A 144179-nucleotide genomic window follows, 5' to 3' on the forward strand; every position below is an offset into this window, starting at 1 on the left:
GGAAACAAACCACCTGTAAAAAAGATTTTTGAGACAACTGGAGAAATTTAAACATGAAATGGATATTAGATGCTATAAAGGAATTATTATTTTTTTCAGGTTTGATAATGACATTCATTTTTTAATTTCCACAGCAATTAGAAATGACCATCAAGTTCAAGGAGGTGATTCTCCCTTACCTCACAAACTACCCCAACTCCACCTCCTGGAAGAGAGAAAGAAACAGAACGTACACAAGCTGTAGATGTGCCTGAGGTCTTCCCCTCCGAGGTAAAGGTAACCTGTCCAGAAAGGACTAAAAGCAGCTGGACTTTCTAGCAGAAAAGGGGAGGAAATATGGGAACCCAAATAGTCTAGTAACTTGAAGGACCTGCAAAGGGATCACTGGGCAGATGCTGCAACATTGACAGTGTGCCGTGATTTGTGAATGCTTGAGTTCTAATGTCTCACTAGACTGGGGAGTCAGGAGCGGTCCTATGAGAATATGCTTGTTGGTGATGAAGAGGCAGAGCTGGCAAGTCCTTGCTTGCGTCTGTGTCTCTGCAGAGTGGTTTGTTCTTAGTCTCCTACTGGCTGGTCTCACCAGGGAAATGGAGGCAGTTCTGCCACCAACAGCTTGTTGACGGGATGTTAGAGAAGGCACGAAGCTAGGAATCCAAGGCTTGTCTCTTGTCCTGGCTCTGTCATTAGCGAGCTTGGTCAAGGCTCTTCATCTCTCTGAGTTTCTTTCTTTTTTTCTTTTTTCCCTGCTTTTTTTCTCCCCAAATCCCCCCACTACATAGTTGTATATTTTAGTCATGGGTCCTTCTAGTTGTGGCATATGGGATGCCGCCTCAGCATGGCCTAATGAGCAATGCCATGTCTGTACCCAGGATCCGAACCCTGGGCCACCGAAGCGGAGTGCGAGAACTTAACCACTCGGCCACGGGGTCGGCCCCTGGGTTTATTTCTTTATCAATAAAATGAGCATGTCATACTGCATCATCTTCAAGTTTTCTTCCAGATTTCAAATTCCATGCACACATTAGAGAGAATCAAAATTTTAAATGGTTTGTCTAGAATACCATGTTAAAAAGTCTAAGATAAAAAAAATCACTTTTATAAATATGATAAAGAATGGACTTGGCTTCGTTGTAATTTATGTAGAAATACTAGGGGGCTTTAGTTAGCAATTTAAAAATACTAATGTAATCCAACTGAACTATAGATGGGATTTCATAAAGTGGCAAAAACTCCAAATTCACAATTTAAAGTGATACTTTTAAAAAAAAGCATCTCTACAAAGCAAAAGTGTATTTTTTAAAATAATTTTGAACCCAAACTAGTCATTTTATGTGGATCTCCTAATAAAGAACAAAGGAATTGAACAAAATAACTAATGGTTTATATGTGTGATGTATTCTGGGTGACTTATTCTACATGTCAAAAATAGTGACATGAGGGGCCAGCCCGGTGGCGCAGTGGTTAAGTTCACACGTTCTGCTTCTGGGTGGCCCGGGGTCTGCTGGTTCGGATCCCGGGTGCGGACATGGCATCGCTTGGCAAAAGCCATGCTGTGGAGGGATCCCATGTATAAAGTAGAGGAAGATGGGCATGAATGTTAGCTCAGGGCCAGTCTTCCTCAGCAAAAAGAGGAGGATTGGCAGTAGTTAGCTCAGGGCTAACCTTCCTCAAAAAAAAAAAATAAAATAGTGACATGACATACATATCTGGTCTGTAAATAAAATTGTGAATCAGAACTTTGCCTTCACTTTCTCCCCTTTCCCTGCCCCTCTCTAGTGAGAATTCTTTTACTCAGGTCTGTAATCCTTGACCACATTCCTTGCCTACTTCTCCAGCAGATCTCTTACCAAACATGTTCTTAAAAAGTTATCCTTTTATTTTTTTGGCCATAGACTCCTTTAAAAGTCAAATGAATATCATGGACCCACTCCACAGAAAAATGTACATACTTATGAATTTTGTATGTCATGGAGCTACCTGACCCTCAGAAGTTCAACCATTGGCAGAGGTGTGTAAACCTCAAGATAGGAACACCTTTACTGAAGAGGTGAAAATGGATACCAGCTCAACCTCTTGCCCTTTCAAAACCTGTCTATCTTTTATGTAGACATAATTTCATAGCACTGTTTTCTTTTTGTTCACTTTTTTTTTTTTTTGAGGAAAATTAGCCCTGAGCTAACATCTGCCACCAATCCTCCTCTTTTTGCTGAGGAAGACTGGCCCTGAGCTGACATCCGTGTCCATCTTCCTCTGTTTTATGTGGGACCACTGCCAAAGCATGGCTGGTCAAGCAGTACGTAAGTCCACACCCGGGATCCGGATTGGGAACCAGAAGAGTTGAGCTGCACTTGCCTTGATCCTTCCCAGGGATGACACTAAACTTATTTAATGATAGATGTGGCACAGGTACCAACCATGCAGAACAGAATCTGCTCAGTGCTGGGGCAGGGTGCTGGACGCTCCCTGCTCAGTGGGCCAAGTATCTGTAATTAGATCAGGGGAAGATCTGGGGGGATTCAGAGGCTATAGGAAGAAGGGAAATTCTTTGGGGAATTTGAGGGCAGTGGCTATGTACTCACCACCATAGAAGTGTTTTCTTTTGGGAGTGATGGGAGTGTTCTAACACTGGATTGTGGTGGTGGTTGCCCATCGGTATAAATTTACTCAAAATTACTGAACTGTATACTTACAATGGGTGAGGTTTATGGAATGTAAATTATACCCTAATATAGCTGTTAAGAAAAGAGAAAAGCATTTCAATATTTTAACACAGCCAGCCATACCAGTAGTCCTGGCTGGCCCTAGGACCTGGCTCTCCCATTAATGGTATGAGACCTAAGGCTGGTCAGGCGTCTCCCTGGGTCTGGATTTCTTCATCTGTAAAATGAAGAGTCAATGATTTCTTCAAAGCTTTCCAGATAAATTCTTTTTCCTGTCAAAAAAATTCCATTATTATGTCATCATTATTCACATTGCCCCCCTAGCACCTGCTCCTAAGGCCTTCATTGCCCAAACACATATTTATCCTTTCTCTGCTGCTTAGGAGGGATGGCAGCCCTAGTGATTTTGTCCCTACCAGATAGTTCTTTCTCATCCTATGACCTTACCTCCTGCTTAGCTTTTCCTTTTTTTTCAGTGGCCCTTTTGGTCTGATCTCCACTAAATATGAGTCAGAAAAGGCACTAGACTTGGAATCAAAAGGCCTAATTTAAATCCTAATTCAGCTATTTCTTAGTTCTGTGACCTGGAGTTAGTCATTTAAACTTCGATGAACCTTAGTTTCCTCATCTGTAAAACTGGGATAAAAATGCCAACACATGGTTTGTGGTGGAGTCTAGATGAGACCGTGAATGTGAAGGAGCCCTAATGACCTGCACAGCACCACACGGATGAGAGGTGATACCTACTTTTTCTTCTGCATTACTCCATGTTCTCTCTCCAGTGGGCAGGTGAGACGTTGACTAGAGATAAGACGTGGGGTCTGTGACAGTGACAGAGAAATACTCATGCCAAGATCCCCAAATTCCATACTGCTTGTGAACATAGAAGAATCTGGGCAGACACTGCTCCGAACTGAGCTTGCCAAAGACAAATGTTCAAGGTTGGGATGTTGCCTCTCCCCACCCCACCCAGCGTCCCTCCCCACATGTGGCATCCTCCCAGACCTGCCCTAATTAAAGACAATAATGATAACAGCTACCTTGGATTGAATATTTATGTGGGCCACGTAGACACTGTGAGAGGCACTTGTATTTCCTGTATTATTTAAACTTTAAAACAGCACTATGAGGTAGGTAAAACAATTCCCAATATGGGTAAGGAAACAGGCTTAGATAGGCTGGGTTATTCGCAAAAGTCACTCAGCTTATGAATTGCAGAGTCAGAATTCTACCTTGGGAATTCTATGACTCTATAGATTGAATTCTTTAACTGGTACACAGTATTGTCTTTCCAAATCCACTCTCTTAATGACTCATATCAGTGAGGTTTTAAAATAAAAGTAACTGATCAAATGGATTCATTTTAAACTATGAAACTTAAAAGGCAAGGTGAATTTTACATTTTACCAAGAATGTCGGATACCCCCAAATATGTCTAATTGGTGAATTTTTGGACAGTTTGACAAAATAAAAAAATATGTGGCAATTTTGTCCAGAAAGCACGTATTGAATGCCAGGCACTGGGGATATAAAAATGAGCGAGGGGGCCGGCCCGGTGGTGCAGCAGTTAAGTTGTCACGTTCCGCTTCTCAGCAGCCCAGGGTTCGCGGGTTCCGATCCTGGGTGCGGACATGGTGCCGCTTGGCACGCCATGCTGTGGTAGGCGTCCCACATAGAAAGTAGAGGAAGATGGGCATGGATGTTAGCTCAGGGCCAGTCTTCTTCAGCAAAAAGAGGAGGACTGGCAGTAGTTAGCTCAGGGTTAATCTTCGTCAAAAAAAAAAAATAATAATAATAAGTGAGATACAGTCCCTGTACTCTCATCGTTTACAATCAGGAAAACAGATGAAAGAAAGGACTTTGATAGAATATGGAAAAAGCAACTTACGGCTGTGATGGGATCATACGTGAGGGGCACTTGGCCTCGCCTAGGAGCCGAAGATGGCTTCCTGGAAGAGCTAAGGCCTGAGCAGACAAGAAAAAGGGCAGAAGAGAGGCATGCTAGACAGAGGGAGCAGGAGCCGTGTAATTGGGATCTACAGGAGACGATAAAGCTTGGTATTGCCCAGTAGAAATTGATGGAAAGAGGTGGGAGACAAGAGGCAGGCAAGACTTGGTCATGGAAGGCTTTGTTGACTGACAAGGAGGTTGGACTTTATCTTAGAAACCATTTGGCAAATTTGAGGTATTTTCCAGTGAGCAATGGTGAAGCCAGATTTGTGTGTTGGACTGACAGCCCAGGTGGCTGAACAGATTTGATCAGGTAAGATCGGAAAAGGAAAAATCAGAAAAGGAGGCTATTGTAAGGGTCTGACATGAGGGCTTGGACTAGGGCTTGTAGAGAAAGGAAAGGAAGGACTCTAGAGATGTTTAGGAAAGGGAACAGACAGGACTGAGAACTGTTGTATGTAGGGTTGTGTGCCAGGTTTCTGATTTTAAAATACAGGAGTTGGTAGAGATAGAAGGAATGAAAGTAGAAGGGGAAGAAAAATAGTTCCATTTTGGACATGTTTGAGGATTTTAAGTTTCCTGTAAGGACATCTGTCATGCGTTTCTCAAGTGAAAGTTGTGAGATCTATCTCAAATGAATTCACTAGGAAATCCTGGGAGCAGAGGCTCAACTGATGTGCAGGGCTCTTTTTCTGCCAGTCTCTGTGGTGAACAAGATGGCGTCTAGTCTCCAGACTCACATCCATCCTCCCAGCTCAGTAACCCCAGTGAAGAGTTATAGTAGGAAAGATGTGGGAGGGGTTGGGATTGGCTCAGCTCCAATCAGCTCCATCTCTCATCCAATCCGTGATGAAAGAGGTGAGGTACTCTGATGGACAGGCCTGTCTGACTTTTGTGGCATGGGTGGGAGTGGGGTCAGCCCCACCAAAATCTCATGAATGAGACCTCCTATAAGAAAGAAGTTCCTTTTTTTAAAAACAACAACAACACACTTTTATTCTCTTACAATTCTGGAAGTGAGAGTCCACAACAGGTTTTCTGGGCCCAAATCAAGGTGTCTCAGGGCTGCACTCCCTCTGGAGCTCTAAAAGAATCCGTTTCCCTGCCTTTTCCAACTTCTAGAGGCCACCAGCATTCTTTTCCTTTTTACTTTTTTTTGCTTTGCACGTGTCCTACATGTAGGTACTTTTAGGCTGGGTTTAGATTTCCCCAAATCACTTGACTTTTTTTTTTTAATTGACTTCGTAATAGTTTACATCATTGTGAAATTTCTGTTGTACATTATTTCTTGTCTGTCACCACATAAGTGCTCCCCTTCACCCCCAGTGCCCACCTCTCACCCCCCTTCCGCTGGTAACCACTCAACTGTTCTCTTTGTCCATGTGTTTGTTTATATTCCACATGAGTGAAATCATATAGTGTTTGTCTTGCTCAGTCTTGCTTATTTCGCTTAGCATAATACCCTCCAGGTCCATCCATGTTGTTGCAAATGGGATTATTTTGTCTTTTTTATGGCTGAGTAGTATTTCATTGTATGCATATACCACATCTTCTTTATCCAATCATCAGTCAGTGGGCACTTGGATTGCTTCCATGTCTTGGCTACTGTGGTTAGTGCTGCAATGAACATAGGGGTGCATATGTCACTTTGGATTGTTGATTTCAAATTGTTTGGGTAGATACTCAGTAGTGGGATAGCTGAGTCATATGGTAATTCTATTTTTAGCTTTCTGAGGAATCTCCATACTGTTTTCCGTAGTGGCTGCACCAGTTTGCATTCCCACCAGCAGTGTGTGAGGGTTCCCTTGTCTCCACACCCTCTCCAATATTTGGTATTTTCAGTCTTAGTGATTATAGCCATTTTAATAGGTGTAAGGTGGTATCTTAGTGTAGTTTTGATTTGCATTTCCCCGATGCTTAGTGATGTTGAGCATCTTTTCATGTGCTTATTGGCTATCTGTATATCTTCTTTGGAAAAATGTCTGCTCATATCCTCTGGCCATTTTTTGATCGGGCTATTTGTTTTTTGGTTGTTCAGTTGTGTGAGTTCCTTATATATCATGGAGATTAACCGTTTGTCAGATATATGATTTGCAAATATTTTCTCCCAGTTGGTGAGTTGTCTTTTTGTTTTGATCCTAGTTTCTTTTGTCTTCAGAAGCTCTTTAGTCTGATAAAGTCCCACTTGTTTATTTTTTCATTTCCCATGTCTGAGAAGACATGGTATTCAAAAAGATCCTTTTAAATTCAATGTCAAAGAGTGTACTACTACCTATATTTTCTTCCAGCAGTTTTATGCTTTCAGGTCTTATCTTCACGTCTGATCCATTTTGAGTTTATTTTTGTGTATGGCGTGAGATAATGGTCTACTTTGATTCTTTTTTTTTTTTTTTTGAGGAAGATTAGCCCTGAACTAACATCTGCTGCCAATCCTCCTCTTTTTGCTGAGGAAGACTGGCCCTGAGCTAACATCCATGCCCATCTTCCTCTACTTTATACCTGGGATGCCTACCACAGCATGGCTTGACAAGCGGTGCCACGTCTGCACCCGGGATCTGAACTGGCAAACCCTGGGACACCGAAGCAGAATGTGCGCACTTAACCACTGCGCCACCAGGCCAGACCCCTACTTTCATTCTTTTGGAAGTGGTTGTCCAGATTTCCCAACACTATTTATTGAAGAGACTATCTTTTCTCCATTGCATGTTCTTGGCACCTTTGTCAAAGATTAGCTGTCCATAGATGTGCGGTTTTATTTCTGGGCTTTCAGTTCTGTTCCATTGATCTGTGTGCCTGTTTTTGTACCAGTACCATGCTGTTTTGATCACTATGGCTTTGTAGTACAGCTTGAAGTCAGGAATTGTGATACCTCCAGCTTGGTTCTTTTTTCTCAGGATTTCTTTAATAATTAGGGGTCTTTGGTTGCCCCATATGAATTTTAGAATTCCTTGTTCTATTTCCATGAAGAATGTCATCGGGATTCTGATTGGGATTGCATTGAATCTGCAGATTGCTTTGGGTAGTATGGACATTTTAACTATGTTTATTCTTCCAATCCATGTGCATGGAATCTCTTTCCATGTCTTTATGTCATCATCTATTTCTTTTAATAAGGTCTTCTAGCTTTCATTGTATAAGCCCTTCACCTCCTTGGTTAAATTTATTCCTAGATATTTTATTCTTTTTGTTGAGATTGTAAATAGAGTTGTATTCTTGAGTTCTCTTTCTGTAAGTTCGTTATTAAAGTATAGAAAGGCAACAGATTTTTGTAAGTTGATTTTGTGCCCTGCAACTTTACTGTAGCTGTTGATTATTTCTAACAGCTTTCCAATGGATTCTTTAGGGTTTTCTATATATAAGATCATGTCATCTACAAACAGTGAGAGTTTCACTTCTTCACTCCCTATTTGGATTCCTTTTATTCCTTTCTCTTGCCTAATTGCTCTGGCCAAACCTCCAGTACTATGTCAAGTAAGAGTGGTGACAGTGTGCATCCTTGTCTTTTAGAAGCTTCTTATACTAGAATGAGGGGAGGTAAGATGAGAGATGCCAGAGAGACAAAAAGTACAAAAGTCCACTACTACATCTAAAGGACTATATTCAGCAGACAATTTTACATCACAGACCTTAAGATGGGAGAGAGTATGCAGAAGCTTTCATTTAAGTGACATTTTGGATTATGATATAACCTTAGATGGCCTGAAAATTTTAATGACTGATAAGAGACTTTTCTTGTGACTGAGAGACTGGAGAAGTTCTGGCATCTTCCTGAGTTTCAGCCAGAGCAAGGAAAGCCCATGGAACAGACAGTGGGAGACAGCACCACATGGAGTCCAGCTCATTCAAAAAAATGCTTACATTTGAAACCATGTAAATAAAGGGATCACCCCAAGAGAGAATTTAGGAGAGAGAAGGACATGATACTGAGGTTAGAGGCTAGGGAAACACTAGCATGTAAGAGTAGGAGAGTGGCCTAAAAGAGTCTTGAGGAAAAGAAGCTAAAAGAGTCTTGAGGAAAGAGGCTGGCCCAGTGACATAGTGGTTAAATTCACATGCTCTGCTTCAGTGGCCCAGGGTTTGTGGGTTTGGATCCTGGGTGCAGACCTAGCACCGCTCATCAAGCCATGCTGTGGCAGCATCCCACATAAAATAGAGGAAGATTGGCACAGATGTTGGCTCAGCCACAACCTTCCTCAAACAAAAAGAGGAAGATTGGCAACAGATGTTCCCCAGGGCAAATCTTCCTCACCAAAGGAAAGAAAAAAAGAGTCTTGCGGAGGGATTAAGTAAGCAGTAATGTAAATTCATCCAAGAGGATTTGTAAACAAACAAACTGAACTGGCAATGTGGAGTACCTCAGTGATCTTCATCAGATTACCTTTTGTTGGAATGAATTGTGGAGTGAACTGGTAAGTAGAGACATTAAAGACATCAAGAGACTTAGTTGAGGAAAGAAAGATGGAGATAAGACTGTACTCGAGATAAATGCAAGGAAAAGAGTAGGGAGAAGTTTTGTTTCTTGTTTGTTTTCAGAGATTTGAGCATTTTCATAGGCTAAAGGGAGTCAGTAGGGAGATATTTGAAAATGTTAGGAGTTTCAAGAGGGAAGGCTGTGTGGGTCACATATATTTGGTTCGATGTTGAGGAAGGCTCCTAATAGCTCTTAAATCATAATATCATAGGACTTGGGGAAATAAAATCCTAAGATATGACATAGAGTATATGAAACCACAGGATAAACATGGTACATCTTCCTAGATCATGAATTTTACTGTTTGGTAAGTTATTTAAAACAATGTTTTTCAGCCTTCTTGGGATTCAAGTGCACACTGAGTATTACTTAAGGCGAAACTTAGAGAATCACTGAGGTAAATATTAAATTTCATCCTGTTGCTGGCACCTTTTGCTTAATTGACTTTATCAAATGAAATATAAAAGAACAAAGAGTTTAAAATTATTGGAGAAGCCAACTTTGAAGCGGCTCTTCTGGACAAAGATAAATGTTTGAGGAACAAAACAAGTAAGGACTACAATAAACTGAAGCACATAATTATATACATGGAAATATATATGTATGTGTCTGTGTGTATATGTAAATAGATGTCTACATATATCTACCTACACACATACATATGCATACATGCACATATGTACATATATATTTATATGCATATATATCTATACCTATCTACCTAGAAACACACATACACACAATCATATATAATCATAAATTCATAGTGATACTAAAAAACCCTCATTGGTCACGTTTGGAGTTTGCTAGGTCACCAACTCGGAGAAACAGGGAAAAGATTAACCTGTTTCTACTTTTTCTATGTAAATTGCACTTCAAGAAAACCAAATGGAGCTCCTAAAATCCTTGTAATTTCCAGAATGATAGTAATAGGGGAGTCTTTTGTTCTAATATTTGGTCTTTGTACCTGGCTCCTAACACAGAGCTCCTGGATCCCTTGTAATTTCCTAGGTGATAGGAGCATCATTTGTTATGATATAGCAGATCTTGGCAGGTGACTAGATAGCTTCAAAATGGGAGTTGATCACCAAAAATCAAACCTTAATTAGAAACCTGGAACTTTCAGCCCAACCCTCAAAACCTCCATGGAGGTGAGAGGGGCTGGAGATTGAGTTAACAATTGATCATGCTTGTATGATGATATCTCCATAAAAACCCCCAGAGGACAGGGCTCTGAGAATTTCTGGGCTGGTGAACACATTCCTGTGCTGGGAGGGCAATAGTTTAAAGAGATTTAACAGGTGTCAGAAACAGAGTCAGATATGGCAGGAATGTTGGGATTACTGGAGCAGGAACTTTTTAAAACTGTGATTAAATGCTAAGAGCTTTAATGGAAAAAGTATACAACATGCAAGAACAGATAAATAATGTAAGCAGAGAGATAAAAATTTTAAGAATCAAGAAGAAATGCTGGGGGCCAGCCCTGTGGCCAAGTGGTTAAGTTTGCGAGCTCTGCTTCGGTGGTGCAGGGTTTCACCAGTTTGGATCCTGGGCATGGACATGGCACTGCTCATCAGGCCATGCTGAGGCAGCATCCCACATGCCACAACTAGAAGGATCCACAGCTATGTACTGGGAGCATTTGGGGAGAAAAACCAGGAAAAGAAAAAGATTGGCAATAGTTGTTAGCTCAGGTGCCAGTCTTTAAAAAAAAAAAAAAAGAAAGAAAGAAATGCTAAATATCAAAAAGACTGCACCAGAAATGAAGAATCCCTTTGATGGGCTCATTAGTAGATTTAACCTGGCTAAGGAAAGAATCTCTGAGCTTGAGGATATGACAGTAGAAAGTTACTTCCAAAACTGAAAAGCAGAGAGCAAAAGACTGAGAAAAACAGAACAGAATATCCAAGAACTATGGGACAAATACAAAAAGTGTAATATATAATAGGAATACCAGAAGAAGACAAAGAGAAAGAAACAGAAGCCATATCGAAGCAGTAATAACTAAGAATTTCTCCAGATTAATGTCAGACACCAAACCACATATCCAGGAAATTCAGAGAATGCCAACCAGGATAAGTGCTAAAAAGAAAACTATACCTAAGCATATCATATTCAAATTGCAGAAAATCAAAGATAAAGAAAAAAATCTTAAAAGAAGGTGGGGGGGGGAACATCTTACCTACAGAGGAACAAAGAAAAGCATTATATATAACTTCTTCTCAGAAACCATGCAAGAAAAATGAACATGGAGTAAAATATTTAAAGTGCTGAGAGGAAAAATCCACCAACCTAGAATTCTGTACCCTGTTAAATTATCCTTCAAAAGAGAAAGAGAAATAAAGACTTTCTCAGACAAACAAAAATTAAGGAACTGTGTTGCCAGTAGACCTGCCTGGCAAGAAATACTAAAAGAAGCTCTTCAGAGAGAAGGAAAATGATATAGATCAGAAACTTGTATCTACACAAAAAAGGAAGAGCATCAGAGAAGGAAAAAGTGAAGGTAAAATTAAAACTTTCATTTTTCTTTTTCTGAATTGATCTAAAAGATAGTTTTTCAAAATAATAGCAACAATGTATTCAATTATGTATGTGCAAATATATACTTAAACATTCTTATGTATAAGTGAAATGAATGACAGCAATGGTAGAAGAGATAGGAGGGATGAATTAGGATTATTTCATTATTATAAAGTACTTGTACTACCCATGAAGTGGTGTAGTGTTGTTTGAAAGTGTACTTGAATTAGTTATAAAGGTACATTGCAAACTCTAGGGTAACCACTAAAAAACTTAAAAAAATATATGTATATATATATATATAAATATAAAATATATACTATATATAATTGATATGCTAAGAAAGGAGAGAAAATGAAATCATACAATGCTCAGTTAAAACCACAAAAGGCAGAAGAGTTGTGGAAGACAAAAATAGGAACAAAAGCAACAAATAGAAAACAGTAACAAATATAGTAGACATTAATCCAATTCTATCAACAGTCACTTTAAATATTAATAGTCCAACTATGCTAACTAAAAGACAGAGATTATTAAAGTGGATGAAAAAACAAGACAGAACTACATATTGTATATATGAAACCCACTTTAAATATAAAGACATATATGGATTAAAGGGAAAGGGATGGAGAAAGATATATCATGTTAATGCTAATTAAAAGAAAGCAAGAGTGGCTATATTAGTTTCAAACAGAGCAGACTTCAGAGCAAGGAAAATTATCAGGGATAAAGAGGGGCATTACATAATGATGAAGGGGTACTCCAAGAAGACATAAAAATCCTTAATGTGTATGCACCTAAAAAGAGTGTCAAAACACATGAGGCAAAAACTGATAGAACTGCAAGGAGAAAGGGATGAATCTACTATTTTATTTGGAGATTTCAATACTCCTCTATCAGAAATTGCAGAACCAGCAGATGGAAAATCAGTAAGGACATAGTTGAACTCAACAGAACCATCAATCAACTGGATATAATTAACACCTATAGACTACCTCATCCAAAGACAGAAGTCTGCACATTCTTCTTCAGTTCACATGGAACATTCACCAAAAGAGACCACATTCTGGGCCATAAAACACACCTTAACAAATTTAAAAGAATACAAGTCATACAAAGTCTGATCTCAGACCACAGTGGAATTAAACTAGAAATCAACAAGAGAAAATAGCTGAAAAATCTCAAAAATACTTGGAGATTAATCAATGCAGTTCTAAATAATGCATGGGCCAAAAAAGAAATTGCAAGAGAAATTTTTTAAATGTTTTGAAGTAAATGAAAATACAATTTACCAAAATTTATGGGATGCAGTGAAGGCAGTACTTAGAGAAACTTATAGCATTGAATGCACATATTAGAAAAGAAGAAACTGCTAAAATTGATATAAGCTTCTACCTTAGGAAACTAGAAAAATAAGAGCAAATTAAATCTGAAGTAAATAGAAGAAAAGAAATAATAAAAATTAGCCCAGAAATCAATGAAATTGAAAATAGGAAATCAATACACAAAATGAACAAAACCAAATCTGGTTTTTTAATAAGATCAATAAAATCAATAAGCCTCCAGCCAGGCTACTTAGGGAGAAAAGAAAGAAGACACAAATTACTAATATCAGAAATAAAATAGGGGATGTCACTGCAAATCCCTTGCATATTAAAAGGATGATAAAGGCATATTATGAACAACTCTGTGCCCACAAATTTGGTAACAAAGATGAAGTGGACCAACTTCTTGAAAGACAGAATCTGCCAAAACTCACACAAGAAGTAATAAACGTCTAAATAGGCCTACATCTGTTAAAGAAATTGAATCAATAATTAATAATCTTCCAAAACAGAAAGCACCAGGTCCAAACAGGTTTACTGGTGAATTATGCCAAGCATTTAAGGAAGAAATTATACCCATTCTCTACAATCTTTTCCAGAAGATAGAAGCAGAGGGAATACTTCGTAACTCATTCTATGAGGCCAGCATTACCCTAATATCCAAACCAGACAAAGACATTACAAGAAAATTCTAGACCAATATCTCTCATGAACATAGATGCAAAAATCCTTAACAAAATATTAGCAGATACATATTAGTCCAAAAAGGTATAAAAAGAGTTATACATCATGATCAAGTGGGAATTTTCCAAGGTACGCAAGGCTGTTCAACAATCAAAATTAATTAATGTAATCCATCATATCAACAGACTAGAAAGAAAAATCACATGATCACATCAATAGATACAGAAAAAGCATTTAACAAAATCTAGCACCCATTCATGATAAAAACTCTCAGCAAACTAGGAATAGAAGGGAACTTCTCAACTTTATAAAAATTATCCATAAAAAACCTACAGCTAACATCATACTTATGGTGAGAAACTAGAAGCTTTCCCATTAAGACAAGGAATAAGGAAAGAATATCTGCTCTTGCCATTGCTTTTCAACCTCACACTGGGAGTCCTACCTAATGTGATAAGACAAGAAAAAGAATAAAAGCTATATAGACTGGGAAGGAATAAACAAAATTGTCTTTGTTCACAGATGGCATGATTGTCATAAAATCCAAAAGAATTGACAAAAACACTCCTGGAACTAATAAGTGACTATAGCAAGGTTGCAGGATACAAGCTTATTATAAAGAAATCAATCAGTTACCTATATACTAGCAGCAAACAGGTGGAATTTGAAATTAAAAACATTACCATTTACATTAACATCTCCTCCTCCAAAAGAAATACTTAGGTATAAATCTAACAAAATATGTATAAGACCTATGTGAGGAAAACTACAAAACTCTGATGAAAGACATCAATGAAATATTAAACAAATGGAGAGATAGTCCATGTTTACGAACAGGAAGTCTCAATATTGACAAGATGTCAGTTCTTCCCAACTTGATCTATAGATTCAGTGAAATCTCAGTCAAAATCCCAGAAAGTTATTTTGTGGTTATCAACAAACTGATTCTAAAGTTTATATGGAGAGGCAAAAGACCCAGAATTGCCAATTCACTAGTGAAGGAGAACAAAATCAGAGAACTGATACTACTTGACTTTTTTTAGGGGTTAGCCCAGTGGAGCAGTTGTTAAGTTCGTGTGCTCCAATTTGGTGGCCTGGAGTTCCCCAGTTCAGATCCCGGAGGTGGTCCTATACACTGCTTATCGAACCATGCTGTGGCAGGCATACCATATATTAAAAAAAGAAAAAATGGAGGAAGATGGGCGTAGATGTCAGATCAGGTCCAATCTTCCTGAGCAAAAAGAGGAGGATTGGCAGCAGATGTTGGTTCAGGGCTAATCTTACTCAAAAAACAAAAAACAAAAAAAAAACCTTCTATAAAGCTACAGTAATAAAGAGAGTGAGGTAGTGGCAAAATAATAGACAAATAGATCAATGGAATGGAATAGAAAGCCCAGAAGTAGACTCACATAAATATAGGTAACAAATCTTTGAGAAAGGAGCAAAGGTACAGTGGAGCAAAGATACTTTTTTCAACAAATGGTTCTGGAACTGGACATCTACATGGAAAAAAGACTCTAGACACAGACCTTACATCCTTCACAAAAATTAACTCAAAATGTGTCATAAACCTAAATGTAAAACACGAAAACTATAAAGCTCCTAGAAAATAATATAGGACAAATCTAGGATGCCTTGATTATGCAATAACTTGTTAGATGCAATACTAATGGCATGATCCATGAAAGAAATAATTGATAAACTGGACTTGATCAACATTTAAAACTCCTGTCTGCAAAAGACAATGTCAAGAGAGTGATAAGACAAGCCATAACCTGGAGAAAATGTTTTCAAAAGATACATCTGATAAAGATTGTTATCCAAAATATACAAAGAACTCAACAGTGAGAAAATGAATATTCATTTAAAAAATAGGCAGAAAAGAGTTTGGACTGATGTCAGGATCATGGCAGAGTGAGCTCTCCCAGTAAACTCTCCCCTCCACAAAACAATGAAAAGGACATTCCTATTCCAACAGAGGAGATCCACACAACACAAATGACGTCTGAGAGACCCATGCAGCCATACGTTGGAAAGTGGAGGTGCTGGAACGCCCCTCAGAGGAGGTGGAGCCAGGTAAGAGAAAGCTTCACTCCCTCCCAAAAAGACTGTGATTCAGGGATTGCATGCAGCCTCCAAGAGGGAAGGAAGACGGGGGTGCCCCTTTGCAGGAAAATCATAGATCCCTGAGGTCCCTCACAACCTAGGGGAAAGCCCTCTTCTGAGGTGACTAGTGACTAGCTATCGTAGGGGTGACTTCATCAAACCAATACCCCAGGAGAGCAAATAGCAGGGGCAGATTGAGAAGTCCCCGAGAGAACACAGGAGAAGAAAGCACTCCTCCCCCCACCCACCCAGCACCCAGCTCTAGCACCTGGGATTCTGGTGGAAGGCAGAGGGCTCAAAATATGCACTGCTTGACCCCTACCCAGTGGCAATAGGTGGTAATGGCAATCAATAATATCACAACATGGAAGAACAAAGCCACGCCCTATAGCAGTATTAAAAATTATATTAAATCTCCAGACCAGAAGGAAAATGACAAGTACCCAGAAATCAATCCTCAAAACACAGAAATATGTAATCTAAATGACACAGAATTCAAAATAGCTACAAAATAGCACCAAATTAAAAGAGAATGTAGAGAAACAATTCAACAAGTTTAGGAGCTACTTCACAAAAGATATTAAAACTATAAAGAAGAACCAGGGGCTGGTCCTGTGGCTGAGGTGAGCTCTGCTTCAGATCCCCAGGGTTTCGCCAATTTGAATTATGGGCATGGACCTAGCACCATTCATCAAGCCATGCTGAGGCAACATCCCACATAGCACAACTAGAAGGACCTATAACTAGAATATACAACTATGTACTGGGGGGCTTTGGGGAGAAAGAAAAAGAAAGAAGAACCAATCAGAAATATTGGAGATGAAAGACACAATGGATAAGATAAAACAAAATATGGATTCCCTGAATGCTAGAGCAGACATCATAAAGGAACAAATCAGCATAATCAAGGACAGACATATTGAAGTGCTCCAGATAGAGAAGGAGAGAGAACTAAGACTAAAAAGAAAAGAAGAAAGTCTCCAAGAAATATCTGACTTAATTAGGAATACAAGATAAGAATTACAGGTATTCCAAAGGGAGAAGAGAAGGAGAATGGAGCAGAAAGCTTGCTCAAAGAAATAATAGTGGAGAACTTCCCAAACCTGGGAAAGGAGATGGAAATACAAGTGAAAGAGGCTATCAGATCTCCTAAATGTGTCAATGTAAAAAGACCTACTGCAAGGCATAGAGTAGTGAAACTGGCAAAAGTCAATGGCAAAGAGAAAATCCTAAGGACAGCAAGGCAGAAAAAAGACTTATAAAGGAACCCCTATCAGTCTTTCAGTGGATTTCTCAACAGACACCTTACAGCTAGGAGAGAATGGAATGATATATTCAAATCTTTGAAGGGCAAAAACTTTCAGCCAAGAATACCCAATCCAGTGAAAATATTCTTCAGATTTGATGGAGAAATAAAAACTTTCCCAGATAAATAAAAGCTAAGGGACTTTGTAGCCACAAGACGCCCCCAATAAGAAATCCCCAAGAAGGCTCTCATAACTGAAAAAAAAAAAAAATGGAAGAAAGGGATTACAAAGCCCAGAGTATGGAGATAAATAGGCAGGCAAAATCAGAAAATAGTAGCAATACATCAGAAGAGGTTACCAAATACTCAAGTGTAACATTAAACATAAAGGGAAGGAAAAACATCAAAACCAAAGATAATCTTGTCATTTTAATCACAAACTCACAACACAAGATGGAATAAGATATGACAAAAACCACATAGGTGAGGAAGAGGAAGGGGCCTGAATTGGTTTAGTTTAAAGAAATAAGAGGCCATCAGAAAATGGACTATCTTATCTACAAGATTTTGCATACAAACCTCATGGTAACCACTAAACAAAAAAAGCAGAACAGAGACAGAAATAATGAATAAGGAGAAAACTAATAAACTCAGCATAAAAAAATACATAACCCATTGGTAGGCAGAAAGACATGAGACAAGAAACAAAGGAAATGCAGGAGAATCAGGAAATAAGTGATAAAATGGCAGCATTAAGTCCTCATATATCAATAATCACCCTAAATGTAAATGTACTGAATGCTCCGATAAAAAGACACAGAGGGGTGCTATAGGTTAAAGAAGAAGACCCAACAATATGCTGACTCAAGGAAACACATCTCAGACCAAGGACAAACACAGGCTCAGAGTGAAGGGATGGAAGATGATACTCCAAGCTAATGGCAAACAAAAGAAAGCAGGTGTTGCAATACTTATAGCAGACAAAGTAGACTTCAAGATACGACAGGTAAAGAGGGACAAAGAGGGGCAATATATAATGATCAAAGGGACACTCTACCAAGAAGACATAACATTTATAAATATCTATGCACCCAACACAAGAGCACCAAAGTACATAAAGCAACTATTAAAAAAGCTAAAAGGAGATATTAACAATAACACAATAATAGTAGGGGACCTCAACACTCCACTCACATCAATGGATAGATCATCCAGACAGAAAGTTAACAAGGAAACAGTGAAATTAAATGAAAAGCTAGACAAGTTGGACTTAATAGATATGTATAGAACACTCCATCCAAAACTGCAGAATACACATTCTTCTCAAGTATGCATGGACCGTTCTCAAGAATAGACCATATGTTGGGACACAAGGAAAGCCTTAATAGATTTAGGAAGATTGAAATAATAACAAGCATCTTTTCCAATCATACTGATATGAAGCTAGAAGTTAATTAGAAGAAAAAGCTGAGAAAGAGACAAAGATGTGGAGACTAAGCAACATGCTGTTGAACAACCAATGGATCATTGAAGAAATTACAGGAGAAATAAAAAAATGTCTGGAGACAAATGAAAATGAAAACATACCATACCAACTCATATGGGATGCAGGAAAAGTGGTACTACTAAGAGGGAAATTCATTGCAGTACAGGCTTACCTTAAGAAACAAGAAAAAACCCAAATAAGCAGTCTCAAACCACACCTAACTGAATTAGAAAAAGAACAAACAAAGCCCAAAGTCAGCAGAAGTAGAGAAATATAAAAATAGAGCCGAAATAAATGCAACTGAAACAAAAAAGGCAATAGAAAGGATCAACGAAACAAAGGCCTGTTTCTTTGAGAAGATAAACAAAATCAACAAACCCCTAGCCAAACTTACAAAGAAAAAAAATGCAAAAGCTCAGATAAATAAAATTAGAAATGAAAGAAGAGAAATTTCAATGGATATCACAGAAATACAAAGGATTATAAGAGAATACTATGAAAAGCTATATGCCAACAAAATAGACAATCAAGAAGAAATGGATAAATTCTTAGACTCTTACAGCCTCCCAAAGCTGAATCAAGAAGAAATATGTAATATGAGTAGACCAAACACAAGTAAAGAGATTGAAACAGTAATCAAAACCATCCCCCAAAATAAAAATCCAGGACCAGATGGCTTCCCTGGAGAATTCTACCAAACTTTCAAAGAGGATTTAATACCTATCCTTCTCAAGCTATTCCAAAAAATTAGGGATGATAGAACACTTCTTAACACATTATACGAGGCCAACATCACTCTTATAAGAAAGCCTGACAAGGACAACACAGAAAAAGAAAACTACAGGCCAATAGCACTGATGAACATAGATGCAAAAATCTTCAACAAGATATTGGCGACCCAAATACAGCAATACATCAAAAAGATCATACATCATGATCAAGTGGGATTTATACCAGGGACACAAGGGTGATTCAACATCCACAAATCAATCAATGTGATACACTACATTAACGAAATGAAGAATAAATACCATATGATCATCTCAATAGATGCAGAAGAAGCATTTAACAAGATCCAACAGTGATTTATGATAAAAACTCAACAAAATGGGGATAGAAGGAAATTACCTCAATGTAATAAAGACCATACATATATGACCAACCCACAGCCAACATCATACTCAATGGGGAAAAACTGAAAGCCATCCGCTGAGAACAGGAACAAGACAAGGGTACCCACTATAATCACTCTTATTCAACATAGTATGGGAGGTTTGGGTCAGAGCAATTAGGCAAGAGAAAGGAATAAAAAGAATCCAAGTAGGAAATGAAGACGTGAAACTCTTGCTGTTTGCAGGCAACATGATCTTATATCTAGAAAACCCTAAAGACTCCATTAGGAAACTGTTAGAAATAATCAACAACTACAGTAAAGTTGTAAGGCACAAAATCAACTTACAAAAATCTGTTGCATTTCTATACTCTAATAATGAACTTACAGAAAGAGAACTCAAGAATACAACCTCATTTACAATCACAATAAAAAGAATAAAATATCTAAGAATAAATTTAACCAAGGAGGTGAAGGACTTATACAATTAAAACTATAAGACATTATTGAAAGAAATAGATGATGACATAAAGACATGGAAAGAGATTCCATGCACATGGATTGGAAGAATAAACATAGTTAAAATGTCCATACTACCCAAAGCAATCTGCAGATTCAATGCAATCCCAATCAGAATCCCGATGACATTCTTCACGGAAATAGAAGAGAGAGCCCTAAAGCTCATATGGGGCAACCAAAGACCCCAAATTATTAAAGAAATCCTGAGAAAAAAGAATCAAGCTGGAGGCATCACAATCCCTGACTTCAAGCTGGGCTACAAAGCCATAGTGATCAAAACAGCATGGTACTGGTACAAAAACAGGCACACAGATCAATGGAACAGAACTGAAAGCCCAGAAATAAAACTGCACATCTATGGACAGCTAATCTTCGACAAAGGTGCTGAGAACATACAATGGAGAAAATATAGTCTCTCCAATAAATCGTGTTGGGAAATCTGGACAACCACTTGCAAAAGAATGAAAGTAGACCGTTATCTCATGGCATACACAAAAATAAACTCAACATGGATCAAAGACTTGAAGATAAGACCTGAAACCATAAAACTGCTGGAAGATAATACAGATAGTACACTCTTTGACATCGAACTTAAAAGGATCTTTTTGAATACTGTGTCTTCTCAGACAAGGGAAACAAAATAAAAAACAAGTGAGACTTCTTCAGACTAAAGAGCTTCTGCAAGGCAAAAGAAGCTAGGATCAAAACAAAAAGACAACTCACCAACTGGGAGAAAATATTTGCAAATCATATATCTGACAAACGGTTAATCTCCATGATATATAAGGAACTCACACAACTGAACAACAAAAAAACAAACAGCCTGATCAAAAAATGGGCAGTGGATATGAGCAGACATTTTTCCAAAGAAGATATTCAGATGGCCAATAAGCACATGAAAAGATGTTCAACATCACTAATCATCAGGGAAATGCGAATCAAAACTAAACTATGCTACCACCTTACACCTATTAAAATGGCTATAATCACTAAGACTAAAACTAACAAATGTTGGAGAGAGTGTGGAGAAAAGGGAACCCTCATACACTGTTGGTGGGAATGCAAACTGGTGCAGCCACTATGGAACAGTATGGTGATTCCACAGAAAACTAAAAATAGAATTACCATATGACTCAGCTATCCCACTACTGGGTATCTACCCAAACAACTTGAAAGCAACAATCTAAAGTGACCTATGTAACCTTATGTTAATTGCAGCACTATTCACAATAGCCAAGACATGGAAGCAATCCAAGTGCCCATTGACCGATGATTGGATAAAGAAGATGTAGTGTATATATATACAATGAAATACTACTCAGCCATAAAAAAAAAGTCAAAGTAATCCCATTTGCAACAACACGGATGGGTCTGGAGGGTATTATGTTAAGCGAAATAAGCCAGACCAAGAAAGACAAACACCATATGATTTCACCCATATGTGGAAGATAAACAAACACACGGACAAAGAGAACAGTTGACTGGTTATGAGGGGAAGGGGTTTGGGGGTGGGCACAGAGGGTGAAGGGGAGCACTTATGTGGTGACAGACAAGAAATAATGTACAACGGAAATTTACAATGATGTAAACTATTATGCACTCGATGAAAAATATATGTATTTAAAAAAAGATGAAAAAACTCAAAAAAAAAAAACCAAAATAGGCAGAAGACCTGAACAGACATCTCGCCAAAGAAGATATACAGACGGCAAGTAAGCATATGAAAAGATGTTTGATATCATATGTCATTAGGGAATTGCAAATTAAAACAACAACGACGTACTAATACATACCTACTAGATAGCTAAAATCTGAAACACTGACAACACCAAATGCTGGAGAGAATGTGGAGCAACAGGAGCTCTCATTCACCGCTGGTGGGAATGCAAAATGGTAGAGCTGCTTTGGAAGACAGTTTGGAGATTTCTTACAAAACTAAACATCCTCTTACCATACAGTCCAGCACTCATTCTCCTTGGTATTTACCCAGAGTCATTGAACTTATCTTCACATCAAAACCTGCACACGGATGTTTATGGCAGCTTTATTCATAATTGCCAAAACTTGAAGCAACCAAGATGTCCTTCAACGGGTGAATGGATAAACTGTGGTACATCCAGACAATGGAATATTATTCAGTGTCAAAAAGAAATGAGCTATGAAAAGATAGAGAGGAACGTTACATGCACATTACTAAGTGAAGGAAGCCAATCTGCAAAGGCTACATACTGCATGATTCCAACCATATGACACCCTGGAAAAGACAAAACTTTGGAGACAGTAGAAAGATCAGTGGTTCCCAGGGGTTCGGGGAGAGAGGGATGAACAGGCAGAGCATAGAAGATTTCTTAAGGCACCAGAACTATTCTGTATGATACTACAATGACGGACATGTACTTATTGTTATACACTTATCACAACCCATAGAATATACAACACCAAGAATGAACCCTAATACAAATTATTGACTTTGTGTGATAATCATGTGTCATTGTAGGTTCTTTGATTGTAATAAATATACCATTGTGGTGCGGGATGTCAATAGTTGGGGAGGTGTGCATATGTGGGAACAGTGGGTATATGGGAACTCTTTGTACTTTCTGCTCAATTTTGCTGTGAACCTAAAACTTCTCTAAAAAATAAAGTTTATTAATTTAAAAGAATATCAGTTTTCCCCAAGTTAGTATATAAATTTAACGTGATTTGGATAAAAATAATAACAATCTTTTCCCCTGGAGGTAGATAAGTTGATTCTAAAGTGCACATATGGGAAAATACACACGCAGGAATAGCTATGTAAAGAGAAAAAAGATAATGAGGGTGGATTAGCCCTACCGGATACTATAAAATCTCTTTGATTAAAAGTGTGTGGTACTGGTGTGTGAAGAGACAGACTGATCAGTATAAGAGAACAGAAAATCCAGAAATAGAACCAAGTATGTATGGAAATTTAATATATGAAAAACTTTGCCTCTCAAACCACCAGAGAACAGATAGACTTTTTAATAAACGGTATTGAAACAACTAGATAACCTTTTGAACAAACATAAAATTGGATCCATATCTCACAACACATATCATAATAATCTCCAAACGGATCAGAGATCTAAATGTAAAAAGTGAAACCGTATAATTAGTAGGAAAAAAGCACCATGAGTGAAGTCAAAAGACAAAGATGGAGTGGGAGAAAATATAGCAATATAGGTATCGCATATAAAGAGGTAATCTGCCTAATATCTAAATAACTCTTAAAAACCAAGAGAAAAAAAAGACAATCTCTGGCTGGCAAATGGTCAAAAGACTTGAACAGACAGTTCACAGAAAAAAAGAAAAAGGGCCTTTAAACATATGAGAAAATATTCACCTTTACCCGTAATATGAGAAATGCAAAGTAAAACTACAATGAGATACCATTTCTCAGCTCTCAGATTGGAAGAAATTAAGACAGTGCATGATATTCTCTTTGTGCCAGGCTGTGGGGAAATAGGCCTTCCCATACATGTTGTTGGGAATGCAAATTGGTAACAACCTCTCCAGAGGGGAGTTTTGCAATGTCTAACAAAAGTAACTATGCATTTGCCCTTTGTGTCATCATTCCTGCTAAATTCACACTAAAGGTGTATCCTTCCAATTACACAAAACAAAATTTCTACAAGGTTACTCATGGTGGCATTATTTGCACTACGAAGTTACTGGAACAATGCAAGAGCCCATCCATAGGAGACTGGTTAATAAATTATGGTGCATCTACACAGTGGAATATTGTGCAGCTCTAAAAAGAATGAGGAAGATCTCTGTGAATGATTAAATTAAAAAAGCAAGGTGTGAAAGAGGTTATATAGCATCCTGTCTTTTGGATATGGAAAAGGCGGGGAGAATACAAGCACATGCACACATGCATACATTTCCTAGCTCTCCCCACTGAAAGGGCATAGAATCAATGATAGTCTGGTAGAAATGAGCACAGGACTTGGTTTCTAAATACCACTTAAAGGTAAAGTAAAAGGAAGGACTAATTAGAAAAATGGCTGATTCCAGGTTTTTTGGGGCAGGGAAAGCTCAAGTTTAGCCTAAAACTTATCATTGAGCTGGAAAGTGCGTGCCCAGGATCCATCTTGAAGGATTCTCACTGGCCATACTGGGATGCTTTGGCTATCAAAAAGAATAGTGATGGTAATGGATTATAAAACACTGATTTAGAAAAAAAATTCATGAGTCATAGCGATGCTCCAAAAGAAAGGGGAAAGGAGAAAGTTCTCTTTTGCAGAAGAATGACAGCTAATAAATGAAGAAGTAGTGAGAGAATGAGAAAAATCACCATTTCGCAACGGTCAATGTCATAACTGATTCAGACAAAGATTATCAATGGACACTGATACCATTAGAGGACATGTTGTTGAGGATCAGGATAGTCACAAAGTATCAACCCTCAGATTACTTAGGAATTTTACAGGAGGAAGCATGTCTTTATTAATAGAGACATCTGGCAGATGCTACATGAATCAAGTGATAAAACAGCATCACCAGTGATGAGACAAGCTGATATGTGCCTCCTGGGGGGATCTGATGGTAAGTATGCAGCATTATTTATTCAGTATTCTTTGACTCAAGTTTTAACCTGAATCTAATTATGAAGGAACCATCAGTCAAAGGCAGGTTGTGAGACATTCTATAACACAAATGGCCAGGGCTCTTCAGAAACATCAATGTGACGAAAAAAAAAAGGTGTAGGATTGCTCTAGAAGTAAAGAGTAAAAAGACAAAACAACTAAGGCAATAGGTAATATTCAGTAAATGCTATTGGGACAATTGGGGAAATTTTAATGTTATTGTATCAAAGTTAAGTTACCCTGTTGTACTCACGGTCTTGTGGTTCTGTAGGAGAGTGTCCTAGTTCTCAGGAGAAACATGTTGAAATGTTTATGGGTGAAGTGTCAGGATTTCTACAACTTTCAAATGGTCTGTCAAAATTACAAATTTTACTTGCACACACACATATATGTATATATACTCTATAAACAGAGAGCTATAGATGTATAGAGTAACATGTAGATAATTTTGATAGCTGATTTCATATGTCAATTCAGCTAAGCTCTGGTACCCAGTTTTTAAATCAAACAGTACTCTATGTGTTGCTGTGACAGTCTTTTGTCCCTGTGGTGAACATCTACAATCCAGTTGACTTTATTTTTTTGTTTATTTTTTTGTGAGGAAGATTAGCCCTGAGCTAACATCTGCTGCCAATCCTCCTCTTTTTTTTTGCTCAGGAAGACTGGCCCTGAGCTAACATCCATGTCCATCTTCCTCTACTTTATATGTGGGACGCCTACCACAGCACAGCTTGCCAAGCAGTGCCATGTCCACACCAGGGATCTGAACTGGTGAACCCTGGGCTGCCAAAGTGGAAAGTGTGCACTTAACCGCTGCGCCACCATGCCGGCTGCCCCCTCAGTTGACTTTAAATAGAGGACATTACCTTTGACAGTCTGGGTGGGGCCTCATCCAATCAGTTGAAGGCTTTAAGGGCACAAACTGAGGTTTTCCTGAAGAAGAAATTCTGCGTCAATACTGCAGCATCATCTCCTGCCTGAGTTTGCAGCATGTCAGCCTGCCCCATGGATTTTAGACATGCCAGCCCCCACATTGCATGAGCCAATTTCTTAAAACAAATCTCTGTATGTATATATAGATATATATACATATATATGTATATATATATAGACGCACACAGATTGAGAGAGCGAGAGAAACAGAGAGTAAAGAATTATGTATCTATATAGAGGTACAGATAGATAGAAAGATAGATATAGATATATCCTCTTGGCTTTGTTTCTCTAGAGAATCCTGACGGATAAAAGAATATAGATATATGTATCCGTAGTATATACAAAGAGAGATAAAGTCAATGTGGCAATGCTAACAGCTGATAAATCTAGGTGAAGGGTATACAAGTGTTCACTGTACTCAACTTTTCTCTAAGTTTGAAATTTTTTATGATAAAAAATTGGGAGAAAAAAATTAAAAGTGTATTTCAATGACATTTTTTGGAAAGATAACTCAGCACAGAGACATAGCCTAATAAAAATACTGGAATTTAAACATAAAGAAAACATCTATAGGTGTAAAACTCCTATAGATAGTGCCTTAAAAAAATCAAGAAGAGCAAGTTAGTTTGGCGTCAGAATTCTCCATTTTAGTGCTAGAAAACAATGGGTCAGTATCTAAAAAATCCTCAGGGAAGGAAAACTGTGGTCCCAAATTTTAGAACCATCTAAGCAAAAGCTCATGGAGTTTAGTTCCCAGAGCCCTTCAACCAACTAAAAGTTGAATGAAGAAGCTGCTGAGGTAAAAAGAGCGGTAGTGAGCATTCAGTTCATTTCCGTTGCTTAGTTAATTAGTCCATTAGATATTCATTGCTCACCTAGTGTGCACATGCTCTGAGATCCAACAGTAACCCAGATGGACATCGTCTCTGCCTTCACCATTCTGACAAGTCTAGAGAGGGAGACAGGCTGATTAGACAAATAGATACATAATTACACATTGCCAAGTGCTAGGAAGGAAACAAAGAGGCTGGTATTAATAATAATAGAGAGTTAGGCGTGGTGTGGTAGCGCATTTGAATAGGGTGGCCAGAGCAGGCAGCTTTGATATTCAGGTTGGGACCTGAAACTTGAGAAAGAGTCAGCTTTGTGAAGACTCAGGGAGAAAGAATCCTGTAGGTGGAGAGCATAGCCAGCTCAGCTAGAACTAAGTCCTGACAGTGTGGGTGTGCAACGTAGTGTAAGCGCTATAAAGTAACCTCACTTGTTCGTGAGCCAATAGATGTGCTTCCACAGCAGTACACAGGACGTTCAGTGGTTAGGACAAATTTGCCTATCAAATTATATCCGGGTAGAAATTATTTACTTATGGTCTCTTCAAATAATTATTTCCTATCATTAGGTGCTAAATCATGTGAAATACATTTACTGTTGCTGTTGACATGTATAGCAGTAAGACTAGAGGTTAATATCTTAAAGCAAATACCCCCTGTGATACTATTTGATAATTTTAAATCAGAATGTACAAAAGGATGGGATTTCTAGCATAAGAATTTCCCAATCATTTATTTCTAGGAAGTGCATGTCATTTCACCTAGCGTTAGTTCTAGTCTCCTTTTTGTAGTTAGGAAACTATATTAAAAAATCTACTGTGAGACTACTATGGGCTGGGTACCCCTATACATATTATGTCATTTAATAATAAACTGGCAAAGTATTTAGTCCCATCTTTGCTGTTGAGGAAACAGGCCCAGAGAAATTAAACAACTCAGCTGAGGTCACAAGCAGGTCAATAAATGGTAGAGTCAGTATTTAATCTTGTCTTTTCTCCTACACCACACGGCCTCATGGATAGCCAGTCTCTAGAATTTGTAGGGGCATCAGAATTGGCCACCCCAAAATGTGTCTCTTTGCCTTGATTATTTTTAAGGACAAAAAGACTCTGAAAGAAACTTTGACCTTCCCCTCTAACTGCCTAAAAGAATTTAAGATACAAGCCTGTTCCAGGAAGGAGCTAATATCATAAGATAACTGTGGTGTAATGTAAAATGTGTCTCTCAGGTCACATTGTCTGTAGTTGGCCCACTTGCTTTTCCATCTCACTGTAAATTGCCTTCCACCCCTTTGAAGCCCCAAACCACTACCCCCAACATCCTCCTTTGTCTTTAGCTAAAGATGGTATTTAAGGTGGTGGCTTCAGCCATTCTGGCAAGTTGCTCAGTTTTCCTGGGTCTCTCCCATGTATACACGTTATAAAGGTTTGTTTGATTTTCTCCTATTATTCTATCTCATGTTGATTTAATTCTTAGATCAGCCAGAAGGATATAGAGAGTAGAGGATTTGTCTTCCTCCCCTACATGTTCAACGTAGTTAATGTCAGTAAATATTTATAACTCTGCTATGCACAAGGCCCAATAAGATTTGTGGGGAATAAAAATGTTGTTCAGTATTTCACAATCTGTAAGGGAAACAGACAAATGTAATTATACAATTATGTACATATATATATATATATATATATATATATATATATATACAGTCATGAGTTGCTTAATGATGGAGATACATTCTGAGAACTTTGTTAGGCAATTTTGTTGCTGTGAGAATTTTATAGAATGTACTTACACAAACCTAGATGGTATAGCCTACTACACACCTAGGCTAAGTGGTACTAATCTTCTGAGACCACTGTCGTATGTGTGGTCCTTCGCTGACTGAAATGTCACTATGTGGTGCATGACAGTAATTATAATTACTTATGGTCTAAGGCTGGTTGTGGTACATGCTGAAGTAGACGTACAAAGAAAAGCAAATGAGCAAACAGAGATTGGGAAGGGGATGATTTCAGACGGGTCTTGAACGAGAGGTAGAGATGGAGGAAAAGCAGGGAAAGCATGGGCATCTTTTCATGGAGATGGGGAGCTGGAATATTTCTAAGTGAAGATTAGAACGGCACGGCTGCTTGTTAAGGTAGGAATATGGGAGAGATGTTGTAATACATCCCATTTTGATTATGACGCAGGACAGAATGTGAGTGGTGGACTGCAGGTGGGTGGGAAGGAGACAAAAGAGGAAGTGTGGGACAGTGGTTACAGGAAAGGCCTGGCTCTGGGGCTAGCCCCCACACTAGTGATCTGCTGTCAACATCATAGCTTCCAAGAGGACAAATGACCTGGGACTGGGATCTATACCCATGGAGCTTGCTTTATAGGTAGACACCATGACTGGAATCTCTAGGCAGAGCTCACAGGTGCAGCCAATAATGAAGGCACATCATTATTATAAGTGTTTGAAGTAGATCTCACTCAGTGATTGGAGTTTCCATGGAAACGTTTTTAATGTCATGAAGAACATTTTGGCAATATTCAGGCATGGTGTTTGGGCCCCAGTAGAGCAGGAAGTCCAGGTCTACACCGTAATTGGTAGGGGAATTGAATTGGAAGCAGGACCTTGTGGCAGACCAATACAGCATGGAGTCAGATATCAACAGACAAGCTGTAACTCCATAAATATATCCCAGACCCATGAGACATCAGGCTGAGAGGAGCAAGATTCATTCTAGTTGCCAGGCAATAATGGGGATGAGGTTTCTAAAATACAGGATTTAACCAGAATTGGACCAGGGACTCAGCATGACTGAACCAGAGGCTGATGGTTTTGTGCCAGCTGCTGGTGGAATCTCATGTTAGAAATATAAGTTGGATTCAGACTGTTGTTGGCTTCAAAAACTATTTATTTTGTGTGTATTGGGAGTGACATCATGACATCTGCTTCAGGAAGATGATTCTGAAAGAAGTATGGAGGAATGACAGGGAGGGGTTTCATTTCACCAGTCCATAATAATAGAAGGAAGAGTCCAGAAACAGACCCACACATACCCAATAGCTTAATTTACAACAAAGGCAATTCTGCAGTACAGCGGGGGAAAGAATGGCCTTTTCAGCCAATGATAGTCGCTCAATTGGACATTAATGTGGAAAAAAAATAAATCTCGTCCTCTACCTAATATCATACATAAATATCTATTCTAGATGGATTGTAGTTCTAAATGTGAAAGGAAGCCTAAGACAGCAGCTTCATGACCTTGGCGTAAGTGAAGATTTCTTAACACAGAGAGTACTGACCGTAAAGTAAAAAAATAATTTGGATTCTATTAAAATTAAGAACTTTTGTTCACAAAAACTCAACATCAAGAGAGTGAAAGGCAAACCAGAGACTGACAGAAGATATTTTCAATACATATAGCAAAAAAAGATGCATACACAGACTATCTAAAGAAGTCTTATAAGTCAATAAGTACGAGACAGGCAATTCAATAGAAAACTGGAAGAAAGAGGCATTTCACAAAAGAGAATATCTAAATAAACGCACTACCACTGCACCTCCACTGGAATGGCTAAAATGAAAATGTCAGGACTAAGTGTTGGTTGATAAGGGTGTAGAGTAACTGGAACACGCATACACTGCTGGTGAAAGTGTAAATTGAGAACCACTTTGGAAAATGATTAACCAGAAACTTGTAAAGCCAAACATATGTATTTCCTATGAATCTGCAATTTTACTTCTAGGTATTTACACAAAATGCATATATATGAGCACCAAAAACCATGTACAAAAATGTTCATAGCAGTAGTATTCATAACAGCTCAAAACGGGAAATAACCTAAATGTCCGTCAACAGTAGAATGGGTAAATAAACTTCCACAGTGCTGTATGTCAATTACATCTCAATAAAACTGAGGGAAAAAAGCGCTATTCCTTCCCTGAAGAGGAACAACTCAATGTCTCATCAATTATTGAATTAAAAAACAAATCCACGATCTCTACATGATGTCCATTTCTTCTCTAGGTCTCTTCTCCTGTGAGCCCTTCAAGGACTAATTATGAAGTTAAACCTCCACAGGGCCTGAATAAAATAGTAGAGGAAAAAGGAGATGGTGAAAAAGTAGGGGTGGGGATGGGCGGAGACTGTAGTAACACATGTAGATACACACAGGACATAGCTGAGAAGAACATGAAGGTAGAGGGAAGTTGTAGCTTTCCGTTCTGCAACTGGGCATAAGGCCAAAGCAGGTTTTTATGATTTCCCTCTTCCACTACCATGTTTCCTTTGTCTTCAGCCAGTAAAACTTCTGGCTGGAGTTCTTTACCCAGTGAGGTGACCTAAACTTTTATTCCTGAGGGATCTGACTTCCTGGTGATCTTGTCTTCATGGAGTTACAATAATTTTCCATTAACTTTGAAGCTGGATCCAGGGAATTCCTAGGGATCTGTTTATATTCCTAGTCTGAAACAACGACAGGTGAGGTGAGAAAGAGCTCTCCTGGGAGGGTATCTCCAGGTATAAGGGAGTTCCTGCTTCTTTATACCCCAAAGATGGTAGCAGATTGATTTAGCTGTCAAGTGGGGTCATAAGGGATTTAAAATGATCCCTGTTAAATGTTTTGGGTTCCCACTCTTCTCAATCAATATTCCAAATTTTACATGGTAGACATATAACCACCAGCTGCCAACTCAACTGATGTCTTAATTCAGCAATTTATTGGATCAATCTTCAAGTTTGATTTTACAGTGATCAGAAAGCTGTCTGTAGTTGAAGAACAGAATACTAGAAATTTTCTAGGATTTTGTGCCTCAAAATGAAATGGGAATTGGAGGTTGTCCTCTTTCTTTAAGCTATTCAATACCATTAAAAGCAACTGTTCCGCTTCTCAGGCTATAAGTTCACACTGTTAATTCTTCATGTTCTCCACCCTGTTCTTTGATAGGTGCATTGCAAGCATCCAAAACCCCGCCCTCAATGGGCAAGAAATAACTTGAATGGCTGTTTAACCCTCCTGAGCTCTTGGCTTTCAGATTCCCACTTATGAACACTATGAAGTTGCCACCACTTTTGGCCCTAGCTACACACACAAAGTAACCAAAATCAGATTCCCTCATTTCCCTGACGGTTTGTTGCCTGCAACTTATCCTCAATATCAGTTTCTGTAAGAGTCATAGTTCTTAAGTGAAAGCATATGTAGAAAAGAAAAGGCATTTATTAAAAGGATGCAGAGGGCTCCTTGGTCATGTTCCCATGCCCCAGTAGTCAGAAGGAAGGGAAGAAAGCTATTTTTTGGCTTCTGTAGCAGGATGTTGGGGCCCCACCTTCACCGAGATTTAGATAATTAGTATTCCCCAAATCCACGATGGGGATCTCTATGCTGTGCAGCTGAAACAAAAGAAAAAAACTCCCCACAAATGTTCACTACATTTTCTACTTCTATCTTCTAGATTTCAGAATTTTTCAGTTGATACTTTTGGGGGTTTTTCTGTGAGATACCACATTGCCTGAAGATATTTTTGTCTGTTCTTTTTCAATATTTATACCTGAATTAAAAAAATTACAACATTGTCTGGAAATTCCCAAGAAATGCCAAATAGTTAATTGATAGCAAGGATTCTTACGTTGGTCCTCATTTTTTTTATTGAGGTATATTGACATATAACATTCTATTAGTTTCAGGTGTACAACATCATGATTTGATATTTGTATATATTGCAAAATGATCACCACAATAAGTCTAGTTAACATCCATCACCATACATAGTTAGAAAAAAATTTTTTCTTGTGACGAGAACTTTAAGATCAACTCTCTTGGCAACTTTTAAGCATGCAATACAGTGTTATTAACATAGTCATCACGCTGCACCTCGCTTATTTAAGGTCCCCTTGACTTGCTTATTTAATCTTTAACTGGAAGTTTATGCCTTTTGACCACTTTCACCTATTTCACCTACCCCCCACCCCTCACCTCCGGCAATCACCAATCTGCTCTCTGTATCTATGAGTTTGGTTTTTCTTTTTTTAGATTCTACATATAAGTGAAATCATATGGTATTTGTCTTTCTCTTCTGACTTATTCCACTTAGCATAACGCCCTCAAGGTCCATCCATGTTGTCACAAATGGTAAGATTTCATTACTTTTTATCGTTGAATAATATTCCATTGTATATGTATATATATACCATGATTTTTTTATCCATTCATCCATTGATAGACACAGGTCATTTCCATATCTTGGCTATTGTAAATAACGCTGCAATAAACATGGGGGTGCATGTATCTTTTCTAGTTAATGTTTTCATTTTCTTCAGATAACTACCCTGAAGTGGGATTGCTGGATTAATTTTTTGAGGATTAATGTTTTCCATAGTGGCTGCACCAATTTACATTCCTACCAACAGTGCACAAGGGTTCCCTTTTCTCCACATCCTTACCGACACTTGTTATTTGGTCCTCATTTTTAATGAGAATGCCTTGGATAAATGTTTTTCTGTTAAATGTGATAACGGTTGGCTTGATATTGTTTTAAAATAATGTATGAAATATTCTATTCCTAGTGTATTAGTTTAAAATCAGGAGTTAAAATGATACTTTACCAAATGATTTGTAAACATCTATTTAGATGATCCTACCTTTTTCCTTTGGTAAATTTATATCAATAAATTTTCTTACCTTAAACTATCCTTGCTTTCTTAGAATAAATCTCAATTATAGAATAGTATTCTTCAACTACTAGATTTGATTTGCCAGTATTTTAATTAGGATTGTTGCTTCTCTCTGCCTGTGGAATAGACCTATACTTTACTGTGGAAATCAGGTTCCTTGACGATTGAAAAAAATAAAACACTTAACCATAAAAATAATCTAGCCTTATGCCTCTTTGGGAAATATTTGGGATATATCTCAACAACTACTTCACTTTCTTCCGTAGTTATTGGTCTACTCAGATTTTGTCTTTGGCTTAATTTTCATAATTTTATATTTTCATAATTTATATTTTCCTGGAAAATCACTCAATCACAATTGAAAAACTTATTGGTATGATGTAAATAATTTCTTATAATTTAAAAACGTCTCTCTTTTGGGCTATAACCTTTCTCATAACAAACTTTGGGCATTGTTTTGTTGTTTCATTTTATCTGTGCGTTTTTGTTTTCTCATTTTCTATTGCTACGTCCCACAAGTTTATTATTCTGAACTAGCTCTTATATTTATAAATGTCCAATTCGCTAATTATTTTCTAATTGTTTCTGCTATTTTTGTTCTTTCATCCTACTTTCCTTGGCATTTTCTTCAAACTTATTGAATTTAATGCTTAGCTTGTTTCCTTTCTTTCACGTATAATAAAGGCTATGAATTTGCTTAAGATGGATAGCTGCACCTCATAAAATGTTATCTTTTTTAAAAAATTTTTTAAAGATTTTATTTTTTTCCTTTTTCTCCCTAAAGCTCCCCAGTACATAGCTGTACACTCTTTGCTGTGGGGCCTTCTAGTTGTGGCATGGGGGATGCTGCCTCAGTGTGGCCTGATGAGCAGTGCCATGTCCGCACCCAGGATTCAAACCAATGAAACACTGGGCTGCCTGCAGCGGGGCCCGCCCCTGTTATCTCCTTTTTTTAAAGAGTAATCTGTAATCATAACTTTTGTTTCCCTTTGGTTAGTTATTTTGATGTTTAAAATTTTCAATGGGTACTTTTGCGTAAATACCCAGGAGTGTAAATGTTGGGCCATATGGTAACTGTTTAACTTTTTTGAAGAACTGCCAAACAGTTTTCTACAGCAGCTGCACCCTTTTATATTCCCACTAGCAATCTATGTGTTGCAATTTTTACACATCCTGTCCAATATTTGTTATTGTCTATCTTTTTGATTACTGCTATCTTAATGGGTGTGAAGTATCTTATGGTTTTGATTAGCAGTTCCCTAATGGCTTGAGTTGAGATTATCAGGTATTGTTGGTCATTTGTTTATCTTCTTGGGAGAAATGTTTATTCACAGACTACTATTATTTTTCAGGGGAGAACACCAAGAATCTAGGTCAGCAACCAAAGAAAGATCTAGACCCCAGCTTTCCTGCATCCCCATTCAGTATTCTTCCATGCAAGTGGCAGACTGAACAACGTGCAGGCATCTCCCATTAGGCTCAAAGCTTTTATTTCAACATTTACATATGGAGAGCTAAGATGTCAAATTTCAGGGTCCAGTGGAAAATGATTGAGACACCACCTTTACACACCAATGAGTTTGATTCAACTCCACAAACATTTATTGAAAGCCTATCATGTGCAAAACCCCGTACTAGGCATGGGTAGAGACAATGAGATCAAAACCCCATCAAAAAATGAAATTCCCACGTTCATTCCTGCTGTCTTACAATCCAGATTTTAGAAGATATATGTAAGGCAAAATTGCCACTAGGAAAAGAATGAAAACAGTTGCATTTAAAAACAAATCACACAACTCAAATCGTGGTTTCATCAGTTTCACAAGCTTTTGGCCTTTTATGACTTTAGAATAGCCGTCCATCAAGTCAGTGTAACTTCACGGACTCCTCTTTTGGAATAGGTTTTCATCAGAGTACCTTTGGTATTTAAGAATGGTATTTTATCAGGTAGATCCTATTATTGCCCAGAATAACAGTAAAGTTGTCTTTCAAGACGATGTTGCAAAAAAACCCAAAATGCTGGAAGCACAATGCTCAAACCCTGTTTATTTTGAGCAAAGTTAACAGGGAGGATAGTTTGCACGATAAGACAGTAATGTTATAGAACTCATTTAAATTACAACTTTGATGCAGCTGCTTTCTTAAATTTGGTTTTGTGACACGCCAAACTCCTGAGCCAGGTTATTGGCTACATGAAAAAGCTACTCTAATTCCTTTAATTATACACCTTCTTCCTGACCCAGCTTGGCCGCTCACCTTTACTCATGAGGTTTGCATCAAAAACATTTACTGACTATTGCAAAACATTTAAAGAAAAGCATCTCCCACCATGATGCTATTCCAAGGAACATTTATTATAAGCTCTAAAACCAGTGCCAGAAACATTTCGAGCAACAGCCCTAAGTGAAGGATGTTCACCGGATGGCAATATTATGTATATTTAAAAGCATTTACTTCAGAGGCACATCTCATGCACCAACTCCCTGCCTCAATTCCACCACTCCAATATTCTGTGTATTGTTTATCTCAATACTCTAACGAAGATGACTTCCTCTTCTGGATATAACATTCATTGGTCATCTCTGGAATCTAAGCATCATGTTTGTTCTAACGTGAACTACAATTTGGATCTCACTGCAAATTAGCTTGTGACCTTGGACTATCTCAAGTTTTGCGTTGGATCCTGCTTAAAACAAAAAATAAATAACAAAAGGGAACACACTGGCTGATTCAAATGGTGGCTAAGGAAATATGTATTTTCCAAAAATACTTGAATGAAATTATGGAAAGACAAAAATTGCCTTTGATGGTCTGAATAAAATGTAGTTTTTCAAAAAGTATGCTTGAGATGGATTCAGACTCCTGAAAGTTTTCTAGAGCAGAAAGGACACTACAATGATTCAAAGATAAATTACATTTGATAAGTCTGCACCAAAATTTAATACACTTACAGTTAAAATGCTACTGATGTATTTTAAAAAATTGTGTTTTTTTTGCTAAGGAAGATTAGCCCTGAGCTAACATCTGTGCCAATTTTCCTCTATTTTGTATGTGGGTCGCCCCCACAGCGTGGCTTGATGAGTGGTGTAGGTCCGTGCCCAGGATCCAAACGTGCAAACCTGGGCTGCCGAAGTGGAGCGCACCAAACTTAACCAGCGGGCCATGGGGCCAGCCCTTAAAAAAAAAAAAATTCTAATAGTGGATCTGGGCCAGTTGGTATGCATAGGCAGAATTAATCACAAGCTTTACTTCATGATATAAAGGAAGGCCCTGATTAAAAAATTTCAGGCAACTGTGATTGAATAAAAAGTCATGAAATTTGAATTTTTCTTATCCTAAGCTGTAATCTTACAGATGCTTCTCTAAATAATGTAGCAATAGATTCTGTTACAAATAAAGGTCTTAGCATATAAATATATATCTAGGTAAATGCAACAGAACATTTTTATATTAAAAATGATCGTAAGCATCTAATATTATAAATAGGGGGAAAAAACTTAATTCTGATGCACCTGTGTCCTATATGAGAGAAATAACATAAACACAAAATGTATAGAACAACGTGAAGATTAAGACCATAAGTTGTATCTCAAAGCAACTTTAAAATTTTCCCAATTTAAAAAACTTAGGGAGGGGACCACCTAGGGAAGGTAGAGGAAGGAAACAATGTTCCACAGGGCATTAAAAAAAACTCTTCTGTTTTCAGCTAGAGATACATGAAGTAGATAAGGAAATTACATACGGACCTAATTCAGGATTAAGTCACTAAATCAGAGCATGGATGAAAAATGAGTTTCAGGTTGACCCGGCATTGTGTACACTGGTACAAAAACAGCACATAAATTTCCTTTTCTATTAACAATTTTGATAATCAGAGCTAAAATTGGATTTTCTTTATATTGCAGGTAATAGAAAACAACTACAAGGATTCCAAATTAATCTAGTTAATATACTTAGTACTCGTGTAATATTTAATACCTAATCAAAAGAAGCAAAAACTGAAATTTATAGACTATTAAAAGATCCAGCAAGAAAGCCATTCTCTTTCTCGTTTAAAATTCTTCTAATCTGATCATCTGTAACCTGACAATTTTGGATTTAAGCAACATCCACAAACACAATCTTGTTTGTCCATTAAAAAAATGTGATAAACATCACCCTATAGATATGCAATCCCATAATTTTCTAGATGTGAAATTAAGGCCCAGTAACCCAGTGACTTAAGATCACAATGATTAGGCATACAAAATCTTGGCACAAATATGACTGGCCTGGAATTAAACCAGATTTATATATTGCAAATAAAACACTACATATATAAAATCAATGACATCTATTGATATCCAGATCTTAAGTGTTTTATCAAACTTAGATATAATCAATCAGGAGCTCAACTTAGCATTGCTAAGTCTGGATACAGCCAAGCTTTGTTAATTTGCATGAAACTTCCTCTATATAGATAGGAATTACTAGAGTTAGTTTAAACACTCTTCTATCTTTAAAAATTATCCCTTAAGTTTAACCAAACAAAAATTGAATTGTCATTCAATCATATGGCAAGATGTCCTGAAACAAACTTTCATGAATCCTTAGAGAAAGAGAAACTTAAGGCTAAAAAGATCAAACACCAAGTGTTCATCAAACCTTTGAGTCAGTAGAGCCTTTATTAACATGCAAGTATCATGTACCGCAAGATACACAGGTTTTTCTAATCTTTCAGTTCTATTTCAATATTTTAAACTTAAGGTTACTTCTGGATCTAACACATAAAGTAACCTACTAAAATTGGTCAAAGTTAAACTTTATTCTAGCTATCACCTTGACCTTTAAGATCATTTAGGTTTATAATTGGCATTATTTGTCGCCCAATAGCAGAATATAATTCTTGTACTTGGTAATTTTCTATACTAAAATATGTACCAGTATGTCTTAAGAAGTTACTAAAATATATGCAATTAACATTTATATTTAACTGCTTTCAGTAAGCTGGAAAGTATAATGTTAGGTCTTCTAAGAGGAAAAATTACTTTTATAGATCTTGGTTATTTATGGTTTTTGCAGTTTCCAGAAAAACTAGTCCATATTGAGCTAGTCTTAAAGAACTAAGCTGAACACTTAAGTTTATAGAACCTACAACTTTCTTTTACAACTAAGAGAGAGAATAATGAACCGAACTCCAGCGCTCCTTTCCCATGCCTCAGCAGAGACGCTCTGTCATAGTTTTTCAGATTTTTTTGTCTGCTTAGTATAAAAGCTGAATGAGCTCCTTATAAGGTTGATTTCAGTAGAAGACCCACAGATTATGACTATCATATTTATTGGGACATATTTTAATTAACAGAAGATAACTCATATACTATATCAAAGTGCATTATAAGATTTGCACTGCATCTCTCCACGTTTTCCATGTTTTATAACATTTCAGTTGGATGGAGGAAGACTGGAATAGTTCAGAAAAATCTAGCTTTTAATATAAGGATAAAGTTCATAGCGAGTCTTTTAAAACATATTTAAATAATAAGTGTAATCACAACAAGGGACTATGTAAGAAGAATGAATATTGCAAAGGAAGCTTTATAGTCAAGGAAAGTACAGTACTTTGGATTGGCCACAATGCACAAAGCACATGAAATTAAAGTCACGTAGTTTACTTGTTGATCACGTGGCTACAGTTCAAAAAGTCACTGCTCCAAAAGCTGTACCTAGTAATCTTCCAAAATTGCTTTTAAATAAAGTTCTTAAATTGTAGCAATAAACAAAACGACAAGATACACTTAAACAATACTGCAATTTATCAAAAGACACATAAGAAATTTTAACTCTTATGTCTTTGACAGTTATAAAAATCAATATTTTGGCTAAGTTATAAACATGTTTATAATGCAATTATTTGCATAACTCTATTAATGCTAAAGACGGCTATAAGATCAGAATAGGTTTTTTAAAAAAACACTAAAAACATAAAAATACATAGCCCCATTATTTACCTGTAGAGCGTGTTCATGTATGCCTAAATTTCAGCATTTACTATGTCACTACTGCCCTAATTTTAAAACTCACATCCAAAGGATAAGGCGAAACCACCTACGAATTGGCATATTTGTTTATTTTTCAATTTGTGAAAATGTCCTTAATTTGTTGATGTAGCAAAGAAATTTCAACTCTGATTGCTATGCAAAAGAAAAGAAGATAATCTGCTTTGCAATGAACTTTAAAGTTCAATTGCACACAGGCAACATGCTATATATGAAAAAATTACTAACTGAACTACAGGTATTAAATACTGAAAAAAGTTAACAGTTTATTATAATTTATTTTATTTAACAATCTAGGAAGTTCGCAGCCATCAGCAGTTCCAGTGCAATTTCAGGTGCAATTGGGAATTCAGGAATCTCCGTGGAGCTGTTAGTGTAGCGAACCTTGTAGGTAAAATACATGCATACTTTTGACAGCACATGTGAAGGGATCTCTCTAAAATTGACTTCATTAGTCTCGTTCTCAGCAAACTGACCTGTAAAACAAAAGGAGTATTTTTGTTATGGGCTGAACTTGTTCCTCCAAAATTCATATGCTGAAGTCCTAACCCCCAGCACTTCAGAATATGACTGTATTTGGAGATAGTTTTTTTTTTAATGTTTAGGAAACATTTTAAAAATATGGAGTGCTTCACGAATCTGCATGTCATCCTTGTGCAGGGGCCATGCTAATCTTGTGTGTAATCACTCCAATTTTAGCGTATGTGCTGCCAAAGTGAGCATAGAGATAGGGTCTTTAAAGAGGTCATTAAGGCAAAACAGGCTATTAGGGGCCCTAATCCAACCTGACTGGTGTCCTAATAAGAGGAGATTAGGTCACAGACACACAGAGGGAAGACAATGTGAAGACACATTGGGAGAAGACAGCCTTCTACAAGGCAAGGAGAGAATAAGCCAACCTTGCCAACATCTTGACCTTGAATTTCTACCCTCCACAATTGCGAGAAAATACATTTCTGGTGTTTAAATCACCCAGTCTAAGGTACTTTTGTTATGGCAGCCAGAGAAAACTAACACAATGTGAAAAGAAAAACTCCAACTAGCATAAAACAAAATATCTAACTCTGATTTCTGAGTATAAACACAAAAAAATCTTTATTAAGATAGCATCTGAGATTCATCAAGAGTGAACTTAGGGGCTGGCCCGGTGGTGCAGCGGTTAAGTGTGCACGTTCTGCTTCAGCAGCCTGGGGTTTGATGGTTTGGATCCCGGGTGTGGCCATGGCACAGCTTGGCACACCATGCTGTGGTAGGCGTCCCACATATAAAGTAGAGGAAGATGGGCATGGATGTTAGCTCAGGGCCAGTCTTCCTCAGCAAAAAGAGGAGGACTGGCAGCAGTTAGCTCAGGGCTAATCTTCCCCCCCAAAAAAGAGTGAACTTAAAAATTCTAATTCTCTCCCAGAAGTTTGGACACCTAAGTAGCTTTTCCTAAGAATCCTGGTGGCATGATTACTGAAGGGTGAGTAGGACATAAAAAAGCCAAATCTTTTAGAAGATTCAGTCTAGGGAATCAAGTCTTTATGGATCATTAGGAGTCCTGTGCTATACTCAATTGCGATGTAAAAATAACTAAGTAAATCCATTATTTCTCTTTAGTTTTCAGAAATATGATCACGTTAATGAGATCTCCTCATAAGCTACTTCCCTTTGTTTAATAACACTGCATAAACTGGTTTTAGTGATCTCTCAAAATTTCCTTAGCTATATAAAGTTTATATCATTTAGTCTTGTGTATAGGGACAAGATATTTTCTTAGCAGTCTAGCACTAGCAGCAGTGTGTACTGAATGTAAAAGGCAGAAAACTATACTTTCTGAGAATGTAATAGTTTAAAAATTTTCTAATAATTGTCTATTGGTTGGGGCAGGGCGGGGTGAAAGGTGAGCAGGATTCAGCAAATAATTCATAACAATAAGGTAAATTTTGGTTTGCCAATAACTAAACCTCACTTTATTGAATATATGTATCAGATATTACTAATAGGCACTTATTAAGCCTTTGATACTAGACAAACATTAGTGGCTTTTTTTGTTTTGAGGTGAAATTCATATATCATAAAATTAACCATTTTAAGGTGTACAATTCAGTGTACATTCACAATGTTTCGCAGCCACCCCCTCTATCTAGTTTCAAAACACTCTCATCACCCCAAAATAAAACCCAGCACCCTTTAAGTAATTACTCCCCATTTCTCCACCCCCAGCCTCTGGCAAACACCAATGTACTAATGGGATCATTCAACATGCTACCTTTCTGTGCCTGGCTTTTCACTTAGCATGTTCTGAAGGGGTATGAAGGTGCATGCTGTAACATGTACCAGTACTTCCTTCCTTTTTATGCAAACATTAGTTTTGGGCTGAAAGTCTGGTGCTCCAAACATAAACCTCTTGTTTTAAATTAAAGGAGGCCAAGATTACAAAAAGCAAAATCCTTGAATCTTAATTTTTAATTAAAATTTTGTTGGCATCCCTGATTTTTTTTCCTACAGTACCTCCTGTCTAGTAGAAAAGTCTAAAAGCTATTCAACCCAGGAGTAATGAGTACTGCTAGCACCCAGACTAGGGTCCCTAACTACCTTTTTCCGTTAAAAGCAAACAAAGTTCTTTGGAAAAAATGGCTGTTTTCAAGATTGGGGAATAATGTACAAAAGAAGCCTAAGAAATCTTATTATTACAGAAAGTAGTATAACTATGCCAGCCCTGGTGGTCTAGTGGTTAAGATTCGGCGCTCTCGCTTCTGTGGTCCAGGTTTGTTCCCCGGTCAGGGACCCACAGCACCCATCTGCTGGTTCTCATACCGTGGTGGCTGCGTGTTGCTGAAAGCTATGCCACCAGTATTTCAAATACCAGCAGGGTCACCCAGGGTGGACAGGTTTAGCAGAGCTTCCAGACTAACAGACTAGGAAGAAGGACCTGGCCAAGCACCTCTGAAAAAACTGGCCATGAAAACCCTAAGCCCTGCAGCAGAGCACTGTGTGATACAGAGCCGGAAGGTGAAAGGATGGCGCAAAAGACCAGGCAGGGTTCTGCTCTGCTGTCCACAGGGCGCCGGAGTCAGGACCAACTCCATGGCACGAACAACAACAACAAAGCATGACTATCCGAGGCTAAGGAGTCATATCAAAGGACACAGCAGCCAACCTGATGTGCTTCCTTCTGGCATAAACATGGAGAAACAGAGCAATCTGAGCATCAGTAAGAATGCCTGCACCGGAGTGAAAAACATCAAATATAAACAGGTCTTGAGTCAATAATGCTATGCAAAAAAACCAGACAAAAATAAAACAAACACTATTTACTACACTCTTTATTACTGGAAGGTGCTGTCATTACTCTGAAAAATTATACATAAAGGGAAAAAAGCAAGCATTTATCTTTGCTTTTCTGTACAGACTGTATTTCAGGGTAACCAAATAGATCTTTTTAGGAAAACTCTAATAAATGCAGAAGAAATTACAGAGTTAGAAAAATCACTGTTTTGTAATTCCAAATGAAGTAAATCTCAGCAATAATCACAATGAATGCTAAAACCATTATATGAAAGTCTGACTGGGGAACTGTTTATGGATGAATCAGCTTGATAACCCTGGAACCTACTAATCAATCTTGACATTGCTAAAAGATATGACAGAATTTAAGAATACAATAGCACCACCTATAGAGCACTCTTGTCTAGAAAAATGAACTGGATTCTAATCAAGCCTCTAGAGTTCTAACTATGAGTTTACAAGATGAAATACTAAGTCTAATCCGGATGTGGACATTATACAAATAACCTTGTTTCTCTGTAAAATTGATGATCTGCAAAAAAGGGAGGGTACAGGGGGGCTATCATAGATTTTGCAAGTGAAATGACTCAATGTAAGGTATTTGCTTGAAATACTCAAAGAAATAAAATAGGGTAATAGACGAAACAAGATTGGCAAAATGTTGCTAACTATTAAAGCTGGTTGATGGCTATATGGAGGTGATTATACTATTCTCTCTACTTTCGTGTATGTTTTAAAATCTCCACAGTAAAAAACGTAGAAAAGGAATTGCAAAGGACCCCAAACAGCCAAAAACACTTTGAAAAAGACAAAGTTGGAGCCCTCTCACTTCCCAATTTCAAAACTTACTACAAAGCTACAGTAATCAAAATAGTGTGGTACTGGCATAAGGATAGACATATAGATCAATGAAAGATAACTGAGAGTCCAGAAATAAACCCACACATCTATGGTCAACTGATTTTCAACAAGAGTGCCCAGACTGTACAACGGGGGAAAGAATGGTCTCTTCAACAAATGGTACTGGGATGTCCACACGCAAAAGAATGAAGCCGAATCATTATCTCACACCATATATAAAAAGAACTTAAAATCAAAGACTTAAAGGTAAGAGCTAAAACCACAGGACTCATAAGAAAACAAAGGGGCGAATCTTCATTACCATTGGCTCTGGCCATGGAGTTTTAGAGGACTCCAAAAAATACAAACAACAAAAGGAAAATAAATTGGACTTCATTAAAATAAAAAGCTTCTGTGCATCAAGACACTATCAAGGAAAGACAACCCACAGAATGGGAGATAATATTTGCAAATCATATATCTGATAAGAGTCTAATATCTAGAATTTATAAACAGCTCTTACAACTCAACAACAAAAAGACAAATGACCCAATAACAAACGGGCAATGGACTTGAATAGACATTTCTTCCCAAAAGATATACAAATGATCAGCAAGCACACAAAGAGATGTTCAATATCATTAATCATCAGGGAAATGCTAATCAAAACCACAAGGAGATACCACTTGACACACATTAGGATGACAGAATTAAAAAAATGAAAAATAACAAGTGTCAGTGAGGATGTGGGGAAACTGGAACCCTCATACATTGCTGGTAGGAATGTAAAATGGTTCAGCCACTGTGCAAACAGTTCAGCATTTCCTCCAAATGTTAATACAGAATTACCTTATACTTCAGCAATTTGAATCTTGAAAACTTTTTTCTTTGAGGTAAGAAAAATTACCTCAAAGAAGAAGAAGAAGAAAACAATATTTAAGAATAGCTATCTGGGAGGTGGTAACTTCTACTGAAAAACTTTACATGTAATTAGGAGCACAAATCACCAGTCCTTCCGTGGTTAAGAAATTGACCATGGAAACCAATGCAGGGAAATGATCCTTCCTATTACAAAATAATCAATTCAGTCTTATTGAAACTGGGGTAAATAAGTGAAAACAGGAAATAGCAGAAACTAATTTTTTTCTTTTTGTGAGGAAGATTGGCCCTGAGCTAACATCTGCTGCCAATCTTCCTCTTTTTGCTTGAGGAAGATTGTCACTGAGCTAACATCCTTGCCAATCTTCCTCTATTTTATGTGAGATGCCACCACAGCGTGGCTTGACAAGTGATGCTAGGTCCATGCCTGGGATCTGAACATCTGAACCCTGGGCTGCCAAAGCAGAGTGCATGAACTTAACCACTATGCCGTTGGGCCGGCCCCAAGAAACTAATTTTTTTTCCAATGCAAAATAATCGTGCAATGATGTTATTAGAACAGTTACTGTCTCTCTCTCTTTTAATGTTATGAGTCATTTAATTCAACTGAAAAACTTACAACACAACTTAAAAACACATCCATCAAATATTAAAAGTGAACCTATACTAAGAGAAATTAAAGAAATGTACCTACCTGGGCCACTCAACATGGCTTTGATTGTTCCTGATGTTAGTGCGTGTTCTCTTTTTACAATAAATTCATGGCCATCAGAGGATATCAATTTGACATACATGGCATCAGGGCCTTCACAGCCACCATAGGTTTTCTCCTCTCCATCTAAAGTAAAGTAAGTAGTAAAATGACTTTCGAATCACAAAACTTATTAAAAACAAACAGGTTTACCAAGATTAATATTTGAGGAAGTCAGACCAGAGACGCTTCTGGAGGGTAGTAGTCGCTATGATTTTGAAGGTTTTAACTTCTTGTTCTATTATTCTCTAAACATTTTCCAGCATCAGAATAAACTCTACATTCAAGAATGTTACTTTAGATGAAAATTTACCAGTATTTTTCAAAGAAGTATTAAGAGTTTTTCTGTGACCACAGGAGCACATTCAAATCTGAAGACAAAGAAAAAATATTCAAATAGTAAAACTTTAATCCCATCACCTGAAATACTAATTTTTCAAATAAGATGCATAGTGTGTTTATGAATGAATGTTTATATGCCACATGAGCTCAACTTCTTCGGACAAGCCCCAAATTCTAAAAGTTAGGGCTTCCTTTACTCAGCATTTACTCTTGACCCATAAAAATACTGATCAAAAACATTTTATTGCCCTGTTTAAATTATCACATGATTGACGTAACGAATATAAACAAATATCAGTCTTTAAAAATTCAAAGGAGAGGGGCTGGCCCCATGGCCGAGTGGTTAAGTTTGCACGCTCTGCTGCAGGCGGCCTAGTGTTTCGTTGGTTCGAATCCTGGGCGCGGACATGGAACTGCTCATCAAACCACGTTGAGGCAGTGTCCCACATGCCACAACTAGAAGGACCCACAACAAAGAATATACAGCTATGTACCGGGGGGCTTTGGGGAGAAAAAGAAAAAAAAAATTCAAAGGAGAAGTGAGAAGAAAGAGTGTGAAGATGCGACTCTGCTACCAGCTACCTGCGTTGCCACCATGCTGGCTTCAGACAGCAGCTAGCTCAATATAACTTCTTTGTGGGGTATATATATATCTGCACATCCCTTTAAGGTCTTTTCTCATATGTAACTTTTACATTTTGTCCTGACAGGATTTTAATTTTTATGATTACCAATAGCTGAAAAAAAAGGTGTCTTACTAAAAATTGAGGAAGTCCTAGAAAGGAAAAGTACAAAGGACGAAGCTGAAGTATCGTTCAGCTACAAATCCATTTACTTGTTCATTTGTTAATAGTTAATTTAGAAATCCTAGAACTGAGGTTAATAAATATCAGTATCACTTATGTACTACTGATGCTAAAAATGTTTAATCTGAATCTAATCAGGAGGAAACACTCAGACAAATCTAAATTAAAAATTGCCACGACAGACCTCACCTGTCACCACCCCAAAGGCAGGGAACTGTTTAAAGGAGACTAAAGAGACAAATTACTGCAACAAGCGATCCTTGATTGGATCCTGAATTTTCTTCTTCCTCTATGAGAATGATAGTTCTTCCTATTCAAAAGTGTATTTGCTCCTTCCTTAATGTAACTCTTATCAGAAGTCACAATAAATACAAGTTTCATCTTTTACCCCAGTTTTATTGACATATAATTGATATACATCACTGTGTAACCCTAAGGTGTACCGCATAATGATTTGACTTACATATATTGTGAAATGATTGCTACAATTTTAGATAGCATCCACCATCTAATATAGATACAACAAAAATAGAAAGCAAAAAAAGAAAAAAATTTTTTTGTGATGAGAACTTAGGCTTTATTGCTCTCTCAATAACTTTCACGTACATCCTACAGCAGCGTTAACTACAGTCGTCATGCTGCACATTACTCCTCAGTATGTATTTATCTCGGAACTGGAAGTGTGCCCCTTGACCCCCTTTCTCCAATTTCCCTCCCCCCCACCGGCATCCTGGATTTAAAATAATAAATCTGCTGCAAAGAACACCATTGAAACAACTGGAAACCTTCAACATGGACTGAATTAGGAGATGCACGCTGAAGTATTTAGCTGTGGAGTGCTATATGAACAACTAAATCTTAAATGGCACAGAAGAAAAGCATTTATGTAAGTGTGTGTATGTGGGTACATAAACACACACATACAGACACACACACGCATACATACACACAGGGAAAGCAAATGTGGCAAAATGCTAACAATTGATGAAGGCTATGTAGTGTATTATTCTTGCAATTTTTCATAATAAAAAGCTGGAGGACTCATAAAGATGCAAGTAACTTCTAAATTATAGACTATTCAAGCATATAGATTTTTAGCAGTTTTTGCCAACGTCTGAGAACAAAAATAAAATTATCAATTATTTAAGTTTATACTCAGTATTTTTTGCAAGCTAAACCATTTTATATGTCTCTTAGGAAAGTTTCCAATTTCTTAAGGTATAATACAATAATTAGGAATCATGAGTTTAGGAATGTGAGATTAGGAATCACAAATTATATTTGGCACAATAATGTTACACACCTGCCTTTCAGGAATAAATAGTAAACATAACCTGTTAGTTTAAACAACTAATTTCAGTCTACTTTGACCATTTTCTTACTTGCATTCACTGATGTCAAAGGCTTATCTTTGAGAAGAAAAACCAGCTTCTACTAGTTGAAATATGAAATTACTTTTATATAACTCACCCATTATGTTCTTATGAAATTCTACTTCGTTTCCAGAGGAACTTAGGAGTTTCCTGAAAATATAACAATGCTGTATTAAGATTAACACTGGAATGGACGTATTTCCACCCACTGTTACTTAACGAGTCCTCGGTGTTACAAGTTTAAGGACTCCCTCTCTCAGCTATGCAAGAGTTTCCCAGCCACCACAAGACACAGTATCAAGTTTCCGAACATCTGAGAAAAGATGACCACCTCTACAATAGTAAAGGCTAACCACAAATTTGTTCCTTTTTCCCCCCTTTAAGGTATTCAGACAACAGTTTAAAAATATAGACGTTGCTCCTTAGGACCTGAATTGAACTTGAAGGAGATCATTGGCCTTAATCATCTTGTATACTGTATCTGCTAGATATCAGTAGACACTGAAACAAATATTTGCTGAATGAATGACAACATGATGAATCCAAGCAAATGAAGGAGCTTTCATGAGAATCAAAAAGGTAAGCCTTGCCCTCTTTGACATTATTGTGCACATCTACAGAACATTTTACCGTGCCATCCCTTCTGCATATAGGCTACCAAAGTTCTGAAATTTAACAACGAAGTGGTAAATAATCCATAATTTTTAAAATCATAAATTTTACAAAATAAGATGACTGTTAAAGGGAAAGGGCTAATGTTTTCAGTAATTTGTATTTTAACAGCATTTCCTCAAAGGAGGATTTTATTTATACCAGTATTATGTTTTATGTCATTATCAGGAAAACAGCATATCCTACTTATCCTATTCTCTAAGAAATTCCTGACCAATATTTTAATTCTAGCCTTTAGGGAAGGGTCAAGAAAACGAACCATAACATTTTAGAGCAAGAGAGGAGTTTGCAAGTAACTATGTAATCTCTCACCCTAAGAAATGATAACATCATTGATGTATAGAAGGGCCGAATGATTTGTTCCGGGTAGCAGAGTGGGAGTAGAAATTGAATCTATCTGTCAGTCTAGAACACCTGCTAAGCATTGGAGGGAGATACTATTTAAAGTACTATTTCTGAGGTGAGATAGAGGAGCAGGGGTGATAGAACATTATTACCCAAAATTTGAGGGCCTAGTAAGTGGTAAACGCACTATACGCCATACATACATTATCTTAGTTTAAAACAACACTTCCACAAGGGGATTATTATTCCCATTTTAGACTTGAGGAAACACCAAGAGGCTGCTACCTGCTCAACGCTTCTACCGCTGAAGTGGCAGCAGAAGATTTAAACCTACGTAGGCTTCCTTTACAGCCCATATTCCCCTCCATTATTCCACACTGCCATGGTGAAAAATTCTGGCTCCTGTTAAAACTTCTTTTCCACTACTGCTGAGAGCTGCTGATATAAATCCTTAGATAGTTGTCTAAAATTTAAAAACAGTACTATGTCATTTTATGATAATAGTAGGTAATTAAAAAATTCTTCAGTGATTATTATTTTCTCCTGTTCATACTGTTTTGTAGTCATTCTTCTAAAAAGACAAAACAGGAAAAAATGCTAGAAAAGCTATAACAAGAACCAAGTGCTAACTTTCCTATCTGGAAAATCTCCAGAGCAAAACATCTAGGATGTTTACTTAACTAGCAGTAGCTAAGCAACCACGCAAAGTCACATCTCAGAAGCTCTCTGGGTAGCAACAGTTTCTCTACCGACTTCTTAATATAGTAAATCAGTTCCACCATTTATACAAGGGGTGGGGGTGGGGGCGGGTAGAGAGATGCCTCATCACTAACAAAGTGTTAAATCAACATTAACAGTGAAGAGTTCATCCTAATTCCTAGGTAGAAGTTAAAGATATTTGAAATATCATTAAATTTAGATTTAACCCACAAATTACTTAGAGAATCTAAGTTTGAGTAACAAAATCTCAGCGTGACATCTGCACATGTATTCTATAACCGAGCTGAGTTCTAGAAATGTGAATTCGGTAGGGAAAAGCAAGGTCCCTTAGGTTGAGGGGCAGCGGCTTGAGAGTAGCTTTAGGCAGAAGATACATCATCAACAAAGGCCTGAGATGTCACTAGGGTTTTAGTGTTAGATATAAACATTACTCTTTAATAGTTTTCTGTTTTTTGGGTAACAAATAGAAATTCTAGGTGAGCCTAGGGCCTACACCGAAATCAGTTTTGAATCTAATATAATTGAACACTGAAAAGATCTTTGCAAAGCTCATCCTTTTTTTGCTTTGAAATGTTGCCTTTATCACACAGTTCTGTCACTACACGGACTGCCAGGCTGCACATAGTCTGTCCCATCAATCAGTTTACACCTGACCGATATCCCCAGTTTTAATTACGATAGTGTGATAAAGATGTTTTGCTGAATGGTTGGGCAAGTCCCCATTTTGTTATTACACATTTCTTGTTAAGTCTACTTTCAGTTACTTTACAGTTTCTATTATGAATGAGATCTGTTTTCCTATTATACTTTTGAAAGGTTACTGCTGGGGTTTTAAAGAAAAGCTCTAAAATTTGGGAGGTTGATCTTGTATCCCGTCATCTTCACAGAACTCTCTTATTAGTTTAATAGTTTTTCACTTGACTTGCTTGGATCACCTAAATAGATGATAGCAACAGCCACAAATCCATTCTTCGTATCTTTTTGTCTTTTCACAGTGGCTATTTACTTGGAAAAAATAAGGTTAAATGTTTAACTGACCTCACTCACAAAAATACACTGCAGACTAAAGGACCAAATGTTAAAAAACCACTGAACTCTGGAAAAATAGTAGAAGAAAAAATACAAATAGCTCAGAGACCTGTATATAAATGCTTGATCCCAACAGTAATCAGGAAAACGCCAACTAAAACATTAAAAGTTGCTAAGAATCAAGTGTTGGGGGCAGGGAAAATGGGTGATACTAAATAAATGGCAGAGTAGTTTCAGAAAGCAGGCACAGGATCACCAGACAGCTAGCAGTTCTCCTTCTTGGTATCTGCTTTAGAGTAACACTCGCATTGTGTGCAAAGGCAAGGAGGAGGATACTTACTACAATGTGTGTACAAATGAAACTCTGAAAACGTCCTAAAAAATTCACTGATTAGGGAATGAGCTAAAAAAAAAGAGTCTATCTATATTTATGAAACATTATGGGGCAGTGAAAAGGATTAAGTTGAATCTGTATGTGTAATGACATAGAAATACCACCGAGATAAACTTAATTTTTTTAAAAGCAGATTAGAATGATAGGTAGTTTGATGCCATTTATGTAAAGTAAGCAGCTTCTTGCCTATTAATTTCATGTTTTCTGCAGATAAATAAAATGTATAAAAATACATGTTCAAAACTATAAATAACTAGAAAACTGTGATTTAAAATAGATTTTTATAAAGAAACAAGTGTGTAGAACCAAGCAGCTCATGAAGTGAACAATGGTCACTCTGCCTGACAATTAGTTCTTAACTGTATGTAAGAATATAACTAATTTGGAAAACAAAATAAATTACATTAACAAAAGATTATTTAATTTTCAGGCCTATTTGAAGAGGCAAGAAGAGAGGCTTTGGCCACATAATATAAATTGACAGAAGTTAGGATGCAATTCCAATTTGTAATAAGACATCAAAATATCCTGCCTAGAATGTGCCTGTAGTGTCACTGAATTTACATCTCTTCAGACGAGTTAAAAGTCTCATTCTGGCTTACTCAACATATAACAATGCTCCTATATTTAATTCTTGCATAGGTATGCTTAATACTTTCAGCAAACAGAGCCCCTTCCCCATTTTTTCCTCCATTGTGGAATTTATAGTTTTCTTCTCTAGTAGATACAAGTGGTTCACAGCTGCCTTGGAAGTGTGTCTTTTTGGATATATTTTGTGTCCCCGACTAGCTGTAACCTTCGACAAGGCAGGGAGGTCCTCACTACGACCCCACATATCCAGCGCAATGGTAATGTGGTAATGTTAACAAAGTGAAGCTTCACACAAAAATGTATCTGCCAGACATAGTGTTATCCTGAGCTTTCTAACAGAATAAAGTTATTCAATGGCACAATGCTTTTGACCAAAATTGATTCTTTTCATGTTTTTCCCTTGATGTTGGAATTTAATAAACTTTGAACTTTTAGACAACCATGATGAAAACTGCTCTTTCTAGGAAACATCTATTTAAGATTATTGAAATATTTTGGGTTATAGAGAGGGGAGGGAATGACTACTAAAGGAGATGGTATCCCATTTTTCACAACAGAATTTACTCAATCTGAATTCTAATTCTTAAAGCAATTTTTGTTTTAAAGACTGGCAGGACATAGTCACACTTTATGAAACTGTGATAACCAAAACATCAGTCTCACAATTTGGTACCATATATTATTAATTATAATTGCAAGGGTATGAAACATGTATTTCCGTACACGATTCCTGCAATTTCAAGTTACCAGAACTAACTCTTTTAGTCATCCGATCATTTGAAGTATTTGATAATGTCCTCCAACCTTCTAGGGTTACAACTTGCTCCCATACATCCCTGAGTTTCAAAACAACTTTCATTCTCAGTGGCAGAGCACAGGAAGTCAGAGGGACGTTCTTTACTTTTACTAACAGTCTACTAGATCATTTAAAGTCAAAGCACTGACCTCAGTTTTCAATCTGTTTCTGATGGCTAACAATCAGTAACAGCCTAATTGTTGTCCCAAATGGTCAAGTTTTCACTACTAAAATAACGACTCATCTAATAATATCCAGTAATCAACTGTATTATAAAAATACCTCAGCAGCAAAACCTTGGTTTCTAGTAAACGCCCTCACAATGCCAGTTCTATGATCTGCTTGTCAGGAAGCGCAGGCCTTTAGGAATTGTGACTAGAAGAAATCTCTCCAACATTTAAGGACCCTATTTTAGACTGGCCACAAACGATCAATCAGAACTATTGCATAGGCGGTGAGGGCCACAGCAGACAGTCGTCACTGTGATGTTAAGTGGCCCAGGTCCACTGGGGTGATGGTTCTAGGCTACTTACGTTTTGGTAAGTTATAGCTGTTTCATATCAAATTACAAGCGGCAAAAATGATAAACGTGACTTTACTCCTTACACTGGAAAGGAAGAGTAAGTGAATCAAAGCATACAGCTAGAAATGAAAATCTCTTCAACAAGTTAACCTGGAAGAACTGGGTATCTATATGGAAGACAAGAGCCTCACTCACACCTTACATCACATACAAAAATCTATTTGAAACAGTTCATAGAGGTAAACCTAAAAGGTAAAATAACAAAACCACTAGAAGAAAACACACACTATGTTCATGACATCAGTTCATTTCTATGTTCATTTCTTAAACAAGAAACAGAACGAACAAATCATAAAAGAAAAAATCAATAAATAGGATTCCATCAAAATAAAAAACTTCTGCTCACCAAAAAACATGAAGAAAATGAAAAGGCAAGCCATAAACGGGGAGAAAATATTCTCAGCACAAATCTGATAAAGGATTTGTATCCAGAGTAAATTAAAAAGCTTAACACTAAGTGTCGGAGAGGATATGGAGCAAATGAGCTCTCCTAGACTGCGATGGGAACAGAAAATGGCACAGTCACTTTGGAAAAGTGTCTGGCAGTTTCTTAAAAAAGTCAAACATGCCTCTATTTTATGACACAGCAATTCCATTTCTAGGTATTTATCCAAGAAATAATCTTTTACAAAAAAAACTTCAACAAAAACGCTCACAGAAGCTTTATTCACAAATAAATGGGAAACTACCCAGATGACACACAAGTGGTGATATATTCATACAAAGGAATTCTATTTACAACAAGAGGGATGATTTACTGATACACAAGGCATGGATGAACACAGCAAATATTACAGTGAGTACAAAAAGCCAAAGAAAAAGTACATACTTTATTATTTTATTTACATAAAATTCTAGGACAGGCAAAACTAACTTATGGTGCTAGATCAGGGGCTGCTTCTGGTGGAGGAGTGATCAGGAAGGAGCATGAGGCAACTTGCTAGAGTGATAAAACTGTTGAGTCCTGATACCCATTTGTGAAAACTAAATGGTACACTTACAATTTCACAGTATGTTAATTACACCTCAATTTTATAAAAATAAGACTAGAGTAAGATTTTTCAAAATTTTATTGGTGGTTTTTGTTAAATTACATATCTTTTACTCAAAAGATATCATCAATCTAGATGGTTTTCTGCCTGATTAACCTTTCAGAAGATACTTGAACTGATAATAAAATCAACCCCAATTCTCTGGATATGCAGATGTTGACAGAGGGGGAAGTAGGAGTTTGGTCGTCCCAAAGAAAGTAAATCTGAGACTATGAATCTGTTAAGTAAACAGCCATAAAAAGAAAGCAGCTTTTGATGTGGGTCTCAACAGATGGAGGGGGTTTTACTAGGCCAAACTGGAAGGAGAGGGCTGTCCAGGCAAAGCAAAGAAAATGAGTCAAGGGTGTGTGTCAGGGCTGGTATACAGAGGAACTTAGTGTCATTCGCAGTCCACACCAGAATTTCTACTCTTCCCATTTCTATCTCGAGACCTAGATGGGTTAAGTGATGACTTCTGTTTCTTCAGCTCCCAAATGAGGAAATTTGGCTAAATTGTGTCTAAAAGTCCCTTCCAGCTCTACTATTTCACAACTGAATCCATCTGAAATTCATACTCCCTCTACAACAAATGCCTTTAACTCCCAACTTCCTATCAGCATTAAGCAGAGCGGCTCCGCCACACAGCACAGAACTTAAGGGCTCCAGAGGACTGTGTGTTCCTACCAAGTCCGTCTGCCTCACTCCTGCAAACTACCTCGTCTCCCTCCCTCTTAGTGATCTTCGAATTCCTTTGTTCTGGCTTAAAAAGTATGAACAAATACTCCCACTATGTAGTATGTATCTAATTATAGATTCTCTGTATCACAAAGTAACTACAAAGAACCTTTAGAACGATGGGCTAAAAATAAACACAAAAAACAAATATAAAATAAGTTCTGACCCTGCCTCATGCCACCGCTAAGCATTCATCAGGGCAGGCACTACAGTCTCACAGTCCTTATACCATTAACTCCTGCCCTCTCCTCTGATGTAGCTACCCATCCAAATCCCAATCCTGGCCAAACTAAATTCTCTGCCTGGCTCAGGCCTCAACCAAAGAACTGAATGTGGTGGAGAAAAGACACAACCATCTTGCGTGGTCTCAACTTCAAAGGTATGACCACACACTTTAAATAGGCACTTGGCCTTATAGTGATCCTCTGAGTGGACTGGCTTTCCTCCTCTGAGAAAATGTACAGCTTCTCCTCAACTTCCAACACCCTTCTCCTCCCTGCCTTGACAACTTCACTTACTTCACCACGAAAACAGAACCAATCACTGCAGTTGCCTTGTCTTTCCAGCTTCATCCTGCCTGCCTCTTCATACCACATACTCTGTCCACCCTCCTGTTTCAAATTGAATAAAACTATCCTTTCTATCCTATGCCAACCTTTCCACTTCAGCACAGCTATCCAAGGACTGTGTCCTGCCATCAACACATCAAAATGCTGTAGCATCATCAGACGTTTGACCCACTAGTCCAAAGGGCTCTTAACAAATGTCAACCACTTTGCTTGGTCACATGATCAATTTTTAATCATCATCTTACTTTTAGCAGAGTTTCACAGTTGACTACTCCCTCCTTTCCAAAACATTTTCTTCCCTTAGTATGACAGATGCCACACACCCCCTGGCTTTTCTGCTTCCATCACTGTTTGCTCCTCCTCTGACCAGAGTGCTCCCATCTGCCCTCTTCTCCGTTAACACTCTCTACTCGATGTCCTCCAGTCCATAGGTTTAAATATCACCTACAAAATAAGACTCTCAGATAATCTCCCTAGCCCAAATTCTCCCCTGAGCAACAGACATGGATGTCCAACTTGCCTACGGTACCTATTCTGAGCTGTATAATAGTTACCAAACTCAATATGTCCCATACAGAATCCCTGATTCCATTCCTCTGAAGCCAGTGCACCCTCCCCAGTCTTTCTCTTCAGTAAATGGCAGTACTGTTGACCCAGAAGCTCAGGCAAAACAGTTAATTCCTCAATTTTTTTTGTCCTAAGGGTGAAGGCAAGACCCATTTGGCTCCGTCTTCAAATTACATTCCAAATAAGGCCACTACCCCCTAACTTTCAACCCTCCATCTCTAGCACAAGCTACCACATCTCAACTGGACTACTACAAGATTCCATAGGAGCTGGTTTCCCCATTTTCCTCCAACTTGGTCATTTGTCACAGCAACTAGTCACCAAAAGCATAAATCAGATGTCACTCTTGCACAAAATTCTCTAATGGCTTCTCATGACAGACAGAAAAAGGACTATAAAGTTCCATCTTATTTAGTCCTTACTAACCACTCTGATCTCATCTGCCACCACTCCTTTCCCTATGCTCCAGCCCCACTGGTCGTCTTAGTTTAATAGGTCAAGTTCATTCCTCTCTTAAGGTCTTCGCATTTGCAGTTACTGCTCTCTTAAAAGCTCCTCCCTCAGGTCCTCTTCATCACTTAGGTCTCTTGGCAAAACACCAACTCCTCAGGAGTTGTAAATACATTACAGAATTACCATAAGGTAATGAAACTGGCATTCTCCATTTGAAATAAACATACATATTTTTTGGAATGGTAAATAGTTATCAGATAAACCTCATACTTAAGGAAAAAAATGGATAGCCATTTAAAAATTAAATGTGAACTAAAAATCATCACTGGCAATAAACACTTAATAAATATCCTTGATGACAGAGACCATAGCTGTTTCCTTGCCACTGTGTCTCCAGAAGGAATGAAATCCACCGTGAACTGTGATGTTTCCACATCATGAAGTGTACTAAAATGATAACGTAAATGAGATCAGGGAGTCATTTTCGTCTACTTAACAGAAAAGGAAACAACTATTTGGATATCAAAAAGCCAATCTGGCAGTTTGAAAATGAAGTTTTAAAACTCTAAAGGATTTTGGACGTTTTCTACACCGAAGGCGAGGTGGAGTAGAAATGCTCGCGCTAATGACACGAACTCCAGTTACATGTTCCTAAAGAAGTTTTAGTTCCATACGAGAAACTCACTGGCCACTGTAGTTGACAGTAGATAACCTCTTTTCAGACAACACTAGGAGATAGAAGCACGACAACTCCAAACCATCAAGTCGGGAAGAGATCGCCCGACAAGCTGCCCAGAAGGTAAACTTGAGGGGTGCTGAAGCTGGAAAGAGCGAGGGCCCTCCCCGGTGAGTAGGGACGGACTCCAAGAAAAGGACGAATCTGAGCGCACACGGAGAAAGCAAAAAGGAAAAGCGACAGGGCTGCCATGCTCCTAACTCCACCCTCCCCGCGCTCAGCCCAAAGAAGGCCCAGGCTCGCCGGCCGCCGCCCCTCCCTCAGCCCTTTTCCAAGCCCACCGAGCGGCGCCAGGAAAGGTCCCGCCGCCCTCTTCTCCCCTCCCCCAAACCAGCAGCCGAGGAGGCCCGGCGAGGTTAAGAGCTTCCGTTCCTTCCCCGCCCAAATGGGAAGGGGTGGGAAGTGGGACTGCGAGCGCGCCCAGTACGAGCCTCCCTCGGCTTTCACGCGGACCAGGAGCTCCGTCCCCACCCCAGCCCGAGACTCACTCGTCAGCCCCACGGCCACCGCAGCCACCGCACCGGGTCCCCGCGCACCGCCACAGCCCCTATTCCAGGGCCACCCCCCCACCCCAGCTGCCTGCCGCCGTGGGTTCCGGGGCAGTTGGAGGAATCACTTCCGCCGGGTCACAGACGCTTTTTACAACGCGCGGGAGATAGTACCTGATGAGGCGGGGACTCCCGGAGTCTGTCGCCGGCTTCCGTCTACAGGAAGTGCGCAGTGCCGCCCTCCCTTCTCCCGGAGCACCACAGGCCAGCCTGGGAGGATCGCGGTCACTGGCAAATCTCGACCAATCCGATTCTGGGCTTTCTGATTCCCAGTATGCAGCACCTACCCTCATCCGATTTCCGCAGGGAGAGCGGCCTCAAAGACGTGCTTGGGGGGGCGCGGGGGGGGGGGGGGGGGGGGGGGGGCGTCGAAGGCAGCCGTGCATCCTGGGATTTGTAGTTTCTCTGGAGTACTGTGGGTATTTGGCCAAGGCAGCACTGCATCCTGGAACTTGTAGTTCCTCACGCCATGTGTTAAGATTTTGGTACTTTTAGAGGTTGTGCCTGCCTCTCGTTTAGGGGTACCCCGCGAGGTCGGAGACTATCCGCAGACGAAAGATTGAAAAGTGGGGGTGGTATTTCTACGCTAACAAGATCGTGCTTTTTATGAAGCAGCATCTGTCTCTTGTGAAAATTTGCAGTGCTTGTTGAAGAGCATCTCAACTGCTCGTGCAATCGGCTTTCCTCATTTCCTCTCTTGCCGGTACCGTTCAGTGTTTACTGAAAACTAACCACGCCCCACCCCCACCCCCACCCCCACCCCCACCCCCACCCTCCCCCTGGGGCCTTTCCTCCACCTCCACCCCCCAACCCCCACCCCCTCCCCCCTCCCAGCCCCAGGGTTGCTCAGCTCTTTTCGATTCCGTCATCTTTCACGGAAATTCCAGGTGTCTGCCGCCAGTACTCAATTCTGAGACGATCTTTGTCACTCCACTCCCCCTCTGCCCCCACACCCTTCTCTAGCTCTCTTGCTCTGTTTCTCCACCCGCCTATCCTTTTCACTTGCTTTCCTGTGGTTAAATTCAGGCACCCTTCCAGGAACGCTGAAACAGCTAAATAAAGTTCACCCTTTGTTTACGGGACTGTGGAACTAAGGGAATTTAGGGCCCAGACTCTCACCGTTGCCAGTTGCTCAACTAGGCACTGTTGTGTAACTACGTCCACAAAGAGAAAACAGATAGAGGCGATGCAAAGTTTGTTGCCCTAATTAATGACTTGCCTGAAAGACATTTTCAGTTGATTTGGCAGAGAAAAGGTATTGCTTTTTACGGACAGAGCGTCCTGTGCTAATTTTTCAAAGCCTTTGCAAAAATTATGGAAGTGTTTTGGTTGTAATGGTAGCTCAGAATAGACTTTGGAGGAGAGGCATTGGGGTGAGAAGAGGCAGCTGTGGGCCCATTTTCGATCTTACCTTTCCTCCTTTACTTGAGAAATGTTGTTTTCTCCCCTTCTGCTTCCCCTTTTCCTCATGGCATTGTCACTCTAAAGGATCACTATGTTAGTTACCTAGAGAATGATTAGAATTTTCCAGAGGAGGATACTGAGACCAGCTAATGCCAGATTTAGGGGTAGAATCCTAGGACTACTTTTTTTTTTCTTTTGGGCAAAATTTTACTTTACTTTTAAAATTTTAATTATCTAATCAACAGAATACATGCTTATTATAAAAAAACACAGAAATTGTAGACTTTTTTCCATCCACTTTTACATAGATCATACTGTATATATATGGTTCTGTATTCTGTTTACTTTCCAACTTAACAAACCTCAATAACCAAAACCTTTGTAGCCAAAATCTCAACAAGCATCATTTTTAATGTCTGTATAGAATTACTTGCATAAATGTCGCTTACCTATTTCCTTAATGTTTGACATTTACCTTATTTTCATTTTTAAATCATTTTAGGTAATGCTGTGTTCAGTATCGCTGCAGAAATCTTTGACCATGTTTCTGATTATTTCTTGAGAATATGAATATTTTAAAAGATCTTGATTATCTGTTGACAAATTCTTAGAAGATTCTTCCAGTATATGCTCTAAACCAGTAATGTATAAAGAAACATTTAGGGTTCTTATCGACTTACTAGCTTTACCAAAATTTTTCTTTTCTTTTATCCATCATGCCATTCAGCCGTTAAGCTCACCTTAAAGGGGAGGGAAAAGGGGGCTGGTGGATGGGGAGGAAAGACAGCTAAAAACCAAACAAAAATTACATATAATGGTGGCCATATATTCTACAGGTGATCTCTATTTTCACTTTTTCCATCAGCCTCCATCCTTAAAGGCAGCCTCTCAGATGATGTGAATGGGGAATCAAGGCTTATTTTTGAAACAGCCTTTGTATCATTCTAAAACCCCCTCTAAGTGGTTTATCTCCAACAAATGTCTATAAATTACTAGAATTGGGAAATCTATTTAACCATCAATAACAATTCCATGTAATTCTATAGCATAGAGTTTTCAGAATATGATCTCATTTTAGCTGTTGAGAAACCTTGAGAAGTAGACCAAATGTTATTTTTATTTGCTTACAGTATCTGTAGGGAGAAACTAAGCTTAACAGAAGATAAAAGTTCAGGTTCTCTCAGCATATTGTTGAAGTACTCAAAATCAAACAAGGAGGACATTACACTGAGATGACTCTGATGTCTTCCTAGCCTCTTAAGCAAACTAAAAACTAAGCCAGAGTCAATTCCTATAAATGCCACAAGAATAAGAAGGACAACTAATTACAAACAGCCAAACGAGGTTTTCCCAAATAATGCAACTGCTTAAGCTGTAGCCAATCAAGTAATTTCCTTGCTTTGCAGTGTGCATATTCTCTATAAAAACCCTGCCCCTTGCTCCTGTCAGTGGAGCCCCCGTAATCACTTCCAGTTTGGTGCTGCCCGATTCGAATAAATTTTTATTTAAATAAGCTCAAAACTTTTATTATGCCTCAGTGTATCTTTTTAACAATATTAAAGAAAAACACTCTTTAGACGAACAGAAACATTTAAATATGTATCAGTAAAATAACAGATGTCAGTAGTATGAATTACACTAAACAAGAGTTTTTAAAATGTGAATGAGAGAGAACTTTAAGAAAATGAAGTTATTCATAAAAAAGTAGTGTAATTTTATCCTTCTGGATATCCAGAAAAAAATAGACAGGATTTGGAGTTGTCAAGGTGATATTATTTTAGACTATCAGTTTGTTCCTCTTCTAGGCAAATAAGATGTTGAGTCAAAAACAGTTCTGAAATAGTAAACAAAAATGTGTCTCTACTAGTTGGATGCTCACCCTTCAAGATTCAGGTGAGCCTGAAGCCTTTAGACATTCCTAGCCTAATTAGTTGTCTTTTGGGCTTCGGTAGCATTTTGTAAATTGGCATATTTCAATTACATTACAGGATTATCTGTTAGCTTACTCTTAGGTGTTTCCTGCGCTACTTGAGCACGGTGAATCCCCAGTTTTATCCAGCATCTTTTTATCCTCTGCGCCTAACTTGGTCCTGGCAATAGGCGCTGAATACCTCACCAAATCATGAACAGGATGTGTACATGGATGTGAATGATTCCCGGAGACAAATTTGACAAGTATCAGCATTATACAAATGAGTTCCATTTATTTTCTACCAGCCCCAATAGTTGGATTCAACTACTATTCATTTTTGTCCAAATCGTATCAAGTATTATGCCTCTGTGTCCATAGGCAAGAATCACTTTCTGCAAAGAAAACAGTTTCGGGGGACTAGAAAATGACGCCCAGAAGAACAAAAGATTTCACCCTGGCTTCCAGGCTTTGGGCTTCGTTGATGGCTCTCCCCTATGTCCTTGCACACTGTCATAAAGAGCGCCGAACTCCAGATAGGGGAGGCCGAGCGCACACCGTGAGTCTGCGGACCGCCCCAGCGATGCGCGGCGGCAGAGCCCAGCCCGCAGGGAACGCGCACGGAGGAGGAGGCGGCGGGCCGCGTATTCTGCGCACGCGCGGCCGCCCAAGCCAGCCGGCGGGCCTTGAGGGGGCGGGGCGTGCGTGGCTGCTGCAGGCCGCGGGGCCTCGCGTGTCCCCGTCCTCACCGCCCGTCGTCTCACGCGAGATGCTGCTTCTGGCGTTGGGCGGCCCGCGGGCGGCCGGACTGCGGCTCGGCGGGCAGAGGACAGCGTCGTGGGCGCGCGCCGCGCTCCGGGGCCCCGGGGCGGCCGTCTCGCGGGCGGCCTCCCGCAGCAGCTCGGCGGGGCCGGTGGGCGGCGGCAGCGCGGGGCCGCGGGGAGCCGCGCCGCTGCTCCGGCGTCCCGTGCCAGCGCAGGTCGGCCGTGCGAAGGCTCGAGGGCCGGAGCGAGGGCGGGGGTGGGCGGAGCGTCGGCCCGGGCCCCCAGCGCTCGCGGCCCGTGCCTTCCCCGCCGCCGGGGGTGCCCCGCGGCAGGGGCGCTGTTTCCGCGGGGCCGCCGGGGTGGCGGGCCTCGGCCTCGGGACCAGGCCCCGCGAGGCCGGGAGGATCCGTTGCAAAGTAGCTATTTTTCTGGGCTGTTCCAAGCACTTTACAGGTGGTTGCAAATCCTGCGGGTTTGTGATGACTTTTTTCTTTTTCTGCCTTTGAGCCGAAGCTCAGAAGGGTTAATTTGCAAAGAAATTAGGTGCACCCCCCGGAGGCGGAACTGAGCGCACCCGGATAACCTGACTCTGAGTTTGTTCTATTTTTTTATTACGTGGCTCTATTTTAGGAATTCTTTTCCTCCCTGGAGAAAGGGGATGGAGACATTAATCCTCTCATTTTAATCTGAATAAATTGTCGCCTAATCGTCCCGTGTAAGATATCAGGGTCAGCAAATCTGGCTGAGACTTGGAAGAAATACCAAAAGTGCGAATTGGAATCTAATTAAATTTCAGCATCCAGGAATTAGGCATGCCTGTTTTACATTTCGAAGTGTGGCTACTGTGAAATTCATTTTCTAGGCGTTCGGGGAACTCTTGTTCCCGTGAAATTTGATGTAAAATTAAAAGTAAATTTTTTTTCCTTATTAAGAGGACCCAGAGATGCAAGGGGCTGGATATAAGGCCTTTAGGGAAAGAGTTTTTTTTTTTTTTTTAATACTAAGTATAGTATAAATATTTTAGAAGTGTTAAGAATGGTCTGGACTTTAAGCAAACAATTTGAATTTACAGTATTTTGCTTACATTACGGTATTCAAGTTAATTTTGTTTATGTTTTGAAAAGCTTACCCATTTAAATCTTTAAGACAATCCAACTACGGTGATGTTTTCATTAAGAATGGAATAGAAACCATTCCACTAAACTTTGACTTGTTCGAGGTCACACTTTATCTGAATAGCTTCCAGGTGGGATGCAAATCTATGCCTTCAGACTCCAACTCAGCCTGTTTCTACTTGTGACAGGAATTAAGGAAAGCAGTTCTGTTAGTTTGATTTCTTTAGCTCTGCAGATTATTTGGGAGCATTCCTTAAATCACCTGTGACAAAGTTCTCTTTTACTCTTCATTATATTCTTTTTAAAGATTGGCACCTGAGCTAACAAGTGTTGCCAGTCTTTCTGTTTTTTTTTTTTCTGCTGTATCTCCCCAAATCCCCCTGGTACATAGTTGTATATCTTAGTCGCATGTCCTTCTAGTGTCATGTGGGACACCGCCTCAATGTGGCCTGATGAGCAGTGCCATGTCTGTGCCCAGGATCCGAACCCGTGAAACCCTGGGCCGCCGCAGCGGAGCGCGCAAACTTAACCGCTTGGCCATGGGGCCGGCCCCTCTTCATTATATTTTTAAAAGTAAACTTAAAAAAATTTAAAAGTTGGTCTAAACTGCAATTTATTATGTACTCACATTGTAATGGTCTCTGTTTCAATAGATACCTGTTTGTTGGGAAAGATGTGTTCAATGCTTACATACACAACTTGAAAAATCAGAAGATGGAAGGCTGATTTATACTGGGAATCTGGCCCGAACAGTATTTGGTGGGTAATCAGAAGTGAGGATATTTCCTTTAACTGTAAAAAATGTTCTTAGCGTATGTTACCTCTTATTTTAGTAACTGTTAATTACAATACATAAGGAAAATTAGATTAAATTTTTTCTTGTGGCCTGTTGATCTAAGATTTAGAGGTTGAGACCTTTGCATTTTTAGGAGATTTTTAAAAAGATTTTTGAAGACTGTATTATGATTTAGTGATCTTACGGCTTGGTGCTAAAGCTTCCATCCTTTAGTCATCTCTCAGGATGTTTAACAAAAAAGAACAGAAAGTGTATATTTGTGTAATATTTGAATACGCAGAGAAAAAATATGGAAGAATACCTCTTAAGACTAGTTTTTTGGGGGGAGTAGACATTTACTTCATGTATTTTTAAATTTGGCAGGTAAAATGAGCGTGTAATACTTTTATAATTCAAAAATATATCAATGTTATGTTTTTTCAGGCTGTCTTAGAATTTTCAACAAATGTGTTTGTTTAGTGCTTTTTCCAGGTGGTAGAGCGTTGTCATGGAGAAGGAAAAGATAGTGTATTAAATAGCAACAAGTTTAAAACTCTTTCCTTATATCACAATTTAGATCATAGGGAACAATCTAGCAGGGAAGGTGAGAAGAACTTAGGTATGGGATTTGTTCAAGTTCCCTGAGGTTGTATTTTATTTTAGTAATCTTAAAGTGTAACCTGAAATATCTGGAGGATTACTTTATAGCCAAGTTGGCCACAAGATTTCCACACTCACATTTGCGTTTGTGTTTTTGATGATGCTGGCCTCAGCAGATCATCTAAAATTTACTCTGGAAACCTGTAAGTTCTCAAGAGTGTGTTTAACGTACAATTTTAGCTGTTTAAAACTTTTTGGGAATAAGGATTGATTATAATCACTGTTGAGTGGAGTTCTAAAGTTATCGGAATAATCAATTTTGGGTGGTTAGAAATGTCTTTAGGAGTCAATACGTGAGGAGGCCATTGAACCTGTGCCATGTCTCTGGCCTGAGATACGTGGATTGATGCCACCGAGATGTTAACAGGGACCCCTACAGTACCCTTCCTTCTGAACACAGACACTGTTCCTTCGACTGCAGGGAAGGCTTATCAGTTTATTTCATGTTCCCACTTGACTTCATTCTGGAAAGAGGAGAATATAAATAGGAATTAATTTTGGTGTGGGTAGGATGTCGTGTTTGTGGAAGAACCTAGCTATCCGTGGTGTTCAAAGTTCTAGAATTGTAACTTGTAGAGGAATTTAATGTTTGAGTTCTTTCAATGTTATGATAATAGAAAGTCACTCGATATACTTATCAGGGATAAATATTTTTTCTATGTAGAAACTGAGAGAGAAACATTTTTCTATGGAAAAGTGAAGGAGGCACTTTACGGTAGGGGTACCTTTCTTGAGGTCTTTTAAATTACCAAATGAGTCCTAGTGTGAAGACATCTGAAGGGCCTTTTAGTGGACAGTTCTTAATTCAGCAACGAATCATTACCGATGTCATGGTATTTGCTTTGCATTGTATCAGGGGCTTTGTGTGAGGGATGTTACTCAAAGATAACGTAGGTCATGTCCTCCAGGATCGTAGTGTCTGGTAGGAAAGATAAGATGAATACATCCTCATAATCAGTAACAATAATAGAGAATAGATTTGAGTTCAGAAGGCAGATAGATAATTTTTAGATTAGAGAACAGAAAGCGTCTTGTCAGGCTGGCTTTTCAGCTGGGTCTTTTAGGATGAATAGAATTCCAACATGGAGAGGGGTCAAAGAAGGGCATCCCAGGCACGGAAGTAGCCTGAAGATGGGAAAGCCTGAAATATGTTCAGAAAATAATTACTTCAGGCAAAATAAAGTATACGTGTGTGTTAATTCCCTAGGCCTCTTGTAATAAATTTCCTCAGACTGAGTGGCTTAAAACCACGGAAATTTTCTCTCTCACCCTTCTGAGGGGCTGGACGTCTGAACTCAAGGTGTCGGCAGGGCCGTGCTCTCTCAGGGCTCTAGGGCAGAATTCTTCTTGCCTCGTCCAGCTTCCGGTAGCTCCTGGCAGGCCTCTGTGATCCTTGGCTTGTAGCTGCGTAACTCCAGTCTCTGCCTCCCTCTTCACCGGGCCTTCTCTGTGTCTCTGTCCTTTTCTGTCCTTACAAGGACACTCTCATTGGATTTAGGCCCACCCTAATCCGGTAAGATCTCATCTCAATTTTTAATTGTCTCCGAAGACCCTATTTCCGAATAAGGTCACATTCTAAGGTTCTGAGTGGACGTGAATTTTTGAGGGACGCCATTCAACCCACTGCAGTGTGACAAAAGTAATGGGGAGAGAAGAGGTAGTTGGGAGGGCTGAGGAGGTTTTTTATACAGGAGGCAACTTGGTCCCCACTGTATCCCATGAGTTCCATTGTCATAGCAACTAGCTGTGGGAGGAAGGAAGGAATTATTTTTAAATTACTGATGCAAGATAAGTAAGCCTTCAACCAACGGCAGTGTATGAGAGTGTCTGCTTTGTTACAGCCTCACCAACAGAGTATGTTGTCAGACTTTTGGTTTTTGCCAATTTGGGGAAAAAACAATATCTCACTGTAGTTTTAATTGCATGTTTTTTATTGTGAATGAGGTTTAGCATCATCTCATCTATTTAAGGGCCATGTGCATTTTTGTTCCAATAAACTGCTTATATTTCTTGCATGTTTGTGTATAGGGTTGTTGGTCTTTTTCTTTCTTATTCTAGAAACCTTTTATGTATTAGGGATATTAACCCTTTATGATATAAATTGCAAATTTTTTCTCTAGATTTTTACTTTGTGATGTAAGTTGCACAGATTTTTCTAATTTGTCTGTTTACTTTGTTTATGGTGTTTATGCCCATGTACATTTTTAATGTAATCAGATTTATCAGTCTTTCACCTGGTTGCCCCTGTATTTTGAGTCATTGGAAAAGTTTTTCCATTCTCAGATTAGAAAGGACTTCATGGATGTTCTCTTCTTATAGCTCTATGGTTTTCTTTTTTTTTAAAGTTTTTTTTCCCTGCTTTTTCTCCTCAAATCCCCCCTGTACATAGTTGTGTATTTTAGTTGTGGGTCCTTCAGGTTGTGGCATGTGAGATGCCGCCTCAACATGGCCTCATGAGCGGTGCCATGTCCGCTCCCAGGATCTGAACTGGCGAAACCCTGGGCCGCAAGTCCGCGAACTTAACCACTCGGCCACTGGGTGGCCCTAAAGTTTTCTTTTTTACATTTAAATCTCTGGATAATTTGAAATTTTCCTAGTATATGTATGAGAGATGAATTTTATCTTTTTCTATATTGCTATCCAGTTGTTCCAACACCACTTTTACCCATTTATTTTAGACTATATCTTTATGCTATACTACATGTCCATATGCAATTAGGTTTATTTCTAAACTTCCCTTTTTGTTCCTTCCATCTATCTGTGTACCAGTACCACGCTGTTTTAATTATAGAGTCACCTGTTTAATATCTAGCTCCCCCTTGTTGTTTTGCTGCTTTTAGTTTTCCAACTTAACTTTACAATCAACTTGTCTGGGATCTCAACTTGTTTATTTTCCAAACAGATAGTATTTTTATTGGGGTCATGTTAAAATTATACATTGAAACTAAGAGAAATTTATATTTTGTCATTTATTTATTTTTTTTATTGTGGTAAAATATATATAACATATGTAACATAAAATTTACCATTTTAACCATTTTAAAGTATACAGTTCAGAAGTTATTGATTTTTAATCTTTCTAATGAGATACATGAAAAGATCTCACTGTTTTAATTTGAATGTCTTTCCTTGGTAAAGAAGTTGAATACCTTTCTCATATGTTTTAATCCCGGGCACATAGCCTGATAAAGTTAGCCCCATATCTGAACATTTTCTGTTAGATTTGTGGAAGTGCTTGTTAGTAGAGAGTTTTATTTGATAATCTGCTGACTGAATCAACGTTTACGGTGTTCATAAGGATCTTTGAGTAGTAGTAAATCTTTTATTGGGAGACTGAGGTAGAAGCTAGTTAACCCTAAGGCAGGTTTCCCACCCAGAGAGGCACTGCAGTGTACTGGCCAACGGCGTGGACCGCAGACGCAAGTTCCCTGGGTTTCAATCCCAGCGCTGCCACTTGGTAGCTGTGTGACTAGAGCAAGTGCCTCATTTTTCTCATCTCTTAAATGGAGGAAGTGATGAATTATGCACCTATCTCATAGGGCCTTTTTGTAGATTTCATGAATAAAATATGTAAAGTGCTTAAAACAGAGCCTGAAGTGTAGCAAGCACTGTATATGTGTTTTGGTTTTATTGTTGTTTTGATGACAATATAGTAAGAAGAAAGGTGGGAGAATTAATTGGATAGGTTGATTCTTGTATAAAATTGAAAAATATTAATACTCTTCCATTTTTTTTCCTATTTAGGTGTGAAATGTTTCTCTTATTCTACAAGTTTGATCAGCCTTGCGTTTCTACCATATATTTTTGCACAAAATAATATTATATTTGGAAGTCTGCCTTTGCAAATCTTATTTTATGGCATCATAGGAAGTTTCACAGTGATCACTCCAGTCCTGCTTCACTTTATCACAAAAGGCTACGTTGTTCGGTTGTACCACGAGGCCACAACAGACACTTATAAAGCCATTACTTATAATGTTGTGCTGTCAGAAACAAGTACAGTGTTTCACCAGAATGATGTGAAGATTCCAGACAGCACACATGTGTTTACCACGTTTTATGCTAAAACAAAATCCCTGCTGGTTAATCCAGTGCTGTTTGCAAACCCCGAAGACTATAACCATCTAATGGGTTATGACAAACCGTTCACTTTTGACATGGAAGAAGCCGGTGAAAAGAAACAGCTTCAAGATGAGAAATGAGTCTGCTGTTTTTATGTTTGTGCTTAAATGCAATTTATGTTTCAATATATAATAATAAAATTGCCTTTACTTTTGTTTTCTGTCAGTGACTGTTAAAAGTAATTTGAAACAGTGTCAAACAGAACTTTTAACTTTCAGAGAATTATGTTTCTTTATAATAAAACAAGCTATGTTTGAAAAACAAAACATGTAATATTCTACTATTTGTGTTAAACAAAGAAAAGTGTGAACATCCCTGTACGTGCTGGCATACACATGGATGATTTTATGTAAGGGTGGTTACCTGTCAGCTGGGGATTGGATCTTAGAAGCAAACGGGAGAGTTGTTTTTCCTTTGTGTTTGGATTTTTCTAAGTGTATGGGTGTTTAGATAGTATCCTTTTTTTTTCTTCTTCCAAAAGCCCACCAGTACATTGTTGTATATTCCAGTTGTAGGTCCTTCTGGTTTTGCTATGTGGGACTCCGCCTCAGCATGGTCTGATGAGCTGTGCCAGGTCCATGCCCAGGATCCAAACCGGGCAAACCCTGGGCCACCAAAGCAGAGCACAAGAACTTAAGTACTTGGCCATAGAGCCGGCCCTGATATTTTTTCCCACATTATAAACTCTGTTTTTAAAACACAAACTATGGGAAGCAGTGTTAATTTGTCTCCTTTGGTTTGGAATACAGGTTTTTGCCTGTCGTCTCTAACATGCTCGCCTGAAATAGGGAACTCCCTGGCTGGTAGAGTGTGGTTAGCTGTAGGGGAGATGGTGACCTAAGTAGTGTTCTGAGCACGGGATCTGAACCCAGGCTGCCGAAGTGGAGTGCGCTGGACTTAACCGCCACGCCACCAGGCCAGTGCCTAAGTGGTGGTGTCTTTAGTGCTCTCGTTTGTCCTTCCGCGTGCGCAGTCCTCCCTTGGTGCACCCTATCAGAGTAGGAAAATCATTTGTACTAAAAAGATGGACAGTACCTTTTATAAGATAGCAATCTCAATGCTTAACTTTATTGTGTTGACATTTTAAGATTTTTACCTCTAATTGTAAAATGAAAGTTGGTTCTTGTGAAAGATTTTCAGCCAGACGCCAAGGGCCTCCAATCGTGCTGTTTAGATCAAGAGATACTTGCTAGGTGCCTGGAGTGAGCCTAAAGGCATTGAGTCAGTTTCTCTTGAGTCTCAAAAGATAGGGAGATCCCTGCTGATAGCTGGATTGTCAGATAATAGACCTCTTCACAATTAAATGTATTGTGTTGTGATCCTCTTTCTCAATGTGGTTTTCATCATACTGAAAGAGTTCTGCTTTCAGAAGCAGAAGTAACCAGATGGCCATTAGGTATGGATAATAGCCTTAGCTCGGACACATTTGTTAAAATTGTATTCTTATTTTTTCAGAATACTTTATACTTTTGTTGTTCTCTTTTCATTGAGAATTTCAAACATTCAGAAGTAGGAGAGTGTACAAATTTGACTGTCATCCAGATTCAACAATTACTAATTTGTGATCAATATTGTTTTCTCTAGACCCCAACCACTTACCCTCTACTTTTATTTGGAAGCAAATCCCAGACATCATAACATTTCTTTCTTGAATATTTAATTTTGTAACTCTATAAGATAAAGACTTAAAAAATTTAACTATAATACCATTGTAACAACTAAACTTCCCCCCTCGATCTTGTCGAATATCTAATCTTCAAATTTCCAATTGTTTCATAATTTTTTCCCCCACATTTTGTTTAGATTAAGATCCAAGTAAAAGTCACACCATATTCACACCAACTGTTGAAGTGTCTCTTAAGACTTCTAATCTATGGGCCCCTCCATTTCTTTCACATTTTTTTTACCCCTGCAAATTATCTGTTGAAGAAACTGAGTTGCTTGTCTTCTTATCTTCGTCGTCTGGATTTTCTGATTGCTCAAGGTGTAGTTTAACATGTATCTCTGTCTTCTGCCTTTCCTATAAATTGGTAGTTGGACTTGAGGCTTCATCAGATGGAGGTGTGATTATTTTGGACAAGACTAATTCATAGATGATGTTTGTATTAATTGTCTATTGTTGCGTGACAAATTGCCCGTAAAACTTGGAGGCTTAAAACGACAAACATCTCTAGTGTTGCACAGTGTCTGCTGTTTAGGAATTCAGGAGTAGCTTAGCTGAGTGGTTCTGGCTCAGGTCCTCTCGTGAGGTTGCGGTCAAGACATCCGCTGGTGCGGTTACGTCTGAAGGCTAGTCTAGGCCAGGAGGAACTGCTTCCAAGATGGCTCACCCACAGCACTGAAACTGGGGCTAACTGTTTGGCATGCGGCCTCCGTTTTCACCGCGTGGATTTCTCCTTAGGGCTACATGCCTCTGCCAGAGCAATCGATCCAGGAGAGAAAGGTGGAAGCCATAGGTCTTTTATGATCTGACCTTGGAAGTCGCACATTGTCATTCTGCAATGTTTTATTAGTTACACAGCTAGCCTTATTCAGTGTTGGAGGGGACTGCACAAGGACTTGCGTACCAGGAAGTAAGGATCATTGGGAACTATCTTGGAGGCTGGCTACCACAGTGTTCATCCATCAAGAGGTACACAATGTCTTCCTGTGTCTCTTCGTGATGTTAGCAACCACTGATGCTCAATGCCTAAGTCCACTCATCTGTTAGATATTGCAAAATGGTTGTACTCTATTATTCCTTTCTCGTATATTAGCTAAAATACTTCTGAAAGTAGAGAAAAGAGTATGAGATGGCAAGGGAAACTTGCCCCTCTATTATTTGGTTACCAATCATTTGGTTTTTACAGAAAAGTCAGGATAAATGTTTGATTCTTTCCCTTTGTTTACCAGTTTTCAAAATAGAGTTGGTTTCCTAGCATCATCTGATGATTAATTAGACTTTAAAAGAATTATTACGAGCTCATGGATTTAAATATCTTTGATGTATTTCAATTAATTGCGGTTACTATCTTATTAATGTTCATATAATCTACAGGTAGGCTGAATAATGGCCCCCCAAGGTGTTCATGTCCTGATCACCAGAAGCTGTGAAGATGACGTTGTATGATAAAAGCGATTTTGTAGATGGATCTTGAGTTGGGGAGATTATCCAAATGATTCCAGTATAATCACAGGGGTCCTTATAAGAGGGAGGCAGGAGGTCAGAGGAGAAGTTATTGTGAGGATGGAAGCAGAGATGGGAGTGCTGACCTTTGAAGATGGAGGAATGCAAGGATTGCAGCTCCTGAAGCTGAGAAAGGCAAGGAACAGATTCTTCCCCTAGATCTCTAGAAGGAACCACCTCTGCCAACACCTTGACTTTAGCCCGGTAAAAATGATTTTAGACTTCTGACCTCCAGAACTGTAAGAGAATATATATGTATTGCTTTCAGCCTCTAAGTTTGTGGTTATTTGTTACAGCAGCAGTAGGAAACTGATAACACCATCTTTGGTCAGTGGAACCGTATTCAAATTGGTTATCTAATGTGATAAGATGTTCCAGGTTCACCTTGTACATTTTCTGCCCCAGACCTGGAAGCAGCAATTTCTCCAAAGAGTCTTGGTTCCTTTAAGTGGGAAATGATATTTTGAGACCACTAGGGGCATTCATGGGTTTTTCCTCTTTTTTTTTTTTTCACTTTTTAAATATTTTTTAAATTGTGAAAAACATATAAAATTTACTATCTTAATCAATTTTGAATGTACAGGTCAGTAGTGCTAACTGTATCTACATTATGGTACGATAGATCTCTAGAACTTTTTCATCTTGCAAACCTGAAACTCATACCCATTGAACACCAACTGCCCATTTCCCCATCCCCCCATGGACTTTTGCCTTTTTGAAAATGGGAAAGTAGCACAGTTCTTTCGTGAAAACCGTTTACCAACATATGATTATTTTCCTCTAAAAGTGAGGATTTTTAGGTCCTGACTCCATGCCATTTTTGGTTACCAATCCCAGACTATATCTTTTTGTATGTATGAGGAAGATTGGCCCTAGGCTAGCATCTGTTGCCAATCTTCCTCTTTTTTTTTTTTTTCTCTGCAAAGCCCCAGTACATAGTCGTATATCCCAGTTGTAGGCCATTCTAATTCTTCTATGTGGGAGCTGCCACCACATGGCTTGATGAGTGGTGCTAGGTCCTCACACAGGATCTGGACCTGCGAAACCCCTGGCTTCTGAAGCAGAGCGGGTCAACTGAACTACTTGGTCACAGGGCCCGCCCCTCCTCCCAGCCCCCGACTATATCTTATAAAGGATTTCAAGTAGCACAGCACCTAAAGGATTAGCTGTTTTTCTAAAATGGACTGAGAGTTTTGAAATGAAGTACATGCCACACATGAAATAGTAACAATTTCATTATTAGGGCTCAAAATATCCCTGGAGCTGTAGTTTGCCAAGTAAGTGTGTTCGCAAGCCTGGAACGACCTCTGCCCACAAAGCAGAACTGCCACTAGTGTCCCGTGTCCTGGCTCCACCCGGTGGCTGACCCTGTTGCTGAGTAGAAATAGTTTGCGTACAACTGTTCAGTTCAGATCTATGGGTCCAGGTCTCCGGGCCATGAGAAAGTGTTGTGTAAAGAGCTCGTGGGAGAGAATAGCAATGTAGATGGAAAAAGAGTGCCAGTCTGTTGAGATTTTGAAGGAAACTTTCTGTTGACTGGGAAGTATCTTGTTTTGTTTTTAAAACTCCGGTCACTCTCACGTGCATCGAGTGTTTGAAAAGAGTACGTTCTAAATCGTTTTCCTCTCTCCCCTTGCAGGAAGTGCAACCTATTAAAGACACACACACACACAGACAAAAGAGGAAACAGTTGGATAGGAACTCAGAAATCATGTGACTGATGACTAAGTTAAACCTTTTGTACTTACTGAGAGCGAAGTCTGATCATTAGTTATTGATGCTCCTTGCATTTTTAAAGTTTTGGAGATATCGAATCATGTTCTCATTTATGCTTTTTTTCACTCTGTTTTCTTCCATATTTCCTGAACCTGAGGAGCTACGCTGGATCTGCAACTCCTCTGATATGAGTATTTGGTACACCTACTGTGGTAAGTAAAATGGCAACAGCAAGTAGTCGTGCGTCAGCTATTTCAAGGGTGAGTTTTCACAAGAACCTTATTCTGCTGTCGCTGGGACACAGGAAATGACACAGTGTTCCAGTTGCTGCTGCTGCTGCTGCTGGCTGCAAAAATGATGGCTGGTTACCGCCTTGTGTGGATTTTCTCCGCCTTTCACAGACCTCACGAGTCTCCGATCTGTGTTGTACTTGACCTCCAAGTGCTTCTGCTGTTCCCTGTGGTCAGTTGTCTCTACCTTGAGCCCAGTTTCAGTTTCTGCCCAGTTTCGGCAGAAATGTCTGCTTCTGGGCTTTTGCCTCAGCCCCAAGACATACCGGTTCTTCTTAAGAAGGCAAAACAGTCCTAGCTGCCTCCTGGAATTGATTAGTGCTCCAGGCTGTGGTTTGCCTGCCAGCACAGTGTTGGGCATAAAACAGGTGCTCTGTGAGTGTTTCAGGCTGTGAATTTCAAGGGCTCTTGGAATCACCTCCCTAATTAGATGTAAGCCTGGTTCTGTCTGTTACTAGCTGTGTGACCTGGAGCAAAGTGTTTAGCCTCTCTGTGCCCTAGCTTTTTTATTTGTAAAATGAAAGTGATTTTAGAGCTTGTTTTACAAGGATTGCCGTGAGGTAAAGTTTTTAGCACAGAGCCGCATAGAAACAATCATTTGGATTAATTTTATTTTTTTAATCAGCCAGTCCTAATGTTATCAACAGGTTGTATCACTGTTGGTTTTGCTCTTCAAATGTCCACTGGTCTGAAAGCACAGTTTCAGGGCTTGACCTCTGTTTTAGTTGGGTACTTTCCACTGCGTTGTTCACCATGGGTTGGCTGGCCTTTTCTACCCACCAGCAAAATCACGAAAATTTAAAGCAATGCTTCCCCAAATACTAGTTCTTTGAGATTCTCTTGGGAAAAAGCATCTGTGGTCCAATCCTTGGAGGAAGATTTACAAATGTACTTTGAGTTTTGAAAAGTTCTACAATAAAGAAACTTATTTAATCCTGAGATTTTCAGTTTTATTTTACTTTAGAGTGTGTGTTGACTATTCTGAGAAACACACTGGGGCAAATACTAATATAAAGTTACTTCTGGGGAATTAGAGTGATTGCCAGGTGCGAGAACAGGACTTAGGCGTGTGCCCACTCTCACACTTGCGGCTTGCTTCCTATCTGTGGATGGTGCTGGATTCCCCCTCAACTTATTTCCGAGATATCTCCACCCTGTAAGATCAGTTTCCATCCCCGCTTCCGGGAAGACGCCTCATCCGCAGCCCCTAGTTGTCTCCTCTGCTTTGGCCCCTCTGCACCACATGTCGATTATGCCCCCTTCTCTGTGCTATGTTCCATATCGTCTTTATTTATTTCGTATTTTATATTATTATTTTGCTTTTAATCTTTTAGGAACAGTAATTCGATTTGTGTTTTGATTTGACTTTTGAGGGAGGATCTTTCCTGTTTCTCTCTAATGCTGAGAAATCCTGGGATCCTGTCCCATGGATGTAGGGACCATGGGGAGCAAGCAGAGTGCACAGCTCCAGCAACACTGCCTGCCGCCATCCTCACTGCCCTGTCCCTCCCTCTCCCACCTGAGAGAAGGCATCCTGGCTGAGCTGAAAATGCATCATGTGTGGGAAGCACTGGCTCCTCCAGCGAGAATATACATTGTGAGGATGTTGGTGACAACAAGCAGCCCGGATTTAGTCCTTTCTGCGAGGATGATTTCCATTTGGCCGTGCTACTGGGCATATATAGTGTATTAGTTTGCTGCCGTAATAAAACACCGCAGACTGGGTGGCTTATAAGCAACAGAAATTTATCTGTCACAGCTCTGGAGGCTGGAAGGCCAAGATCAAGGGTCAGCAGGTTTGGTTTCCTTCTGAGGCCTGCCTCCTGGGCTGGCAGATGGCTGCCTTCTTGCTGTGCCCTCATATGGCCTTTTCTCAGTGTGCGCTCATCCCTGGTGACCCTCTATGTGTCTGGATCTCCTCTTCTTAGAAGGACTCTGATCATATGGGGTTTGGGCCCACCCTAATGGCCTCTCTCTAACTCAATCTCCTCTTTAAAAGACTTGTCTCCAGATACAGTCATATTCTGAGGTCCTGGGGGTTAGGACTCCAACATGTAAATTTAGGAGGGACACAATTCAGCCCATAACATACAGAAATGGCAAAAACTGGCTGTTTTATTTGCCAACTTTGGAAAAGGCAGAAAACGTGGGTGTGCGAGTGAGTCCACAGAGCTCTCCTGTAACCTAGAGCCATCAGACTCAGTTCTAACTTTTTTTTTTTTTTGCTATAGACCAGAAACTCAAGGAATTAGCAGAGTATAGTTAAACCAGTGTTCACTGAGCATCTGGCCTGTGCCTGTTCTGGACACCGAGGATCTCATCTAGCAGTGAACAACAAAGGCAAAAGTCCCTCCCCATGTGGAGTTTCTGTCAGTAAAATATTGAGCATGTCAGATGGTGGTAATTGCTGAGAGAGGAAAATAACGCCGGGGTGGGGATAGAGAGGGCAGATGCGGGGAAAGGGGCTGCATTACAAATCAGGATGATGGGGCCGGCCCTGTGGCCCAGTGGTTAAGTTCGTGCGTTCTGCTTCAGAGGCCTGGGTTTCACTGGTTCAGATCTTGGGCATGGACCTACACACTGCTGATCAAGCCATGCTGTGGCAGCATCCCACATAGGAGAACTAGAATGATTTACAACTAGGGTATACTACTACGTACTGGGGCTTTGGGGAGAAAAAAAATAAAAAAGAGGAAGATTGGCATGTTAGCTCAGGGCCAATCTTCCTCACCAAAAAGTATACCTTAAAAAAATAAATTAATTAATTAAAATGACCAAGGAAGGCCTCACTGAGAAGGTGACATTTAGCAAGGACCTGGAATAGCTGAGGAAGTGAGCCATGCAGATGTATAGGGGAAGGGATGGAGGAAAGAGCAAGTGCAAAGGCCCTGAGGTGGGAACATGTGTGTTGCAGGGACAGCAAGGAGGCCAGTATGGCTGTGAAGGAGTAAGTGAGGGGGCATGCAGTAGAATATGAGGTCATAGAAGGAAATGGGGAGGAGGTGAGGGCCTTGCAGGTCAGGGGACAACTTATCTTTTACTATGAGCAAAGCTTGGTCTGGCTCCTGTGTTGATAATAATCTGTGAGGGGGCAAAGGTGGAAGCAGCGGACATGTTGGGAGGCTGTTGCAATAATCCGGGTGAGAGAGAGAATGGTGACTTGGGCCAGAGTGGCAGTGGTGGAGGTGAAGAGAAGGGATCAGATTGCTGGAGCCGACGGGACTTGCTGAGTGATGGATGTGTGGTTGCAGCGTGATCCTCCCAGCTAAGCGGGTGATCTTCGCATCTGGTGCATCCCCTACTCCAAGCAGGCCAGCATCTTTACTGACCATTGGTTGTACTTCTCCTATTCTCTAACCTGCATTATTCTTGTCCATCTTTCTTTTTCAAGCAAACCTTTTGAGGGCCATCAAAAGTCCTACCTGCCCTACTTAGTCCAGCTGAGTCAATTAAATTTAATTTGGTTTAACAAGCGTTTATTTAATAAGCATTTGGTTTAGTTATTATGCGAAGGAAGACTGAGAATGCAAAGGTTATGTAAGAGAGAGCCAATATCCTCCAGGAACTTCTGGCTTTTTTGTGTGGCAGAGGGGCTAACTACACAGCTCACCAGGATTCATTCATTTATTCGACAAACTCAACCGCTGTGGCCGCTGGGGAGTTTAATAGCCATTGGGAGTTAGGACTCTTGACCTCCACCTTTCCAAATCCATCTCTTCCTGGGGCTTCCCGTCTCCTCATCCCCCTAATTCCTTAGCCTCCAGGCCAGGGGTGTCCTTAATTATCTCTTTTCCTTATCTTCCACTTTCAATTTATCAGTGATTCCTGTTTTCGTTATATCTGGTATATATTCTAAAGCCAACTATTTTTCACTGGCCTCTGCTCACCACTCACGCTACCCTCATCTCTCCCCTGGCCTCTGCAACAGCCTCTGAAATTGTCCTGTCTCCATGTCAATTCTTGCCCTCAAAGAATCTGTTCTCTGCCCAGAGGCCAGAGAGAGCTTTTAAAAATGTAAACAAGGGGCCTGCCTGGTGGCGCAGCAGTTAAGTTCACACGTTCCACTTCTCGGCGGCCCGGGGTTCAGCGGTTCAGATCCCGGGTGCGGACATGGCACCGCTTGGCATGCCATGCTGTGGTAGGAGTCCCACATATAAAGTAGAGGAAGATGAGCATGGATGTTAGCTCAGGGCCAGTCTTCCTCAGCAAAAAAGAGGAGGATTGGCAATAGTTAGCTCAGGGCTAATCTTCCTCAAAAAAAATAAATAAAATTTAAAAAATAAAATAAAAATGTAAACAAATTAGGTAATCTTATTCCCCTTGCTTAAAACCCTCCAGTGGCTTTTCACTACAGTTACAGTGAAATCTCAACTTCATACCAAGGGCTCCAGGACCCCTCAAGACGGCCCCTGCCTACTTGTCGGGTCCCTGTGATTCCCATCCTCCCGCATTATTTTCCATTCACACTGGCTTTTATTATTATTGTTGTTGTTGTTTGTGTTACCAACATAACAAACATAAAACTTACCCTTTTGACCATTTTTAAGTGCACGATTCAATGGCATTAAGTACATTCATAACACTGCACAACCATCACCACTATCCATTTCCAGGACTGTTCACCACCCTAAACAGAAACTCTGTACCCAGTAAAGAGTAACTGCCCATTTCTCCCTCCTCCTCGTCCCTAATAACCGCCCCCCTACTCTCTGTCTCTGTGGATTTGCCTATTCTGGGTGCATCACATAATGGCCTGTGTATGTGTGAGTGTTTGTTGTTGCTTGAACATATCAAAGTCATTCTTACCTCTGAGTCTGCACTTACTAGGGATCCTTCTGATTAAAACACTCTTTCTCCGGTGTCCACAGACCTGGTTCCTTCTTGTCACTTGCTAACTGCATAATGTAGTTGAGGTATCACCACCACCCCCTCCTCGCACCCTTCCATTCCCATCACATGCTCACTCTGTATCCCCTGACCCTGTTTGAATTTCTTACTAGAATGCGTGTTTCTCCAGAGCAGGGCCCATGCTTGTCTTGTTCATGGTTGTTTCTCTAGTGCCCAGACCAGTGTGTTTGGCCCATAGAAAGTACCAAGCAAAAGTGAACGAACACACATTTATTGTCTACCATGTGCCCAGCACTGCACGGTGTGCCACAGACGTGAAAAATGAATGAGACAGGCTTCCTGCCCTCAAGGCTTGTGCTTTTTATATGAAGACAGACATGTAAGGGAATAATTGTAATAAAGATTTATAAACGACCACTGAGGGATGATCAAGTGCTATGAATGATAGTGTGTGACTGGGGCAGTGGGAGGGTGTGGAGGAGAAATGGAAGGCTTATCAGAGTTGGTGATATTTGAGCACATTTTAAAAGAAGAGAAGTCTCTAGACTAATGAGGACAAGGGCATTTCTGTCAGAAGAAACTGCATATTTATATAGTGGAAATGCCATTAAAGAGGTAAAATAAAGTGTTATGATGCTGTCTTTCTCCCTTGACCTCCAATAGTACAAATGCCAACACTTAGGATGGCACTGGTTTCATTTCCATCGCCAACTGCGGTTACCTGGAGTGTTGGGTTAAGAAGGATTCTGAGGCAGAGCTCAGTGGGAAAAAGTGCTATGATGGATTAGCATTGCTGACTTCTGCGGTTGCTGGGGAAATTGGAGGCTCTTGTTCTGTGCGTTTGCTGAACCTGGTCACGACTTTCTGTATTTAATAAACCAAATGTAGAACTTTACCGTATACATTGTGACTTTAAAATAATGAAGCTATTTTTCATTAGTTCTCAAACTCTTGCAAATAAATTAAAACCACAGGCTATACACTGTTATGTGATCGTTTGATTCTTACATCTAATTATCTTATGTATGTTGGTTTTGTCTCCCCAGAAAAATAATAGACTTCCTGATGTAAAAACTAAGTCATACACCTCTGTTCTCTGCCCTCTACCCCGCCCCACCCGACCCTGCCCTCCTCTTGTCCCTGACTGAATGCTGAGCTCCCATAAGGGCACTCTAAACATTTGTCTGAGTGGATTGAATTGTTGATGCTTTCACCATAGTCAGATCAACTGCAGGCATGTGGGAACCTGAACGGGAAATAGGGAATTGCCCTTACTATGACACACAGCATGGCCCTGGTGAATTGCTGCTTTCACTTGTCCTTGGCTTCTGCTCCAGAGTCTTAGTCTGCTTGCTCTGAGGATTTTCTGCAAGCATTTGGCTGGGAGAGAAGATATACATTACACTATGCTTGGTAATGCATATGAAAGTGCCTACATTCCCATACCATACAACCTGTTTCTTCCTAAGAAACGTAGTAATAATGTATATGAATTATGCAAGCCTTTGAAAATATAGACAGAAAAGAAGAAAATAAGGCACCATAAGCCTGTCAGAGTTAACAGTTAAGCCCTGTCAACATTCTGATATTTTGGTAAATATTCTTTTAGATATATAATGATATATATTAAAAACCATAAAAATAGAATCATATTGTATATAACGTTGGGTAACCAGCTTTTTAAAAACTTGATAATATACCATACACATCTATTCATTGAGTATTTTAAAAATATATTTTAATGACTGCATATTAATTCAGTAAATAGGTGTACAATATTTATTCGATCACCTCTGGACATTTTTTAAAATTGAGGTATAATTGACATATAACCTTATATTATTTTTTGTATACAACATAATGATTCGATAGATGTGTATATTTCAAAACGATCACCAATATAAGTCTAGTTAATATCCATCATCACACATATTTACAATTTCTTTTTCTTGTGATGAGAACTTTAAAGATCCACTCTCTCAGCAACTTTCAGATACGCAATACAGAGTATACTAACTATAGTCCCGATGCTGTACATTACATCCCCAGGAATTATTTATTTTATAACTGGAAGTTTGTGCCTTTTGACTCCCTTCATCCATTTTGTCCACCCACCCCACCCCCTGCCTTTGGCAACTCGCAGTCTGTACTCGGTAACTATGAATTCAGTTCTTTCTTTCCATTTTTTTTTGGCAGAGGGAAGAGTCTCCTTAAGCTAACGTCTGTTGCCAATCTTCCTCCTTTTTTCTTCCTCCCCGCACCCACCCTTCCCCTGCCAGAGAAAGCCCCAGTACATAGTTGTGTATAGTTTGAAGTTCTTCTGTCTGCGCTGCCGCCACAGCATGGCCACTGACAGACGGGTGGTGTAGTTCTGGGCCTGAAACCAAACCAGCTGCCGAAGTGGAGCGCACCAAACGCTAACCACGAGGCCATTGGGGCTGGCTCCAGTACTTTTTTTTTTGACTCCACATATCAGTGAGATCATACAGTATTTGTCTTTCTCTGTCTGACTTATTTCACTTAGCATAATACCCTTAAGGTCCATCCATGTCGTTGCAGGTTGGGACATTTTTTTCTTTGGTCATAAACCATGCAGGGGTGAACACCTTTTGGTCAAATGTTTGTGAATATCCATGATCAGGTGAAATGTCTTAAGATAGCTCATTCTGTGAGAATTTTATTGCAGGTAAATTCAATTCACTGAATGAGAGATGTGAACATTAATTTTAAGGGTTGCATGCAGGGGCAAATATAAACAAACCCAGTACAGTCTCTCTCCCCTCTTTCTCAGTGTTTTTATGAGCTCGTCTTCAATGCCTTTCTTGAAACTCCCTTTTTAGGAAGATTCGTTCATTTACTCATTCATTCATATATTCACTCACTTAACATTTACTAGATCTCTAAGTCCTTGATGTGTATTTTTTATTTTGAACCAATAGAACATACAAAAAGAGGAGGAAAAGAAAGAAAGAGCAATGTAGCAAAGAATAAGTTAAAAAGTCCCGAAATGGAACAAGTGATTTTATGAAAACATGTTTTGGGGAATTTCCCCGCCCCCTACTGTTTAAAGTAATTTAATGCCTTCAACCTCCCGTTAGCAATGTAATGGCATTAAAACACTAATCTGTTTATATTATGGGGGAGATTTCTTTTGTATTTGTACAGTATGTTTTATTTTACCGTGATAAGAACACTTTACATGAGATTTACCCTCCTAAATTTTTTGGTGTACAAAACACTATTGTTAACTATAGACACAACTTTGTACAGCAGATCTCTAGAACTTATTCATCTTGCTTGACCAAAACTTTATGCCTATTGATTAGTAATTTCCCATTTCTCCCTCCTTCCAGGCCCTGGCAACCACCATTCCACTCTTTGATTCTATGAATTTGACTCTTTTAGATGCCTCATATAAGTGGAATCATGCAGTATTTGTCCTTCTTATATGACTGGCTTGTTTCCCTTGAGATCCTGAGTTCAACTCTTTTGGATAAGTGCCCAAAGTAGGATTGCTGGATCATATGGTATTTCTAGTTTTAATTTTTTGAGGAATCTCCGTTCTGTTTTCCCTAGTGGCTGCACCATTTTGTATTCCCAACAACAGTGTACAAGTGTTCCAGTTTCTCCACATCCTTCCTAGCACTTGTCTTTTTTTTTCTTTTTTTTCCATGATAGCCATCCTGACAGGTGTGGGGTGATATCTCAGTGTGATTGCATTTCCCTTATGCTTGGTGACATTGAGCATTTTTTCATGTACCTTTTGGCTATTTGCATGTCTTCTTTTGAGAAATGTCTATTCAAATCCTTAGCCCACTTTTAAAACAGGTTATTAGTGTTTTTACAACTGAATTGTTGAACCTATTATATATTTTGGAGATTAACACCTTATCAGATATATGGTTTGCGAATATTATCTCCCATTCCATAGGTTGCCTTTTCACTCTGTTGATTGTTTCCTCTGCTCTGAAGAAGCTGTTTGGTTTGGTGTCATCCCACTTGTTTATTTATGTTTTTACTGCCTCTGCTTTTGGTGTCATATTCATGAAATCATTGTCAAGACCAATGTCATGAATTTTTTACTCTATGTTTTCTTCTAGGATTTTACAGTTTTGAATCTTATGTTTAAGTGCTTATTCCATTCTGAGTTGATTTTTGCGTGTGGTGTAAGATAAGGGTCTAATTTCATTCTTTGGCATGTGGACATCTAGTTTTCCCAGCACCATTTGCTGAAGGGACTATCGTTTCCCCATTGTGCATTCTTGGCACCCTGTCAAAGATTGGTTGACAATATATGCATGGATTTATTCCTGGGCTCTGTTTAGTTCGGTTGGTTTGTATGTTTGTCTTTATGCCAATACCATACTGTTTTGATTACTGTAGCTTTGTGGTATAGTTTGAAATCAGGAAGTGTGATGCCTCCAGATTTGTTCCTCAAGATTGGTTTGGCTATTTGTAGTTCCATATGAATTTTAGTTGTTTTTTCTATATCTGTAAAAAATGCTATTGAGATTTTGATGGGAAATGCTTTGAATCTGTAGATTGCTTTGGGTAATATGGACATTTTTAACAATATGTCTTCCAATCAGTGAAAACAGGATGTCTTTCTATTTGTTTGTGTCTTGCTTGATTTCCTTCATCAGTGTTTTGTGGTTTTCAGTATACATGTCTTTCACCTCCATAGTGAAGTTTAATCCTAGATATTTTATTCTTTTCAGTACTTTTGTCAAATGGGATTGTTTTCCGAATTTCCTTTTCAAATAGTCGATTGTTAATACATAGAGATACAACTGATTTTTGTATGTTGATTTTGTATGCTGCAACTTTACTGAATTTGTTCATTAGTTCTAACAGGTTTTTTATAGAGTCTTTAGGGTTTTCTAGATATAAAATCATGTCATCTGCAAAGAGGAAGAATTTTACTTCTTTCTTTCTATTTTGGTCCTGTGCTGAAAGCGGTTATCCTTGCCTTATTCCTGATCTTAGAGGACAAACTTTCAGCTTCTTACCACTGAGTGTGATTTTAGCTATGGGCCTTTCATATATGGCCTTCATTACGTTGAGGCCATCTCCTCTAACCCTAGTGTGTTGAGAGTTTTTATCATGAAAGGTTGTTGAATTTTGTCAAACACTTTTTCTGCGTCTATCAAGATGATCATGTGATTTTTATCCTTTTTTCTATTAATGTGGTATAGCACATCAGTTGGTTTTTTATGTTGAACCATCCTCGCATTGGAGGAATAAATTCCGCTTGGTGATGGTGTATGAAGCTTTTAATGTGTTGTTGAATTCAGTTTGCTAGTATTGGGTTGAGAATTTTTGCATCTATATTTATCAGGGATATTGGCCTGTAGTTTTCTTTTCTTGTAGAGTCTTTGTCTGGTTTTGGTATTAGGATCATACTGATCTCTTAAAATGAGTTTGACAGTATTGCCTCCTCTTCAATTTTGTGGAAGAGTTTGAGAAGGATTGGTGTTACTCTTAATTAAATGTTTGGTAGAATTCACTCGTGAAGCCATCTGGTCCTGGGCTTGCTTTTGTTGGGAGGTTTTTCATTACTGATTCAATCTGCATACTAGTTATAGGTCTATTGAGGCTTTCTATTTCTTCAGTCCTCTGGGGATCCCCCCTGGAAAATTTGGGGCTCTGGAGGCATGAACCAATCTCTTCCCTACTGTGTAAAGCTGGGGGCTGGGAGATCTCTTCCTGCTTATGCTCTGCCAGGGGCAGGGTCTCTGGTGAGAGGGTGTCCCAAATCTCCCTCCCAACTTTGGTGAGTCTGGTTTCACATTCTCCTGGGATGCAGGAAGCTTTAAATTACCTTCTGATTTTTCGCAAAGGGAATCGGTCCATGAATTGTTGCTGTTTGGCATGTTTGTGGGGGAAGGAGGGTCTTGGACTTCCTACTCTGTCATCTTGCTGATGTCACTCCTCTAGGGAGGGAGATATTTTTAACTACCCTCAAATTTTCTCATTATACACTTAAGGCTAAAGGCATCTTTTGGGACCTGATATTCAGAATACTCTACTTATTGGAAATGATTTGTAATAATTTATTGACGTTATCTTTATTCCATTTAGATAACATGAAGTCCCCGATTTCAATAAATCTTGAACCCTGTATCGAACTGAAGGGAACCAGCGGTCATTTGCACATGCTCTTCGTTCCAAGTAAGTCAAAAGTTTTGTTTTTGTACATCAATTACAAGGACTCAAGGAATGTCAATGATAAATGATTGTGTTCCAAAGATACATGTATTAGTTTTCTATTGCTATGTAACAAATTACCACAATTTAGTGGCTTAAACAGTGGACATCTATTATCACATTGTCTTTGTCTGTCAGTAGTCTGGGCATGGTTTAGCTGTATCTGCTTCAGGATCTCTCATAAAGTTGCCGTCCAGACTTCTGAAGGCTCAGCTAGGGAAAGAGTCACTTCTAAACTCATTGGTAGTTGACAGTATTCCGTTCCTGTCTGGCTTTTGGCCAGCCCTCGGTTCCTTGCCATATGGGCCTTTTTAACATGACTTCTTGCTTTGTCAGAGCCAGCAAGGGGGGCAGTCAGCTGACAAGGTAAAAGTCACAGTCTTATGTAGCCTAATCACAGAAGTGTCACTCTATCATCTTTGGTGTATTCTATTTGTTAGAAGCAAGTCACTAGACTAGGTCAGACTCACAGGAGGAGATTACACGATGGCATGGGGTGAAAATGGAAATAACTTGGGACTTCTAACAGTCTAATAGATATATCCTTTGTCGACCATCAGCTATTCAGCTGATGAGCAAAGCTGGATCTCCACTAGTCAAAGATCTATGTATGAGCAAGCCAGGATTTTTTTTTCTCAAGATGACCTTTCTAGAAAAAAAATATGATGATGAGGAAATGAAAGAATGCGATTATATTTTGGGTTTTGTGTGTGTTGTGTCTTGTTTTTCCTCTCTATGATTTTACTTGTCATTAGCTTAATAAAAACTGAATTGGGTGATGGTGCTGGCATTGGGCTGGATCTGAGTGTCTGTGAAAACAAACAAAACTTTCATCCTCTCCTACCAGTCAGGTTTGTTGCCTGTAAGCCCTAGGATCCCAGGAAACTTCATTTCTAATCATCATCATTATCATTATTGTTTTCATCCTCACTATCATCATTTATATCCTAGTTTATATTTGGAGCTTATGCTTTATAAAGCACTTTCACATAAATAAGCTAAAAGAAACATTTTCCCCCTGATTTTAGTTCTCCAGCTTATAAGAAAAAAGGTAGCTGAGAACCCAGATATGATAGACAGTAAACTTGTGGTTTAATTTTCCTGAGTCTAGTTGTTCAAGCTGTATTTTGACACTTTGTTTCTGTATTCATTAAAAATTACTTACTAAATGCATAGTATATTTCAAGTATTCTGCCAGGTACTGTGAATTCGTTGATAAATAAGACATTCTTTTGACCTTCAAGAATCTCTCAGTGCAATGCAAGGGACAGGTCTGTAGATAATATGGTATGGTAAGTGAAATGATAGCAGCAAGGCTTAGTGGCAGCAGAGAGGAAAGAATAATTGACTTTGTCTGCTGCACTTTCTTGGCCAATGGTAAAAGAAATAATCTATACTTTTGCCTATAAGGCTCTACAATTTTTTCCTCTTTCCTTGGGTTTTGCTTTCTGGTCTCTGTGGCGTGCTTTACCCCCAGATGTTTGGCAGAGGTGATTATTTCATAACAAATGATCTCATTTTCAAGTGAACCCCTTGCCCTTACACACAGGGAGCAGGTAGTATCCTTCCTGGCCCAAGTGATAATAATAAAATACAGTACCATTTAGGGTTCTCTGAAAAGCAGATGTCAAGAAGGAATTAGACATACAAGGGACTTATTGGGGGAAATGCTTGTGAACAATAAAGGGAAGAGAAAACCAGAGCAGGTAAGGAGAGAATTCAGATTTAGGTGCAGGTCTGGTGTCTTTGAAATAGGAGTGGGAACGAAGGAGAATCTGGTAGGATGGTCATGAGACAAAATGCATCCCTGAGACACTCTCAGCCTGGTCAGCAGGGAGCCTTGGAGTCACAAGTGTCCCATGACAGACAGGACTAGGCTGGCTCCAGTGTCTTTGTGGTACTCGGTCATTATAGCAGAAGCCTGTGAGAGTTTGGACCCTGGGTGGGTGCTGAGATGGATCTGAAGGTGCAGCAGCTGGAGGCTGTCTGTCGCTTCCCTCCTCCTAGCAAGTTCTTTGGAAGGGAGGTTTAAGTAGCATACCTCTGTGGCCACTACAAATACCTTAATCATTCAGTAAATATGGCATTTATGTAATATTATATTAATTCAGTAACAAAGGAATTATTTAGTCATATTTTTTATACTGCCTCTCAATTATGAGCTAAGTTTCCCTAGAATATACTAGAATGTCTATATAAGGTGTGGGGTAGGGCCGGCCTGGTGGTGCAGCAGTTAAGTTTGCATGTTCCGCTTCTCAGTGGCCCGGGGTTCGCCGGTTCAGATCCTGGGTGTGGACACGGCACCGCTTGGCAAAAGCAATGCTGTGGCAGACGTCCCACGTATAAAGTAAAGGAAGATGGGTATGGATGTTAGCTCAGGGCCAGTCTTCCTCAGCAAAAAGAGGAGGATTGGCAGTAGTTAGCTCAGGGCTAATCTTTCTCAAAATAAATATAAATAAAGTGTGAGGTCACATTCATAGAAATCAACCTTATTTTTATGGCCCTATCTCTATTTAAATTCAGTAAGAGCTGTAAGTACAACCTCGACCCAAAAATAGATTGGGAATGGAAATTATTTGTTTTGAGACTTTATAGCCTTGCTAGTAAATTACTTGTATATGAATAACTGATTGACAGATAAATAAAGCTGGACCATAAGCCTCTCTCAAAGTTATTTCTAAAAGTTCCTGGAGATGTCTTAGGTGAGCTCAGAAACAGTCTTCTTTGTTGCCACATGACAGCCACCGTGTCTCTCGTCTCTCATTGCAACACATACATTGATATCTCCAGCTGCTGAGCCACACAAGTGGTCATGTGCCTAACATGACCACAGTGAGCTCCAAGGGCAAGAAGCTGCTCAAGATGTAAACCGTTGAGATGTCAAAGCAGCATTCCCTTTCTTGGAGTGACTGAAAGCTAGAATCATGCTATGTTCCATGCATAAGTGAAGGAAGGTCCCTTGTCCTGCATTGTCACTGGACACCACAGCAGTACAGCTGTGTGCCAGTGTCTCAAGGAATTCATTGTGAACACAGCTCTTCAACTTCTATATACATCCCTGCTTTTTGAGAGGATCAGACCCAAATCCATGGAGTGGGCCATGGGACCACTGTTTGAAACAGACCCTATGATGTTCTTCTTCTCCACACTTTACCCTAAAAGTAGAGAAATGGAGATAAATTTGGAAGTTTGGTAGTACTTTAGGCTCACAGTAATGAGAGCCTGCGTTAAGACAGTGGTAATGGGGATAAAAAGGAAGCTAGTAAGATTAACTGGGGTTTGGAATTCTAGCGCTGATTTAGTGATGAAGATGAGAAAGTCAGTTTTGGATCTGTTGGCTAAGGTAATGAGCAACATCTGAGTAGAGCTATTGAATGCGTATATAGGACAGGTGCTCAGGAGAAAAGTTGAGACTAAAGACGATGATTTGAGAATTATCACCCCATGTGGTACTTAAACCAGAGAGAGTGTGCACAGTGAAAATTGAGCAGAACTGAGGATAGAACCCTAAGAAAGAGGACTCCATGAACCAGACTGAGGAGAAGGTGTCAGAGGGGTTATAGGACAACCAGAAGACAGCGGTAGAACCAACGCCAAAGGAAGGAGTTTTGAGCAAGGAACTGGCAGTTCTGTGAAGCATAGCTAAATCCTAGCTAAAGATGGAAAAATTTTCTGATTATGGCTTCAATGAGTCATGGTGACCTTATTAGAAAAATATTTTCAATGAAGTAGTAGTTACAATAATTGTTTTCATTATAAAAAAGATTTTATATCTTTTCCAGTTGGGCCAACTTAATAACTTAGAAGAGTTGAGCAAAATGCATTGTTTACTGGAGTTTTTCATGTTAATTGGTAATAGGGAGATGATGAGGAAATAATAAATAGCTCATACATATAATTTTTAATCAAAAGGTTCAGTTTTATTCTCCAAGAAATCTTTCATCAAGAGTCCTAAAAAAGTAGTCATGAATTGATTATCCTCACTTCCTTTCCTTTCCTTTTCCTTTCTTTGGAACTTCCTAGTAGACCTGTAAGTAGAACTGGAAATTTTATATCTTCATTTGATAGTTTTCTTAAAAAAATTGGTTCCTCTATTTTTAGACATACCACACATTATTCTTACTGTGGAACATTCTATTTGATTACAATCGCCTGGTTGCCCTCTCAGAACTTGAGTTTTCTCATCTGCAAAACAAGAATAATAATACCCACATTATAAGTAGTTGTAATGATTAGATGAAATAGCATAGGAAAAGCAAGTGGCATATTTTAAGTATACAATAAATGTTAATTATTATTTATAAAAGAATCTCCCATTTGAGGGCTAATGAGATTTTCTTTTTTCTTTTTAAGGAAGAGATATAAAAAAATTATATTTCAACCTCTATCTAACTATGAACTCTCTGGAGTTTCCAATGCGTAAAGAGGTTATTTGCCGAGGATCTGATGATGACTATTCTTTTTGCAGAGCTCTGAAGGGAGGTAAGCATTCAATGTACATTACTCTCAGAATAGAATAGAATATGAGAATGTTGTGAAAATTAAATGCACTGAAACTGTGAGTTCTTTTTCTGATAATAATTCTTTATTTCCATCCAAAGTTTTTACTTTTAGCAGCTTAAACGTTTTACAATTACGTCATTGAATTGTTATTAAGGTGACACTTATTTGAGTGTGTTTGAAGAGCTATTAAAATTTTTACCTTGTTCACTTTCATATTGTACATTTATGCTTGGTTATGGATATCTTTTACGAAACATTACATTTATTATTTTTCACAGAAACTCACTAGACTTTTCTATGCAGCTACATTTGTTTCTTCAATGTCTCCACCCTCCCTTTTTTCCGTCATGGAATTATTCACAGAATCGTAACATTTCAGATTTATAACTTTAAGGGTCGCTTATTACATACCCGTGAATTTTTCCTTAATAATTTTTAAACTAGTGTTTTAAATAGTTTAGAAGATTATAAATATCATACTATCACAGTACCAAAAATTGGAAACTAGAAACTGTGATAAAGTCACAGAATCATATTTCTAAAAACGTTTTGGAGTATTTCCTTCTCGTTTTTAAATCTATGCATATTGTTTGTGTAGTTTTAAGTACACTATACAATTATTTTCTTTTTAAAAATTGATTGGTTTAATTCTTTGACTAGATATGCCATGGGGTTCAAAAATCAGAGTGTAAACATTACACAGTGAAACGTCTCCGTTAGTGGGTATGCCCTAGTTCACGCCTCCATTCTCTTTATTGCACATTTAGTTTCCTTCTGATATTTTTACTATTATAAATAATATTATAATAAATATATTTCTGTATGTAATTTTCCTCATATTTTAGATTTGAATAGTCACATGTTGGAAGAAGGAGTTACAGATAACTCTCAGGGAGATTTCTGAGCTTAAATGGTTTGAATATATTTGTTGTTTTGTTTACATAAGGCCAAATTGCTTTTCTAAAGGACTACCAATTTATACATTGTACCACCGCAATGTGTGTGTGTATAGTGGTTCAATCTCTGTCTTGTTAACACTGAGCATTATTATTTAAAATAAAGAAGTTTAAAAACCAAACTTTGTTAGGTAAAAACTTGTACCTAATTGTTATGTTAACATTTTTTTATTACTATTACAGTTGAATGTTTTCCCATGTAATTATTTACCATTAACCTGTGCCCTCTCTTGTTTGAAAAAGATTTCAGATAGTTTACATGCACACATTGAATTTAGCAATGTAGCATAAATTAGATATAGATGGGGCAAGAAATGGAAAGTAAGTATAGAGAATTAATGGAATGAGAGTAATATAAAAATTCATAATAGAAAAGCTTATACTTGCTTTGACAAGTACATCAATTTGATTATACATTCTATCAGTCATTAAGAAAATAATTTCTGAGTAAATCAACGTGCTTGCTATGCAAACGTGTGTCTCCCAACTAACCATCTCTCCAGGTCTCTAGCTTGTCTGCCACCCCCGAGCCACATACCACTCACGGAGGTGGCTTTGTTTATGAGTCTGGGCTCAGAGTCGCAAAGAGCCTGTGTCTCAGCTTTTCCATCTAGCAGCAATGTAACCCTGGGAGTGTTATTTAATCTCTACAGCCTCGTTTTCCTCATCTCTAAAATGAGGACAGTAAAACCTATTTTACATGGTTTTAAGGGTTAATTTAGAGAATGTGTGTAATAAAGCTTAGTACAGCGCTCAGAGTGAGAATTTAAGATTGTGGCTATTGAATAATAAATAGTCACGTGGATAACAGGAAGCCTTTTCTTCCTGATTTTACAGTCCTGTCATTTTTACGAGTGAGGAAGTGGATGTCTGTAGAGGTCAGTGACCTGCCCTTGCTCATGTGGAGAACTGGGAACGGAGTGGCCTCTGACTCCTAAGGCCTGCTCTTCCTCTGTACCATGCTTTCTCTTTAAAAAAATCCTCTTGGCAGATCACTGTTTTTTAAAACAACTGTTTTACAATTACTTCACATAATCTCTGGGGATTATGTTGACATTTTACCTGAATTTTTGAAGTGTCACTTTCTTGATATCTAAGATGTGTCCGACTCCACCCAGGCTGCTGGCTTCTTCCCTCCCTCCCTTCCTTCCTCAGACATCTATTGAGCATAATTGGAGCAAGGCGTGATTTAGACTCTGGTGATCCAAAGTTGGATGATAGGTTCTCCCTCCTCAGAAGGTCACTCTGTTCCAGAAAAGACAGTCATGGGAACAAAAATTACAACAAAATGTCATAAATGCTAATAGAATTATATGCTCTTAGATTTAGCGATATAGTTATCAGTTATTTACTGTGACAGGAGAACTCAGCTAAGGCTTCGGAGAATATTTTATTAGAGTCTTGAATCTGAGAACATTAGAGCGGGGAGGAAGGACATTCCCTGGAGGGGAAACAGCATATGCAAACACCTGGAGACATGAAAGAATATGGTTTCTTTGGAGAGTGGTCTTTTTGTAGCTGGAGCAGAATGTGCTTGTGGGGAATTACTGGAGATGAGCCTAGAAAAGGGGACATGAGCGAGCATGAAAGTCAGGTGCAAAATATTGGCTTGCATCCTGTTGTCAGTGGGTAGGGATGACCCACTGAGATTTCCATTTTTGCAGATAACTAGTGTCCATATGGAAGGAGGCGGAAGTTGGCTGAGGCAGGAAACTTGGGTGGAAGGAAGAGCAGCTGGGAGGCTGTGTGAGAGACCATGAGGGTTGAACAAAGATGGCGGCCCTGGCAGTAGGAGGGGAGAGGAAAGAGAGGTTATTGGGAGACAGGACTGGCTGCACCTGCCCCCTGATTTTATGTGGTAGGCAAAGATTAGGGAAAATCAAGAGTAACTCAAGGCCCATGCCTGAATGAATGCAAGTGCCATTTTCTGAAATGATGTATGCAAAAGAAGAGGCAGATTTTTAAAAAAAATTTTTTATTGAGATTATGATAGTTTACAACCTTGTGAAATTTCACTTGTACATCACTCTTTGTCAGTTGTGTTGTAGATGCACCACTTCACCCTTTGTGCCCACCCCCACCCCACCCCCTTTCCCCAGGTAGCCACTAATCTGTTCTCTTTGTCTACATGTTTAACTTCCACATATGAGTGGATCGTACAGAGATTATCTTTCTCCATCTGGCTTATTTCACTTAATACCCTCAAGGTCCATCCATGTCGTTGTGAATGGGATGATTTTATCCTTTTTTATGGCTGAGTAGTATTCCATTGTATATATATACCACATCTTCTTTATCCAAACATCAGTTGATGGGCACTTAGGTTGCTTCCATGTCTTGGCTATTGTAAATAATGCTGCAGTGAACATAGGGGTGCATGGGACTTTTGGAATTGCTGACTTCAGGCTCTTTGGATAGATACCCAGTAGTGGGATGGCTGGGTCATATGGTATTTCTATTTTTAATTTTTTGAGGAGTCTCTATACTGTTTTCCATAGTGGCTGCACCAGTTTGCATTCCCACCAGCAGTGCATGAGGGTTCCTTTTTCTCCACAACCTCTCCAACATTTGTTACTTTTTGTTTTGGTTATTTTTGCCATTCTAATGGGTATAAGGTGATATCTTAGTGTAGTTTTGATTTGTGTTTCTCTGATGATCAGTGATGGTGAACATCTTTTCATGTGCCTATTGGCCATCTGTATATCTTCTTTGGAGAAATGTCTGTTCATGTCTCCTGCCCATTTTTTGATTGGGTTGTTTTGATTTTTTGTTGTTGAGTTGTGTGAGTTCTTTATACATTATGGAGATTAACCCTTTGTTGGATATATGACTTGCAAATATTTTTTCCCAATTAGTGGGTTGTTTTTTTGTTTCAATCCTGTTTTCCCTTGCCTTGAAGAAGCTCTTTAGTCTGATGAAATCCCATTTGTTTATTCTTTCTATTTCCCTTGTCTGAGAAGACATGGTGTCTGAAAGGATCCTTTTAATACTGATGTCAAAGAGTGTACTGCCTATATTTTCTTCTAGAAGCCTTATGTCTTCAGGTCTTACCTTTAGGTCTTGGATCCACTTTGAGTTTATTTTTGTGAATGGTGAAAAAGAATGGTCAATTTTCATTCTTTTACATGTGGCTTTCCAGTTTTCAAGAAGGGGCAGATTTTTAAAGAGAAAGATAATAGTTAAGGTTTGGGCATGTTGAGCTCAAGGTAATTTTGGAACATTCAAATAAACATGGCCATCTGGCAGCTGGGTATATGGGCCCAGAGCTCAGGACATTCTGATTTAAGCAGCATTGATGCTACCAAGAGACCCTTGACAATTTGGGAATCGAATTAGAAAGTACCATAAGTCTTTACTTTTAAAATAACTTTCCTTTTTGTATTTGTTACAAAAGTCATATATTTTTAGGATTTGATATTTAGAAAATATGGCCAAGCAAAAATAAAATCAAAATTACCCACAATCTTACCATTTCTTACACACACATACACACAGACATGCACACAATCTTTGTTTCTGTCAAAAATGTATTTATGGATAAATAAATGGATATTTCAAAGGCATCTTAAACTTAATAAGCCCGTTATTCCTGTTTCCAGAATTTTGCTAGGGTTGCTATAACAAAGTACCACAAACTGAGTGGTTTAGAACAATAGAAATTTATTGTCTAACAGTTCTGGGAGCTAGAAGTCCAAGATCAAGGCATTGGCTGGGCTGTACTCCCCCTGAAGGCACTAAGGAAGTATCTGTTCCAGTTGTCTCTCCTAACTTCTGGTGGCTCCAGGCGATTCTTGCCTTGTTGATGGCCATTTTCTTCCTGTGTCCCTTCACAGTCTTCCCTGTATGCATGTCTGTCTCTGTGTCCAAATTTCCCTTTTTTCTTATGAGGACACAGTCGTATTGGATTAGAGCCCACTTTAATGACCTCAACACACTTCAACCCATAACACCATCTGAGGCTTGGGTCCTGCATCCTGCCTAGTTGCCAGGAGGAATGGACTGGACCACAAGTGAGCTGCTTGGATACCTTTTGGGAAGAGTGGAGAACGGTCTAAGCAAGGGTTCTGTCTTTTCTCTGGCCCTGCCTTGGATCTCTCTTGGCTTCTTCAGTGTGGGCAGAGGCTTCATGATAACTTCCCATAAGAATAGAATGGGAGCTATGACCAAAATATGAGCTTTCCAAGAGAGACAAAACAATTAAAAAGAGGGCTACCCTACAGAAGAGGTTAGAGCTCCTTCTTCCCACCTGACCTGGTAGGTGTTTGGGCAGTCTACCCAAATAGAAATTTAGAAGTTATTCTTGATTTCTTTCTCAAATCCTCAAGTCCCATCCATCTCCCTCCCCCCCCCCCCCCCCCAGCCTTCTACAAATTGACAGGGTTGGCTTCATATGTACTCAGATTCACTTTTGGAGTTAAATATTCTGTGATCATAACCTTGAGATTCTTAATAATTATGTCTTTGAATATGTGTTTATTTTATTTTATTTTATTGAGTTTGTAGGGGAGGAAGACAATTCCTCTACCCTCTCTAGGTCCTTCTGGCTGGCCTGAGAATTAAATTGACAGGAGACAGAATAACAGGAGAAAACCAAACAAACCTCATAACATGTATACATGGGAGAAATCCAGGAAAACTGAGCAACTCGCCAGAATGGCTGAGGTTGCTACCGTAAATACCGTTTTTAGGTAAAGACGAAAGAGATCCTTGGGGGTAGTGGTTTGGGACTTTAAGGGAGAGGAAGGCAATTTACATGGAGATGGAAATACAAATGGGCCAACTACAGACAATGTGAACTGAGGGACACATTTGACATTACATTACAGTTATCTTATGGTATTGGCTCCTTCCTGGAACAGGCCCTTCTATTTTAAATTCTTTTAGGCATTTGGAAGGAGCTCAAAGTTTCTTTCAGGGGACTCATCAAGCCAAAGAGACATGTTTTGTTGTGGCCAATTCTGATCTCCCACAAGTTCATATTGGCTTATAACATTGTGTAAATTTCAGGTGTACATTATTGTATTTCAGTTTCTGTGCAGACTGCATAGTGTTCACCACCAAAAATCTAGTTTTTATCTGTCACCATCCATATGTGCCCCTTTAGCCCTTTTGCCCTTCCCCCACCCCTTTCCCCTCTGGTAATCACTAATCTGTTCTCTTTATCTATGTGTTTGCTTGTTTATCTTCCACATGTGAGTGAGATTATATGGTATTTTTCTTTCTCTGTCTCACTTATTTTGCTTAGCATAATACCTTCAAGGTTCATCCATGATTTTGTCTTTTTTATGGCTGAGTTGTATTCCATTGTATGTATATACCACATCTTTTTTATCCATTCATCTGTTGATAGGCACTTGGGTTGCTTCCATGTCTTGGCTATGGTGAATGATGCCATGATGAACATAGGGACGCACAAATCTTTTTGAATTATTGATTTCATGTTCTTTGGATAAATGCCCAGTAGTGGAATTGTTGGACCACATAGGATTTCTATTTTTAATTTTTTGAGAAATCTCCATACTGTTTTCCATAGTGGCTACACCAGTTTGCATTCCCACCAGCAGTGTATGAGGCTTCCCTTTTCTCCCCATCCTCTCCAACACTTGTTATTTTTTTGTCTTGTTAATTGTAGCCCTCCTGACAGGTGTGAGGTGATAGCTTATTGGAGTTTTGATTTTCATTTCCCTAACAATTAGTGACGTTGAACATCTTTTCATGTGCCTGTTGGCCATCTGTGTAGGAAAAATGTCTGTTCATATCCTCTGCCCATTTTTTGACCAGCTGTTCATTTTTTTGTTGTCGAGTTGTATGAGCTCTTTATGAATTTTGGAAATTAACCCCTTGTTGGATATATGATTTACAAATATTTTTTTCCCAATTGGTCGGTTGTCTTTTGGTTTCTTTGATGGTTTCCTTTGCTGCAGAAGCTTTTTAGTTTGATGTAGTCCCATTTGTTTATTTTTTCTTTTGTTTTCCTTGCTTGAGTAGACATGGTATTTGAAAAGATGCTGCTAAGATGGATGTCAAAGAGTATACTGCTTATATTTTCTTCCAAGATTTTATGGTTTCAGGTGTTACATTCAAGTCTTTAATCCATTTTGAGTTAATTTTGTGTATAGTGTAAGATAATGGTCTATTTTCATTTTATTGCATGTGGCTGTCCAGTCTTCCCAACACCATTTATTAAAGAAAATTTCCTTTCTCCATTGTATGTTCTTGGCCCCTTTGTCAAAGATTAGCTGTCCATAGATGTGTGGTTTTATTTCTGGGCTTTCAACACTGTTCCATTGATTTGTGTGTCTGTTTTTGTGCCAGTACCATGCTGCTTGGGTTACTATAGCTTTGTAGTATATTTTGAATTCAGGGAGTGTGATACGTCCAGCTTTGTTCTCTTTTCTCAGGATTGTTTTGGCTATTTGGGGTCTTTTGTTCCATATAAATTTTATATGAATATGGGTTTTTAAGTGAAGTCTGATGGTAAAATGGGGCATGTACTCACCTCCCCTGGATGTGTTCTTGGCTTCCCACAGCCAACTCCCCTGCTGGCACACTGGGCCCTGCCTGGCATCCCTCTCCCTAGTCCCATCCAGTGACACCTGCCGCCCTCTGTTCCTGGTGGGAGCCTGGATACAGGGAGTGTGAGAGTCAGGCACACGTGCCCTGCAGTGTCTGGCATAGGGTATGACAGTGACACCCCACCTGGGCTGGCAGCACCACGGCATTGTTAGGTGGGCAGCTAGGTGGGAGTGGGATTCTCCCCCCTCAACAGGTAGCCTGTGAATTGCATGGAGCTTGCAAAACCCTTGAGGGTCACTCATGGGAGAGCAGCCCTGTGGGTAGGAAAGACACCTGATTTGACTTCCTCACCTTCTTCTGAGGCGTAAGGCATCTGAAGCACGTGGGAGGGGGACCCTGTCAAGCAGCTGTCAGGCCCAAGCTTTGCACAGGTGCCCAAGTCATGCAGTAGCCCTGGGTGCCTTCTACGCTCACCTTGTGCCCTGTGCTAAGGGAACATTCCCTCAGCTTGTTTCATGCCTGCAGGGACCTTCTCTTGCTTCTTCCAGACTTTCTGAGTCTGGCTTGAGGCATCTTCTGGGGATGAGCCACGAAATACAAATTGTGTAATTTCAGTGATTCTGCCTTGGAGCTAAATGCTCTGATATTTGTGTTTAAAACTGATGCTATGCAGTATTAAGATGAATGGTAAAATTCATGGTAATAAATTTACAATTTTGTTTTATTTCAAATGATGTTAAGTAAGAAACAAAAAAAAATCATGGCAAGTCCAGAGAGAGAGACTGTGGAAGAAAAGGAAAAAGCTTTATATTTTAGTACGTTTCCTGGGATGTCTCCCCTGATTTTTGAAAAAGGGGCCCCCATTTTCATTTTGCACTGAGCCTCATAGATTATGTAGCTGGTCCTGGAGCCGGATGTGCAGAGACCAGGTACTAAGAGCCGGAAATTCAGAAGTGACCAAAGCAAAACCCCTGCTCTCATGGAGCTTATAGATTAGTAGAGGAAACAAGATCACAACTAAGTCATGAAATAAGATCAAGGTAAAAATGAAATAAGATTCTGTTTATGGTAAGTCCTCTCAAGGAAAGCAGCAGGTTACTAAGACAGACCATAACGGGAGAGGGTCCTGAGATGGCCGTCATGGGAGGCAAACACCGCCTCTTCTCTTCACAGCTATCTCTGCCTCCTGGCCTCCGACTGGTCTCCCTGACTCTGCGTGACCCCCTTAAGTCCATCCACTACATGGTCCTGTGACTCATCTCTCTAAACAAATCTCACCGTTTCACGCCCTTGGATGTTTTTCCATCTGCTCCATTCTCTTAAATGCAGAACCTGAGCGCATTCACGCTTACTTCTTCAGACTTACTTCTAGGCACTGCTGCTCCTCCTTAGCTTGAATAACTCTGAGCCACTTGCATAAGTCATATTCATTTTCACCTTCCTGCCTTTGCTCCTCTTCGTCCTGAACCTGGAATGCTCTCCTTTTCCCTTCTTCCCATCTTTTATGACGTTTCAACTGTCACTTTTTTCTCTTCTCTAGATTCTCTTCCCATGGCATCTTGTGAATAACAACAATAATATCAATGATAATATTAATAACATCATCATTATTATTCACCAGATGCCATGGGAAGGGGGTCTAGAAAGAAGGAGTAGCATTTAATGTTATAATAAATAACATTCTAATGTGAATAACGGTTAATGACTGCTACGTTCCAGGCATTGTTCTGAGCACTTACGTGTATGAACTCATATAGCCCTCATAATAATCCTGTGAGGTACGTGTTATTATCTGTTGCCATTTTCCTGAGGCACAGAGAAGTTAAGTGACTTGCCCAAGGTCACACACCAAATAAGTAGAAGAGACGGGATTCAAATCCAAACAGTCTGGCCCCAGAGTCATCACTCTTACTCAAAATGCTACACTGCCTTTATCCTCACTGCATCTTTTCGTTGCCTGTTGCATTTGGGGTGGTTTCTTTGCATGTCTGTATCCCCCACAGACTAACACTTTGGGGGAAGGCACAGTGTTGGACTAACCTTTGCCTCCTTAGTTCCTGGTACATAGTAGGCTTTCAATTAATGTTTGTTGAACTATTTAATTTGAATTGGATTGGCCTTGAATGAAAGATCATAAGACCATGAAGACATGACACTTTACTAAACTCAAGAACCAACATCTCATTGTGTTAACACCTCTAATAAGGAGACACCCAGAAGCAAATAAATAAATGCTTTTTTGACAATAGACATATTCATGCAGACATAATCTATTCGTTTGCTAAAAAGGAGTGTCTTTAGCCTGAGAACAATAACCATCACAATTTTGCATTTGAGTATTTATATTACTTAAAAAAAGATTTTTGGTCACTGTTGCTCTTGTTAGAGATTCAAAACATTTCTTTCTTTCTATCCTTACCCCGTAAGTTCACTCCTTTCTGGTTTCTGACTGGGTCAGTGGAGGGTGGTTTTCCTTGCGCTTCTGACTCTGTGCTCCACAGCTTCTGCGGGGCCAGGCCCATGGCTGTGCATTTCAACAGGTACTAAATACTTAGGCTTCTCAGTGGTAGGATTGGAAGACGCTTTGATACCCTGGCTGCATCCCAAATATCTCTTTTACCTTTAGGAAGATTCTTCTTTTATTACACCCTGCTAAAGGAGCAGCAGTATTCAAATGCACATACATAACTCGGGATGAAGCATATTAGCACTAGCTTGTTCGTCATTCATTCATTACTGAGACCAGTGGGCCTTAAAAGTTTGCATCTCCTAAGGGATGAGGTATAGGCTGGTAGCGAGAGGCTTGGGGTGGCGGAGGAAGCCACAGGAGAGTCACAGCCAGGGTAGCAGGTTTGTTATTTCTCTGCATTTTGCTTGCGACTGCCTCCGCCAGTAGTAAAAGTGTTAAAGGTACACTCCGTACTAGAAACAAATCACCTAATAATGACCAGTAACTTTTGTCTTTTATTTGCAGAGACTGTGAATACAACAGTATCATTCTCCTTCAGGGGAATGCGATTTCCTAAGGTATGGTTCAAGAGTTGTTTTGGACTTTCTTCACCTTTTGCAGTAACAGATATGTTAAATTTGAAACAAGCCATTTACAACTTCTAAAATCAGCGATTCAAGATTCAGATGTTCAAGATCTTTTTCCACTTTTATTTGCCTTGGGGCATTTTGCTGTTTCTTTTTTCCGTAGAACATAGAAATATGCAAAAGTTACACAAAAGAAAGTTTTTTTACTTCATTTTTTTCCTCTAACATACATGGCCAAAAGTGAGGCAAATGCTGATTATTAATCTGTTGAATGATCTTTGGGTGAAAGCACTGTATGGCCACTGTGTATAACTCAGGAACTGCCCCCGTGAATAATAATGACGTAATTTTAGAGATTTGCGTTAGATACCTAGCAAGGAAATTGTGCATGTTTCACTTTTGGTGACTATTTTAAAATAAACTTTAACAATGCGTATTTTTTGCCTATTTTGTTACAAACAATACCTAAGGTTTGAAAATCTCAAAGGCCAGCTTCAAAAAACTGTTAAACAATATCCTCTCACAATTGGGAAATAAATGGGTTTTATGTTTGCTGCATTCAAAGGCATACAAAATTTCACCTCATTAGAAAACTGAGAAAATGGTAACCAGTTAAATTTAAAAGGCTTCATCCTAGAAAGAGAAAATTCTTGTAAAAGTCTTACAAAAGGAGGCATCTAACATTGTACATTGCTTGTGTTTCTTATTCCTCATTTTAGGGACGATACAGATGTATTGCAGAGGCCGTCGTTGGGAATACTGAAGAAGCGCTCTTTTGTTTGAATTTTACCCTCTTACACCAACCTAGTTTCAACTAGAATAAATCGAGTCTCTTTTTATTTTTAGAATAAATTGAGTATATTTTTATTTTTCAAAGGTTTTATTCTCCACTTAAGATATTTTTTGCACAGCATAATGGTTGCTAGGGCTGCCATAGCAAATACCTCAGCCTGGACATCCTAGACAAGAGGAATTTGTTCTTTCACGGTTCTGGAGGCGGAAAGTCTGAGATCCGACTGTTGGCGGATTTGGTGCCTTCTGAGGCCTCTCTCTGGCTTGTTAGATTGCCTCCTTCTTCCTGTGTCTTCACGTGGTCGTCCCTTTGTGTGCGTGTCCTAATCTCTTCCTGTAAGGACACCCGTCATATTGGTTTAGGGCTCCCCCTAATGACCTCATTTTACCTTAATCACCTCTTTAAAGACCCCATCTCCAAATCCAGTCAGTCTCAGTAGGCAGTTGGGGTTTCAGCGTATGAGTTTTGGGGGACACAGTTCAGCCAACAGCAGACAGGTAATGAAATCTCTTGAATCGGTCGACTTGCTCCATCCCTGCCTCTCCTCTGGGGCAGGTGAGCAGCGTGGCTCCCCTGGACTGCCGTGCTGCCCCTGGCTCATTCCTGCACCTGGTCCGGTGCCTCTGGTGAAGTATCCTCCACCAAGGTGCTTTCAATAATACTTTCAGAAGACAGGTCCGGTCACATCACCACAATGCAAATGGAACAAAACGAAACTACAGCAAACAAGGCCCTTCCTGTGGCATCTGATTCCTTCTGGGATAAAGTTGGAATCTTCTGGAGGGCCTGCCGGGCTCTGCGCGTCCTTTCCCTCTCCAGCCCCTTCCCCCACCACCCTCCTCTCGCTCTCTGTGTTCCACAATGTGCCATACTTCCTCCCACTCCAAACCTTCACCTACACGGTTCTCTCTGCCTCCACTCCACTCCTCCACAGTACCCTCCCCTCGCCCCTTCACCTTGGTAATGGTTTGGCTCTTTCTTGGCTCAGGTGCTACCTTCTCAGGGAATTATCAGCAGGAGTGCACCTCTTAACTTTTGATACTGGGCAGAAGCAGTTTTGAGTGAAATTGCAGAGAAATTATATAATTTGAGCCGGGCTACCAGTCTCCTGTGGCTCTCTCAGCCCCCTGATCCTTCTTTTCCACCCACCTTTACTCATCCAGGCAGGGCCAGCCTCCTTTGTGAGGTGCTTTGGGAGACCTGTGTCCCTTCCATCCAGTGCTTCACACTCCTTTTGCCATTATTTCAATCATCCATCACTAGATAGAATTATCATATAATCCAGCAATCCCACTTCTGGGTATATATCCAAAAGCAGGGCCTCCAAGAGATATTTGCATGCTCATGTTCATAGCAGCATTATTCACAGTAGTCAAGAGGTGGAAGCAACCGAAATGTTCATTGATGGATGAATGGACAAAAAATGTGGTATATACATACAATGGAATATGATTCAGCCTTAAAAAGGAAAGAAATCCTGCCAAATGCTACAACATGGATAAACCTTGAGGACGAGCTACGTGAAATAAGCCAGTCACAAAAAGACAAATACTGTGATTCCACTTCTATGAGATATCTAAAGTAATCCAGAAACAGAAAGTAGGATGGTAGTTACCAGGAGTTTGGCAGAAGGGGAAAGGGGGAGTTGCTGTGTAATGCATGTAGCATTTCAGATTTGTAAGATGGAAAAGTTTTTGAGATCTGTTTCACAACAATGTGAATATACATAACTGTACACTTAAAAATGGTTAAGATGATAAATTTTATGTTGTGTTTTTTACCACAATAAAATTTTTTATCAAAATATTAAAAATTCTGGTTGGTTATAAATGTATGGGGAAATAGAAAAATAGTAAAAGTAAATATTTATTTAGTATACTGTAATTTAAAATATTGAGCATTAAAGTGTTTTACTTCTTTGTAAAAAAAAAAAATGAAGCTGCAGAAAGGCATGTAATAGTATGATACACTGAAAAAAGTAAAAGAAAAAAATCAAAATCTACCAAAGGATTCAGTGTACTTTCTCCATGGACATATATTCATATGTAAAGACCTTAGATAAGAACTGGAAGGATATGCACCAAATCCATCCCAGCAGTTATCCTTGGGTAAGGGAAAATGGGACCAGGTTGTGGGCGATGGTTAAAGGGACTTATCTGCAGTGCTTGAAGTTTTTATGAGGAGCATCAATTCATGAGTTATTTATACAAAAGTAGTCTCTATGCATGTAAAAAGATGTTCAACCTCACTCATAAGAAAAACTCAACTACACTGACTTCCCATTTCTCCTTCTTCAGATTGGCAAAGATTCAGAAGGTTGGCAACATATTCTGTTGGGGAGGCTATGAGGAAACATTGCCGCTGGGAAGGAAGATGATTCCACGCCTACAAAGGGGAATTTGGCCGTATCAAACAAACCCAGTGTTCTACGTCTAGAAACTCACCATGAGCACGCGCCTCCAAGAATACAAAAATAAATGCACAAAGTGATTCATTGCAGCATCATTTGTAATTGCAAAATTTGGAAACTACCTTAATGGCCAAACACAGGAGCCCGGTTGAATAAACTTGGTACGTATACACAATGGCGTTCGAGCTAGGACTAGAAGTGATAGGGAGTGATTTATTAAGTGAAAAAAGCAAGTTGCAAAAGTGTATGTATAGTATGCTACCTTTGTGTAAGAAGAGAAATTTTTAAAAAGCATGTTCTGCTTACTTTTACAAAACAAAATCTACTGAAATTGGTTACCTACAAAAAGTGTGTGTAAAGGAGGCATGGAAACTATAGGGGCAGGAATAACGCTTCTCTGACTACACCTTTTTATATAGTTTTGACTTTTAGAGTTATGTAAATGTTTTAGACATTTTAAAATAAAAATAAATCACCAAGGATGAAAAAAAATCCCCTAAAACTGAGGGTAAATAGAAGCACATAAACTCAACTATATTTTTAAATGAACATCATGGCCACATTGAAAGAGGGAAAAAAATGAACTAAATAATTTTTGAATGTAGTAATTTGACTATATATCTGGTCTAAAAAAAAAATAAGTGCAAAAAAATCTTGAATTCTTCTTAGTTCTTTTCTTCAGTGTGGGAATAGCAATTCTAAAGCTACACTATGTGTATTATAGGATTGAACAAAGGAATAAATATGTGGATTTGTTGGGAGCTAGGGTCCCCACTATATAAGAAAGGAGATACAAATATGCTTAGTGAAGGCAAAGAAGAGCCTTATAAAACTGTTTGGAATTGATTTTAGTTAAACTTATGATTTCTAATATTTTCCTAAATCTTTTCATTGAAGGAGTCTAGGAGCAATGACACCCCAGAAGAAATTTAGTGCATGTAACACAATTCCCGACTAAGAGGAAGTGGTTCTCTTTAAGTAATGGCTGATTTCAAGGTTGAGGTAGAAGAAGTCCAAGCTTAGCCTGAAACATTGTATTGATGCAGAAAGTAAGGATGTGCTAAAAAGGAAAAAGATGGCGGCACGTCAAAAACACTCAAAAGCCAGCTTGAAATGTTGCGCACTGGCCAAAACCTGGTCAATTAGTGCATCAAAATATATAAGAGTAATAGGTTATTATTCACTGAAAAAAATGAAGATCCAGGAGTCCTTACTGATAGATAAGAAAATAAATAAAGGAATAAATAAATAGGAGAGAAGGAAGTGTTTTATCTTACAGTAGAATGCCAACTAATAGGGGAGTTAGAAGAAATAATGGAGTTACAAAATTACCATGTTGTAACCATTGTAGAAAATTTTACTCAAGGCAAGAATTATCAATGGAAACTAAATCTGGGGAGTGAAAGTTTGAAAAGAAACAGAATGTTTATTCAAAGTATCCCCCACAGTTACATATTAATTACAACAGGAAAAATGGTAACTATCGAGTGGAGACACCAGACAACACCTTCACAAAGCGATCACAATCGACGTCACCAGTGAAGTGTAAAAGGACATCACATGCTTCCAGATGGGACGCCTTGAGAGGGACACGGCGCCATTTTGGTAGCATTGCAGACAAAGTGCACCAAACTTATCACAAGGATGCACTAGAGAATACAAGTTTAAGATCATTGTATAAAATACCTGGCCTGTGTTCTTCCAAAATGTCCATGTCACGAAAGACAAAGAAAGATTGAGACACATCAACTAAATGATGTAAGTGATCCTGGATTGGATCCTGGCCCAGACAAAAGTTGCTTATAAAGGAAATTATTGGGGCAATTAATGAGACTGAAATATGGACTATAGATTAAATTCAAATTATTTATTAAATTTCTTGTTTTTAATAACTGTACAGTGGTTAAGTAAGAGAATATCCTTGTTTATAAGGGGTGAAGGAGCAAGGTGTATGCAATCTACTTCTGAATGGTTTAGAAGAAAAAGCACGTATTTTATATATGTACACACACATGTATATAGACAGAGAATTATAAAGCAAATGTAGTAAAATGTTAAAAATTGGTTTACCTAGGTATATGAGAGTTTTATTATTCTTGCAACTTTTCTGTAAATTTGAAACTATTTGAAGTCTGAAATTACTTAAATATTTATTTTAAGTGATCTAGAAATAAAAATTTAAAAATTAATTTGAAAAAAGAAATAAAGGGGTCCTGGCATTATATCTTTCTAGTCAAACTAACAGAATTTGAGATGTGGACTCACTCAAAATTCTGCTTCTTTACACAAAGGCATCAACGCGTTCTGACCACAGTACAGCACTTGGGTAAGATGACAGAACTTTGAATGTAGTGGGTTTGCCATAAATACTATCTCCCTTAACCTTCCTTTTCCATGTTTTCTTTTTATACTAAACTATTCAAAGATGGAAGTTTCTAGTGCTTTAGAATAAAAATCAATGCCTGGACCTCAGGGCCTTTTTGTTTTTCATTTTCTTTCTCTCTCTCTTTTTTTTTTTGAGGAAGATTAGCCCTGAGCTAACTACTGCCAGTCCTCCTCTTTTTTTGCAGAGGAAGCCTGGCCCTGAGCTAACATCCGTGCCCATCTTCCTCTACTTTATATGTGGGATGCCTACCACAGCATGGCATGCCCAGCGGTGCCATGTCCACACCCGGGATCCAAACTGGCGAACCTGGGCTGCCAAGAAGCAATATGTGCGAACTTACCAGCTGTGCCACCAGGCTGGCCCCATCTTTTTTTTTTAACTTTTGACCCTCTTCACCCATTTGACCCACCTCAACCCCCACCTCTGGCAACAGCGATCTGCTCTCTGTACCTATGAGCTTGTTTTTCCTCGTTTTGATTCTGCATATAAGTGAGATCATACGGTGTTTGTCTTTCTCTGTCTGACTTATTTCACTTAGCATAATGCTCTCAAGTCCATCCATGTTGTCACAAACGGCAAGATTTCATTCTTTTTATGGCTGAATAATATTGCATTGTGTATATATATATATATATATACAATTTCTTTATCCATTCATTCATCGATGGACACTTAGGTTGTTTCCATATCTTGTCTATCATAAATAGTGCTGCAATGAACATGGGGGTGTATATATCTTTTTGTGTTCGTGTTTTTGTTTTCTTTGGATAAATACTCAGAAGTAGAATTGTGGGATCATATGTTAGTTCTATTTTTAATTTCTCGAGGCTCCTCCATAATATCTTCCATGATGGCTGCACCAGTTTGCATTCCCACCAGCACTGCACAAGGGCTCCCTTTTCTCCACTTTCTGGTCAACACTTGTAATTTCTTGTCTTTTTGATAATAGCCATTCTGACCGGTGTGAGGTGATGTCTTACTGTGGTTTTTATTTGCATTCCCCTGATGATTAACAATTTGAGCATCTTTTCATGCACCTGTCAGCCATCTGTATGTCTTCTTTAGAAAAGTGTCTATTCAGATCTTCTGCCTATTTTTTAATCGGATTGTCTGCTTTTCAGGCCTCTTTATTGTGGCTGTCACCAACCACTCCTGCTTCTACTGCTGTGCCAGCTCCACTTGTCATCACCTAGGGTCTGGCTTGTCCTTGTCAGCCTCTTCCTGGGCTTCAGATCGTGACTGGGTAGTGCCCAGGTGGGCAGAGTTTTCTGTCACTGGACCTGTCCAGGTGCCCCGGGCCCTCACCCTGTAGTTGGTTGGCTGCTGGAAGCCAGGGAACATTGGTCCCAGACCTGAATCTGCCACCGATCTGACCTCAGGCTTTTCTGTCCTCATCTCCCAAGTGAAGGGTTTAGACTGGATCATCTCTAATGGCCGTGGCTTGATGAAACAGGAAAACCTAAAACATGATTTACCCTCTCCAAGAATTCTATCACTTTCCACTTTTGTCTTGGTGTTCTATGCTCTCACAGCTTAGAGAGCTCGTATAGTGTGAGTCAGAAATTAGAGAGGAACCCAAACCCTCACTTTGCCTTTTGAAGCAAATTTTTGTTCATAGAGAATAGTGGATTATTAGGAATATAAAAAGAAATCCTTCAGAGGCCAGCCTGGAGGTGTAGTGGTTAAGTTTGCACTCTCTGCATCAGCGGCCCAGGGTTCACCGGTTCAGATGCCAGGCGCAGACCTACACACCACTCATCAAGCCATGCTGTGGTGGCATTCCACATACAAAATAGAGAAGGATTTGCACAGTTGTTAGCTCAGCAACAATCTTCCTCAAACAAAAAGAGGAAGATTGGTAACAGATGTTAGGTCAGGGCCACTCTTCGTCACCAAAAAAAAAAAAAAAAAAAAGAACGAAAGAAAGAAAAAGAAATCAATCAACTTGACAACCCACTGAGTACGACAGCTGAAATGTATGATAGAACTATTTTTTTCTTCCTTTTTGTTAAAAGTCAGTTAAGGTAGCTTCTTCATGAATGTTTAAATGGAATAATTTGCTGAGAGAAAAGAAATTGGTCATCTTTGAACTTTTGAAGGAGAAGAGAATTATAAGGCAATGTGAGTCTGGATCTATCTCGGGTTCTGATTGCCCCTAACCAAGCTCTCCCCAGACACCCCTCTCCATCCTGAGTACTAAGCGGTGTTGACTTTTCTCATGGGTGCTCTCTCAGAAGAGGATTATCTGATGATCTGTGTTCCCTGATAACTGTGACCCAGAATGGACGTGATTCTCCATTCACTCAAAACGTCTGACCTGAGTTCCATTCCTTGCAGGGCGGGTGCCAGAGGATACAAGTAGAAACACACTTCCTCAGCTTTGGGGCACTCACAGCCTTGTGAGTCCAGAAGACAGAGAGGATAGAAAGTGACTCAAGCAAAGTTCAAATGGGAAACAGCAGTTAATACCTTAACATTACATAGGTATAAAAACCGCCCAGGGAACAACAGACGGAAATAAAAACACAAAGCTACCATAAATGCCAATGACCGGAATAAAGAGATTGTGCAGGTCTACTTAAAGCAGAGCGACGGGGAGTCAAACATGGAAACTTGCATCTCTAGGTCTAAAAAACTTGAAAAGTGTTATTCAAGTACAAGTAAATGAATGAGAAACTGAAAGCCTTTAGTTGTAAGGTATTATTACTGCGTCAGTCAGGGTCCCAGCAGAAAACAGATGACACATTTAAATTAGGATAATTTAAGGAGAATTTAATAAAGAAAGTGTTTACAGAGGACCAGGTGTAGGGAAACCTTGCAGCATGGTGCAGTATCCTGGGGCTAGGAGCAGCGGGACTCCACTGTGGCTGTAGGTCAAGGGTGGGGACCATGCACAGGAAATGGGAGACGGAGAGGATCTGTCTGACAGAAGCTGAGACCCCTGACCTCCTTTATGCAGCTAGACTTGCTGCAAGTAACCCCACAGGGAGGGATTCACACCCACCACCTCCCTCAGATCTCTTGCTGTGTTCCCCACGGGCTGAACCCAATGGAACCAGAGGGTGGGAGAGCCAGCTGTCCTAGTCCTTACAGGTCAGCCCCCCAGGGCACAGAGAAGAGTGGAGAAGGGTGCAGAGCGGATCTGGAGTGAATGGAAGATGTCCAGAACAACTACAGGACAAGAACCTGACAGTCAGAGTTCACAAAGATGTAGGCATCACCTTCCCAGCCAATGTTTGACAAAATCCTAGAATTGGTCATTTAACGCTTACTGAATATGGATGACAAACCTTGACAACACACCCACAAAAACTCTTGCAATTTATTAGGGGCACATTTTCCAAGTTAGTAAGGCAGTATAACTCAGAGAAAAAAGAGGTTGTGTATATGAGAAGAAAACACATCCTTACTAAAAATGAACAGAAGTTTATCCCCAGATGTATTTTTGGGTAGTATATGGGCAATTATAAAGGCCAAGAAAGCTTTAGTAAGAAAGTCAGGTGGTTCTTAAATAAAGCAAACTCTGCTAAATTGTGAAGGGCAAATTATGAATTTGTTTTCAAAATCCTTCACTTTTTTTTTCAGCAATCCTTCTCCTTTTCTTCCTGCCTGTTTTTGTTTCCCTGTTGTTGTTGTTTATTAGAACTTATCTCTCATGGCCTTTTGGGGGAGATGAGCGTGTTTCCTGATCCACTCATCCTATATGGGTTTTCTACAGGAAAAGATTTGGTTCTAATTTCATGGAAGAACCAATTCCCAGCCTTAAAACCCTGGAATCACAACACAGAATCAGAGGGTTCAAACGCCATTTGACTTGTTTACACAGCCAAGGAGGTCTGGCAGAGGCTGCCTGTCACACTGTGCTTCTGGTCCCATGATTTATGGGTGAGCATAGAGCCTGATCGTTCAGGAGCATTTCTCTGCTAGAAAAAGGTGGAGAGACTCAGGGCAGAGCAACTGAAGGATGGAAGAAGATCTCAGCGGATCAAGTTGCTTGCCTCATTTTGAAAGTTGGGTAGAGCATGGCGCCCAGTAACACAATCTTTGTGCATGAGACGCAAGAGAAAATCTATTCTGCTACCTGAGTCTAATGACAGGGGACTGGTAAGTAAATTGTGGGAGTGCTGGTCAGACCTGGCTGTGCATCCTGGCTCAGCCACTAACTGTGTGAGTTAAGCCTCACTTTTCATCTCTAAAGTACGATTGACAGTAATATTTACCATTACTAAAGTGGTGGTAAAGATTAACAACACGATGCATGTAAAGCGCTGGTGTCTGAAATGTAGTAATCTCTCCACAAATGATGGCTATGAAGATGGTATTGACAATCAAAATCATTCAACCAACCAATATGTCTGGTCAGATCCAAGGCCAGGTTACTCTCAACGCCAAGCGTCTTTCCCATGTGCTCCCTTTCTTCTATTCTCATGCTGGTACCTAAGTCAGGCTTAGATACCTCTCACTGCTTAGCAGGTCTTCCTGCTCCCAGGCTTGTTCCCTCTTACCTTCTTCACTCTGCAGCCTCAGGGCCTTTGCCCGTGCACCCTCCACACTTATGGCATCTCTCAGTTCGGTTCTACTCCTCCACCTGTCTTACCACTTTCCTAGGTCTTTCTCTCTTTCTCTCTCTCTCTCTCCCTCCCTCCCTTCCTTTCTTCCTTTCCTGCCTTCCTACCTTCCCTATTTCCTTCCTCCCTCCCTCCCTGTCCCTGTGTCTTTCTTTCTTGGGACATATAGCAGGCATGCAGGAAAGTGTATACCTGTACACACACTTTGAGGAATGATCATAAACTACTCTCTAGGTTAAGAAGTTAACCACTGCTGCTTTCCAGAAGCTTCCCCACTCCCGTGTGCGCTTCTTTGATTACAAAACCAGCCCTCTCTACAAGAAGAAATCACTATCCTGATTTCTGTGATAATGTTTTTGCTTTTCTTTTTAGTTTTATCACCTACATATGAATCACTAAGCAATATGCCTCACTTTAACAAATCCAAGAAGTTCTCTTTTTCCTATTTTAACATATCTGAAGTTGAGCTATGCTTACGATAATGGCTCGTCGTGGTTTAATTGGCAGCGTTTTTTCTTTCTTAGAAGAAATCTAAAATATAAATACAGAAATATAAAATAATGGTGTGTTTTACAATGAGTGGTACCTTGGGTTTGACGTAGACTGGTTTTGCTTGTTTTTGAACCATACAAACAGAATTATACCGTATACGTTCTTTTACCTCTGTCTTCTTTTTGATCAACACAATGTTTGTGAGGCTTATTCATTCTGTTGCTGCGAGCAGCTGGAGCTTGTTCATGGTTTCTGCTACAAACAACACTGCCATGAACAGTCTTGTGCATGTGTCCTGTGCTCATGAGGGCTCCAACAATAGGTAAACGCACCATAACTTCTCTCTCGACTACTGCAATATTATCCAAACACCAACCCTAACCCTAATCCCAAATAGAACAATGCATTTGAAGCACAAATCTGATCATTTCATTTGTCTGCTTAAAACATTTTCATGGTTTTCCATTGTTCTTCTCTGATACAGCGTTCAAGCCCTTCAAATCCAGCATCAGCTCCACCATTATTCTTACACGGTCTTTCCCTAGGCTCTACAGCCACAGTGGCCTTCTTTTGGTTCTTAAATAAGCCTCCCCCAGGCCACTTCTCCCTGCCTACCCCAACCTCCAGCCTGGTTAAATCCACCATCCATCAATCTGAGCTCTAGCGTCAAGACCTCAGAGAAGCCCACCTCCACCCCAGCCTAGGTCATGATCCTTGTATGGTGTCTGATAGAAGTCTCATCATTTTAGAATATGTGTTAGTTAGGACATAGATCTGCTGCTGAAACTGAGATCCTGGTGACTTTAATCAGCTAGAAGATTACTTTTTGCTCACAATACAGGGTGTGCCTAGGCAGCCCAGGATTTATCTGGAGTTCCATGATGTTGGAAGCCCAGAATCCTTCTACCTTGTTGCATCGACATCTCTACGTTGTTGCCCTCACCAGCATGCTCTGAGATGATTCACCACCACACTCACATTCCAGCCAGCAGGAGGGAGAAAGAAGAGAGGGAGAGCACACCCACTTCTTTTAAGGGTATGGCTCAGGAATTGCACTTACTACTTTACTCACCTCTCACTGGTCAAAGCTTGGTCACATGGCCACACATAGCTGTAAGGGAGGCTGGGAAAGTAGCCTTCATTTTGGCTGCCACATGCCTAGCAATGAACCTGGAGATGGAGTGAATGGATATGGGGACACCTAGTGGTCTCTGTGGCGGAAAACCCAACCCAGATTGCAATGATACATTAATTAGTGTGATCATTTGATTGATACCTATCTACCCTACTTGACTGTAATCTCTACAAGAGCAGGGACCATATCCTTCTTGCTCATCATTGTATCCTCATCATGTATCCCAGTGCCTGGTACATACTAGGATCTAAAAACATATTTGTTGAATGCTTGAATGACTAGATCAGGTCTCTGACAACCTCTTGGTCTTCCCTGTCTCACTCTTGACATTCTAGCTAGACCCAATCACTCGTGGTGGCCTAGTAATGTGCTCACTATCCATTAAAAAAAAAAAATCTTTGCTAATCTGGTAAGCAAAAATAGTCATCTCACTGTCTAAATTTTCTTTGATGACTTTTGAGATTGCCGACATGTTCACATATTTCCATTTATATTTGTTTTCAGATGTGATATGACCAATTCTATCAACATCCTTTGAGGCACACTAAGCAACTGACACAGTAGGTTTCAGTCAAAGCAGTAAGATCCAAGTCAAGCAGCACATTCAGGAGCTGGCTTGATAAGGAGTAGAATGTAGAGTAATGCTTGAATTAGAACATTCATGCAATTCTACCCGAATGTGGTTTCTCAAACGTGAGCTATTCACAAGAGTTGGGAAGCAAAGAGTTAAAGGTTATACTTTCTGTTTAGAATGTGGAGGGACAGTATGATATTGTGATTTATAATAAGAAATATATACTTAATCTTTGACCCCATTGCTGGCACACAGCTCTTACAGCCCTTGGAATTTCCTAAGTGATAAGAGCTGTAGTGGTGTCTTGATATCATAACAAACCCCTTTCAGCCACACTTGAGTTTACATTAATGAGGTGACTTTTGGAAAGCGCCTAAGGATGGGGCTGGTTGTCATGGGAACCAATCATGTGATTGGAGGGTTGGGACCTTCAGTCTCATTTCCTGACGTCTGGAGAGGGGAGAGAGGCTAGAGGTTGAATCAATTGCCAATGGCTAATGACTTAATCAATCATGCTTATGTAATGAAGCCTCCATAAAAACCCAAAAGGACCAGGTTCACAGAGCTTCCAGGTTGGTGAACCAGAATGCATCCACATGCCGGGTCCAAAACTCCATGGGACAGGAGCTCCTGCATTCGGGACCACACCTTGTATACCTTCATCTGGCTGTTGATTCGTATCCTTTAATATCCTTTGTAATAAATTTGCAATCTAATAGGAAAACTGGTTTCCTAAATTCTGTGAGTCGCTCTAGCTAATTAATTGAATGCAAGGAGAGGGTCATGGGAACTTGTGATTTATAGTCGGTCATTCAGAAGCATAGGTAACAACCTGGACTTGTGATTGGTGTCTGAAGTGGGGCAGTCCTGTGGGATTAAGCCCTTAACCTGTGGAATCTGATGCTATATCCGGGCAGATAGTGTCAGAATTGAGTTAAATTTGTGGAACACCTGGTCAGTGTACTCAGAAAACTGAGTTAATTGCTTGGTAGTATAGAAAAAATATACACATTGGAGATGGTATTTTAAATTGCTATTTAAGGAAATACCCATGAGTTGCAGCAGCCAATAAAGATTAATGTTATACTGATAAATGAATAAGTCTAACTAAATTAAGACTTGCTGTGAATGATGACCAACCCACCCATAATCATCCAACCACACCACCACATACAGATGTTTTGCCTATCATATACTAAGTGATAATAAAAATATAAAAAATACAAATACATTTAATATGGATGCACTAAATAAAGCTATAGGAAAAAATGGAAATATCATATGAGACTGGTGGGATTTAGTCTTATTACTATTATTTTCACATTTTTTCTTTGATATGTTGTCATATTGTTGCTGATAAAGCTTATCATAGCAACATGGCCGTCACCGAAACATAACCACCAACCACAATTCTGTTAGCAATACCCTTTTACAAATACTTAAGACCTACAAGACATCACTGGTAATAGAAAAAAGAAGAGGGGGCTGTTCTAAATAAAAGCATGAGTATCGCCAATGTGCGGAAGACACATTTTCCTGTATAAGATTCAAGTATAGTTCTGGAGCCAAGGGAGGAAGCAATAATTCAAGGCAAAGGAAGTGAAGAGCTTCTGTTTTTCAGTGTTCATGAGCAGCCCGATGCGGACATTACTGCTAATGAGAACAGCGCGCTCTCAGACAAAAAGTACACGTCAGGTTTTTATGTGTAGATAACATGGGATCAACGTAACTCCAGCGATGGGGAACTCAGCGGGCTTGCTTTGGTCTGTTAGGTGTGACCGAGAGTAGCTTCTTAATAAATTCCTCAGTGGTTTCCCAGAATTGCATTTGACTGTAGCTCCCCCCACCAACGCACACATGTTTCCTATTGATCGTCCAGTTCAGGAAGCTTCTCTTTCGTAACGCCAAAATCCTAAGTAGGGCTCAATTTTACTAACTTCTCAATTCAAACTACTGAATTTTCAAGTTCAACTGCTGTCTGAGTAAAGTTTGTTCATACAGATATTTAGAGAGCCTGAATGTGCAAAAAAGAAAAAGGAAAAAGAAAAGAAGAAAAATACTTGGTAACGTGGTTGGAGAGAGCAGACGTTATTCTGAAGAAGGGGAGGAGATTTTGGTGGATGGGTGATTTTTGGCCAGTAGGAAGGAGGGTACCACGTGAGCACATTTGTGTGAATGCGTGTGGGGGGAGCACCAGGGTTGGGATTGGTGGGGGTGGCAGATAACAGGGACGAAGAAAAGATAGAAGAGTGACATAACTGCCTCCATTACAATTTCAATTAGGGTGCTGGGGGCAGCCCTGCATAAACAGATGTACCTCGAAGGCTGTAACCTTTAGCTTCCTCCAATTTAGCTCTGTTTGTGTCAGAAAGGCGGATCCATCTCTGACCCTTCCTTTCCTGGTCTGATAGAAACTACCCTTCCGGAATTGGAAGGAAGAAAGGCTAAAAGGACAAAAGAAGGGAAAATGCTGGATGGGAGCTCAGAGCTTACCAGCAGTGGGACTTGCAAACCAGGCACTCCATTTGGGACAGGGTTGTGGCAGCAAGGCCAGCTATAGGAGAAGGGAAGAGTGGCCAGGTGGCAGAGCTGGGTGACCAGAGAGTTTGGTGATGGCAGGGGCTCCAGATGCTACTAGAAATGCACCTAGAAAGTGAAGCACACAGGAGTGATGGATCAAGGAGAACTTAACTCAGGGGATGATACTTGCATGACAGCAATTGCATCTATAAGAGGGGTTGCAAATTCAGATCCCTAAGGGGGCCAGATAGAGCAGGCTGCATGCAAGGCAATAGGGAGGGGTGTGATTATGGTGAATAGAAGGGCACGTGCAAAATGTAAGTTTCCCATATGGGAATACTGGCCCAATGTGGTCAGATCTTCTGATTTTTCAAGAGAAAGGGTAAATTTGGATTTTTGTGTGAAAAACTTAATCACAAAACATGGCAATTGATCTTAAAAGTTTAAAAGCAGCCTGTGGGACATTATTGAACTTGCCAAACACTTTTACATGCCACAGCCCCTGAAACTCAACATGTCAAAAATGGAACTCATCTGTCTGTATTCCCCATTTCAGTGAATGGTGCCACCGAATGCCAGGAACACAGGCTAGAAAGGTGGACATCAGCCCAACTCCTCCTTCCCCTTTGCCCCTCACATCCAATAGGTGACCTAGCAATTTGGATTCCACCTCTAAAATCTCTCTTATTTTTGTCCCCTAACCTACATCCCTACTCTCACTGACTCTGTTCAGGTTTTCACGGTTTCTTTCCTGGCCTAACCCATCTCTCAGTCTTTAGTCTCACCCATTTCTAATCCTCTAGTGACCTGTCCAAGATAAAAATTGAAGCAAGTCATTGCTCTGTCCAAAAAGTTCCATGTTACCCTCCTACCTATAGGATAAAGTCAACGTGTTCTGGCGTGGCACATATTTAGCTCCATATTCCGACTCCTGTCTACCTCTTCAGCCTCAGTCCTTGGGTGACTTCCTCCTAGTCTATGCTCAGATACTGAACTGCCCACAATACCTGTCAGGGTCAGGCTGTTGCATTCCTCTCTACCTTTCCTCTCACTGCTCCTCTTACCTGGACTGAATGCCCTTGCCTTTCTGTATCAGAATGTGTTCAGTTCTAAGTAACACAAAACCCAATTCAAACTGGCTTAAATAATTAAGGGGATTTATTGACTTATGTCAATAGTAGGGCAGGCTTCAGGGTTGGTCTGATTTAGTGGCTCAATGATGTCAGCAAGGACCCAGAGTCCTCCTTTTCTGTTTTTTATTGTTCCATTGTCATCCTAAGGCTGGCATACAAGATAGCCTCTGACAACCCCTGGGCTACCTGCCTCCTTGTCCACATCTGGGGCTCAGGGGGTGATGGTACAGTGGGGAGAGGAGAAGATGGTTTCCAGAACGTCTCTCAAAAGAGCAAGAAAACCTCTTTTTTAGAATCCTCCAGTAAGTATTGCCCTGAGTCTCATTGGCAGAAATTGGGTTATAGTAATATGGCCAGAGAGAGGACTATGTGGTTTAGATTTGGTAGCCGGTGCTGCCTGTCTTACCTCGAGAGTCAGGGGTGGAGCTGAGGTCGGGCAATACATGAGCTTCACTGGGTGGCTGTGGACAGTCAGTCTGAAATTGGGGTGGTTTCTCAGAGAGGGCATTGGATGTTGGGCTGGCAATTACATTATCCTCAGTACTTTCTTTTTAACTTTAGTTCATTCACTCAACAAATGTTTATCAGGTACTTACTGTGTGCCAGGCACTCTTTCTAGGCACTTGAGATTCAACACAGAACAAAACAAAGAACTTGCTTCTACTGAGAACAGATAGAAATTAAAAAGGAAATTAACTTATAAACAAGATAATTTGAGTCGAAGGGAGTTTATAGTCTAGTAGATTTAGAACCAAGTATGAAAGAGATGTACTGGGATTCCCCAGACAGCAAGCTTATGACTCAGTAGGTGTGGACCAAGTTTTTGTTTTGCTACATATGTTTCGATTAGCTATTATCTTGTCGAGCAGGAATGAAGGGATTTTTAGCGAGAGTGTGGGGGAGGCGAAGTTCAGATTTTACATTTTGTTTTATTCTTATGAGAAGATGGGGAGAGAAAAAAAAATAAAGCATCTGCTGTGAGAAGAAAGAACAAAGATATTTAGGGAAGATTTTGGCGGAAGGTTTACTTTATGTTATATAACATAGTCCACACTTTTATTTCTCCAGGAAACGTTGGGTAAAATCTACATTCTGTCAACAGGCACTTCACAAAAGAGCATAACTTAATGGGGAGAGAAAAAAAAAATAAAGCATCTGGTGGGGGTGTAAATTGGTAGAACACAGTTAAAGCTAACCACATATAATTTATAACCCAGCACTTCTACCCTGCATATATACTCATGGGAATGAATGCTTAGTTCACCAAAAGATGTGTAGAAGAATGTTCATTGCAGCTTTACAAACTGGAAATAATCCAAATATTCATTAATAGCTGAATGGAAGAATAAATCATGGTGTGTATATATATATACACCATACTATATATGTATTACGTGTTATATATAATATATTATATACTATTATATATAACATATAGAATATATTATTATATATTATGTTATTGTATATAATATATATTATATATATTCTATATTATGTATAGAATATATATATATTCATACAACGGAGTACTACACAGCAATGAAAAAACTGCTGCTATTTGCAACAACATAGATGAATCTCAAAGAAATAAAAATGAGTGAATGAAGTAAGACACAAAACGGTGCACACTGTATGATTCCGTGTATATGAAGCTCAAGAACGAATGGGAAAGCTAATCTGGTGATACAAGTCTGATTGGTGGGTTTCCTTTTTTGAGGTGGGAGTATTAACTGGAGTGCATGAAGAAGTCTTTTGGTGTGCTGGAAATGTTCTGTATTTTGATCTGGGTAGATTTCAAAATCTTTGGATCTGTACAATTAAGATATGTGCCCTTTACAATATCTAAGTTATAATAAGAAAGTATTTTAAAATATTCTACATGACTCACTCATTCAATACATTCCTAATTGGATTTGTGTCTGTTTTTGCTTAGGTACTTCTGAGACTAAAGCAGTTGTAGCCTAATAAGGCACAGTCACATGTGAGTTTTATGTATAAATAATTATAGTAAAATTACCTTTCCAGGCCTATTTATAGCGCTTCCCAGCATACACATTACCTTCTAGCCAAATCGGATCACTCACTCTTCCGTGAACGCTTCATCCTTCTCACTTCTTTGTCTTTGCTCATGTTCTCTGTATATTAATTTTTCACAAGTTAAATCACATTTGAAATGAACCCAAACAGCTTTCTTTTGAAAGGAATCAAATCTCGTTGGACCTTTTGCAAAATGAAGATTCTCAGAATCTCGCTATACCATTCACTTTCTGGAAAACTCCAGATTTTCATATATTGAGCTTGCACAAACTAAAAATAATGTCATCTGGAAATATTCAGTAATAATAGCTAGTAAACATTAATAGCAATAATAAAAAGAGCTAAAAACAATGATTCTGAGAGGCAGTGTAAGGGAGGGGAATGAGCATAGCCTTTGATGTCAGGTGCATATGATTTTGCTTTTTTTTTAAGTGTTTGAATTTCCACAGGACCTCTTTTTTTTTTTAAAAAGATTGGCACCTGAGCTAACATCTGTTGCCAATCTTTTTCTTCCCCCTTCTTCTCCCCAACGCGCCCGCAATACATAGCTGTATATTCCAGTTGTGAGTGCCTCTGGTTGTGCTACTTGGGACGTCTCCTCAGCATGGCCTGATGAGCGGTGCCATGTCCGCGCCTAGGATGGGAGGAAACCGGTGAAACCCTCGGCCACAGAAGCAGAGCGCGAGAACTTAACGACTCGGCCACGGGGCTGGCCCCGGATTTGTTTTTGCCACTTACTAGATGTGAACTCACCTAGGTCAGTTACGGTCTTTTGGTAAATAACAGTAGCTTCCACACAGTAATAGTTCTGTGTCTCTTTTCAACTTTTCTGTCGGTTTACAAGGACAGCAAGTTTTAGACCAATTTCAATCACACACAGACAGACATTTATTAATAAGTGAGTGCAGAAGAGTCATTCTGTAGATTCTGTGCTCTGTGCTCTTTGCTCTTTTAGGTGTCCCGGCAGCATCTTGTAAATGCAACAACAGTCCAGGGGCAGGATCCAGCTCATTGGCAAATTGGAGTCAGATGATCAAAAATCTCTGCATCAGCCGCTAAACTTGGGACTATTCAGGAATCCCGCACCATTTCTAAGGGTATAGATACTAGGGCTTGCTGGATTCGCATGCCGGTTCATGCATAGATGGAAAAGCCTGTATAATTGTTCTTGAACCACTAGTTTCACCACTGAGAAACCATGTATAACTCCATTTTGCCGATAAGCTGAACTTCTGTAATGGATCAGAGGTAACTGCAGCAGAAGCTCCCACAGCATCTGCATTCCAGTGTACTCTTTTGCCTCATTATTAGCTTGCTGTACAGAGTCTATATGCCTAGTAAGGCAATCAATTGCTTCTTGGGTGTAGGTGAAAAGAAACACTCATACATATCAACATTTCACCCTGTTTGTGCTGGAGCATTCTAGAGTAAATTATAGACATCACAGTAGTTTGGGTAAGTCACTTTTCCTCTCAGACCCTGAGAAGGGCATCACATTCTCTTTCTTATCACTCCTACTACCCCAAACATCTATCAGATGAGCTCTGATCACGTGCATGGCCCTGGAGAGACGCTCCACATTAGACAGAGATTAGGAACAGAGGAATTTGGAAATTTGTAACCTCTTGGCCATGCTAATTTCTTGTTTTATATTGTGCTGTGTAACACTGTGTTGAGAATTTTCTAATCCCTGTCCTCCAACTTTAACAGAAAGAATAATATAGGCACATGAATTGTAACATTAAAGTATAATTTTCAAAAGGTTAAAAAACACGATTTTCATGCAAATATAAACTAAGTATGTGTCAAAGATTTTATTCAGCTCATTAATTAATGAGAGAACGAGTAAGGTGTTATAACCAGTTCAAAGGAATTTGAAAAACAGATGTATAGGCAATCAGGAATGCTGAAATGAATTTACTAATAGATGCAAAACTGGTTAATATCCTATAGGCCAATAAAATGAAACATTTGGGATCATCCTTTCTTCAGGGTGGAAATCAATTGTATCTCTACAGACAAAATTCGTTTGTATTGCTATGGATAAGAACATATGCCTTATTGGCAGCTTTCTGCATCTGAACTTTTATTTCTACAGTTTTGTCAATAGATGGACCACCATATAGAATCAAATAATCTGGAGAGGGTCCAAATAGTGGTTTTAAATATGCCCACAACTTCTTTGATACCCTTTCCTTCAAGAGATGGAACTTCATTCCTCTCCCTTTGAGTGTGGGCTGGATTTAGTGACACACTTCTGACCAGCAATATGGTGGAAGTGATAGCGTGTGATTCTGAGATGAGGACATAAGAGCATTGCAACTTCCTCCTCCCCCGCCTTCTCCCCACCACTCCTGCCCTCCCCCTCTCCCCCTTCTTGAACCCCTTCTTCCTCCTCCTCCTCTTCTTCTTCCAGCTTTATTTAGATATAATTATATAATTCATGTTATATACTTAACTGGTTTAAAGTATCCAATTCAATGGTTTTTAGTACATTCAGAGTTGTGCAATCATTGCCACAATTGATTTTAGACCGTTTTCATCACCCCCTAAAAAGAAACCCTGCACCCATTAGCAGTCACTCCCCATTTCCTCCCAAGCCCCCCAGACCGAGGCAACCATGAATCTACTTTCTGTCTCTAAAAATTTGCCTATTCTGAGTGTTTCATGCAACAGGAGTCAGAGAGTACTTCTCCCACGTAGCTGCAGCTTCTTCCTCGTTCTCCTCCTCTCAGATCACTCTCTCGGGGAGAAGCCAGTTACCGTGTTAAACAGACACGCAAGCAGCGCTATGGAGAGACTTAGATGGTAAAGAACGGAGGCCTTCTGGTGACCACCAGAGAGGAACTGAGGCCTCCTGCAACAGCCTGGTGGATGAGCCGTCTTAGAAAACGATTCTTCAGCTCCAGTCAAGCCTCCAGATAACTGAAGCCCAGGCTGTCACCTCGACTGTGACCCCGTGAGAGAAGCTGAGCCAGAGCCACCCAGGTGAGCCTCTCTTGGAGTCCTGAACCACGGGAGAAAAAAATCTGTTAAGTTGCTAAGTTTGGGGTTCATTTTTTACTCAGTAATGGATAACTAAAATAGTATGCTACGCCAGAATTCTACTGAAATGATGTCTAGTAATCTCTTTTGACCATCTGTAAGTATTAGACAATTTTTCCCTTGACCCCAGAAACAGATTCCTTAATTTTGGGGCAGTCATCACATATGTTTTAAAGGCCAGATTTTATAATTTCTTTACAATCAGCACATCGAAACATGTTTCTTAGGAAATTGCTCTTTTATATAAGATTAAGTAAATAATTAGTATACTTGGTTTAATCTTTAATAAATGCCTTTCTGGACAAGTTGGTTTTTTGTAAATGTAAGGCTGATGTAGGTTTAGTTAAACAACTACTGTATTAAGGAGAATTTTAGGGAAAATATAATTTTGTTGAGTATGAAAAGAAAAACAGTCAGGAATTTATATTGGCTGAGCCCAGGATGCCCTTGGCAATCTGAACCATCCGTGGTCCTCTGATGCTCTGTGACTACATGTGCTCTTGCTGCAGAAGCATCATTAGAGGGAGTGTGGTGTTGTGGTCAAGAGCACAGACTGGGGGCCAGGGTCCCTGGGTTTGGAGCTCACCAGTGCCACTTACAAGCTGTGTGACCTTGGGCAAGTTATTTACCCTCTTTTGCCTTGGTCCCCACCTGTAAGATGCTTATGATATTCAAAGTGCCAAATCATTGGGTTTTGTGGAGATTACATCAGCTGGTGTATGTAAAGCACCCAGAATAGTGTGTGGCATGGGTATAAAAACACACCACATGTGGTGGCAGAATGGTCCCCCAAATGTTTCCACACCCTGATCCCTGGAGCCTGTGAATGTTATGTTTTATGGCAAAAGGGACTTTGCAGTTATAACCAAGGTGACAGATCTTAAAATAGGGGAAATTACCATAGATTGCCCAGGTGGGTCCAATCTAATCACATGAGCCCTTAAAAGCAGAGGACTTTCTCTGGCTAGAGGCAGAAGAGATGCAGCAGAAGGAGAAGTCAGCGGGATCCCAAACACGAGAAGGATTTGCTGCACCGTTGCTGGTCCTGAGAGGTAGGGGTCACATGACTGTGTGCTAGAACTGGAGGGACGTCCCTAAAAGCTAAAAGGTGACTGACTGACAGCCAGCAAGGAGACTGGGACGTGAATAAGCTTGGAAGCAAATTTTCCCCCAGAACTTCCAGGTGAGAGCCCAGGCTGATTGACAGCTCGAATTTGGACTCGCGGGATGCAGAGTGAGGAATCAGCTGAGCCCACTGGACGTCTGCTTTGCAGAACTGTGAGGGAATAATCTGTGTTACTTGAGCAATGGGCTCCTTTGTGTTAAGGCACTGAAATTTTGGGTCTCTTTGTAACCGCATGCTGGCTTACCTTAATATACCAGTTCTCTAAATACAAATATTTAAGAATTGGGAGAAAATAGCTCCAGCCCCAAAATGCCATCTATTTTTTCTCCTGTAAAAACATATCCACAAAAACAAAAGCAAATGAAAATTAAAGTGTGTGGGAAAGGTTCTTGGCAGAAACACATGGAAATCAGTCAGTATGCATTCACCATTTCAACTCATTAAATATACATTGAATATCTGCAAAAATATATTGGGCTGTGGTAGCACTGGATACAGAAATATATTGTGTAGGATCTACTCTTGATGAGCTTGTGGCCAGGTGGGGAGGCATAAAGACAAGGGTAAACTGATGTTTATACTATGTTTAGGGATAAGAGAGTGGCATAAAACGTATAAGGGAGTGCTGGATTTTGTGACACAGATCGCTTGTGCTATCAACATTTAGAGAAGAGAAGCTATTCAGGGCTGGGGTTGTCAGCAAAGACTTGTGGAGAAAGTACAGACGTCTACACATGAAGAATATTCTCTTGGCTTCTCCTTGCCATCTCTACTTCTCTTTCCTCTTTCTCCCCCATTTTTGTTTATTTCTGAGTTCAACATTGTAATCACATCATCACAGAATTCTGAAGTCATAAAGGAACTTAGAGATTATCTAGTTACAGATGAGGAGGAAACAAAACCAGAGAAAAGTGTGTACTCATAGCTAACTTTGGTAGGCACATAGTGAAAAATATCGATCATTTGGTGGTCAATAATTTGATAATATAATTATTACCATATTATATTAATAATAATATAATTATTGATTAATAATGATAAAAATTAGATTTATTGTTAATTGGTGCTTTCAGTCCAATAAATCCCCAGTTTCTCAAATATTTTCTGTCCCAAAAGATGTAAGGGAGGATGAGGGCATGTGTGTCATGTATTCATGGGCTTACCTAGTAAATGCCTATAAGATTCTTCATTTTGGCCATTTCAAACTTTCTTTTCTCTTGCAGTCTGACCCAAATCCCATTCTGTGACTCAATATCCTTGGAGATCCCAGCAGGAAACGGATGACACTCTTGAACTGACTAATTTGAGGAGATTTTAATAAGACAATTACTTACAAAGATCTTTGCAGGATTTAAGGAAACCAGTGGGTGATAGTGTAGTATCCTGGAGGTAGTGACAGCAGGAGAGATATTACCACCATGGTCCCAAAGGCACAACACGAGGGAATGGTTACCAGAACATTGGGAGGGTAGTTTACATGGAGAGGTGGCCTTGGCAGCATCTTGTGGCCTTTGGTACAGATACACACCCAACTCTTGGTGCCTGGCACGGAAGGAGCTGGGGGAAAAATACCCAGCCTCAATCTCCTCCATGCCCTGATCTCCTGTCGAGGTCTCCCATTGGCTGATCCCATCCTGATGTGGAGGAAAGGGTCTTGTTGACTTAGTTCCTAAGGTCAGCCTTGTAGGCTCAGAGAAGGATAAAGGTTGGAGGTCAAACAAGATATCCAGTATACCTTCTCTCAATACAAAGACAGCTTCTACTGTTTTGAAAAGATTAAGCCTTCCTAAGTTTAGATGTTTCAAATTCTTTCTTCAACTCATTGGATATTTATCCATCCTTTTCTCTTTCACTCCTAGCTCACAGAAAGCGTTCCTTTTTTCAAGGCTAAAATCATTCCCTTCATCTCACCTCCACCCCCACTTACAGAGTGCTCAAGATGGAAGCGTAAATTGTTGCTGCAGAAATTCTCGGTGTTCTTTCTCTAACTCCTATCCCTCAAAAAAGCGTGTCAGAATGAAAAACAAATACCATTGTTGGGACAAATTTGGATATATTCTACCTTATGTTAAATAGCAAATCGCCAGCATACTTTAGTCTTCTCCTTCTCGTCTTAATGGTTTCTCTGTGGCGCTCATCACAAGTGATCACGACACAAGACAGGTGGCCTCCTGCAGTGACTTAAAGGAGAGTGGTAGTCTGAGGAATGCTGCATTTTAGAGCATTCGCTGGCCACGTTAGGATGGATTAAAGGCCAGGAAGATTGGAGGTAGGGCGATTTGAGGCCACTGTGGTCATCCAGGTGAAGACCATAGCAGTGGGGGTGAAGAATGTGGAGATTTCAAGGAGGTATAAGCACAAACCTAAGGGAAGTGGGGGTGAAGGACAGGAGTGAGTGCAGGATGACTCCTGGCTTTTCAGGTTGGGTTACTGAGTGGAGAGAGCATTGACTCAGTCATCGGTCAGATGGTTGGCTGCTTTGAGCTACAAGGAACAGAAAGCCCAACTAACAGTGGCTTAAGCCAGCATTGGCCAACCAGTGTGCCTGGGGACAGAGTGTGCAGCAGGTAGGTTACTGGTACTCCGAGATATTGATCCCCTTAGACCTTGGGGCAACGAGGTGAGAGCCTGGGGTGGCCTGGAGCCCCTGGGGACAGTTACCTCTAACCATGACCATCCTCATCTGCTTACCCCAGTGTGTCGTACAAATAGCACATTTTAATATGTGCTATGCAATGAAGAAGTTTGGGACTGACTTAAACAGTAAACCACATTCATTCTGGTTGAAGTTAGATCCAGGATTGGTTAATTCAGTAGCAAAACACAGTTGTTAGGAACCCAGATGATTTCCACCTTTACATTCCACCTTCCTCAGCATGTTAGCTTTCATCTTCACGCTTGTTCCCACATGGTCCCTGGGTATAGGTCAGTTGTTTCGATAATGTCTCTCGATGTGGGTTTTTCCTGATGTTCTTCATGATAGGATTCAGGTAAAGAATTTTGGCAGGAGCATATCTCCTCCCGCCCCCCCAATGGAAGGAAATTTTTCTCAGAAGCTCCCCATGAGACTTTATGTCTCATTGGCCAGAACTTGGTCACATGTCCACTGCCAGACCAGTCCTGGCAAAAGGGAATGAGATCACCATGACCGGCTTGCCAAAGCCAAATGCACAGCCACATCTTCTTTGTCTTGTACTTTGCAGCCAGAGACATCTCTTCACAGTGCAAATCAGAGTCTCATTTTCCCACCTTCAAGTCCTCCAATGCTTTTCCATTCACCTAAGCTAAAAGTTTTGGTATGGCATCTGCTGTTACTGAAATCTTTCTATCCCTGCTCTTCATACTGAGTGTTCTAATTATCTTGAGCTTTTGAACGTTCTTCTGAAGGACAATGATCTCTTCAACCTCAAGTTCACACATGCTATTCCTGTTACCTGAAATGCTCTTTAGTCCCATTGGCCTTTCTTTGTCCTTTCTCAGCTTTCAGGTCTTGGCTGAAAATTCACTACCTATGGGATTGCTGACCTTCACTTTGGTTGTTATAGCACAACGCTCTTCACTCTTACGTCGTCTTTCCCCGTTGAACACCTGGATGGAACACCACCTCCTCTTTGAGAGGAACAAACACATCTGGGGTGTTTTTCCCCAACCTTTGAGTCTCAGTTTCTTGCACTGAGGTGCTCACTAAAATTTGTTGCAAGACTGACTGACTAAGAGAATAAATCTGAGTATTTCCTTGACCCTCGAGCACTTTACTGGCTATCTTCACTTTGTGAACCCAGGGGGTGGATGTTACCCCTGTCTTTACTGTGCAACCTAGGGGGTGGACACTGGAACTCACAACCAACTTCATTTCAGGTAGCTAGTTGTGGGTGGTCCGGTCGCTCCTGCCCTACTGGTTTTCTCCCATAGCCCAAGGGATCATATTCTCTCAGGAGAGGTAAGTTGAGTCTATTCACTTAACATTTGGGGTGACTCCAGGCCCACCTAGTCCTTCCAAACCTCTTTTGGGTGATCTAGTTTTCCAGTTACCATGGCAGGTTCTGAGCTTTACTATTTGCTATCAAAAATGCCATCCTAAGAGAACTACCATAATATCCAGATATTCCACTCCTGGGTATTTATCCAAAGAACACAAAAACACTAATTCAAAAAGATATTTGCACCCCTATGTTCATTGCTTTATTCACAACTGCCAAGACTTGTGCCCATCAATGGATGAGTGGATAAAGAAGATGTGGTGTATACACACACACACATACACACACACAATGGAATACTACTCAGCCATCAAAAAGATGAAATCTTGCTATTTGTGACAACATGGGTTGACCTTGAGGATATTATGCTAAGTGAAATAAGTCAGAGAAAGAGAAATATGTGATTTCACTTATATGTGGAAGATAAAAACAACAAACAAACACATAGATACAGAGACTGGATTGGTGGTTACCAAAGGGGAGGGAGGTGGGGGGAAGGCAAAAGGGGTAAAAGGGCACATGTGTATGGGACAGATGGTAATTAGTTTTTGGGTGGTGAACATGATGTAGTCTACACAGAAATTGAAATAATGATGTACACCTGAAATTTATATAACGTTATAAACCAATGTTACCTCAATAAAAAAATAAACTTAAACAAACCAAAACAAAACAAACCGAAAATGTCATCCTTACCAGAACAATTACAATATATTGGACATCTCTGTGTCTTTGAGTTCTGGAGCATCCAACCTCTGTGTTCAGAGATATAATGCTATATATATTCTATTGCTTATGGGTTAAAGGTCAAAGTCCTTGGCATACCACATCAAGCCCCTCAAATTTAGCCTGCCCATCTTTCTAGGTTCCTTCTGTGCCTGTTGATCTCTATTCATGGAAATCTCTCCCCTCCCTTGACAGCTTGGGGAAGACCTACTCCTTCAAGCTTCAGCTCGGGCTTATAGGAGAAAGTCCAAAGTCCTTGGCATGCCACAACCAGCCCTAGATCACATGCAGCCACTGCTGCTGACACAAGGCAAATATTCCGTCAGGAAAGGAGACTATGAAGACTAGAAGATTCCAAAATATCTCACTTTATTTCTGATTTTCTTTTAAACGATTTTAGATAGTTTATATGATTTCCCTGTAACTTTAAAATGAAGATTTTACTTTTATCTATCAAAAGTACTGGATGGATCAATGACCTAAATCTAAGAGCTAAAACCATAAAACTTTTGGAAGAAAATACAGGGATAAATCTTCATGACCTTGTTTTTGACAATGGATTCTTAGATATGATACCAAAAGCACAAGCAATGAAAGAAAAAAAAGATAAATTGGACTTCATCAAAATACAACCTTTTTTTGGGTAACTTTTTATTGAGATTATGATAGTTTACAACCTTGTGAAATTTCAGTTGTACATTATTGTTAGTCGTGTTGTAGGTGCACCACTTCCCCCTTTGTGCCCACCCCCACCCTCCCTTTCCCCTGGTAACCACTAATTTGTTCTCTTTGTCTACACATTTAACTTCCACCTATGAGTGGAGTTATACAGAGATTGTCTTTCTCTATCTGGCTTCTTTCACTTAACATAATACCCTCAAGGTCCGTCCATGTTGTGAATGGGATGATTTTATCCTTTTTTACGGCTGAGTAGTATTCCATGGTATATATACACCATATCTTCTTTATCTACTCATCAGTCGATGGGCACTTCAGTTGTTTCCATGTCTTGGCTATTGTAAATAATGCTGCAATGAACATAGGGGTGCATGAGACTTTGGGAATTGCTAATTTCAAGTTCTTTGGATAGATAGCCGGTAGTGGGATGGCTGGGTCATATGGTATTTCTACAAAATAAAACTTTTAATGCATCAAAGGATATTATCAAGAAAGTGAAACGTCAACTTACAGAATGGGAGAAAATATTTGCAAGTCATATATATATGATAAAAGTTTAATATTCAGAATACATAAAGAACTCCTAAAACTAAACGAGAAAAAGACAAACAACCCAGTTAAAAAATGAGCAAAGGACTTAAACAGATATTCATCAAAGAAGACAAACAAATGGCCAATACACACATGAAAAGATTCACAACATCAGCAACTTTAGGAAAGTGCAAATCAGAAACCACAATAAGATACCACTTAATACCTACTAGGATGGGTCTAGTAATAATAATAATAGTAACAATAAACAATGGAAAATAAGTGTTGGCAAGGATGTGGAGAAGTTAGAACCCTTGTACATTGTTGGTGGGAATATAAAATTTGTGTGGCCACTGTGGAAAATGGTTTGCCTATTCTTCAAAAATCGAAACATAGAATTACCATATGACCTAGCAACACCACTCCAAGGTATATACTTCAAAAAATCACAAACAGGGATTCAAACGGATACTTGTATACCAATGTTCATTGCAGCATTATTCACAATGGCCAACAGGTGGAAACAACCCAAGTGTCCCTCCACAGATGAGTGGATAAACAAAATGTGGTCTACACATACAATGAAAGGTTATTCAACCATGATGAGGAATGAAGTTCTGACATGTGCCGCAACACGACGAACCTTGAAAATATGGTGCTAAGTGAAATAAGCCAGACACAAAAGGACAAATATTGTATGATTCCACTCGTGTACCTAGAGTAGTCAAACTCATGGAGACAGAAAGTAGAACAGAAGTGACCAGAGGCTGGGGGAGTGAGGAGGAAGAGTTATTGCTTAAAGGTTATTGTTTAGGAGTTTCTGTTTGGGGTGATAAAAAAGTTTCAGAAATAGATAATGGTGAAGGTTGCGTGACATTGTGAATGTAATTAATGCCACTGAACTGTACACTTAAAAATGGCTAAAATGGCAGATTTTATGTTATATATACTTTACGTAAAATATATACATATATTAAAAAACCCTGGATTAATTATAAGACAATCCCCTCGCCCATTTGCTTCACTGGCCCTAAGATAACTCATTCTTAATTCCGTTTCAGGTTTTGAGTCCTTCTGGTTTTTTTAAGTCCTGATTACTGTTTTATCTAGGAATTCTCCTTTTCAGAGGCACATACAGAGTGCCCAGCATGCCAGGCATGTTTTACATGCTGTCCCTGAGGCTGTAAGCAGAATGATCATTTCTCTCTGTTACGCTGGAATTTTTAAGAATATAAACGTGTTCAGGGTTACAAAATTTTAGGACTGTTGTTGAATGCTTCCCCTCTCCCAACTCAACATCTTAACAGAAATGAAAGTTTAAAGAAGACACAGAAAAATGGGTAGTGCAAATCTATGTCTTATTATTCAGGAAAAACCTTACTTATGCATTTTCAACTTTGCTAATATTGCCAAATTGCTCTCCAAAATAGCTGAACTGATTTATACTCCCACCAGCAAGATATGAGAGCTCTCGTGTTTCACATCTCCACCAACATTTGCTATTGACAGATATGCTCTGGGTTAAGGGTAGAGTGAGGGAGAGGACTGGATTTTTGCGTGCCTTGCGTTATTCATTTTTTTTAACTTTTGAATTGTATAACATATAGCCCAAAAAAGTGCTCATATCAGACATCCAGATCTAGGTGAATTATCACACAGTGAGCATGTGCATATGACTGTCACTCAAGCTAAGAGTTTATACTTTTTGCCAATTTTATGGGGAACAGATAGTGTCTCATAATTTGTTTCCCTAGTTTCCGATGAGGCTGAGCATTTAACTTGACACTCAGATTTACTCTTTTGTGAATCCGTAACAGCAGGTAACATTTCTCGAACGCTTCCCCTGTGCCAGATCCTCTTCTGGTGCTTTGCTTTCACCAGGGCACTTAATCCTCACAGTGGTCCTATAGGAGATGCTATTATGATCTCTTCTTTACCGATGAGTACACTGAGGCAGTCACATGGCTAGTCACTTCCCATAATCACATGCTTAGTCAGCAGTGAAGCCAGAATTTGAATCCGGATAGTCTGGCTCAGCATTTGTGCCTTTTCTCACTATGCTGTTAACGTACATCTTGCTGTATTCGTATCGATTACTGCAGAACACATTACTCTTAAACTTAGCAGCTTAAAACAGCAAAAGTTTATTATCTCATATTTCTGAGTGCTAGAAATCTGGTGGCTTAGCTACGTTGTTCTGTGTCAGGATCACTCATGAAGTTTTAGTCAAGATATCAAGATGCTGGGGCTGTGGTCATCTGAAGACCTGACTGGGGTTGGAGAATCTGCTCTCAAGATGTGTCACTCTTATGGCTATTGGCTGGAGGCCTCAGTTCCTTGACATGAGACCTCAGTTTCTTGCCACATGGACCATTTTACAGGGTTGTTTGAGTGTCCTCATGACATGGCAGTCAGCATCTTTCAGAGCAAGTAATCCAAGTGAGAGCAAAGAGAAAGTCATGATGCCTTATATGACTTAGTCTTAGAAATTACACACACACTATCATTTCCATCTTATTCTATTTCTTGGGCGTGAGTTACCAAAAATGCAGATCGCACTTAAGGAGAGAGGAATTAGCTATATCTTTTGAAGGACTATGGGCAAACTTTGTGGACGCATTTTACACCGCCACATGCATACTGCCTATATTCTTATGTTGGGTTTTTTTGTTGTTTATTTTTGCTTGGTCTAGTGTGACTCTGTATATATTCAACATATGCATTCTATGTTGAATATATGCATTGCAAATATTTTCTCCCAGTCTGTGGTGATCTTGTAGGAATTATGATTGGGATTGCAATGAATTTACAGATTACTTTGAGGGAAACTGACTTCTTATGATATTGAGTCTTCCTATTCATGAATATAGTATGATTTTCTTCATAAAGTCCCTATACATCTCTTATAAAATTTATGCCTATTTATTCTTAAATTTTATATTTCCTAATTATTTTGTTGCTATAGTATAAGAATGTAACAGATTTTCAAATGTTGAGTTTATATCTAGCCATTTTTGTTGAGCTTTGTTAAATTTTTGCCAATAAATTTTGGATTTCTATATAGTCAATCAGATTGACTAAATACTGGCAGTTTAGTTTCTTCCTTTCTAATCTTTGCGCCTTTTCTTTTTCTTGTCTTACTCCATTGTCTAGGACCTCCAATATAATAATGCACATACTCTTAAGAGAAATCCCTCTCTTAAGTACTTAACTAAAGAGAAATTCTTGCATGTGTGCATGAGGAGCCATGTACAAGAATTTTATAGTAGTGTTTATTTCTAGCTAATAAAAAGCAAACAAACAAAACTAACCAAACACCCCCCCACCCCCAAATGAAAGCCAAAGCAAGAAAAAAAATCCAGAAATGGCAAAAATATTCATTAACAAGAAAATGAATGAATAAATAATGATATAGTCATTCACTGAAATATTATACAGCAGTGAAAATGAATGAATAAGACTACACATATCAACCTAGATAAGTCTCCAAAATACAATAAGGTAGAAAAATGCAAATTGCTGACAAATACACACAATATAACAACAATAGTATGTTAAAAATATGAAATAATATTATACATTGTATACCACACATACATGAATTGGAAGGACAAGCAGCAATTGAACACGATATGTGCTATAGGGAGGGAATGTTAGGGGCTTCAGATTTATTTGTGTTGTATTTCTTTTGGATGGTGGTACATCAGTCTTGGTCATGTTATATTTTTTCTAAGATGTCATATAAGGAAAAGAAAAAGAAAAAAGAGCTCCATAAGTTTCAAAGTACTATGCAAACATAAGTAGTTGTCGAAGTGCAAAGATTAGTTGTGTGGGCTGTGCAGCGAGACTATTTGGGTTCAAATGCCGGTGCTCCCCCACTCATTATATAACCTTGGTCAAGTTCTGTGACTTCTCCATGCCTTGTTTTCCTCATCTATAAAGTGAAAATTAATAACATTACCTACCTTATAGGACAATTAACATGATAAGGCATAATGATAATGCACATGAATCTCTTAGGCTCATCTTAGCACTGAATAATAGCAGCTGTTGAAACAACCTCCACAGCTGAGACAGACGTGCATTTCTGTGACATAAAGCAAGAGGCCACGTTCTGACCTGCTCTGGTGATGAAGAAATGCTCTTGGAGTTGAGTGCCAGCCCAATTTTACTGGTGAGTACACAGGTGAATTTGTTAACACTGTGTATATATATGCTATACTTCAGACATGTAAGACAATTCAAATCCATCTGAGCATCCTATGTTTTTATTTGCTAAATCCGGCGACCCTGCGTGTGAGAGAAGGGCACTCCAGAGAGAGGACTCATGTGTGCAAAGTCATGGAGGGATGACAAGAGAAAGGTGTCTTCGGGAAGTATCAAAGAGTTCAGTAGGCAGTAGCATCATGTGGGTGTGGGGGAAGCAGGTGTGCATATGTATTTTGTGTGGGGATGCAACATGGAGAAAAGAAGTACGAAATAAAGCTGAAAACATAGGTAGAGTCCAGGTTTTTAAGCCTTATACCTTATACTAAGGAATTTGTGCTTTAATCTGTTGGCACTGGAGAAACGTCAAGAGGTTCAAGCAGACAGGAAAGTAACATGAGCAGATTTGTGTCTTAAAAGATCACCTGGGAGGCAGGATGGGTGAAAGCAAGAGACTGGAGGCTGTGGACCAGCAGCCACAGTCCACGTGAGAGAGGATGAAGCCTTAACTAGAACAACAACAGATGAGGAGCGCCCAGATTTACTTGACGCTCCGGAGCAGACTTGGCAGACTGGAGAGAACTTGCAGTGGGCAGTGGGCAGTGGGCAGGGAGATGGAGGCGTTGAGGTGGATTCTGAGGTTAGCGCCTTGGCATTCGGGTGAGCAGTGATGTTATATTGAAAAGCACAGGCGAAGGAAGAGGTTTGGCAAGAGAGAGACAGTACATTCAGTTTTGAGCATGCAGAGGGGGCTTTTTCCTGGAGCAGAAGCAGGCTCCTGAAGAGCAGGCGCATAATTTCCCCTTAGGTGTGGGACACATCATTGTCGAATGGTGGCCGCAGCCATTCGATATTTGAGATTCCCTCTGGGAGCGAGGAAACGGAAGGGGAGCGTTTGAAGAGGCGGAAGGAGACCTGGAGAAAGAGGTGTCACAAAAGCCAAGTGAAGAGAGGGGCAACAGAAGGAGTGCCAATTATGAAATTAGCCGAGAGTTTAGGGCCAAGAGGCCACTGGCCAATTAGGGTCTCACTGGTCATCTTACAGAGAGCTTCCACCCAAGTCCTGGAGGGAAGAAGCCAGAAGGACAGGTAAAGGCAAAATGATTGGAGCCCAGTAATTAGACTCTTCTAAAAAGAGCATAATTCTCTAAGTAGAGAAAGAGACTCAGAAGAGGCTGGAGCAGATTAACATAAGATTATTCACGAGACACCAAGGCTGGCAATTTCCTTTCATTTGTTTTAACCTGTGCTCTGGTCGGAGAGGCCAGTTTCTCTCCATTTTGTTTCTGATCTTTGTTTTCCTCTTCCCATTGTTCTTCTGAGAAAACGATTCTATGGGTCTTTATTAATAATTTATTTTATACCCTAAATCAGAAATAAGACGTTTCTTCATTTTGCTGTGAAAATTCCCAGTTCTTCATAAATTGTTGAATTTTTCATGAGACTCTGCCTTGGGGAAAACCTATTCCATGATACAGTTCTTGAATGAGAAACACAAATGTAGACAATTACATAATTATAAGAAGACAATTTTACCTCTCCTGTACGACAATTTAAATCCTTAGAACATGACATGATTTCACTGAAAAAAAAACGAGTCTCCTAACTCTCTGGTTCCTTGTTGTATCTCAGATCCAGGCATAGTGCCTTGCACTCAACAAATATTCATCAGTGAATTAAAGACATCACCCACTTGGTATTAATCACATGTTGCTTTGTATTGAAAATGAATATGTTTAGATCTCACTTCAAATGAGTACGTTTCTTAAGTGACTATGTTTAAGACTCCATCACCAGATTTTGGTATCCCTGAGGTCAGGATCCTGAGGATTTTCTCTCTTTGCAGCCCAGATCTGGAATTGCGTAGGTTCAACAATGCTGCTTGAATTGTGGAGCGAATCACATTAGCCATAAAATGGTAGCGCCTGTATGTGTATTTACAGCTAATACCAGCTAAAACCTTCCTGCAGGTTTTTTGTGGGTCCCCTTTATCAGGATAAGGATGCTGCCTTTTGGTCCTAGATTGACAAATTAAAAAAAAAATGAATGGTTGCTGAATTTTATCAAGTGTTCTTTCTATAGGTGATCATGTTTTTCTCCTTTATTAACGTGGTAAATGATGTTAACTGTTTGCCTAGTGCTAAACTGATCTTTACTTATGGAATAAAACTAACTTGGTCAAGAGAGTTTTTTGTTTGTTTTATTTTGAATGAGTTTGTTTTATTTTTTGCAGTGCTGGATTCAGTTTGCTAATATTTTTTAACCAACTTTATGGAGGAATAATTACATAAAATACACCCATTTTAAGTACACAGTTGAGGAATTTTGACAAATATATAATCTGTGTAACCAACACCACAATCAAGATAAAAAGCTTTTCCACGACCCCCTTTAGCTTTCCAGTCAATGTCCTCCACCCCTGGAGGGGAATGCAGTGGTCTCTTTTCTATCATTAGAAATCAGATTTTTTCTTTCCTAGAAAGAAAATATAAATGGAAAATTTCATATAAATGGAATCATATAGAATGTACTCTCTCACTCAGTATAATGCTTTTGAGAGGCATCCATGTCACGCATATCAGGAGTTTGTTTCCTCTTATTGATGAGTAGTATGCCATTGTCAAGATACACTACAATTTGTTTATCCATTGAAGGGGATCAGAAGATGCCACCTCAAAATATGCCACTTTGGCATAGGGATTATTTTAATACAATTGAGAAACCACAGATGCAGAAAGAACTCTCTGTCCTCCTCTTGTCTGTCTAAAAGCAGGGCATAAATTTCCTAAATTTCTCTTTGTGAAGGTGTTCCCCCCACCTCCTCCTGTATCAGGAGGGGAAAAACAACCCTTATCACCGGAGACAGAAAGTTGGCACTGCGATGGGTCTGCATAACACATCTTACTAAAATACCCTTCATCTTCCATTATTTTTCCCCATATGTTTACTTTCCCACAATTTACTGCCCCTAGAAGCCCAACCTCCACTTCCTTTGTCTTGCCAGTTCTCCACAATTATCACCCTTTGTTATGATGGTATATAAGCCCCAAATTCTCCTTTGAGTTACTCATGACTGAGTTCTCCCGTGTGTATACGCATAAACTCTGGTTTTTTCCTCCTATTAATCTTTCTTTTGTTAGTTTAATTTGCAGGCCCCAGCCACTGAATCTAAGAAGGTAGAGGAAAAGTGTGTTTTCTCCCCTAAACCATTACTTTTTGACAGGTACTTGAGTTTCTTAGGTTTTAGCTATTGTGAATAGAGTTGCTGTAAATATTTATATATATCTTTATGCAAACAAATCATTTCTCTTGAGTAAATATCTAGGAGTAGAGTTACTGGGTCATGTGGGTAGTATATGTTTAGCTCTTTTAAAAACTGCCCAAGTGTTTTCCTAATTACTTGTGCCTTATGTTCTCACCAGCAGTGTATGAGAAGTCCAGTTACTCCGCATCTTCTCTGACACTTAATATTGGCTGACTTTAGCTTTAGCCATTACTGGGTGTGCAGTGGTATCTCTCATTGTGCTTTTAATTTGTAGGGATATTGAGCATCTTTTCATGTGTGTATTGGTCATTCATATATCTTCTTTTGTGATTACTCATATATACATTTTGTGGCTAGCATATGTCAGAAGCGTTGTTGTGAACTTTGTATACGTATCCTCAGGAGACATCAGGGGATGGCAGCCTGATCTTTTGGATGGACAGTCACGTTCCTCATTTGTGGTCAAGAAGAATCTATGCGGTGTTCCTTTAGTACCACATGAATGTCCAGTTCCCCATCAATCTTTCACCTAATGCTTTTTTTTTTGAGGAAGATTAGCCCTGAGCTAACATCTGCTGCCAATCCTCCTCTTTTTGCTGAGGAAGACTGGCCCTGAGCTAACATCCATGCCCATCTTCCTCTACTTTATATATGGGACGCCTACCACAGCATGGCTTGAGAAGCAGTGCCATGTCCGCACCCAGGATGCGAATCGGTGAACCCCGGGCCACCGAAGCCGAGTGTGAAAACTTAACCACTGTGCCACTGGGCCAGCCCAACCTTGCAAGGAGTTTTTGAGAAGCAAAGCTTATGAAATATGCAGAAATAGGGTTAGAAGAAACAGATAGAAAGATGTTTTTATAGAATCAGAAAGCAGTGCTAAATACTCCTTCTTCTTTCAGTATTTTATATCGTCAACAGAGTTAACCCGTCAGCATGTGGTGCTCCCACCAGACGTCCTCTGCCCACCCTCAAAACCGAACCCACCTGACTCCAGAATGTCTTTTGTAATTAAAAAAATTGATATATACAAAAGATTATGTATAACATCAATATTAGTTATCAAGCATGATAATATAATGAATACTGTGTACCTATCACCCAATCCAAGAACTAAAATATTACCAAAAACTTGTATCTGCCTTTCCCTACCACAGTTTCCTAGCTTTCACCCTCAGAGCCTCCTTTTTAAGTGAAAATATGGTTTTAGCTCTGACGTAGGCCCGTTTCAGAACTGTGCTGCTCATCTTTGCTTGTTTTCAGCGCTATATCAATGACGTGTAGCCTCCTGTCTCTTGCCTCTCCCTCCTCAACATTATGTTTCTAATATTTACCCATTTTATGTGTAGCAGTGGTTAATTTTCTCTGCAATATCATGTTGCATCATGTGGATTTACCACAATTTATTTATCTTTTTCCTGTTGCTGGCCACTTGGGTTGTTGCCAGTTTTTTGCTATTGCAGACATTGCTAAGGGTCTTGTATATGTCTCCAGAACGCAAGTGCCACGTGGAAATATTTCTTTGGAGTATATGGCCAGGAATGAGATTACTGGGTTGCAGGGTATATGAGTGTTCAACTTTGCAAGATAGTGCCAGACAATTTTCCAAAGTGGTTGTCCTAATTTACACTCTACCAGCCATTGCTCCACATTATGTCCAATAGGTGATCCTGTCAAATTTCCAAATTTTGCCAAACTGGGCATAAAATTGTGTCTTGTTAAAATGCTGGTTTGCATTTCTGTAAATCCTAGTGAAGTCAGCATTTTTTTTCATATTTGTATAGGCCGTGTATGTTTCCTCTTCTGTGAAAAGCCTGCTCCTTTCAATTTATTTTTTCCACTGCCACTTCTAATGGATGCATAATAACCCACCATATGGTCAAAATATAATTTAATCAGTCCTCTGATTAATATTTTTCAATATTTTGTCATTATAAATTAAGCTGACATGATAATCTTTGTGTACATCCATGATTATTTCTTTCAAATAAATCTTAAAAGTGGAACAGGTTGAGGTGGCAGATATGCTCATTTTGGAAGAGGTTTTGGTCCACGCTGACAAATTACCTTCTGAAATGGTGCCAATCTACATGGAGGGGTTTTTCTTTTAAACCCATGAAAAATCTAAGCAGCTGTATGGCCTTTGACAAAGTTACTGTAAAAGAGGAAAAGCCTGAAGATATAGGAAGGTCCTGGGAGAAGCTGGAGGGGGATGAGGTCAGGCTTCTGACATCTTTTCAGAGCAAGGTGGGAAGTATGCATGAGTTTAGAGGTGAGTGTGTGAGTGTGTGCGTCAGGGAGCAGAACCACTAGCAGATGTGTACAAAGGGATTTGGCCTATCCAATTATGGGAGCTGGTTAAGTGCTCTCTGTAAGGCTGTTATCCTGTGTCTGCTGATGCCGGAGCTTGCAGTGCATGCAGCAGGCAGTCAGGAATGGAAGATAGGTGGAAAGTTGCAGGCTGGACCCCACAAGCACGAGCGAGAGCCCACAGGACAGACTGAAACCTGAGTCGGTTCTTGTTTCCTCCGACCTCAGTGGTGTGGACATCCTGGGGAAACCTAGGACCTTTGTCAAAGAATTAAACGCACACACCTGGCTCAGGGGTCAGAGACACTGAAGTGGGGGAGGGAGAGGGGAGTAGCTGCAGGTCCAGCTGCTGCTTAGCACCCTCCAGGTGAGTCAGCAGATTAGCTACACATGTGTGAGAGAAGGCACGGATTTACAGCTGTGGGCACGGAACAGCGTCCGAGGGGCTTTCTCCTGTCTTCTCTCATTCATCCTCACAACAGCCCTGTGAAGTGCCAAGTGTAATCGTTTCTAATCTACAGATGAGGAAAACGAGATTCCGGAGGGAAAGTGGCCTGCTCAAGTCATTTATCCAGGGAGCGATGGAGTTGAAACTGCTTTGAGTCAGCCAATTTTTCCTTTATATGATCGACTACCCTAGGATACATTTTGAGTTCTAATTCACGCAGGGTCCCCACGACCTGTGGTTGCTCAAGCTGGCCTTTGCTATATTAGGGATAAAGAAAGAGATAGATGAATTTGTTATAGTTTAAATATGACAAGTCTTTTTAATAGGAATCTAGACTTTTGCGGCTTATTTTAGCGACATGGGCAATTTAATGGAAATGTATATGAAATAATTTAGCTTTTTCGGAAAATAAAGTGGGAATGTTAAGGTACATCGTATTGATCTTTGATTTCTTTTGATTTTAGTTGATGAGAAATTCCTTTTAGTGAAAATGAAAATGTCCGGCTTAGAACTTATGCTCTTGAGAAAAGGATGTGGGGATGCTGAAAAGAGTGATTTAAAATATAAGGTCAGTCGTGGTTGCTTCAAATAGTAAATGGTATGAAAAGAAAGGGAAGCGAACTCTTCAAATTACATTCTCTGGAAGCGGACGCTGAGAAACAGTTAGGGTGCAAGATGATAAATAAGGATCAACACCTGTGAAGGGGAGGTGCCAGGAAGCAGAGAGAAGAGGCCCACTGTGCCGCAGGCTCACGGGCTGGAGGTTGCGCACCTTTGCCGAGAGGAAAGTGTCCCTGCAGATGACATTAGAAGCGCTGTTCAAGAATGGTACTTAGTGCCCGCGGTGGATCCGCCTGGGGCGGCGAGCTGGGCTTGGAAGCGAGCTGCGAGACCAGCTGGTGTAAGTGGCTTCGTGGTTAGCCCAATCAACTTCGGTTTATTCCCAAGGCCTCAGTGTCTCTTCAGAAGCTCTTTTCGCTGCTCATGACCATGGTCGGAGACAGCATCGAGGGTTCCAGACACGAGAACATCAGTAATAAGCTGACACTTGAAGCGCTTTCAGATGGTTTTGCTCTGGGCTGCGCCGCGGAGGTGCTGGGAACCAGGCTTTGAAATTGAAGTACAAGGCTGGGCGCACGCGCTGACTCGGAAAATTTGCGGAAGGATTTGGAATTGAGGGTATGCATAAGTTTTCAGGATGTTTATCTGAAAAACTTTCCACGTGATACACTCTACCTTCTCCATTATCACTTTGTCACAGTAATGTTTATTCCTGCCACACTACTACCGATTTCCTGCTTCCCAACATTCCTCTAAGAAGCTCCTTATACTCTTGCCCAGTGAGAGAGGTAAACATGATGCAAAGGCTGGAAGTTCCCAGCAGGAAGTGCTGAGGGCCCGCAGTGCTAATGTGGTTTCAGCTTCTCTTAAGACTTGAGCTCTTTGAGGCCCCCGTGGGTGAAGTCTTGGTTTCCTTGAAGGCCGTTTAGTTCCCAGACTCACCTGGGGATGCCCGACTCATTGTGCAGAAGAGAAACTAAACCAGTTTAAAGTCCCAAACCACATCCCCTGGCTCCTGACTTTCTTACTTTTTTGGTTTTCTTGTGTCAGTTATCATTTGGCTTCAGACGGATTGAGTGGAATCTTGTCCCTTCACTGTTCCCTGGCAAGCCCAGGCAACTTGGCCCCGGCTTCCTTCTCCCTGCTTTAGCCAGCAGACTCCCTCCCTCTGCATTTCTGTGGTTTCCCTTCCTCCTCCTTCAGTCATCTGTGAGGCTGCTACGTGCCAGGCCTCGTGCTAGGACCTGGGAATAGGAGATGAATAAAACGTGGTTCCCAAGTAGTCAGCAGTGAACCGGGAGAGACAGAAATTTGAGTAGCTCGTGGTGAATAACTCTTTCCTTATCCTCTGGTGGTTTTTTTCAGTGCGATGGCACCAATTTTCTTCTGATTGAGCATATTCCCGGACCAGCTTTAGTCAAGTGCATAGGTTAGCAATAGATCTTAGTCCTCATTATTATTGTTATCAGGCCCCAAATCAAAGGCTTTTAAATGCCTCCAACTCACAGAGCCCGTGGTTACCAGTGAAATGTGGATAGGAAGCACTAACCTCATGGAAAATTATAAAGTTATTTAAAAATAATTTTGATTTTAGTTTTTCTTGTTGTATTACTAAAAAACCCATCTCCCTACTGGATTAATTTGCAGCAAATCCAGGATATTATATGTGTTGTACATGTAACTATGATATATTTATAAATACCCATAATTATGGATACATGCAAACATAACAATGTTTCAGTATATACAGTCGGGCTGCAAAATGACATTTCGGTCAACAATGGGCCGCATATACGATGGTGGTCCCATAAGAGTAGTACTGTATAATGCAGGTGTGTAGTAGGCTATACCATCCAGGTTTGTATAAGTACAGGCTATGGTGTTCACGGAATGAAATCGCCTAACAACACATTTCTCGGAACATATCCCCATCATTAAGCCACGTGTGACTGTATTTCTAAAAGATAAAGACTCTTTAATAAGTAACAATACCATTATCAGACCTAAAAATTTAGCAGCAATTCCTTAAAATTGTCCAATTTCACTGATTTTATCATAAGCTTTTAGTTGATAGCTGGCTGGTTTGAACTAGGACCTTTTGATAGGTCTGTATGTTGCAGTTGGTCAGGGTGCCTCAAGTCTTTTTTAATCTACAGGTTTCCCCTCATGCTCTTTATTTTTCCTTGCAGTTTATTTATTTGAAGAAACTGGGTAATTTATCCAATTTCGCAGTTTGGATTTTGCCAATTGCTTTCCCCGAGATGTTTAACATGTTCATCTGTTCTCTGTATTTCTGTAAAACTGATAGTTAGATCTAAAGATTTAGGCCCGAGTTTAGGGCGAAATGCCTCAGAGGTGGGGGTGGGCGGTGTACCTCTATCAGGAGACACGAATCGCTCGGTTCTCTCTGTGATGTGAGCAACCTTGATGATTCCTACCTCCATCCATTAGCTCGTTAGAGTTGCTAAATGGTAATAGTGTAATTCTGTCATTACGTCTTATGGCTTAGCTAGAATACGTTTTATAAAGAGAAACTTCTCATTAACGGTTGGTTACCCTGAAATGCAGTTCGTACAGGAAAGGAAGAATAGAGGCTTGATCCTTTCCCTGAGGAGTTTGAAAGAATTTAAACACGGTGAAGATTTCAGAGCCTATAGTCCTCCTTTCCTACCTGGTTTTCTCCTCTTTCTTTTGGTTCCTCTGAAATCTAGAGTTTCTGTTTTTTTTCTCTAATCTGACGTCATGGGGCTTTCAAGCAAGAGCTGCAGCCTCATTTACACCAAAGTCAGATGACTAAGAACAGCTTACAGTGTGATGACTCCAGAGAGATTTTCGATTTAACTTCATCAGTGTCTTAGAGAAATGACATGGAGCTTGTTGGATAAGAATAACATTTCTATGTGCTTACTATTATGTGCCAGCTACCATAATAAATGATTTACACGTGTTGTTTCATATAATGCCCACAAGAACCTTATGAGTTTAAGGTCCTCGTGTTATCTCCATTTAACAGGTGTGGAAAACGAGGCTCAGGTTGTTTAAATAACTTGCCTGCTAAACAGTGGCAGAGGTGAAGCTAACACCTGGGTTGTCTGGCTTCAAAGCCAGGGCATGGGGTCTGCCTTTCTGATGTAATTGTAGGCATGTTGAAGAAGGAGAGGAGGGGATGGCTGTGAAGCTTGAAATCATCCACTTGACAGCAGGAAGTTACTCACTGTGTCAGTGTGGAAGGCAGAGCCTGGCAATCACCCACAAAACCGAAGATTGGTCCCCACGATCGTTAACGGTAGAAGTGGACTCTGCCACTTTAGCGATGGTTAGGCTTCTGCCCCGTCAGGATCCTGTTTACTTTTCCAGCTCCTGCTCCCTCTGGTTGACTTGTTCCGGCCACGCTGGCCTTTTTCCGGCTCCTCAGACGTGCCAAGCTCCTTTCCGTCTCGGGGATTTGCATGTCCTCTTCTTCCCCTGGATCTTTACATGCCTGGCTCCTTCTTGACATTCAGGTCTTGGCTTAAATGTCACTCTCACAGAGACATTTCCCCTGGCTGCTGTATCTAAAGTAGGCTCTCCCTACGTCCCAGTCACTCTCTTTCCCAAGTCTTTGTGTCTTTTCCAGCTCTTATTACCATCCGAAGGTACGTTCTGTCTTTCCCTACTACCGTAGGGAGAACATGGCCAATTCTGTTCGCTGCTGGAGTCTGGAGCCTGGCACGCACTAGGCGCTCAGAAAGCCTTTGTTGAATGAATGAATCAGTTCAGGCATTCTTTTCTTGTTGCACCCTACATGGAGGCCTGTCTCACAAACCTAAACCCATGGCTGCTGGCTCCAGTTAACCACAGGTCCTGCCATTGCTGTTATAACTGCTCTTCCATCTATGAAAGTCAAGGGTGCCTGCCTTTTGTATTTATAAAGCAAAGCTTAAGAAAAATGGTCAGATTTAGTTCCAGTTATGAATTAGGCTGAGGTCCAAGATGATTCATATTTTAACTAAAACCTGTTTGCTTGAGCTTCTTCTGTTTCCTCTGACATAAGATTGATTGTGGTGGGAAAAGGAAAGTGGGGGCACATGTGTTCAGGTTACTTTTCATAGCAGATCAACCACTTCTCAGTTGAAATCCAGCATCTGTCTTAGTCAGCTTGGGCTGCTATGACAAAATACTGTAGACTGGTGGCTTAAATAACAATTGATTTCTCACGGTTCTGGAGGCCGGAAGTCCAACATCAAGGTGTTGCAGACGTGCTTCCTGGTGAGAGCTGTCTTCTTGGCTTGCAGATGGCCACCTTCTTGCTGTGTCCTCACATGGCGGAGAGAGAAAGAACACTAGATTATCCTCCTCCTCTTACAAGGTAACTAAACCCATCATGGGAGTCCCACCTTCATGACCTCATCTAAACCTAATTGCCTCCCAAAGGCCCTGCCTCCAGATGCCATCACATTGGGGGTTAGAGCTTCAACCTATGAATTTCAGGGGGACACATTCAGTTCATAACAGCATCTCTCAAATCCTTCTGTCTTGGTATGAACACTGAATGCCTCTAGGTGAAAGAAAATTATGACAGAAATGGAAGCATCTCAGACATTCTTCCAAAATTGAATGGCAGAAGCTCCTGATGGCCTAGAGAATGGAATCTGAAGCCTATGGGTTTGCGTTAACCAGTGGCTTGGAGATGGTTCATAGGGCATGCAAACTATAGTCCTAGAGTCACCTGTATCAAAGTCACCTGGGGGGACTGTTAAACTGCAGATTGCTCAACCACGGTCAGACCTGCTGAATCAACATCTTGGGGAATGGGGCTGCCGGTCCCCATTTTGACAAACGCCCAGGTGTATCTTATGCTCCCTACAGTTTGATAACCACAGTCATTAAGAAATGAGATTGTACTTGATCACAACCTACTTGTCCTCAGGAGCCTGAGGTATGTCCCCACAAACAAAGCTGTCAGTACTCACGAGCCATGAGTTTTGGAATCCATGGGTCCCACCTCAGATTTCCACTGTGGTAGTGTTGGTGTGGTCTGGACATCCGGAGTTTTACAAACTTATGGGTGCCAAGGGTAACTGTTGCTTGAAAGGGACTTAATCACATCACCATTTCACTCAGGGGATTTTTTGCTTCTGGCCTACCTACTTTCTGTTTCACAGCAGTCTGAAAGCAAGACTTCCTGACTGACGGGTCTAACAAGAGAGATCTCCAGACTTCCTGAGTGCCTCCCCCTCGCAGGAACTCCCTTTGCTCTTCTAGATGTTGCCTTTAGTTTTTTACTTGAGGAAGGGCGTAGTTTGTCCTCAACTTGCTGTAAACAGTGTTTATTATTCAAAGTATTAGTTGGCCTCAACCATCTCTCTCTGTGTCTATTTGTGTCTCTCTGGGTCTTTCTCTGAAAGCTTTTTCCTCAAAACTAATTCATCCTTTTTCTTTTCTCCCCCTGCTCATGTGAATCCTTCCTATCCTTCAAGAACCAATTCAAGTCTGTCTTCATCCACTAAACTTCTATCTTCCTCAGGCATCTTCCCTCCCTTGAATTCCCAAAGTAGGGTACCATATTTAGTAGTCAGTGGTGTTCTTGCTATGATGTGATTTGAAGACGAAGAGCCTGAATGGTACTTTCATTGAGTGCCTGGTAAACACCTAGTAAGTTCAGGTTGATTGATTATTGATTGGATTGTTAGGTGAATGTTGCAGAAGAGTTGGGATGGATGCAGCTGGGTTGATGACCGGCATTATAGCTCATGAAGGAGGGAAGTTCAAAAGGAGACATGACAAAGTTTCTAGTCTGTTTTTATACTATTGATGGAGGATGGATTTTTGACAGCTGCAGACTTATTAGTCTACCCAATATATTTAAAAACAGGTCTTATCCTAGAAACAAATCTTTATGCCTTTACTTCCTGAAGTCTTGTAGTGAGGCAATACCAAGGGCATTTACGAAACTGTTTTTCAGACACTAAGGGAAATGAGAGAAACAAACATTCTTCTAAACTTTTTAGAAAACTTTAGAAAGTGTTAGAAAATGAGTTCCTGAAATTTTCTTGTTCCATCTCAAGGAGTTTTAGACAACTTTCTGCAAAATTCTGTCCAGAT

The 144179-nt window shown here is 39.7% G+C and overlaps 3 protein-coding genes and 1 non-coding gene across 5 annotated transcripts; 2 read left to right on the top strand and 2 right to left on the bottom strand.

Annotated features, from left to right (window-relative positions):
• Positions 1–39392: 39392 nt before the first annotated feature.
• ELOC (elongin C) lies at positions 39393–57489 on the bottom strand. Its single transcript, XM_046642241.1, has 4 exons — positions 57296–57489; positions 47510–47562; positions 44835–44978; positions 39393–39627 (listed from the first exon to the last, which is right to left on the bottom strand). Exons 1-4 carry the CDS (start codon positions 57472–57474, stop codon positions 39437–39439), a joined length of 567 nt encoding a protein of 188 aa, XP_046498197.1. The 5' UTR covers positions 57475–57489; the 3' UTR covers positions 39393–39436.
• On the bottom strand, positions 39767–39874 carry LOC124228301 (U6 spliceosomal RNA). The gene has a single exon (XR_006885689.1). It is a non-coding gene; the product is annotated as a U6 spliceosomal RNA (small nuclear RNA).
• A 3417-nt stretch (positions 57490–60906) lies between the features above and the next one.
• On the top strand, positions 60907–68196 carry TMEM70 (transmembrane protein 70). The gene is made up of 3 exons (XM_046641563.1): positions 60907–61473; positions 63027–63132; positions 67553–68196. Exons 1-3 carry the CDS (start codon positions 60922–60924, stop codon positions 68008–68010), a joined length of 1116 nt encoding a protein of 371 aa, XP_046497519.1. The 5' UTR covers positions 60907–60921; the 3' UTR covers positions 68011–68196.
• Positions 68197–72413: 4217 nt separating this feature from the next.
• On the top strand, positions 72414–100044 carry LY96 (lymphocyte antigen 96). Of its 2 annotated transcripts, XM_046641596.1 has the most exons (6): positions 72414–72699; positions 72970–73024; positions 84032–84121; positions 88511–88639; positions 99107–99159; positions 99888–100044. In XM_046641596.1, the coding sequence occupies exons 2-6, from the start codon at positions 73000–73002 to the stop codon at positions 99984–99986; spliced, it is 396 nt and encodes a 131-aa protein (XP_046497552.1). In that variant the 5' UTR covers positions 72414–72699; positions 72970–72999; the 3' UTR covers positions 99987–100044. The 2 variants fall into 2 exon arrangements, with proteins under 2 accessions (XP_046497552.1, XP_046497551.1); XM_046641595.1 differs by lacking the exon at positions 72414–72699 and having other exon boundaries at positions 72810–73024.
• The last annotated feature ends 44135 nt before the right edge of the window (positions 100045–144179 follow it).

This window comes from Equus quagga, chromosome 16, assembly GCF_021613505.1.
Source record: "Equus quagga isolate Etosha38 chromosome 16, UCLA_HA_Equagga_1.0, whole genome shotgun sequence".
Taxonomy (NCBI): Eukaryota; Metazoa; Chordata; class Mammalia; order Perissodactyla; family Equidae; genus Equus; species Equus quagga.

Coding starts and splice junctions, on each gene's coding strand:
- ELOC (XM_046642241.1), bottom strand. CDS start 57,474: ATGAGGGTAGGTGCTGCATACTGGGAATCAGAAAGCCCAGAATCGGAT. Junction 47,563..57,295: donor GGGAGTCCCCGCCTCATCAG/GTACTATCTCCC, acceptor TTATATTTTCAG/GAAACTCCTAAGTTCCTCTG. Junction 44,979..47,509: donor ATTTCATAAGAACATAATGG/GTGAGTTATATA, acceptor ACTTTACTTTAG/ATGGAGAGGAGAAAACCTAT.
- TMEM70 (XM_046641563.1), top strand. CDS start 60,922: ATGACGCCCAGAAGAACAAAAGATTTCACCCTGGCTTCCAGGCTTTGG. Junction 61,474..63,026: donor GGCGTCCCGTGCCAGCGCAG/GTCGGCCGTGCG, acceptor CTGTTTCAATAG/ATACCTGTTTGTTGGGAAAG. Junction 63,133..67,552: donor TCTGGCCCGAACAGTATTTG/GTGGGTAATCAG, acceptor TTTCCTATTTAG/GTGTGAAATGTTTCTCTTAT.
- LY96 (XM_046641595.1), top strand. CDS start 72,874: ATGCTCCTTGCATTTTTAAAGTTTTGGAGATATCGAATCATGTTCTCA. Junction 88,640..99,106: donor TTGCAGAGCTCTGAAGGGAG/GTAAGCATTCAA, acceptor TTTTATTTGCAG/AGACTGTGAATACAACAGTA. Junction 99,160..99,887: donor GGGGAATGCGATTTCCTAAG/GTATGGTTCAAG, acceptor TCCTCATTTTAG/GGACGATACAGATGTATTGC.